Source organism: Chrysemys picta, chromosome 15 (genome assembly GCF_011386835.1).
Source record: "Chrysemys picta bellii isolate R12L10 chromosome 15, ASM1138683v2, whole genome shotgun sequence".
Taxonomy (NCBI): domain Eukaryota; kingdom Metazoa; phylum Chordata; order Testudines; family Emydidae; genus Chrysemys; species Chrysemys picta.
This window is the reverse complement of record NC_088805.1, coordinates 7,328,542-7,472,720: the sequence shown is the minus strand read 5'-3', so window position 1 is coordinate 7,472,720 and position 144,179 is coordinate 7,328,542. Positions and strand designations below refer to the sequence as shown.

Sequence of the window (144,179 nt, the reverse complement as noted above, 5' to 3'; positions counted from 1 at the left end):
GTCTTAAAGCCCTGGGCATGACCATCTGTAGTTCAACATAAGCCCCTGTTGGTGGCAGTATTCTGATTTCAAACCCTGCTGTTTACCAGACTTGAAAGATTAACTTATCGTTTCAGTCCAAACGCTGAAAGAAGCCCATTTTTCATTTGTCTAAGTAGCCCTCCTCTTCTTTCTTAAGCAAGATACCATGCACCAACTGATTACAGCAACTACCAGGAACCGTGCATCAAGAGAACGGCTGATAAATGAGCTGGATAGAGATGGGACTCAGAATATGGTCAATATAAAATTTAAGGTCCAGGCAGGAACCAACCATGCAATTCTTTTAAAATCAGTGGTGTAACTGAGGGTACAATTTAGCCCCGAGCCTTATATAGTGCCACTGGCACCCGTTAATGTTTGGTGACGTCAACCTGCCTTCAGAAAAGCTCTTTCTGTCTCATTCCCACCACAGACACAGACAGGCCTGATTCTCAGCATTGGACTATTGAGCTAATCTCTCAGAAGATCTTACTGGTCTCCTGCTTGATCCCCTCACAGGTTTCAGCACCGCAGACCATCGCATCGCCTCCGGATCAGCAAGCCACAGGAGACCGATCGGTTCTGCAGGGAGAAAAAATCCTGACAGCACACGTGACGTTCCCGGCTTCATAACGTGACAGGCTGGAAAATGCTTTGGGAAAGATAAACGACTTGGCTTTTGAGGCTGCGCCTCTTAAAATAACTAAAACCAGTTTATGGAGAGAAAAAAAGTGGCACTGAGGCTAGAGGAAAATTCCTCGGAGATGATTAGTCTGCCTAAAAGATAAGGGGCAGTTTCTCTCTCTACTTTCAGAGCTTGAATCTTTCATTGCCCTGTTTTCAGAGCTCTAATCAGCAGAAGAAGTTTCTTCCCCCCCGCTTTTTTTATTGCCCCTTATTTATATTGCAACCCTATAATAAATTAATTGTGTTGCCCCCATAAAAGCAATCCCACTTCCAAAACAAACCACCCCGCAGGGGCCTGAAAGCAGCATATGTGGGCTACACGTTGCGGATTTACCGCTATGAAATTATTTTACCAGCAGGCAAAATCCAGTACTTGATGCAAGAAAAGAACCCCCCCACACACGACAAAGAAAAGTGTTCAGGATTTAAAGCACGAAGCTCCTTTAGCTTAACAAAGGAAAGGTTAAGGAGTGACTTGATTACATCAGTTTGTAACAGTGAGGTTAATTAACTACTGGAACAATTTATCAAGGGTCATGGTGGATTCTCCATCAGTGGCAATTTTAAAATGAAGATCTGAGGGGTTTTAAAGGCATGCTATAGGGGAAGGTCTCTGGCCCGTGTTATACAGGAGCTCAGGCCTTGTCTACATTGGCAACTTTCTGCGCAGTAAAGCAGCTTTCTGTGCTGTAACTCCCACGGTGCACACACTGCCAGGTCACGTAGAGCGCAGAAACAGCACAATTGCAGCGCTGTAAAAAAACCATGACGAGGCGTACAGCTTTCTGCGCTGGGCTACAGCGCCGCGGTGCCAGTGTAGACACCCTGGTCGATTACAGTGCTGCGATTGGCCTCCGGGAGATGTCCCACAATGCCTGTTCTTGCCTCTCTGGTCATCGGTTTGAACTCTACTGCCCTGCCCTCAGGTGACCAACTGTGAGCCCCACCCCTTAAATTCCTTGGGAATTTTGAAAGTCCCCTTCCTGTTTGCTCGGTGACGTGTGCAGTGGCCTCAGCGCATCTTTCCAGGTGGCCCTGCCTGCTCCACGCACCAGGCGATCCCCCGCTTGGAGCAATGCTGAGCTGCTGGACCTCATCAGCATTTGGGGAGAGGAGGCTGTCCAGTCCCAGCGGCGCTCCAGCCGTAGGAATTATGACACCTACGGAGAGATTTCTAGATGCATGACAGAAAGGGGCCATGACTGGGACACACTGCAGTGCAGGATCAAAGTGAAGGAGCTGCAGAAGGCCTCCCACAAGGCGCGGGAGGCAAACCGCCGCTCCGGTGCTGCGCCTACGAGCTGCCGGTTCTACAAAGAGCTGGATGCGATACTCGGTGGCGACCCCACCTCCACTGCAAAGGCCACTGTGGATACTTCAGTGGTTCACGTGCTGGTTGAGAGTGGACTAAGCCAGGAGGAGGAAATCTTGGACGAGGATGTGGAGGGGGACCCAGCGGCAGAGGATGACTCGGAGGTCAGAGGTGCAGGCAGCCAGGAGCTCTTCTCTACCCCGGAGGAGGCTAGTCAGTCACAGCTGTCGGATCTTGGCGAAGCACAAACAGGAGAGGAGGCCCCTGGTAAGTGGCTTTGATTTGGGGAATCGCTGAGGCGAGTTGTTGGGGGCAGGAGGGTTGCAGAAAGCAGGCTTGTGTCTGTGTGATGCACGTACCACCACATGCCTAGTCTGAGCGGCGGAACAGGGTGTTGATTGACTCCCTCACTTCACGGGAAGCTGCCTCAAAGATCTCCACGAAACGCTCACGGAGATACTGGGCAATCCGCTGCCACAGGTTCCTCGCCAGAGCTGCTTTGTTTCTTGCCCCATTAACGGTAACTTTCCCGTGCCACTCTGCCATCACTGGGGGGGACCATTGCTGCACACAGGCGAGCCACATAGGGGCCAGGGCGGAAGCCGAAGGCTTGGAGAAGACCCTCCCTTGATTCCCTGCTCACCCTCAGCAGTGAGATGTCTTCCATAATGAACACAGCCTGTGGAAAATGTGGGGACTATAATGATTATAAGCCCCCACCCCCCCACAGTGCTGGCTCTCCCCAAGAGCCACGTGCCCAGTGTACAGTACGGTCCTAGGACACAGATTTCCCCTGCCCCTGCGGTTACTCACCATTCTGGGGGGGGCTTGTGGCTCATGTGTGCTTGCCTGGGGTCAGCCAGTTAGTAACAGGTATGTGAACGGTGGCTGTGTTTTAAATCAGTGGCCTGTGTGGTGCAAACAATACTGCTGCTGTAAAATGTTGCATTTTGGCTTCACAGATGAGACCTTGGGAGCCCAGCCTCCCTCTTTGTTAGCGCCGGCTGAACGGCAGCGCAGAATTAGAAAGTGGCCACGAAAAACTAAAGAGGACTTTCTGCGTGATGTCATGATGCACTCCATGGCTGAAAAACAGGAATTGAAGAAGTGGCAGGACAGCGAGAAGAGGGACCGAAAGGAGAACGTGGCGTGCCAGAACGAAGCCACGGAGCAGCTCTTAAACGTTATGGAGTGCCAAGCGGACACGCTCCAGGTGCTATTAGCACTGCAAACCGAGCAGCTCCGCGCCCACCCACCACTGCAGCCGCTATCGCAAATCTCTTTCCCATGCGCCCCGCCAGACACTGCCAACACACTCTTATCAACCTCCTGGCTCCAGACTGTACCCGCTGCATTCCACTCCTGCCCCGTCACAGTCCAGCCCTGCGGACTCCCAGTACCCACTGCACTCAACACCCATCCCTCTGCAGTTTAGCCCTGCTGAAGTACAGTACCCGCTGCACTATACTCCAAAGAACAAGGTTGCATATCTTTAACTGTCCCGGGACCCCACCTCCTCATGGGACCCTCCCTTCCCCCATCCCCCACAGCGCTGATGTGCTTTTTTGTTTGTCTCTCTCCTCTGGTTGTTGTTCTTAATAAAATAATTATTTTGGTTTGACAGCAATCTTTATTCCATTAACTGAAAGCAAACAGAGCCCTGCAAAGCAACATGCAATTTTCTTAAACCTTCATAGTGCATCATCTGCACCAATCACAATCACCTCCTAGAATTACAAGCGCTGCACTCCCGAGCATAGCAACAAATATTAGTGGATTTCAGCTTCAAAGTGCTGCCTCAAGGCATCCCTGATCCTTACGTCCCCGTGCTGCGCCCCTCTAACAGCCCAGGTCTTTGGCTGTTCAAATTCAGCCTCCAGGCACTGAGCCTCCGCGGTCCAGCCCTGAATGAAGGTTTCACCCTTCCCTTCACAAATATTATGGAGCGTACAGCACGCAGCTATAAGCATAGGAATATTGTCATTGGCCAGGTCCAGCCTCCCATATAGGCAGCACCAGCGGGCCTTTAAACAGCCAAAAGCACACTCAACAGTCATTCTGCACTTGCTCAGCCTGTTGTTGAACTGCTCCTTGCTGTTGTCAAGGTGCCCCGTGTATGGCTTCATAAGCCACAGCATTAAGAGGTAGGCAGGGTCTCTCAGGGTCACAATGGGCATTTCAACTTCCCCGATGGTGATCTTCTGGTCTGGGAAGAAAGTCCCTGTTTGCTGCTTCCTGAACAGGCCAGTGTTCCGAAAGATGCATGCGTCATGCACCTTTCCAGAGCCAGCCTGCACATAGGCAGCGACTCCATGGGTGCTCCAGGGCTGGAGCACCTATGGGGAAAAATTGGTGGGTGCTCTGCACCCACTGCCAGCTCCCCACCCTCCTGCCCCAGCTCACGTCTGCCTCTGCACTGCCTCCTCCCCTGAGTACGCCGCATCCCCGCTTCTCCCCCTAGCTCCTAGCACTTCCCGTCGTGAAACAGCTGTTTCGCGGTGGCACGCGCTGGGAGCGGGGGCAGAGGAGGGGGAACACGGCGTGCTCGGGGAAGAGGCAGGGCCCGGACGGGGATTAGGTCCAATAGGGGCAGGGAGGGGGCGGAGTTGGGGCGGGGACTTTGGGGAAGGGGTTAGAATGGGGGTGGGGAGTGGGGGGGTCGCGCACCCACCAGTGCCGGGAAAAGTTGGCACCTATGAGCCTGCGTTAATATCCATGAAACGCCCACGGTGATCCACATGTGCCTGGAGAACCATAGAGAAATACCCCTTATGATTGATGTACTCGGTGGCTAGGTGGGCTGGTCTCAGAATTGGTATATGTGTGCCCTCTAGCGCCCTTCCGCAGTTAGGGAAGCCCATTTGTGCAAAGCCATCCACAATGTCAGGCAGGTTGCCCAGGGTCATGGTCTTGCGGAGCAGGAAGCGATTCATGGCCCTGCAAACTTCTGTCAACACGAGTCCACCGGTCGACTTTCCCACTCTGAACTGGTTAGCGACCGATCGGTAGCAGTCTAGCGTAGCCAGCTTCCACAGTGCAATTGCCACGCACTTCTCAACAACGGGGCAGCTCTCATTCTGATGGCCTTGCACCGCAGGGCTGGGGCGAGCTCATCACACAGTCCCATGAATGTGGCTTTTCTTATCCAAAAGTTCTGCAGCCACTGCTCGTCATCCCAGACACGCATCACGGGGATGTGATCCCACCACTCAGTGCTTGTTTCCCGAGCCCAAAAGCGGCGTTCCACTGTGGTCAGCACCTCTGTGAATGCCACAAGCAATTTCATGGTGTAGCTACTACGTGTGGTGAGCTCAGTGTCAAACTCCTCTTGCCTTTGTAGTTTAAGGAATAACTCCACTGCCACTTATGATGGGTTAGTGAGAGCGAGCAGCATATTGGTCAACAGTGCGGGATCCATTCCTGCAGACCAAAAAGGCAGAGCGCGCAGTACACAAACGGCTGAAAGATGGCGCCAAATGCAGATGGAAGCACAGGGATTGGTCCTGCTTTGAGCAGGGGGTTGGACTAGATACCTCCTGAGGTCCCTTCCAACCCTGAGATTCTATGATTCTATGAGGGATTGCTGGGATGCGAAGCAATGCATCACGGGGCATCGGGACAGGACCCAGGATGCCCTGTGACCCCCTCTGCCTTTCCACAACTCTTTGCGGCATAAGAGGAAGAGATGCTCTGTGGGATCACTGCCCAGAATGCACCGCGCTGCAAGTGCCACAAGTGTGAACACACTATTGCGCAGGCAACTGACAGTGTGAACACACAACAGCGGTTTCCCTTCAGCGCTCTCTGAGCGGCGCTGGAACTCTGCCAGTGTAGACATAGACAGTCACAGCAGTCCCTTGGAATCTATGAATCAAAAACCACCCCATAAAAATCCCAAATACCTTGGCTCTCTGTCTCCCTGCCTCTTGGACTCTAGCGGCATCAGTTTTAAGCTGGTAGCTGGAGTTGTTGAACGCAGCGTTGCCAGCTGCAGGGTGGAATGCCTTGCTTGGTAAAGGAGGGGAGTCACTCACCAGAGAGGTAACCTGCCAAGTGTGTGTTGCATAAAGGGAAGATTCCGGACACTCTTTGGGGTCCAGTTCTGCAGCTCTTAATCGGGTAAAGCTTTGAGTGGGACTGAGCCCGTAATGAAATGGTTGTTACAATCCCTTTGCTCCTATGCAGAGGGGCATTTACCAATGTCCCATAGGCTCATGAGTGGTTTTATGGGGGCAATGTTTCTAGTCACAACACCAGCAACTCTGCACTGGCTCCCAGGCGTGTGGGTCTTTGGGCTTTGTTCATCCCTCAATTACACCCATCCAGCCCCACGGACATAAGAACAGTCATACTGGGTCAGACCAAAGGTCCATTTAGCCCAGTGTCCTGTCTTCCAACAATGGCCAATGCCAGGTGCCCCAGAGGGAATGAACATCCGTGGGATTCCATGAGACTATGCAGGGGTAGAATTTTGCCCATTGATTCCAGTGGCAGGTGCATTGTCGTGATGGTTTAACTCAGCTCTCATTGGAGTTGATGGCAAAAATCCCATTGACTTCAGTGAAAGCCTGATGTGCCCTGTGGCCAGAATTGGGCCCAATGCATTTATGGGACTTGGATTAGGCTGGTCTTAGTAGCGCTCTGAGAAACCGGTACTGATTGGAGAAGGGATGGATTCCAGGCTTTTCAAAATGATTTCAGGGGCCAGATCCCGGTCCCATTGAACTCAGTGGCAAAATGCCCATTGCCTGCACTAGGACCATGGTGTAGTCCTCCAGATCTGAGGGTGAAATTGCAGAGTGAGAGCAGACGTCTCAGAAATGGACATTCCCCTGAGCGCCTTTTGGTGGCAAGCCATGGAGGAATCAGGAATCAGCTTTGGTCAATGGGGCTGGGAGTCAGGCGTCCTATTCCTGTCTCAGCCGTTGGCTCTGGGACAATATGAGGGTGCTACTTACCCTCGGCCTTAGTTTCCCTAACCATAAAATGGAGATGATACTTTGCCACTTTTACACAGTGCCTTGTGTTCCCACAGTGCGCATGCTGGAGAAGTGCAAAGTATCGTTATGCATATTAGTTATTGATTAGCTTTGCGAAGTGGCACACACTGTATTTATCATAATACTTTGCACTTCCACATTGCCATTCTCCTGAGGCTTTCGAAGCGCTTTACATGCGTTAATGAGGCCTCAGAATAGCCTGGCGCACTAGCCTAGTACCCATTATTACACGCCGTTTACAGAGGAGGAAACTGAGGCAGAGAGCGGCTTTCATGGCTTGCAACTTGTCAGTGGCTGAGCCAGGAGTAGTGGTCAAGAGGAGTTTGTAGTCCCCTGCTCTGACCACTCTAACACCCCAGTTCTCAAGGCCAGGGCCTATGCTGACAGGTCAAGAATACAAAGCATCTACCTGTTAAGCCTGACTCTGTTATACCAGTTGTTCTCAGCCAGGAGTAAGTGTACCCTTGGGGGACTCAAAGGTCTTCCATGTGGTTCTCAACTCATCTAGATCAGTGGTTCTCAGCCTGGGGATTGACGCTACCGGGAGGGGTCACAGGATGGGTTTGGGGTAGGGGGGTTTTCAAGTGCAGGGCTATCACACGTGAAAAACAGGCCCAAGTATCACACTGAAATATTTACCTTCCGATCGATTTAGTTTGTAATTGTGTGGTAAAAATGAGAAAGGGAGCAACTGGTCAGGACTAGCGTGGTGGGACACGTTTGTGGTTTTAGGTCTGATTTTGTAAGCACAGAGTTTTTAAGCGAGGTGAAACTTGGGGGTACGCAAGACAAATCAGACTCCTGAAAGGGGGACAGTAGTCTGGAAAGGTTGAAATGTGTTATATATAAGGCACCTTTACGTGGGTCTGGCAACATAAAGGTGCCTTAAAGTGGGCAGAAACAGTCCCCTGAGAATACCCTCTGTACAGGGAGTCTCTTGAGCCAGTGTTGAACTGGTATAAAGGCTCTAAGCGCCTGGTATAGGGTCCAGATCTGGGAAATATTGGGGCCTGGCCAGAAAGCATGGCACTCCAGCTAGTCTCTGCTCCCCATGGGGACCGTGGGAGGCAGAATGTAAGATGGAGCAGGCAGAGTCCCAGAATAAGGGGAGCCCAGAGGTCATCTTAGGCACATCCTGCCCCAAGTGCAGGAACAGAGGAGCTGACACCGTGGCCTGTTGTGTTTTCATTTGCAAGTTGCACACCCTCTCCGAATGGAAGGATTCCGGTGCCAGGCAGACAGACCCAGAGATGGGAGCACTCTCCCCTGTGATGATGGGGAAAAGCCTGGCCTGCGTTGTTATTGTAGGGTCAGAGTCACTGCACTGTTTGTTTATCTCATCCCTACAGCCTTCCCTGAAAGACAAAACTAAAATGAAAAACCAGCCAACCTGTAAGCTAACTGAAGGGCAGGCAAATGTAACCGGTATACTTCAGTTGGTGCAATCCACTCCCCCTCCAACTGGATGCAGCTATACTGGGAGAAAGATGCCTATACCAGTGTAGCTTAGTCCCCTATGAAAAGGAGAATAAGTTGTACTGGCATAAGTTCCTTTACACTGGGAACTGTGCCGCTTTAACTGTTTGGGGTAAAAAAACCACACCCCTCACCAAAATAGCTAAAGTGGCACAAAAACGGTATAGCTCAAGGTGGATTCACTATTTCATGGCCGCCCACCCTCGGCAGTGTTCCTTTAAAATTCTTTGGTTTCGAGACAGGGGGATAAGAGAATGGTGTTGATTGACTGATGTCTTAGGAGCCAGCGGGCAGATAGCTTACTAATACATTTCAGGACAGATGCACAGTTCCCTTTCAGACTCCAGGCGGCTCATAACTAAACCACACACACGCACACCCTCCCTTCCTTCCCAGTTCCATGTCTCTCTAGTAGCCCTAAGTGGCTTTCCAAATGTGTTTATCAGAAATTCTTTACATTTTTACCCCACGTACCATGCATGGAAACCTACTGGGCTCTCAGATGTGCTGCCCTGAAATCAGTGTCTAATGTGCATCTGGTTGCTAGCGTGTCCCCAGTTATCTAGAGGAGATGATCCTGTTGAAGGAAGAAGAGTACAAGAATCAACCGTGTGCCCGTAGCAACCATGCTAGTGATAAACGTCTACCGCGATTACATTCCTTTTCTATGTCTCCAAGCCTCGCTAGCTAATCCCTTATGGGACCGGAGTTAAAGCAACACCGCACTGTATTACATTCAGTCTTTTGACATGATTGGCTGAGAACATGATTGCAACAAAGCGGGGCAGATTTTTGAAACCTAAAAGAGCCCTAAAAACGTTCATGTGGATAAAAAAGAAAAAAAGACTCCCGCATTTTTAATAGGCTTTCGCCGCTTTGATTTATCCAGCTGTGGGATTTGAGTCTCAATCACAAAAGGTTTCTCCATCTTCAAGCCCCAAAGTGGCTTTGGCCATTGGCTAAAGTCGTGTCTATTACCAGCTGGTGCGCGCTTTGCTGAGGGGCCAGGCATGTAGGTGTCATGTTTGCCTGAATTTGTTTGTGGTGGCGAAAGCAACGGTCTAAAAGGCCCAACTTGCTCTGCAGTCACTTCAAGGGAGTGCAAGATCTTTCCAGTCTCCTTTGCATTCCCATATGGTTAGACCTTCAACTGAACAATACTGAAAAGACTGAGGGTAAAATGTGAGCAAATAATGTTAGCATAGAATTTCCTGCTGTGTTAGGGCTGATTTCAGTGGGAGAAGTATCAGGCGTTATAAGGCTTGTGGAATTAGGGGTTTTTTAATGTTTGGTATCTACCTATTTATTTATCAATCTAGTAACATTCCAAAATCTCAACTCAATAGCTCAACATGCCTTTTAGTATACAAATAGATCCTGTGTTATACACACACACACACACACACACACACACACACACACACACACACACACACACACACACACACACACACAATGTATATGTTTTTTCCTTTTCCAGCATTCCAGCCTTCTAGGGTTGACCTTGTCTCTCTTTGTGATTTAGATTTTGAAGAAGGAATGGGTAAGGATTTGCTTTGACATTTAAAGGCAATCCAGGTAATTAATAGCACTGGCAGCATCCATCTCGCCCTCCATATATCTGCACAACAGTATCTATTTTTGACGTAGCTGACACGCCATTTCCTTTGGCAGCCCAAGGGCGGATCATCTTTAAATTAAACTCGTCTCCGACTCTCCAATCTGCGAGTTGTACAGAGGCAGACACTGGTGGGGTATATCATCTGGAGACTGTGCAGGCGTATTTGAGCAGGGTGATGTATTAGCAAAAGGGCCCTGCATTACTGCTAGCTGGAACCAAAACAAGCTCTAAAGTATTAACTAATGACATGGGAAGTCCCTTAGGTATCTAATCACCTTTAATGTGCAGATTTAGAAGACAACTTTAAAGGAAGAAAAAGAGATTAGCAGGTCAGGTCACAGCACACACACACAAAAATACAATTGCCTTTTTTTTTTTAATTCAAAACCAGATTCATATTTATATTCCACCTTGACAGTAAATAGACCACTAAAAATTACACACAAGCCCAAGCTCTAGGGTTCTGATCTTGGAGTAAAACTTTCCTGAAGTTTAGAGTGTTTTGAAACCAGGGCTTTGGTTCTGATGTGGGCCAGCTGCAAAGTCTGGGTCTGGAGGCAAGCTTCCTCCAAGGTTTGCAGGAGTTTGGCTCGAAGGTTGGTTCTGTCCCCTTATTGACGTATGGTTCAAAGGCAACCTTAGACTCAAATCTAGCTATATTGGTTACTTACTGTAGTATCTGAGAGCCCCATAATCTTTGATGTATTTAGCCTCACAACATCCCTGTGAGGTAGGGAGATAATATAGCCATTGTACAGAGTGGGAATAGAGGCACAGGCAGATTAAATGATTTGCCCAAGTTCATACAGGAAGTCTGTGGTGGAGCAGGGACTTGAATTCCAGTTTCCTAAATCCTAGGCTAATGCCCTGACCACTGGGCCATTCTTCCTCTCAAGCCACTCTTTGGCTGGTTTACACCTAAAATTTAGGTTGCTTTAGCTACATTGCTCAAGGTTATGAAAAAATCACATCCTTGAGCAACATAGTTAAGCCAACCAAAGCCCCACGGTAGACACCACTAGGCCAAGGGAAGAAGTCCTTCGCTGTAGTGAATGACTACACTGAAGCACTACAGTGGTCCAGCTGGAGCGGTTTAAGCACAGACGTTGCCTAACTGTGGTGGCACTATGCCAATGTAACTTCCATCAACCAACGTTTGTATGTAGACATGGCTGTAGACAAAGCCTTCCTCGCAGTCTTGAGGGTGATTTTAGCTTGGGAGCCTATCTCTGTGAAATGTGGCGATGAGCTGGCTGAAAGCTTGTTATGGGTTGAGTAAAACCCTCCTTCCAACTGGTGGGTGAGTGAGTCCTCCTTTAAGATCGGTGGAAGAGACAGTTAAGGAGACACACCTACAACAATGGTTAATAGATCCTGCCCAGAAACTAGCACCATGTGGGTGGAAGGTTCAACTGGACATTGTGACCAGGTGGACGTGTGAAAGAACACACAGACACTGAGGAGATAGCTACTCTACAAGCCTGCAATGCTGCAGCTATGGCATGGTAGCGTCGTGGAGCAGAGCCTTGCTACAGTGATAGAAGGGATTTTTCTCTCCGCGAGGTGCCAGCCAGGTTGGCAGAAGAATTCTTCCATCCCCCTAGCTGTGTCTATATGTGGGGGTTAGGTTGACCTAACTACATCACACCAGGCAAGATATGTTCCACAGCCCTGAGCGATGTAGCTAGGCAGACCTAAGTTTTAGGTGTAGACCAGGCCTGAGAACAGATAGGTGTAGATTAGGCCTGGGAACAGACAGCCAGGGAGAGGCAAGAAGACCAACCAGGAATCTTTGCAGTGTAACCCTAGAAAAAGCTTTGGGGCCTGATGTTGGCCAATGAGGCTGGCGGTTGCAAGCAAAGAAACTGCTCCTTTTGTTATTGGTTCCCTTTGTGGTCAGAGCCACAGGACGTTGTACTTTCCTTGTAAACAAACAAGGCTGCGTCAAAGAAAATACCAGACTCCATCAATTTCTACTTTCCAGGGCCCCGAACCCTGACTAGCCACACAGGATGAAAAGGGGTAACAGTATATAAGAATATTAGTATATATAAAGTTCAAAGCGATGTGACCACAGGTAAACTGCTAACAAAAGCCCCAGATGAGCGACGTAGCTATGCTGATGTCAGTTTTCAGTGTAGCCCAGCCCTGAGTGATGACTGAGGGCTGATCTACTCTACAGTTAACTGAGCTAAATTACATTGCTCCGGGCTCTGAAAAATTTCACATCCTATGTAATGCAATTAAGCCAACCTAAGTATAGACACTGCTAGGGTGACAGAAGAATTCTTCCATTGACTTAGCTACTACCTCTCAGAGAGGTGGATTTACTACAGGGACAAAAGAACCCCTTCCACTGCTGGGCAGCTGCAGTTGTGTTTCTGGTGTAGACATACTCTGAGTAAACCTAAGACCTTCATGATTTGCCCCCTGGAACAGGGAGAAGAGATACAAGAGTAATATGAAAGCTGGGCCATGGGGAGGAGACAACATGATGAAGGAGAGAGCAAAATGTCAGGCTCATTGCAAAACCATTCGTGCCTACACATGCCCAGTGATATAAATACATCTTGGGGCGACGATTACATCATTAGCCACTTGAGCGCCATTCTGAACCCGTTTGTTATGATGTCACCCAACAGATGTATTTATAACTTTGCAATTCACAGGTTCCCCAGGAGAGTGAAGCGTGAGTGGTTTACGATTTCACCAGCGTATTGAGCTTGACTGTGAGCCTTGTTGGCAGCATGCCTCCGGTTAGGTAGTGCCTGTAACGTGACTGCCCACATTAAGTCATGCCAGTAGGAATAGGCCTTAGAACTCGAGAGAAGGAGGAAGAGGCGATGTCCATGTTTGTATCTCTCTTCGCCCTCTTCCTTCTTATGAGCTGTAGCACTTTGCTGTAGACACTACCTACGCCGATGGGAAGGGTCCTCCCATGGGCATAGATAATCCACCTCCTCCGTCAACCTAGTGCTGTCTACACCAGGGACCTAGGTTGGCTTAACCACACCACTTATGGGTGTGGATTTTTTTTTTTAAATCCACCCCCCTGAGCAACATAGCTGGGTTGACGTAGCTTTTTAGTGGTGACCAGGTCCTCGTCTTTAAATGATCATGTGGTATTACCACATGAGTCCAATGGAGCTTGAGGCCTCATTGGGCTAGCCACCATAGATACCGATAATGAGAGAAAGTCCCTGCCCCGATGAAGTTAAAGTCTAATTAGACAAGACGAACAAAGGGTAGGCACAAGGGAAGATTATTGGCCCCATTTTAAAGCTGGAGAACTAAGGCCCAGATCCTCAAAAGCATTTAGGTACGTAACTCCCATTAAAACCAATGAAGGTCTGGTTCTAAATGACTTGCCAATGTGACAGTGGGAGTGTGTGGGGATATAACCTAGGTATCCAGGCCAAGGCTCTATCAACAAGGCCATCCTGCCTCCCTAACCTGGCTTCTATTCCCTGTCTCTTCCTTTTAACAACCTGAGTAGTTGAAAACCAGCCTTTGAAAGCTAGCTGGCCTGGTTGCTGCTTGGCTAACGCTCAGCTGGAAGCTGAACTACTTACATCTTTCACTTTTGATTATACAATCCCAAACTGGAACAGGAGATGATTGCGTCAGCGAGAGCGGAAAGGTGCACACCTACATGAAAGGCTATTTAAAGCTACACCACTGTAGTAGTCTGGGGGAGACGGAGGAGCTTGCAGTGAACTCTTACCAGGGAGTTCAGCGGGCGTGCACCAATGTGACCACCCAGACCACACAGTGAGTGGCACTACACGGTAGCTGTGGCATAGGGCGGAAGTGGCAGGATGCAGACTCCGAGCTAGGCTGCCAAACTTATGGAGGCCCGTTGGAGGCCACTGGCCTTTTGAAACCGTCTTCTCTACTGGGTCCACACATTCCTCTGAACCATACACCAGACTTGAGCGAGCAGAGCCTGGCTGACACACTTCTCGTTGCCAGGCCTAAATGATGGAAGTCTGGCGTGTATCTTCTAAATGTTCTTCTTGCCTATGGTGCTAATACTCCAAGAGTCAGCCCGGGGATGGGGGGTTCCCTGGAAAGTGCTGTCTCTTGTGACGTGATCCATACGACGCGCAAGCTGGTAAGCCAGTCAGTTACCACTAGGAATAAGGCCAGTGCTGGGCAGTATGACTCACCTTTCCTGTTCATTATTGTACGATTAATACATTCCATGCCATGAGCCCGGCACAAGGGGTTTGCGTGTGGCACTAGGTGTTTGGAAGATTGTCAGCATCTTGCCAAAGCAATGCCGAAAGAGCAACTGGCATGGCACAAGTCCGCTCCTGGCATTTGTCCTTTTCTGCCAAATAGCACGGAAGATTTTTTTTACTGCAAAACTACCATTCTAGCACAAGGGGCTCCTGATTCCCTCAATGGGGCCTCCGAGCATTGCGTTATCTCAGTGTTACAGTGGCCTTGTGGCTAGAGCATGGCATTGGGATGTAGAAAACCTGGATTCAATTCTTGGCTTGGCTGCTAGCCTGCGAGGTGACCTTGAGTAAGTCACATCCCTGCTCTGTGCCTCAGTTTCTCCCTCTGTATAATGATGTAGACTGCCTTTGTAAAGCACCTTGAGAGCTATAGAGGAAAAGCGCTGTATGAGCAGTAGGTATTATTTGCTCTATACCATTTGTCACCCCATCTAGCTGTCTTTCTATCATGTAGACTGTAAGCTCTTTTGGGCAAGGACTGTCTTGTTATTGTATGTGTATGTGGGCCTTGAGCCCAAATCAGAGCCTACAGGCACAAAAACAATGACAACAAAGAAGCTGCAGCAGAAGAAGAACTATCTACTAAATTGGGGTCAGATACCAGAAACCTGTGAATTATGAGACCTGGAGGGAATAGTGAAGATATTTGGCTAAATCTGGGCTTCTCAACCTAGGGGTCATGACCACAAGGGGGGGTTACAGACTGTTGTCAGATCATAACCACTCTGCCCTTCTCATATCGCTAAATGGAAAGGGGGACCTGGCTAGATTGGGGGGGGGGTGTCAAGGGAAAAAGAGGTGCTTGCTAGCAAAAAGTTTTAGAGTCACTGGGCTAAGTAACTGTACAGCATGCAAACTCTCTCTGGCTCTCTTCCTCTCTCTGTCAGCATCTTCCCTCATAATCATTCATTCTCTCTATAAACAGATTTCCTAGTAATGGTTTGCCTTTTCTTTGAAGTGCCCCATTCATTCTCCTGCTCTCCCCATTCATGTGTTCAAGATCCATTGACAGGGAGACAGAGACAAACATCTAATGTGCTTGAAATATGCTTGGGAGGGAAGGGGGGTGGGGAGGAAAGGGAAGGGAAGGGAATGACTACCTTAAAATTCTTTATTAAATGATGCTTTGATTCCTCTTTTACAGCTGTGCCTGAGCAACGGTGAATAATTATTAACTTGTTTTTTTGTCCAGACATCGGCCCCAATTCAGCAAATCACTTGATCACATGCTTAACTTTAAGCAAGTGCTTGAGGCAAATTGAAGTCAATGGGTCTTAAATATGAGCTTAAAGTTCAGCCGTGGCTTCCTGGACAGAGACGTTGAGCCAAATTCTGATCACCTTAACCACACAAGGAACTCAATCACAGAATCAGAGAAATGTAGAGACCTCGAGATGTCAGCAAGTCCAGCTCCCTGCATTGAGCCAGCATCAAAGATACCTAGACCATCCCTGGCAGATGTTTATGTAGCCTATTCTTAAAAACCCCCAACGATGGTGATTCTACAATCTCCCTTGGCAACCTAGTCCAGTACTTAACTATCCTTGGAGTTAGAAAGTTTTTCCCTAATATCTAACATAAATGTCCCTTGTTGCAGATCAAACCAACCATTTCTTGTCCTACCTTCACTGGACATGGAGGGCAACCGATCGCCATACTTTGTGTAATACCTTTGACGTATTTGAAGACTGTTATCAAGTCTCCGCTTGGTCTTCGTTTCTCAAGACTAAACATACCCAGTTTTTTTAACCTTTTCTCATAGGTCAGATTTTTCTAAACCTCTGATAATTTTTTCAGAGTAGCAGCCGTGTTAGTCTGTATCCGCAAAAAGAACAGGAGTACTTGTGGCACCTTAGAGACTAACAAATTTATTAGAGCATAAGCTTTCGTGGGCTACAGCCCACTTCTTCGGATGCATATGCATCTGCATATACATATGCATCCGAAGAAGTGGGCTGTAGCCCACAAAAGCTTATGCTCTAATAAATTTGTTAGTCTCTAAGGTGCCACAAGTACTCCTGGTTTTTTTGATAATTTTTTTGTTGCTGGTCTCTGGACTTTCTCCAATTTGCCCACATTTTTCTGAAAGCGTGTCACCCAAAACAGGACACAATACACCAGTGCCGAGTAGAGCAGAATATTTACTGCCCACATCTTAGGCCATGTCTACACTACGGCACTATAGCGACATAGGTGAAGTGTTGTAGCTATGCCACCATAACTGCAGTGTGAAGGCAGCCTACAGCGATGGAAGGGGTTTTTCCATTGCTGTAGGAACACCACCTCCCTGAGCAACGGTATCTAGGTGGACAGTAGCATTCTTCCATTGTCCTAGCTGTATCTGCACTGGCAGTTAGGTCAGAATAGCTATGGTGTGCGGGGGGGGGGGGGATTTTTCACACCTCTGAGTGCCATAGCTATGTTAATCTAAATTTTAAATGTACACCAGGTCTTACATACAACACTTCTGTGAACACACCCTGAACAATATTAGCCTTTTTTTTTGCAACTGCATCACATTGTTGGCTCATATTCAGTTTGTAACCCACTATGACCCTCAAATCCTCGTCTGCAGTACTACCAGTTCTTCCCCATTCTGTAGCTGTACATTCCATTTTTTCTTTCAAAGTGTAGTTCTTTGCATTTGGTTTTACTGAATTGCATCCTCTTGATTACAGAACAATTCCCCAATTTATCAAGTCCATCTTGAATTCTAATCTTGTCCTCCAAAGTGCTTGCAACCCTCCCAGCCTGCTGTGACTAATCAAGTGAATATGAAGTAGAATTCACCCCTAAAATCAGGATTATATCAAATCTTTGGAAAAGAAAAGCACAGGGAAACTAAACATTATCTTACATGTTCATAACTCTCCTCCCGTTTCCATAGTTGCATTTTGAGCTGGAATTTTATTAGCTTTTTCAAAGGAATCAAGTCCTGATTCACCTTTCTAGGAAAAAGGCCATGAATAATGGCAACCAGAGAATGATGCTTCTCTCCTGCACCTTCCTAAGACCTGGTCTACTCACCGATTTTTTACTGGTAAAACTATTTCAGTCAGGGGTGTGATTTTTTTGCTGAAATAGTTATATCAATACAACCACTAGCGTGGACACAATTACACCAGTATAAAACTGCCTCATATTGATATAACTATTCCCCGACTTCTGCAGGAATAAGCTAAACTGGTAAAAAGCACCTTTCTACCAGTATAATTGTGTCCACGCTAGAGGCACTGTAGCACTTTAACTGTACTAGTATCGTTAAAATAGTACCACTTTTGTGTGTAGACAAGGCCATAGGCTGTGTCTACATGAGAGAAACTACACCCCTGACCAAGATAGTTATGCCAACAAAACCCCCAGTGTAGATAAGGCTAGCTGACAGATGACTGCTTCTGTTGACACAGATAACTGTATTCAGGGAGATGGTATTCCTACAACAGCAGAAAAACTCCTTTTGTCAGTGCAGGCTGCCTCTACCTAGGGGGCTATGCCGGCATAGCTATGGCAGTATTGGCTCCATAGTGTAGATATGCATGTCTACACTTACCGGGATTGACGCTGCGGTGATGGATGCACCGGGGTCGATTTAGCAGGTCTAGTGAAGACCCGCTCAATCGACTGCAGATCACGCTCCCATCGACTCCACCATAACGAGAAGAGTAAGGGAAGTCAATGGGAGAGCGTGGTGCATACACCACAGTAAGTCAACCTAAGCTACGTCAACTCCAGCTATGTTATTCATGAAGCTGGAGTTGCATAACTTAGGTCGACTTACCCCTGTAGTGTAGACAAGGCTATAGACATATTGCCCATTACAGACATTTTGAGTCTGACGGTATGTCTACACTCGAAATGCTACAATGGGAAGCCACATCTGCGCCACCGTAACACAGCAGGGTAGACACTTACTACAATGATGAAAATGGTTCTTCCGTTGCGGTAGGAAATCCACCGCTCCGAAAAGTGGGAGCTAAGCTGATGAATGAATTCTTCCATCGACTTAGTGGTGTCTACACTGGGGCTTAGGTCAGCTTAACTACATCGTACAGGGCGTGAAATTTCACACAGCCCTGAAACTTGTAGTTAAGCTGACCTCACTTTGTAGTGTAGACCAGCCCTGAGGTTATGTCTAAACTACAGAGCCTACCATTGGCATAGATATATCAGGTATCATAAATATAGCCTGTTTCAGAGCTTTAGTGTCTGAGACTGGCTGCACTATGGCACTTACCCTCCCACTGGCATAGGTATTGTCTACACTGAAGCACTACAATGGCGCTGCTGCCCTACACCTGTGCAGCTGTAGTGTTGCAAGTGTAGACAAGCCCTAGGGGGCTTTTTCACACCCCTGACTGGCATAACTATGCTACTCTAGGCTCCATAGGGTAGATATACCCTAAGTGATTTGCCCAAGTCATAGAGGGCACCAGTAGAAAGCTGAACCCAGGACTCCATAGGGTAGCATGAAACCAGTGGACCATCCTTCCTCTCTTCTGCTGTGTTTTAGTTTGGTTTAGCTTAATCCAATTCTGATTTAAACTAAATTAAGATAAACCTGGTTTAAACTGGTTTAAAAGAGTGTCCACACAGGAGTTTGCACTAACTGGATTTAAAAGCATATCTTTAGTTCAACTGGTGCAACTTTCCTAGCTAGATGAGGCTTGGGTGTAAAAAAGCATTCAGGCCTCAATTCTCCTCCTTTAGTTGTTTGCAACTTTTTGTTGGTGGCACCTTCACATTTTCCCAATCTAGATTGCTTCTGTGCAGTACAACATGTGAGACGTACTCAAACTCACCATTAGGGTTCTTCTCTTGGAATAGGTTCCTTGAATTTCAGCTGGGAATTCTACTTCTTACTCACTTGATCAGCTTCAGTTGTTGGTTGCTTGAGGGGTGGTTTTTTGGGGGGGAGGTGAGAGGGGGTAATTTATTGTACAATTGTGGGCTGATGCGTGTATGGAAGAGAGGTTCAAGTTTGCTGTTTCTTTACCAGTTTTTGCATTTTCTTCTTCGTTACGGGGCATGATTGTGGCTTTGATTTAAGATTTATATTATACCGGGCTACAACAGGCCTTTGAATATGGGCCACTACAGAAATGAAAGCAATTATTACTCTACTATTTATACTGTCAAAGAGGTTCATATCAAGATTAACTGAAAGTCTACTTTGGACAGGCTAAACCCCGTGTGTGTGTGTGTGTGTGTGAACGCGTGCAGAGAGGCAGGCAATTTGACTTGGGGGTGGAGGGAATGTGGCCTTAGAATGAGGAAGGGGGTGGGGTGTGTGTCTGGACCAGGCTTGGGAGAGGGCCAGAAGCAGGAAAGGAGGGAGGGGCAAGCCAGCCCTATAGCATAACACCAATGTGTTTTACATTGTAATATCAAACACTGCCTACTCTGTATTTTCTGTTAAAGCAGGCAATAAAAAGAGCTATTTAAAGGGAACTCCGCTCATTCATATCTCGATATGTATGAAAACAAAGCAAAACATGTGGCGCGCAGATAACACTGATCTGTCTCCCACATACACACAAACACACACTGCCCCATTCATCTCAATGATGGAATAAGAAAAAGCACCGCACTGATGTTAACACAGGAGGGTTTATGAATGTGATCTGAAATGGAGTCTCAAGTGGGGATGTTTCAGGAGTGGGATGGATGGTCCCTGACTTGGGGGAAAAACCTTAGCCAATTCCCCTACACACAACAACAACAACTTGCTTTCTCTAGAGTAGACTCCCCCAAGCACTGATGATCTTGCTGGTGATACCTGTGGCTGTGAGAGGACGAAGCCACATTCATGACCAAGTAGCCAAACCCTGGTCCCCTATCAGGGAGCTGCTGAGGAGGTGCAGATGTTGGCATGGGAGTGGGGCTGTAGTGTATAACCCATGGCAGGGAGCAGCTGTCACAAATAGAGGCTGTGTCTGCCCTGAAGAGCCAGACAGTGTCCTGATTCCCAAAGCGTTAACCTGCCAGGCCTTTGTGAGGGGAAAGGGGGGCCTGCTCATTTGTAAAAGGACTAGGTGGGGTGGGGGAGTAGCACGAACAGGCGGCATGGAGCCAGTGGTGGCACTGCTAGGCATAAACTAACTAAGCAATTGCAGCTCAAGGGAACCCCGCTTTAGAATTACCTCCAAAATACCATGCAGCTTATTGACTGGGGGGTTGAAACAAGTGCCTTGGCACATGTGGTATTGGTCTATTCGTTTGATTTGTGAAGATCATGCAATTAGTAAACTTAGGGGGCAGGGATTGTTCCTGCTCACAGCCTCCCAATGGGCTAACACTGCCTCTGCATGTTACCCAGTGGGCATCTGCTTGGCATGAGCCACCTGACTACAGTTTAAAGGGGCTCCCAGCCCAAATGCCTGTCCCACAAAGGCACCTCCTATTTGACTGCAAGCAAACGGACTGTACAAACATCTCCACTTAGAATGGCCAGGCATTCACAAAGCAGCCTCTCGCCCCTGCGTTACTATGAAGTCCTGGGAAGCATTAGTGTCTATAAAGAAGTGGCTGGGGCAAGAGACCCCCCCTCCCCCCCAGTCTTACAGAGATTCCCTACAGACATGGAGACTCAGTTCAAAGGCTCAGCTCCTAAAGTTGTGGTTAGGCTAGTGAGGCAGGGCCCGATCCTGAAGCCCTTACTTAAGGCTGCTGGTAAAGTCCTCAGCCACCTATTATAGCTTTTGCCCGAGTAACGCTCCGTGGATTTTGGCCTCAATAAAACATTTCCAAACAAGGTAGGGCAGGCACTAAACGACAATCTCAGGCCCTCTAGTCTAGAGGCCTGAGCCTGCCGCCAGGAAAAACAAATGGGACAATTTTACCCATGGCTGCAGGATAGGGTCCTACTAATGGATGTGCGCGGCTTTTCTTCTTTTTGAAAATAGAACTTTCTTTTCAAAATCCGCGCAACACCCGTCCCTCCCCCAATGTCTCGGAATCACTGGTCGGTGTGGTTTTGTTCCTGCTCGTTTGTTTCTTGGCGTGTGTGCTTTAAACTAGCAAGTGAACTCGGTGCAAAATTTAGCGCCGGACTAAATAAAATGGTAGCGGACTGGCCTAACAGGCCAGGCAGTACGAGTTATTTGCGCGGATTCTGGGCTTTTGTGCGAGTGGGAAACTCTGGCGCCTGTGTTGTGTTGTCCCGAGATCAGTTGCACGGAACTGGGATGAAAAAGGAATTGGATTGAAAGTCCTCAGCTGGGACTGGAACTGGGAGTCAGTTCGATGGGCGTTTTGGGGAGCAGATGAAAAAAAAATTGGGCAGCCTTTGAAAGCATCTATGGGGAAAGGTTCATTTCCTATTGATCCAGAAGGCAGCGGGTAGCCGTGCATTGATCCAAGAAGCCAGTTTCTGTCCGGGTTGCGTCTAGTGTAGTCTCCCAATAATTAGGAATCATCGATGGGGAAGCCATGGGCACATAGAGGTGACCTAGAGCCCCGTCTCTCTGAGCCAAAACATCAAATAAACCGGCGGAAAGCACATCTCCTTTGGGGTGGGGAGGCACGACAAACTCCCCTGCTTCGGAAGCTGAAATCGATCATTTGACAGATCCTCGGGCGTCTGAAACTTACATTAGTGTAACACCAAAGTGCGTGTGGGGGGAAACCGAAAAGCAGGCCCCTGGCATGAGCCAAATTATCTCCTATTAACACGTTGTGCCCTGATAAGGCAGGGCTCTCTGCAGACATGTCTCCCTGGGCAGTGTGTGGCTGAAATGCCCTGTCTTTTGTCCCGGTTTCTTCTCCTCCAGCCACCCCGAAGTGCGTGCGGATCTTGTATTTTCCGGCGCGACTCAGGACACAAAGAAACGCTTTAAAGTTGGCTATAAACAAACCAACGAGCCAAAGAAAACTAAATACCTTCTTAATGATCGCTCTCCTTGCGCTGATGTACCAGCGTCCAGGCTTGTCCCACGCGGGGGATTGAATTGAAAAGTAAATTTGTTTTTAAGATCATTTAGTGCACATTTGAGAGTTTAAATGCACATCAACTATTGCCCTTTTCCCTCCCTCCCCCCCCCGCCATCAATTAAAAATCATCCCTGGAATTAAAAATAAATCTGAACCTAAAAGCAGCTGTTTACCACCAAATGTTCACAATTCTATGTCTTGCAGGGCGTAAAGTTTTATTTTGCAACTCGCTTTCCTTGCAACGACGATGCAGATAATTTGGAAAATAGGTCCCCGTCCGTCCGTCCCCCCGACCCCCAGTTCCTGGAAAGTCACGTTAAATTTGCTGGGTAGAATTTAGTTCATTTGAACCGGATTCTTACGTTGTTTGTCCATTACTAGGGGGTGAATCTCCCAAACAAACCGTGGGTCTCTTCCGCCTTCTGCTCCTCGGCATCACATACAAATTTCGGAGCCGTTTGGACTTTTCACTGCATCAGACAGAGAAGGGAAGAAACTTCGGGGAAATCGCCTCAAAAACGGCGGAAGAATCACACTTGGGAAATATTGATTGGTTGTTTTTACTTTAGTCCCGTGCAAAGTTCAGTGCCCCCGACCGGGAAATCAAAGAGTCTGGCGGACCAACTCTTGCCTACAAGGATCGAGGTCTGCTCCGATTATTACTTGTTTATTGATATCAAAACAGCACCAAGAACAATAACGCTAGAATTTTTTCTCTGTATGATTCAGACCGCAGTAAAATTTAACTAAATGATGGGAGTTGAATGCCAAGAACCAAGATTTGTGTCTATGGGGGAGTTGTAATGTCTGAGGAGGGTCTGCCGCTGTACTGTATATAAATGTTGGACACACACACACACACACGAGATATATGTTCCTTGTTTGTTGCTAGATGGAGCATAATAAACCGTGGAGTTTCAGTTGTATTTGGGGCTGGTCAGCAACAGAATATAGATTGGGGGTAAAAAGAAAACATTGGCTAATATGGCCAACATACGCGTGTCTTTAGCCCTGTGATCAGTTTCCGAATACAAATGCGAACGGGGTTTATCTTTGCGAAGAAACTAAAGTTTAGTCCAACGAATCCACAAAGCGTCTGTATCTTCCAAAGCTGATCACGAAACCTTTTCATTGTGTTAGACACGTGCCAAATGCGTTATATGGCGATCATTTCAGTCATAAATGCAACGCAATGTCAGTTTCCGCGTCTTCTCAGGCCGAGCGAAACTGTTTTTCTTTGGCAGGCAACAGTCCTCGGCTCAAATTGTTCCCAGCTCTTCCCTCCTTTGTGTGCCCCGAAAAGTCAAAGAACTAGCGCTCATTCCTCTCCGAAGAAAGCAACGGGGGGAGAAAAGCGAGATTGTTTCAAAACGGAACCCAAGTTGATTTCACTTTCTACAAACTAAATCCCCATCTCCAGCACTATACAAATATTTTTCCGTGGGTGAAAGGAGCCAGGTGTTTGTTTTTATTTTGTTTTAATCTCTGATTCCCCCCCACCCCCTTCTTCTGTTCAGTACAAACCCTTCCCCGTACCGAAAAGATCTTGTAAATTACAGGATGAAAACAACCCCAGCAGCAACACAGTTTGGGTGCACTCATGTTGAACGCGTAACGTTTTCTCAGCGCCCGTCGTGTTTATTATTTCTTGTTTCCCATCAGACAGACACCGTTGTCTCTGTTCCACACACAATAACAACAACAACATCACTTTTGTGTGGCCTTCCAGGGGGGAAATCGATGGAGTACTATCCATTTTCCTGAACGGAGGGTTCTTTAAAACGTGGACACTGGGGCCGCTGTGTGATGATTTTTCTGAATCAAGGAGGCTCAAGATTTTAGGGCAGATAATAAAGTGCATCCTTTTAAAACACACTTTCTTATAGAAGAAGAGTGGGATTAGAAAACAATACAAAACCAAGACATGAGCCAGCTAGAGGGAACAAGCCCGAGAGCTGTTAGGAGGTTTCCTCCGGGCTATAGATACTCCTCGCATATTGTTTGCAGCAGGACACTGTGAAGTTGCTACGGGGGTGCCCAGATAAAGACAGAAGAAGAAGAAGAACAAATACATTGGTCGCTCTAAAATCCGCACAAAGGCAACCTGGGGCTTCAGAGACTGCATATATTCGGCTCACCGTCGAGGGAGCAAAACAAACGGATGGGGTGTCAATTCTTTGAGCTAGAAAGAAAAAAAGTGGAGACAGAAGGGATTAGAAGTGTATAAAAGAAAAGGTCTGTTTTTCTTTTCTTTCAGGGATCGTCACCTAAAAGTTAAACAAAGAAATGCTCTAGTTCGGGGGGGAGGGGGAGAAAATCTATACACAATAGATTGGTTTGCTTGAAAGAAAGAAAGAAAGAAAGAAAGAAAGAAAGAAAGAAAGAAAGAAAGAAAGAAAGAAGCCAATTAGCTCTAAACACGTCTACGCACAACTACACAGTCATACTAGAAAAAGAGAAAATAAATAAATGATTTTTCAATATATCTATATAAAACACACAATAGAGAGCTATGTGTATATGTAGTTATAAATGGTTATAAGGAGACAGAGATACTTACATGTGTATATATAGTTTTATAGCTGTATAGTGATATATGTTACATGCCTATTATATACTTGTATAGAACATGAGATAGATAGATAGATAGATAGATAGATAGATAGATAGATAGATAGATAGATAGATAGATAGATAGATAGATAGATAGATAGATGAGGTGTATGTAGATCGATCGATCGATATTTAATAGCAAACTGACTCAGAGCTTTCCGTGTTAGTATCTTTCGTTCCATTTGTAGCCACGGTTAGCAGCTGGCCAAAGAAAAAGGAGTTTGTTTCTTTTCAGTCCTTTGAGGCAGGGGATAGAAGTTGTATTTTTAACCCCTTAGCACTGGAATGGAAGCGGGGGGAGCGGAGAAGAGCCCATTTGTTGTTCTGGGGCAAGGTACTGATTTCATGAAACTTTCAAGCGTTGAACTGAAGGCAACGCGCCAGGCTCCCAGCCTAGCAGCGCCCGGCCCGGCCCGAGTGAACACGGACGGTGGCTTGCCAGGTCTGCTAGCCCTCAGTTATAACTCCATTAATAGCTGGTGCTCTGAGCGCTTCTGGGAGCAGCGTGTCTTAGGGACAGGCGCTAGCTTGCCGCCGCCGCGGCTCGTCCCTTGGCAAGCGGGCTTGGTAGCCAGCCTGGAGGCTGCCCTCCTTTATTCGGAGACATCGTTGTATCCGTTTGTGACTTTCTCCTGGCCCCGGCTCCCCAAGCCCGCACTCGAGGCCCGGCCAGCGGATCAGCGAGGAGGGCGTTAAATGCAATAGCCAAAAGCATCGGTTTCTTCCCGCCCCACGGCCAGGGGGGAAAGGGGAAAAGCCAGAGCCGGGAGAGACGAGATTAGGACTCAAACCCGAAGCTAGGTGGAAAGCAAAGGCTGCGGTGGATCTCGGGATCCTTGGGCTGCATTAGGCAGGGCCGGGGCTGAAAGCCCCAGAGGGCAAACCCAGAGAACTGACTCCACGGACATACTTTTACTAGGCACAGTGGCTGAATATCAGCCGCAGGAAACGTTCTCTAGCCCCGTCAGCCCTGGCCTTTAGAGCGCGGCCGGGCGAGCCAGCGGGCAGTGCGAGAGAGAAACACAAAGACAGAGGGGAGGCAGAAGGTGCCTGTGTGGGAGAGAGAGGAAGGAAGGATGAGACAGAATTAAAACGGGTGTAAGAAAGAGGAAAGAGAACGGGACGGTGTGTGTGAGAGAGACAGAGAGTGTCGGAGAAGCAGAGTTTGTGCATTTCTGATTTATCGTCTTATTTCTGACAGCCCCGCGGACCGGTTGCGCGAGGCACACTTTCGGTAGTATGGTAGGAAGCGGCTCGTGCTCCTTTATGACCTTACTTTCTCGGGAGGAGTGCGTTACCGCATGCCTCAAGAATTCTGAAATGCAGTGGTCAATATTTTCCTCGTCTGGCACGTTATTTATTGGCCTAAAAAAAAGACACACGTCTGCATCCATATAATGTCAAGCTACAGGTGGGGACCAGCTAGCCTAAGAAATAATGTGGCCTTTTCGGTTTGAAGAACTGCTAATGTCATTAAAGTTCTTACCACCACGCCTTCCAAAGCCTGCCTTTTATCCTGGGCATATACTTGGTTGTTTATAAAGTGCAGACTTCCTTTTTCTTTTCTACAAGTGCATCAAGAGCAGAGGATTTGGTGCTGAAGCGGGGAGGAATCTGTTTTCAACTATATTCTGCTTTGGAATCCGCCCGGCCAAAATAAACCACCCACCCACCCACACCCCTCCCCCGTCTGCTATTTTTGTATATTTCAGAGTCCCCCCCCCCCCAACACGCAAAGAGACAAAGAATTCTCCTCCTTTGCTTTATATAAAGAACCGCGCAGTCCACTAATTGTCCATTAGTGCTGAGACGTGGCTAAAACAATATTAGGAGATAACCCAAGCAACCTGTCTTCTTTATTTTAATTTGACTTACTGAAGTCAGGGGCACTTTGATGAAGATCTAACTAGACATGTCCATGCAATCTGTGTACTAAACTTTTGGACTGTTGATTTTGAGGGTCAGTTATCTAAGCTAAGTTCAAAGTGTCACCTGCTTTAATCCTATTTCTGTCATACTCTGGGAGACTTCCTACAGCACACAGTCCAGTTTCCAGCTCGCCTGGAAAAAAACCCAAGTCTCTATTTCCCTCACCTCCCCAAATATACTAAGAATGACATTTCTGGATTCTAGCAACTCTTAGGAAAACTCATTGAGTTCAATTATTAATATTTTCCGGGCACGCTCTTTTAGTCTGTCATTTGTCATATGTGAGGATGAATTATATCTAAAAAACTTGAATAGGAACAAGATGGTTAAATATAGAAGGCATGGATTTGAAATCTATTTTCCACGCTTGGAAGCTAACGGTGCTAAAAATTCCACTTTGCTGCTTCTGCAATGGATGTTGGTATCTGGGGGGAAATCCCTAAATAGGCCCTTAAATGATTCAGAGGGAGATTATTTTTAATTACATTTTCGCTTTCATTAGGGATTGTCTTTGCTTTCCCCTTGGAACTGCTGAGTTGAGATTGAAACCTCTGTGGTGCCCACTGGTCCCTTTCCCCTTAACTAAGTTGCTTCGGCTGATTTTCCTTATCTTGCTTGTGCCCTGTGAAGATGAGGAAGTGGAGACCTGATGGCACACAGAGAAATTAATAGTAGGGCTACTCTGGTCATAATATTTGACTATTTTTGACCAAGTGACACATTTTTGAAACCATCTTTTTGCTGTTCAACTAACTCCACAGAAGGCTGGATAATATTAATCAAATACATGATCAATTATGCACTTCCCCCCATTAGTTGACTGTCTATCCCTACTAATGATACATGTAGCAGCATTATTCATAGATCTATGGATTATAAGGCCAGAAGGAGCCACTGAGTCTGACCTCCTGAACAACACAGACTACAGGACTTCCCCCCATCTTTTAGAAACCCAACCATGCCTTTCCCTTTTCTTTTAAAATTGTCTGTGATGGAGAAGCCACCACAATACGTGGTACTTTGTTCCAATGGTTAATTGCCCTCACTACTAACATTTTGCTCCTTATTTCCAGTCTGCATTTATTTAGTTTCAGCTTCTAACCATTGGCTTTTTGCATAGCTTTGTCTGGCAAATTATTATCTATTATCAAATTATGTTTCCCCATGTAGGTACTTATAGACTGTGATCATCTCATGCCTTAACCTCTCTCTTTCCCTCTGAGGCATGTTTTCCAGTCCTTTAATCATTCTTGTGGCTCTTCTCTCCAATTTTTCATCATCCTGGAAAGGTGGACACCAGAACAGGACACAATTTTCCAGTAGTGGTCACACCAGTGCCAATATAGGGGTAATATAACCTCTCTCCTCCTACTTGATATTCTTTCCTTTATACATCCAAGGACCACATCAGACCACATCAGCCCTTTTAGCCACAGCATTTCACTGGGAGCTCATATTCAACTGATTATCCACCATGACCCCAAGTCGTTTTCAGAGGCACTGCCTCCCTGCTGGTAAATATATCTGCATTCTTTGTTCCTAGATGTATGACTTCATTTGGTGATATTGATACACATGTAGCTTGCCTGAGTCCAGTTTGCCAAGAAATCCACTTTGCCCTGTATCCGTGACTTGCCCTCTTTATTATTTACCATTCATCCAATTTTTGTGTCATCTACAAACTTTATTTGTAATAATGTTATGTTTTCTTCTATATCATTGAGAATGTTAAGTAGCCCATCCCTGTGGAACCACATCTACTCAATGATAACATCCATTTTACAATTACATTTTGAGATCTACTTGTTAGCCAGTTTTTAACCCACTTAATGTGTGCTGTGTTGAATGTGTCTCATTTTAGTTTCTTAATCAAAATGTTGAGAGGGACTATTCAAATTGAGTGGCCCATCAAAAGAACATTTGACTCACAATGGAAGACACGCACCTACCCTGAAGGAACTTCCCTGTGAACGTGCTGTTTGAGGTATAGGTAATGATTTCCTGATGTGACTAGGCAAAATCATGCATGGACACGTGACTTGTCCATGTGACTCCAACCATCATCTTGTTACTGTAATATTCCACAGTAAGAACAATGGGATTCCATTCACATGGCAGAAGATATAAAAGGCCCTGGAATCACCTCCATTTTGCCTCTTTCCTGCTCAGACCTCTGGACTATGGGAGCATTCTAACCAGGGGACTGAGGTCCTTCCAATGATATGAAAGCAACCAGAGACGTATGAAGCCAGCAGTTTATTCCATCACTGCTACAAGCCTGAACCAAGAGCTTTGCATTTATTGTATGTATTTGACTCCTTTAACCAATTTTAACTCTCACCTTTCTTTCTATGAATAAACCTTTAGATACTAAAAGACTGGCAATAGCGTGATTTTTGGGTAAGATCTGAGTTGTATATTGAGCCGGGTGTGTGACTGGTCCTTGGGGATCGGAAGAACCTTTTATTTGAGGAGATTGGGTTTAGAGATGAGTGCTTCTTTAAGTCTAGTTTTTTGGGTGGTGATATAAGGACTGGAATGCCTAAGGAAACTGCTTTTATGACTTATTAGTCAGTGTGGTAAAACAGAAGTTTAGTGTTGTTGCTGATTTGGTATATCTCATGGGAGAATAACCTCCAGTTTTGGGATCTGTCCACCCTATTTCTCAGCAGTTTGTCCTGAATTTGGTATCCTCAGTTGTGACCCGCAGAGGCACAGTTACACCATGATAACACAGCCTTTTCCCCTACATATATCAGAAGCAGTAAGCCTGTCAAAGAATCAGTGGGGCCACTGGACGATCAAGGTGCTAAGGAAGCATTCATGGAAGACAAGGCCATTGCGGAGAAGCTAAATGAATTGTTCACATTGGTCTTCACTGCAAGGCTGTGAGGGAGATTCCCACACCTGAGCCATTCTTTTTAAGTGACAAATCTGAGGAACTGTCTCAGATTGAAACGTCAGCTGCTGTTTTGGAACACATTGATAAATTAAACAGCAATAAGTCACCAGAACTAAATAGTATTCATTCAAGAGTTCTGAAGGAACTCCGATATGAAATTGCAGAACTTACTGTGGTATGTAACCCATCACTAAATCAGCCTCTGTATCAGATGACTGGAGGATAGTGAACATAACACTGATTTTTTTTAAGAAGGCTCTAGAGACAATCCTGACAATTACAGACCGGTAAGCCCAACTTCAATACTAGGCAAGCTGGTTGAAACTATAGTAAAGAACAGAATTATCAGATGCATAGATGAACACAAAACATTTGGGGAGAATCAGCATTGCTTTTGTAAGGGAAATCATGCCTCGCCAATCTATTAGAATTCTTTGAGAGGGTCAACACATGTGGACAAGGGTGATCTAGTGGATATAGTGTACTTGGACTTTCAGAAAGCCTTTGAAAAGGTCCCTTACCAAAAGCTTGTAAGCAGGCATGCGATAAGAGGGAAGGTCCTCTCATAGATCAGTAACTGGATAAAAGATAGGAAACAAAAGTTAGGAATAAGTGGTCAGTTTCCACAGTTCAGAGAGGTAAATAGCAGGGTCCCCCAATCATCTGTACTAGGACCAGTGCTGTTCAACATATTCATAAACAATCTTTAAAAAGGGGTAAACAATGAGGTGGCAAAGCTTGCAGACGATACAAACTTACTCAAGACAGTTACGTTCAAAGCTGACTGTGAAGAATTACAAAGGGATCTCACAAAACTGGGGACTGGGCAACAAAATGGCAGATGAAATTCAATGCTGATAAATGCAAAGTAATGCACATTGGAAAACATAATCCCAACCATACATACAAAAATGATGGGGTCTAAACTAGCTGTTTCCACTCAAGAAAGATCTTGGAGTCATAGTGGATAGTTCTCTGAAATCATCCACTCAATGTGCAGCAGCAATCAAAAAAGCAAACAGAATATTAGGAGCCATTCGGAAAGGTATAGATAATGACGGAAAATATATATCATAATGCCACTATATAAATCCATGGTATACCCATGCCTTGAATACTGTGTGCGGCTCTGGTCACCCCTTCTCAAAACAGAGAGTAGAATTGGAAAAAATACAACAAAGGGCAACAAAAATGATTAGGGGTATGGAAAAGCTTCCATCTGAGGAGAAGTTAAAAAGACTGGGACTGTTCAACAGAGAAAAGAGACGACTGGCACTGGCAGACGAGGTGCCAGCTCAGGCCGAGACCCCTAGGCCCCAACTGAACAATGACGAATGCATAGCTGGAAACCAGTTTAGCTCACCTGTCTGATCCAGTATGGCCATTCTTATATTCTTAGGTGCGTAAGGAGCCAGTCATCCTGTTCCCTAATGTGATCTGCAGCAGACAGCATCTAGTATCCCACTTTGTGCTTTATTGGTTAGGACATTGATCCATTAGACAATCAAGATCCTTTGCTTCTGAACTGTCAGTGACTAGGAAACAGGTAATGCCATTTTGGACCGAGTGCCACTCCTTCTCCCCTTTTGCCCACCTGATCCTTCCTAAATACGTTATCTAAATAGCACATAATCAGTAATTTTAGCATTCCAAGAAGGCAAATCTTCCCACCAGGTTTCAGTTATACCAACTAGGTTGAATTTATGCTAATAAATGAGCGATTCCAATTCCTCGTTTATTTCCCAGGCTCCAACTACTGGTGCATAGGCAATTCAAGAATTCCTTCTCTTCACATCCGTTGGTGATGACTTTTGCTCTCAACATCACGATTTAGTTTTAAATGAGTGCACATGTGTTCCCTCTTTTCACCCTCCCTTTTGATTGTTAGTCTGATGCCCTGCTGACCAGTCTGTCCCTGAGGAGATTGGTTCATCTTCTTTGAGATGGACATCATCCAAATTATGCAGGTCCCTCTCCTCATAGAAGATGGCTCATTATTCCACAATACCAAAGCCATCCACCCTACGCCATCTACATAGCCAGCAGTTTACTTACAAAAATCTTTGGCCTTCTGTGTTCCTTCATTTATGGTACAGGAAAGATCTTTGAAAAGATCACTTGGACAGGTCTTCTCCTTCAGAGTTCCCTGAAGTCATCTATAATCTGTGAGCTACCCAGCAAAGCAGTGTTATTAGTGCCAATATGCCCCATCACCACTGGATCATTGCCTGACAACTTCAGAAGCTTATCTCATCTTAGAGTGAAGTGTCATTTGTGGCTTTGGAAGACAGCTCACCATCCTGCTGTTTGCCTGTCCCTTGCAGAACATCCTGCCTGTTTTTCTTAATATAGAATATCCAATAAGGATCATCTGACTTCCTTGGACAGTTGGGGATCTCAATGTGACAAACACTGGCGCTAATCAAAGACCCACAGTCACACGGCCCGTACTGAGATACAAGCAAACTGACTTGTCTCACTGGGCCTGTTCAGGGGCCAACACAGAGAACACGAACACAGAGGGACCAAACATACCACTCATCAAGTCCCTCAATCTCCAAGATCAAAATCCACAGCTACGCTTTCCAAAACACCCCTGTTGGATGCTCCTGTTGTTTGACCGTCTCTATTAATGATATATGTAGCAGCATTCATTTTCACAGTGTCCGTGCATTGGGTCATCTAAGCTCAAAGACTGGCTCAGCCACAGATTGCCTACGTGACATTGGTCAAGTCACGTCATCTGCTCTGTACCTGTGCTCCCCAAATGCAAGATGGGGATCCTCCATCACAGGGCTGTTGTGAAAATAAATCCAGCACTGAGAGCTGTGCCACTGGGAGCAGGATCGGTCCCCTCTCCCCTCATACAGTGTAGTCTCCTTGTTAAAACATTAAGCATCAGGATAGAATAAATTAGGGCCAGGGTCTCAGCAAGTATAAAATGAGAATATTTCCATTCGTTTCAGTTGGACGGAGGATCTGGCCCTAAATTTGGCAGCATAATATATTTGCTGTGCTAAATTTGTAGCAAGGGGAGGGAAATAAAATGACTTTAGAAGCATAATATGGCTTTGTACCTCCAGAAAGGTTTCTATTTTTTTTTAAAAGGAAAACATCAGTGCTACTTGCAAAGTAGGAAGGAAAAATACATCCTTTCCCCCCCCCAAGAGCCACTAAGACTGGGTTCTTGGCCAGTGGTTCTGCAGTATCAGGTTTTAAAAGAACGAGGCAGGTCTCCGTTTACTACCTGTCCTAAACCTCAGGTATTTTAGAAGGAAAATACCTGTCATGGTTTAAACAGTAAGGTCGTTACGTGGGGGTCAAAAGAGAAGGATAGAAAAATTCAGGCATCTGAATTTATGGGTTGCTAAGGAAGCATAAGACAGAGTTGAGAAAACACAACTGGAAATGGGGACATTGGCTCAGTGCAAACACAGTTACTGCTTGTACCCCAGGGATAACCTCTAAAGAAGTCTCCCAAGCTGGCAAAATTATTGCAGTGTAGGTGCCAAGCCCATCCTCTCATTCCCCTCAATGGGTGTTGGATCAGGCCCTTTGCCCAGAGTCATGATGTTTTTATTACAACGGTGAATGTGCCCACACGCCTCCGGAGGAAATGGGCAGCAGGGAATCCAGACCTTTCCAAGTGTCAGTGTGGGAGCCAAGTGCAACGAACGAGAAACAAAGCACTTGGGCATCGCCGTATTCTAGGCCATGCAGGGAGGGGTGTGTGGAATTTTAGCCAAAGGAATGGGTGTAGCAGGAGCGCCCCAACTCCTGCAGCACCAACAAGCACCCTGGCAACCTGCCAAAATGCCACCGGCTGGGCTTAATTTGCATATCCACTTACATAGAAAGTGAATCCTCACCCCCACGGTGTTTGCTTGTCCTCGTATCTTGCTAGATAAGGCAGCTAAAACTCTGGCCAACGGGGTTAGCCCTTAACCCGCAGTGAATGGGGAAGGGAGGCCACAAGCTGTGTTTTACAATGCTGCTGGTTCTGTATGACCTTCAGACCCATACTAGGAGAACTCCCCGGGAAGAGCTTCCATTGAGCTTCGCACAGCATCTGTGGGACTGGGGGAGCAGGAAAGACCCCACAGGGTGCCTTGACACATTGCTTTCTTTTGAAAAGCATTGAAGAGCCGCAAAAGAAGAGCTGGAAAGGATGCCCAAGAGGGTGCACATCTTGCCCCAGCCCTTGCCACTACCATCCCCAGCTCACCTAGTGAGGACCCACAAGCCCAAGGAGCTCTCTCAGAGGAAGCCAGAGAGATGATGGAGCCATGCCATGGAGATGGTTCTACCCACTTCCATTTGTTCCATTTCCTAGGGATCCATAGGCTTGATCTTGCAGAAGCAACGAGCATCTGGACCGAGGTTGTTTCTTTTCTTCTTGGTCAAGTATCTATTTCTTGATCATATTTCTAATGGACCCATCGCCATAGTATCAAGGTGTTTTGGGGGAGAGAAATTGAAAAGAACATTTCATGGCAGTGGTTCTGCTTCCACACTTGAGGATTGCACCAATTTAATTACATTGGTTTTTCTACTCATTTAATTAAACTGGGGCAAAAGCCACGCATAGACAATTCATAGATTCCAAGGCCAGAAGGGACCTCTTGTGTGTAACACAGCCCAGAGAACGTCCCCAAAATAATTTCTAGGGCAGCGCTTTTAGAAAAAAATCCCATCTTGATTTAAATATTGTCAGTGATGGAAAATTCCCCACGACCCTTGGTAAATTGTTCTAATGGTTAATTATTCTCAGTACTAACATTTTATGACATAATTTTAGTCTGAATTTGTCTAGCTTCAACTTCCAGTCACTGGATCACTTTACACCCGTCTCTGCTAGACTGAAAAGCTCATTGTCAAATATTTGTTCCCCATGTAGATACTTACAGGCTGTAATCTAGTCACCCCTTAACCTTCTCTTTGCCGCACTAAATAGATTGAGCTCCTCAAATATATCACTATAAGGCGTGTTTTCTAATCCTTTAATCATTCTCATGGCATTTCAAGCCCTTGACCGTGCCCCTTACGGATCATGGAGGGGAAACAGAGGAAAAAATGAGAGTGGATGTGGGGAATATAGCCAGATCCCAGTTTAAACTCTAGTGGATAGGTCACTGGCCTGGGAAAACTAGGTTGTGTTCTCATTTCTGCCACTGATAAACCTGCATGACCTTGGGCAAGGTACTACACCTCTCTGTGCCTTTGTTTCCCCTGTCCCACTTTGTCTGTCTGTAGACTGGTGCAGGGACTGTCTCTCTGCCTCCCTCTGTTTGTACAGTGTCTAACACCATGCAGTCCTGAGTCTGGTTGGGCCTGACATTCTACCACTATATTGTTACTAATGAGACTAATCCAGAGACCTGGAAAGATAATTAATTCAGTTACAGCAAGACTCAGCTTTGTCAACATTAGCGGATGAAATGCTCAGTTGCTTTATCTTATAATGTTGGAGAATATTGTAGGCCTGTTTGTTTACAGTGAATAGCTTGGCCAACAGTGATAACTTTTTCTTCCAAATCCTTAATGAAGGAGACCCAGGGCACCTCCACTGCCGGAATTCTCTTTCTTTGCCCAACATTAGCGCCTTTAACTGTATGGTCGCCAACACAACCCTGGAATGCTTGTAACGCACAGGACTTGCCCTAGTTTAACTAAAACCAATTTAATTAAACAGGTGCAACATTCCAGTGTGGAAGAGCCACCATTGCCAGGAAATACTCTTTTAAATTCCTCTCCCTAAAAACATTTATGTGCTATAGCGGTGGGTCCTTTAGAAATACTGTCAATAGATAAACCCATAACCTCTGATACCACGAGCCAGGAATAGAAGCCTAGGGGGTGGATCACTCTAAAATTGGCCTGTTCTGTACACTCTCCCTGAAACTCTGGTATGGCTGCTGTCAGAGACAGGATACTGGCCTCTGTGGACCACTGGTCTGACCCAGTATAGCCATTCTTATATTTTTGTTTTTAACCCGTTGCTCTGAAGTATCCTCTAACACGACTACACTCTGTAGTGGGAGATAAAGGATGGTCCAATAGTCAAGGCCCTAGCCTCGGACTTCAAAGGCCCACATACAGCTCCCTTCTCTACCACAGACTTCCAGCTCGAGCTGCAACTTCAAAGCACTGTCTACACTAGCACTTGGACTAGGAGGCTCACTTCCATGGGCTGTGTAGACTTCCTCTTAGCTGCTCTTTGCCTCAGTTTCCCTTCTGGAAAATTGAAGGCGATAGCATTTCCTGACCTCACAGGAGGAATCCATTAAAGACCGAGGCATTCAGATACTGCAGTGATGGGGACATAGGCGCACCTTAAAAAGAACGGGGTAAGTTTTACAAGTACGCTGGCAGATTTAAAATGAATCATAACTGTGCATTCTATATGTGCTTTGCAGTGGTCTATTTTAAAGATGCAACTCACTGGTTAAGTGATTCTTAAGGTATGCACGTGGCGTGGGTTAAGAGTTCAGGTGAGCTACTCAATTCCTGTGTCTACACCCCAGAAAGTGTTTGACATTGGGTTCTACCAGGTATCTCTCTTGCTTTGCTGCAGCAACAGTTGAAGTTGGCAGAACCCATCCCTACCACAGGGTCAATCATTTCTAACTGCAGCCTTCAGGCAGAGACACCAGTTTCGGTCCGGCAGGCAGGGTTTAGAACTCCCTGGGGTCATTGCAAGGGGAAAGTTGTTTGTTCAGTGGAGGAGAATCGGGTAAGTTACTTACAGCCAGTTTCAGCTAGAAGCGTTTTCTTCTGTAAATTAACCCGTGAGTGTCTATCACAGAAAGCTGCTCGGAGGGAGCTGCCAGGGACCGTGGAAAGGTTTCTCTGACTCATAAATTAATCGATGTCTGATACAGTAATGGGATTTTCCTCCATGTGCTTTACAAAAGAGGTCAGTACCATTATAGGGAAACTGAGGCACGGAGAGGGGAAGTGATGTGCTCTGCTAGAGGCAGAGCCAGGACTAGAACCCAAGTCTCTTGAGTCCTGGTTGAGTGAGCTGTCCACTATGCCACACTGCCTCTACCACTACTTATTAGCATTAGTCTGAAAATGCAGGTGGCTGCTTGTGCCCCTTCATTATGCAAGCATGGGTCAAAGCTTAACCTTCCCTAGCCCTGTGGTGCAGAGACCTCTGGAGCCAGGGGGGTTCGTGTCCCAGGTAGCCTTACAGCCAGATTTTAAAGGTGCTGAGCGCCCACAGCTCCCAAAGAAGTCAAGTGGGAGCTCTCCCCACTGGTGAATCAGCACCACAGAGGATCTGAGTCCGCCCCACCTGCGAGCTGGGGGACGCTGTCCAGGCGGCACTGAGCATGGGCAGCACCTCCCTGAGATGGGCGTGACAAGCTGTCTCAAGGCTGATTGACTGGCAGCTGGTGAAACCGCACACACTGTCCTTGCTGACTGTTCCAAACCAGAGCTGTCACCAAGGAAAGAAAGAGGAGATGCTACTGAGGGATACAGAGTCCTCCCCTCCCCCCCACAGGTTGTAACAAAGAAAGAATCATGGTTCCCTTCCCCCGCCCCAGGTTTTTGCACAGAGGGGACCGAGGACCAGCAGAGAGCGGCTTAGCGGGTGGATGGAAAGTTGGGGAGTGTCCTTATCCCTGAGCAGCTCTGCTCATTGCACCCGCAGGACAAGTTTGCCCGCTCTCCCCTTTCCTTCCCAATTGTCCTCAGGGCTGTGTGGGTCAAACCCCATTTCAGAGTTGAACTGGAGACCCTGTGGCCTGCTCCACTTGTGTGCTTTATGAGGTCACCAAAACCCCTTGCTGGAATGGTAGCCCAATGACTCCCAGTCCTCCCAAACAGGTCAGAAGGCTCTGACATCATCATAGACATGAAGGCCTCAATTCCACAAGTCCCAAGTGCCCTCTGCTCCCAAAACTGCAATGGCACCCAGAGGTGCTGAAAGCCTCTCAGGAAAGACTAGGCCCTTCGTCCAAACCAAAGCAAACCCCTACCATGGTGAGGGTCTTGTCCAACAAACACATAGTGCCATGAGCACTCCTATGGGAAGACCCTGGAAGTGCTCACCTGATGAAGGACTGGCCATGGTAGACTGGTAGGGCTAGAATTTGGTTCTAAGCACATCCTTAAACAAGGGGTGATGCCTAACGTTGCATCGGCCTAGGAGTAACCCCCAGGAGATGTAGCTCCTCAGCACCCCTCTGGCCCCATGGGGGAAGTAAGTTACTGCAGCCCTTGAGAAGGCACAACTTATTACACCCCCCAAAAATGTCTGGTTACTAGTCTGGCCAGCAAGTATTGCAGTGCCTGTCCTCTCCCACCACTCTCCACTCCCTCTCTGCCCACTTGCTCAAAGGGGAGGGGAAATATTCAAAGTGCAGAGGCAAGACCAGGGCCCAAGATCTGAATAGATGGAGTGAGGGAATGGGAGCCTGCTTGGATGAGAAAAAACAAGGATGCAATCTCTTTTATCTCTTACCAACCTTGCTCAGACCGAAACCCATAGAACTGCCAACACAATGGGATGGAAGCAAAGGTTGTAGGACAGTCGTTCTCTAACTTTGGTACTGGTGACCCCTTTCACATAGCAAGCCTCTGAGTGGGACCCTCCTTATAAATTAAAAACACTTTTTAATATATTTAACCCCATTATAAATGCTGGAGGCCAAGCGGGGTTTGGGGTGGAGGCTGACAGCTTGTGACCCGCATATAATAACCTTGTGACCTCCTGAGGGGTCCTGACCCCCAGTTTGAGAACCCCTGTTGTAGAAGAACGTGGCCCCTTGTCGGAACCAGGAGAAGAATCTAAGTGCTCCATGCTCCACTCATTAGACATGTTTGCATTCCTGTAAGTCTAGTGACGTGTGTGACATATACATTTATGTGGACTGCGGGTTTGCAATCTGATATTTGGGATTATTTTTCTTAGCATCTGGTAAGAAATGTTTAGAAAGGAAACCTGCAATATATAATAGCCAAGAGCATAAAGCCAAAACCACCGTACGCAACTTCCAAGCCACAGTGCTAGGCTAACAGATTTGCAGCTGTAACGTACTTGTGGATAAACAAATGGAGGTAGATTCCACTCTCTCATTGACCTCCCCTCAATTGCATTGGCCGCCTCTTCAGAAGGTAGCTGCACATGGTAGTGGACAGGGAACTGGGCTTAGCATCAATTGGGCTTCTTCCTGGCTCTGACGAGGACCTGTTGTGTGACCCTGGTCAGTCTGTTTCCCTTTGTCTTGCTTCTTTTGTCCGAACTGTCTCTTAGTAAATGTTTGTACGGGATCTAATACAATGGGATTCTGACCTGGCTTGGGGCCAAGAAATACTACGTAATATAACCAATAAACAGCATCTATTCCTGCTCCTGCTCCAAATTGCATGTCCACTGTGTCAATGAGGCCTGAGCCCTAGCACACTCCTTATCCACTCCAGACACACCCCTTTCCTCAGCATTCTACTCAGGAGGCACATACGTTTGACTAAGACCAGAAAAAGACAGGCAGGTGGCTAGGGCGTTAGCATAGAACTTGGCAGATGGATCCAGAGTGAAGTCCATGCTTTCCTACAGGCTTACAATATGACCCGAGGACCAGATTTTCAAAGGTATTTAGACACGGATTATAATCTAGTGGGATATTCAAAAGGCACCTTTCTGCATCATTAAGTGCCTAAATCACTAAATACCTTTGGAAAAAATCTGTCCTTTCATCTCTCTGTGCTACAGTTCCCCATCTGTAAAATGGGTATAATAGCCCAGCCCTACCTCAGCAGGGTGTTGGGAGGATAATTACATTACAGCTTGCAACATGATGGGGGCCATATAAGTACCTAAGAGAGAGAAGTTGTGAGCAAGCCAGCGCCACATGTGGAGTTAACCGTACTCCAATGGTAGCCAACACATATACTGTAAGTGATGGGCAAGTTATCTGGTCCAGGATACACCTGTAGTTACCTTGTGCATCCCTCCACTCCCCCGCCCCCCACCGCCATACTGAGTCTTCCACTGGGAAGAGCATCCTTGTGATAGGAAGAACATAAGAGATGTATGTTGTCTTCAGTAATGTAGAGATCTCACTGTATGACAATAAATCTGCACAATCCCCCCGGCCTGCTTGAGGAATTATACACAGCTGTGTGTGGATAGGAATACACATCCCTGCAAGAGGAATTTCTTTGGGACTTTCATTTGCACAGCATCGCTCAGGATCTGACCCAACGGTAGCTTGGCTTGAGGAAGGAAGTCATGATTTGGCTCCACCATGAATAAGAGCAGGTGGATATGTCACATCCCTAATACTGCATGGACCAAACCGTAGAGTCAGCACACACTCTGTACTCTGGCAGGACGCTTGTTGAAATCGGTAGGAAGGCCATCATTTCTTTCAGGGGGAGCTGCTGGAGCTCAGCCCCTCTGAAAATCCATTTTGTTATTTAGGCGCTTAAATTCAGAGCTAGGTGCCTAACATGAGGCACTGATGTGCAAAGGGCGCGATTCTGCTGCCCTGTCTTCGGTTGAGTAGCACCTTACTACACGAGCAGACTCATTGTTGTCAGTAGGGCCACTCAAGGAGTAAGGTTCTTCTCAACCTGAGTATATGCGGCAGAACTGGGCCCTAATTGTTGGCCATACTGCCAAGCTCCTTACCTAGGTAGGCTTCCCATGGACTTCACCAGGAGCATTGTCTGCATAAGTAGTAAAGGCATCAGCCCGGCACACAGCTGAGGCTCAATTCTACTCCCAGTGAAACTAGAACATCTTCCTTCACTACGAGAGCAAGATCAGGTCCTTGCAGCCTGGCAGGAATTAGAACAAACCTGCCTGTCAAGGGGTCCCACTCACCGCAGCTGCACCTTCTTGTGGCTAGCTCTGGGAAGCAGCTCTTCATGCTGGATGTCCCCTTCCACCCGTTACACACACTATGACCCCTCTCTCTGCACGAGACAGGCTGCTCCCTCTTCATGACTCCGCCCTCTGGCCAGGTCACTATGCAGTCCCCTGCCCTTCTGGGGTAACAAAGTCCCACCAGACATAATGTCTGGATACCACCTCAGATGGTCTTCCAGTCCACATCTCCCACCTTCCCAGTGGCTGGTAGGGGAACCCAGGCCTTTCCACTACTCCAGGTCCCAGCTCAGAGACCCTATGACTTTCCATCCATACCCTATTGCTGCTCCCTGGATGCCTTCCTACCCCATATCTGTATCTCCTTGCCAATCTCTGGTTTACCACTAGAGATTCCCCTGTGCCCCATAGCTACTTCACCTTTCTCAGCCTCTTGCTGGACTCCACAGTTCAGGGCAGGACCCCAGGGCTTATTCTTCCCCTTGATCTCCTCCTTGTCCCCAGCCAACTCACTTTCCATCTAGGGAATGACTTCAGACCGCCTTCCTACTACCCCCTTCTACTGCCAGCTTCCTGGTTTTACAGGGCTGGCCCAGCTCCTCCCCAGCTGGGCTCTATTCTCAGTTAACCCTGGTCCTCCCCCTCTCAGGTGAGGCCAGGCGACCTAATTGGCCTCAAGGCTGGTGTGGGATGCACACACCCATCACATTGCCCCTATTCACTTTTTCTTTCTTTCTATCTTATGTTTGAAACTATTGCCTTTACGCCTTCAAAAAACCCTGTAAGGTGTAGTTACTTTTTCCCGGTTCTGGATTTAAAGAAGGGGAAAGCACAGTTAATTTTCCAAACAGCTTGTTATGGTGGTAAGGATGTTTACTCTAAACATCATTAGAAGACTTTGCTTCATAAAGCTTCGCCATGTGTTCTCTATAAAAAACAAATGTCCTTTAGCCACATTCACGCTGCTAGCTTCCAGTTATGGGTATGTTTGAAAAGCTCTCATTATAAATGCTCTTTGTCCCAACCACACTTCTTGTATCAGTGGTTTTATAATGGCCCTTTTGGACTTATTTAGCTAGAGAACCTTGCAGTCTTTCCTTATTATGCGTCCTTATAGGATGCCCAGTCCCACGATTAGTCAGCAAATGTACCCACATTATTAGCTCCACTTGTCTATAATAGCAACCAAATGTCTTCAGATATTCAAGCACCATTTTATTTTTACTGCCCTGGCAATAAGCCTTTACATGTTAACTTTTGGCCTTGCTGGGTAACCTCTTATTTGAAAGTGACTTAATTGACTTTACCAGGCTTTGACCATTTTTCATTTCTTCCTAAAGGGCTCATTATGAGAGATGGATGTCTATTAATTGGGGATCTCTCTCTCTCTCTCTCTCATACACACACATACACCTCCTTTATCCTCCCGCATTGTTCATATTCGCAGTCCATAATCATATTCACGGCTTCGCTAAATATTGATGGTGATGACACAAATAGATATAGGTTTTTCATTTAATAATTAAGTCTTAGGTGTTAAAAGGGAAAGAAAGAAATGTTAAAATAATCAGCCACTTAGGGAAGAGCTGTTAAAAACATCATTGCAAACTAAATGGACATGATCAGGATTAAGATAATGGACCTGATCCACAACTGTCTTAGTCCAATTTCATGCTGGTGTAGTTAATTTCAATGGAATTAGAGTCTTTAAAATGGATGCAATGCAGTAGTTAATTGGGTCCATGTTTTCTCTTTGCCTTTTGGAAGAGGTGGGCTCATTATCACTTATAAAAGGGGGAAAGAAATGTATTCGATTTGATTGACCTACAATGCTACAATCTTTAGGACAGATAGACAGGTAGTCAGATGTATGTGCTAAAATACAGTGGACCAGCTTCTCAGCTGGAGTACATTGGTGTAGGTCTGTTGATGTCAATGGACCTATCTTGATTCACAGGAGCTGATCCGATAAATGTAAATGTGGTGGCTGGGTTTGTTTAAATTCTATGACCTGTAGTTCAGGAAGGGACTTAGAATGCCAAATGTGTAGATGTGTTGTAGTCCTGTTGGTCCCAGGATATTAGAGACAAGATATTACCTCATCCACCTTATCTCTCTAAACGTGTGAGTTTGTTTTGTAGCTAAACCCCACTGTTATTCTTCTAACTGCTGAGAAATGATGTGTGGCTTCTTTGTACCCATTTCTGTTTTAAATACCAAAATGGCTATCCCCAAAATGAGAAGTGGGAACACCTATTAGATCATCTTCATTTCCCCACCGATACAGAATCTTTGTCTCTATTCTACTTTTCCTACTGTCTCTTCTAATCTATGTTTAAATGCCCAAGCAATAGGGTTTGTCAATATTTTCCTATGGAGGCTATTCCTCACTCTAATAGAACTCACTGTCAGGAAAAGTTTCCTGCTATTCATCTTAAATGTTCTCTTGCTTCATTTTATCCCAGGCCTTTTATCCTCCTCCTCAATAATGCCTGTTTATCTGTCTTCTACAGACTCCCATAGCAATTCCCCTCTGAAGTAAGGAAGTGCTATTTTCCCCATTGTTCAGGTGAGACACAGAGAAGCTATGATGCTTAGCCAAGAAGCATGTGGGGAGCTGGGACTTAAAGTCAGATCCATCTACTCCTAGGTCATGTCTACACTACATGTGCTTCTCCCACCGGCATAGCTACCACCGCTGGTTGGGGGTGGCATAATTATGTCAGGAGAGCATTGGTACAGCTGTGCTCTAGTGTAGTAGTGTCTAGTGTAGTGTAGTGTCTCTAGTGTAGACACAGAATGCAAGGGTGGGAGCATTATCTTCCTGCTCCATGCATTTGTACCTCTGTGCGTACAGCTCATAGGTGCGTTTCCCCTTTGTGTTTCTGCAGGCATTTTGCACCACCAACACAAGTCTAAGTTGCTGTCCACCTCCTTTTCCTTCTCTGGGCCTGGTCATCAACTTCACTGGGGTTTGGATCAGGTCCCCGTTGAAAATCTGTGTTTTGGGTGATTTTCTGCCAGCTGTATTAACCTACTTTTTTTCTAAATCCAGTCGAATGTATTATTTTCTACCAATAGTTCTACTCTTTCTAGGTCCCCTTCTTTTATTTCTCAGTCCTCACAGTTGTGCACAACTCCTCCCAGCTAGGAAGCATCTGCCAGTTTTATTAATGAGCTGCATACTCCTTTCACTAGATCATTAATGAAAATATTAGATAAGACCTGACCAAAGATCCTTGCAAAACCCCACAAGATGCCTCCCACAAACATAATACTTGGCTTACCGTCCTTTAGCTGGCTTTCAATCCACAGGATAGTGTGGGTATTAGGTGACAACAAGAAGGCCCAGCTAAGATCAGGGCCCCCCTTCTGACTGCACACATACATTATTAATTAATAATTATTATTAGAAGTCTTAAATGTTAAAATATCTTAAATAGATATGTGTGTATGGATGGGTGTATATAGATACAGATGTGTGTATGCATAGACCAGATGTGTGGGGTGTCTGTGCGTGTGTTAAACACTAGGAAGATGTACATGTGTATCAGACCTCTTGATGTTTAAGACTTAAGGCCTCTGTTCTTGTTCTAGGAGGAGACCTGTCCTAGTTATTCATAGATAGATATGAATGACTGCACATAAAACACACACTCACATATAGATATATCGATATATATTATCGTGTGTGTGTGTAATGTCTAGGACAGGTCTCTGCAAAAGAAAAACAAAGGCATCTCAGTTTGAGTAACTTTCAGAGCAGGGCATTTTTCGAGTTTCCCCCACCACACAAACCCAGCGCTGCTTAGAGACTCTACTAAACCCAGGCGAAAACAAACAGGCATTCTCGCGGGGCGTGTGGGGGGGGGGGGGGGGGGGGAGAAGAAAGTTCCTATTGAAAAAGAAGTTTCTGGCTATGTTGGTTTTATTGGCCTGGTGGAGCCCTACAGATTAACAACCAGCAGCAGCAACCCACCCCCCCACCCCGGACCTAAGAAATCCAGTAGAAGGTGTGACTTCAAATGTGGTGGTAGGGATAAAGAGAAAGGAAGCCGGAATGTAGGCATGTGTGTGATGTGATTGTTACCAGAAATACCTCGACATCTCCCGGCTGTCCTGGAACTGCGGCCAGTGGTCCCGTGGAGCTCAGAGCTAAGGTGCTGCCCGCGGACGAGAGACACTGTGATACCTTATCAGCAAAACTCATTGGGTCCCCTAGTAGTTACAACCGGAAACGGCGCCAGTGGCCAAATGAAACGGCTGTCAGGGGAAGTGCCGTACTTCTCATCCATGCGCCCTCTGCCCTGGTGCCGACTCCCTGCCCGGCAACAAGGTAATGTTCGCCCGCTTGGGTCCTTGATCCTTTCCAAAGCGGAGGCCGGGGGGTGGTTACCTGAGTGCTTGGCGATGGGCGAGGGGGTTTCGGCAGGGGATGGACAGAATGAAATAACCCCAGCTGTAGGGAGAGATGAAAACTTGTGTTTTGTGTAGCCCCCCTAGCGAGGACACTCTGCGCGCCGCTTTCAGTGTGGTGTTTGTGTGTATAGCTGTGTGCCAATGTTTTGTGTGTGTGTGTGTAGCTATATCGATAGGCCTGATTGTGTGCATCTAAATACGTTTTGCGTGGGTGTGGGTGTCTGTGTATTCGTGTGTCGGGAGTGGGTTTATGTATGTTCTCTGGGTGTAGCTGTCTGTGTGCTCACGTGTGTATGTGTATCTGTGTGCAGGGCGAAAGGTGACCTGAGAAAAGCTCCCATATTTGCTTCCCGAATGTATTATTAATGTCTTCAACTAAGCGCTACCGAGCTCCAAAGCTGTGATCCCAGGTCAGGGGGGAGAAAACCAATACATTTATCCTCGCTTGTTTGTATTTAAACGATTCCATTTACAAGGGGGGGGGGACGCAGGATAATCTGCAACAGGTGTTTTGATTTAGGGCTACTCCTTGAAAGACGAAGATCACAAGTTGCGCGCTTTTTTTGTTTCACCCCTGGATGCCCCCCCCCCCTCAAAAAAACACCCACACTCTAATATTGTGAATTGTTTAGCGTCTGAAGGAATTCACCAAGGAAAATCCATTTCCCACTTCATACACAATAAGTGGGATCGGTCATCCGGTGTTGTAATAATTATAATAATAAAACAGGTACCAAAAAAAAAGATGCTGTTCTATGAAGTGAAGTTACAAACATACCTGCCTGTCTGCGATGGTGTATGGGGTGACTGGGGGGAGGACTGCCTTTCAGGGCTGTTATACTTCTGAAGATTGAAAGCCACCGTATGAGTGGGGCAAGGGGGGCCCACGAAAGCGGGGGGGAAATGAAAGCCCTCAATGGGAATTCCAGAGGCTTTGGGATAAGAAGGAGCAGGCTCAGGTTCGAGGAGCGCAGTTTGCGTGGGCAGACATTTGCTCTCCTAGCCAAACCTTCACGTTCCTGACACACACATTCTTCTTCCTCTGTTGTTCTAAACTCGAGGGCAGCAGGACTGTGGGGTTGGAGTGCTGCAGTGTGTAGCCCCTTGTTGGTCCAGAGTCCTACTATGGAGGGGCAGGTTGGTGGATGTGGGGAAAATGCAGGTAGAACAATGCTGCATTCTGCTGTCTTGGGGAAGCGGTCCATTGCTAATGTCATCTAGATAGAAATTATAGAGAGGCAGCATGTCAGGGCCAATACTTGCACATAAAGCAGAAGTCTCTCGCAGGAATAACATTTGGAGTATACTAGCCAGACAGTGATCAAATCTTTTCAGGGAGGTTTGGATTATATCCATGAAGTTCTATGTTTGCTTCTGTGAATGTCTAATACATATGACAACATGCAAAAGTATATTTTCTGAAAATAATGAAAGCCATTATTCATATAACCAGGGGCCCAGGCCTGCGATTCCCACTATGTCAATCAATCAATCAATCAATCAATCAATCAAATCAGCTAGGATAAACTATGCCTGAGTGAGGCTTGTAGAACTGGGCCATGCTTTGCACAGGTATATATACGTATAAACATATGGGTTCCATTTAATATGAAATGTATGCAACAGATGTATGTAGGCTCAGAGATTAACTTTAAATAATACAAACAATGCTCGCAGATGGTGCTCAATCTAAGACAAAAATAATATAAACCTTCACTTTAGAAAGGCATTGTTGTATTGAATAGGCATGTGAATATGGCTGGAGAAATGATGTGTGTGTGTGTGTGTGTGTGTGTGTGTGTGTGTGTACACTCAGAGATAATATACACCCGATATGTGTGTGTACCCACAGAAGTACAGTAATTACACTGGGAGAAAATGAACATCGTTGTACATTGCGTTAATGTCCAAGTGTATTTATTTTGTGTACGAATCAGTGTAACGACATATTAATGCACTGAAATTCGCTAAAGGCATTGGCAGTATTTTCGAAAGCGCCTAAGTGGCAAGTCCCGTCTCTTTCGTTGAGACCTCGGCTATCTGATATCCAATATCTGAGCACTCAAGGGCCCAATCCTGAAAACGCATGGGAGTCACTTTGAGTGTCCCTGTGAGCAAGCCCACGGTATCGCTGGTTATAGACACCCGTGTGCATCAGTATTGTTGGGATCGGGCCCTCCTTTTGTTTGTTTGTTCTTGCTTTAGGTTTTCAAAACCCAAACATGCCACACTTTTTTTTTAATTCGCTGTACAACTGTAGAAGAGACTAGTATTTTTCTGACCCCCCTGCCGGTCTCCTATACCCTCCTCTTCATCTTCCTCACAGTCACAGGCTGAGCAACACCATAGAATACCTGGGGAATTTGGAAAAACATTTTAACATTCGACGCTACGTTTAATGAATGAAACCTACTTTTTTTTTTTTTGCTTTACTTGGAAGTTTGGATCAAAGCTTTTATTTGGTGTGTGTACGAAGCCGTTGTAACAAATCGGCACCCTACTGATTTTGCAGCAGCAGAAAGGAAACCAGGAGTGATCGTCTTCAACCTAATTTGGAGAGAAAGCCCTGCGAAAACTCTTCAGACACTCAGACCCACAAGGGAACTGAACGGGGAAAGGCACATTCAGGACTTCTCTGCGAGGCGAGCAAGTGCATTGAGAGAGCTCACAGATACAGATGATGTATGTGGTTTAGATTATGGAAGAGAGAAGAGAAGAGAAAGGAAGAGAAAAGAAAAGAGAAAAAGTGAAGTGTTTTCCTTCTGTAAAACAGAGGGGATTCATTTCCTTAAGATTAGATAGATAGATAGATAGATAGATGTTTTTGCTCTTGTGATTAAGTAACATAATTTATCATTAGAAAGACACTGCAATCATTGAGGGAATAAAATGATTATTTTTTTTAAATATTGTGTGTGACCAGTGGCCTGGCTTGCTCATTCGATAATCAAAACAGGCAGGTAAGTATCTCCTTTAGACCTCTTCAGAAATAAGGGACGCAAGTTTATTTCTGCAGTAACCTAACGGGCATACACCCAAACACTAAGATCAAATCCAGACCTGAATGTACCAAGGAAATCTGTAATCCCGACTTGCTAAGTGAAGAAATCATTCGTCAAAGTTACTTCGAACACGAATTTGTAAAGTGTTCCTTAGAACTCTTCTTCCTTTCTCTCTGATAGCCGTGGAAATAAAGTCTCCCTCCTCCCCCAACACACACACACACTTGTCAGATAAATCTCAATGTTTCTATCCTTCTAAAGGATTCCAGGTTTGGCGTGAGGGAGAAGTGAGTGTAATTTCAAAAGACGATTTATACAGCCCAAACAATGGAAACCATAACACGAGATGACTTTAGAAAGTTGTCGGGAGGGATTTAGGGACCACAAACACATTTTTTCGTAACCATACAATATGGAAACTCTTAAAGAGCTGTATCTGCAGACATCTTGCAATGACTGGTCTTCCTTGTCATCTAGAGGAGAAGGGGTAAAATATATTAACTGAAGACACAATCTAAAATTACTTATACATTTTAAACATGCTGGCAGAGGTAACTGCCTGAAAGATTTCCTTCTTCTGGGGTAAATTAGTTCAAGCCGTTTCCAAGGATCTCTCTCACTCTCTGTCTGTCTCTAGTTTTATAAACATTTTAATTTCAAACAAAAGAAAAGCCTTCACACAAGTGCAAGAATTCGGATTATTTCAAGAACATACCAGAGTAATCATATGGCATATAGATAGACCCGATCCTGCAAGCATGTGGACCCGTGAGAAAAAGGTATTCATCTGAGTAACTGTACTTACATGTGCAAGAAGTATTCCCAAAACAGAGTTTTACACACACACACACACACCACTGGTGCATGCGAAGGTCGTGCGTGAGTGTGTATACATATACATATTATCTACCATCATATAAGCATGCCATATGGTTATATGTTACATACGTGTGTCCAAAATTCACCTACGCTCAAATGTAGTTTTTCTCTGCAAACAAATATTCTATCCAAGACAACTTTGCCCAAGCCAACCGTTGCCAAACAAAAATACCGGCTCGTTTGAAAACTGCCCTCTATAAACAACTAACTGCACAATAAGTTTAATAGTACTTCGACTAATAGATCTGAATTTTCAAATACTCCCCCCCCCCCCCCATTAATACTCGTAAGGACTTTTTTATTGGAATTTCCAGTAGAGAACAGTTTAAGGAGAATTTGCCGAGCTTCTGTCTCTTTTAATGTATCCAAAAGTTCCCTAGAGTCTCCTAGAAAAGACTTGGCGCGAAAATGAACGGAAAGCCCCTGTTTTGTCCCCAGAAGAAACAATGTGTGAGGGGCACCGTAATGCAGCGTATAAGGGCATTTGTATCACTTTATTAAATCATAATTATTAGAGTCACGCATCCATAGAGGCAGGTGTAGGCTAAGGCTTGGACAGACAGTGTTATCTAGCCTATTGTACCAAACTTTGTGGCTTATATAAACTGGTCCTGTACTAGGGAGGAGGGGAAGAAGTGAGTAAGGTGGTGTTAGATTAAAAAAAAAAGATGGGCCACGCTAGATTTCCCCACGTAGGGGCCGATCCTGAGCGTATTGGAGTCAGCGACAAAGCCCGCATTGACTTCAGAGGCGCCAGTCGCACGAGTGACCCCATGAGTTCCGGGGGGCTACTCCCGTGCGTAAGAACAGCCGGATCCAAAACCCCATTGAAGTCCACGGGAGTCTTTCCACTGACTTCAATGGGCTTTGGACCAGGCGTGCCAGGATCGGGCTCTGGCTTTCTCAGTTTTATCCCCACCCTACACCTCCCTTTAACCTTTTTCAATTGCCAGCATGAATATAAAAAAATCTCCCCCCGGTTGGTCTTCAAACTGCTTGGCATTGACCAACAAGAGGATTTAAAAAAAAAAAAAAAAACTCTTCCAAGCTGAATTTATGTTGGTGTGATGAAATGCCCCTCTGTGTTTAACATTTCCAATGATCATTTGTTTCATTTGCTCCATTAGCCCTTTATGAGAGCGCCTTTCGCCCGGGCACGTTGATCAGACTCACTTACGTAATATTTTCTTTGGGATAGATTCACTCAGCCTACGACATATCAATGATTTCCTTACAACTTCGTTGCACACCAGCTGCCTTGTTATCTGACCTTGCCCGAAAGCTTGTGATGGGAGAAAATGTTTGTTTTTTCTAGGGAGGGGAAAAAAACACAACCGCATATTGAGTTGAAAAAGTAAAGGAAACCCGACTGAAGGGTCCTGGAAGCAGGGCGTGTAAGTGGCCCTGAGAGATGAGCGGGGTTGTAATAGTGTTAAGAGGATCTGGGTTGTGTTTGAAGGATCGGGCCCAGATCTACGCCAGGTGATTTTCCTTTGAGAGATCGCGCCAACCAGCTTTTAGAGCAGAAGCAGACCCGTGTCCAAAGCATCTCACTCCCCCTCCCGAACAGGGAGGATCAGATCCCCACAGATTTCAATACCTTCCTCACCCCAATCGACCCCATTGATTCCCTCTTCCGGGTAGGGATTAGTCCCTACTAACGAGAAGGCTGGCAAAACGGAGGCCCTCAAATAATCAACAACTTTAGCCTCTTCCTGGAGTGAGCGCAACCAGGGGCCCTATCCTGCCTTTCTAGCGAACGGATCTACCTGGGTGCGCTTAGTTGTGCGCTCCAGTTTGGTCAGTTCCACCCTGTTTGCGCGCTTCTCTCTCCTCTGCTGTGAGCTGGCAGAATGAAGAGAATCTGTCTTTACAATTCCCCAGGCGAGTGTATATATATATATATATATATCCCCCCCCCTCGGTTTGTCTTCTAAGCATCCAATTTTAACAGAGCCCAGCTACCTCCAAGCCCGTCTGGAAGGTATATTTGGGGCGGAGGGAGGGAGAGATAACTTTACTATAAGTTTTATCAGGATCTTACATCGTAAACACGCTGCCAGAGCTGGCTTCTAGTTGCTGACATTTGAGGGATTTCTTTCTTCTATTTCTTGCGTCCGAAGATTATTTCACCACCACCACCACTCCCCCCTGGCGTATAAAATCTCCGAGCGCAGCTATTTCATTTATTGCAAACCAAAGGTGCAGCTCCAACGGGCACCTCCACTGCACCCGAGCCGGAAAACGTTTTCCCAAGCCAAAGGCTCTTCGACCTATTGACTCATGGACCGGTGCAGCTCTCAGCGATCTCGTGTTGCCGAAAGAGCTGCGTCTCATAGCGGCCTTACTCCAAACTCCGCGGGCACGCTTCTTTAAAAGCTTCGCGCTGCCGCTAACAAGGGCAGGAGCGCGAAACCTTGCAAAGAAGCAGAAGTCTGTGCAGAGAATCCCAAACATCGGCGTGAGGAAGTTCAGGGGAGATACTGGGGAGCCTGCAGGGGTCTGTCCCGCTCTGGTTAGTCTCTGGTGTCCCATGTAGACGCACAATGTATCCTTGAGTGTATTAACTCCCCCCCCCCCACACACACACACCACCCACCGTTTGTCAAAACGTGCAGCGAGAGTTTCGCATGCTGGATTAGGATAGAAAGCGCGTACACCCGCAGATCCGACCCCCTTCCACGCTCGCACACCTATGCTTTCGTGCCACACACACAGAGTCACACGTAGACACACATCTGTGAGGACTCACGAGTATTCACAGCACGTGCCTCCCACACAACCACTTCCGCTCGACTGGACACGTGCACGTTCCCACGCTCTTTTCGCCCTCACATCGCCTCTTCAGGAAGCCCCTTGGGAGCAGGGACGGACGGTATCTTCCCACGGGATTGTACAGCGCCTGGCACAATGGGCAACACAAATAATAACGAACTATATCCCATGCTTCATTTACAACGTCCGCCAGCGTATGTTGGATGTGCTTTTACCTAAGCAAAATGTTGTAAAAGTTGCAACCACCTGTTCAAATAGCCCCTCCCCCAGCCATTATTGTATTGCGTAAAACTGAGCGCTGGGCCAGATCTTGCTCTATTATATCGGTGCAAATAGGACATACTCCGGATTTACACCGCTGTTCCGGAAAATTGAATTGGGCCTATGGTGCCCTAAGCGGCCATAATAGGATTTGACGTTCAGGGCATGCGGGGCCAGACATAGGATAGTTCTAGTGGGGCGATCTTATCAACATCTAAACTGCGCTCAAGTCAGACTGACTCTTCCAGGCGCCTTGTAGGGTTATGAGTTCGAGCTCTCTTCTCTCCCAAATAAAAGCTTCTCTCCCCTCCCCGCTACAATGCCTGTTTCAGACAAACTAAAAACACCCCCATCATTTCTCTTGTAGCTTTCAGTTTGGCTATTCACGTTTTATCATATTAATTTTCAGTTTACCGAGTCCGAACCATAGCGTACACCCTGACACACATATGCCTTCAAACACACACACACACACACACACACACACACACACACACACACACACACACACATTATTGTCTGTAATCAGGTGATCTGGCTTTATTGAAGTATTGCCTGTACTCTTCAAACGGGCCATACATATGGATATCACACGGGCACGGCTAAGCTGTCACTAGCGGCAGGTCATTTGATCACAAATTCAGTCATTTGTGAGTGTCTGTCCATACATAATGCCTGTGTGTGTTTGTGTGTGTGTGTGCCTTTGATCTTAGTGCAGAAATAAAGCCCCTAATGGATGGTTGGGTTGCGGTTAGTTGGTTAATTAGTTAGTTTTTGTGCGGTTTGGGGGTGGTTGGTTGTCGGTTTTTTGGGTGGGAGGGGGGTGTTGTTTTTTGTACTTTGAGAATAAGCGCACGCATGGCCCCAGTAAGGTGGGAGGCCTGTGTCAATTTCCTTGAGCAGCTTTGGCACTTTAAAACGTGGAGACTTAATTAAACATCTACACGTAAAACTCGGTTAGCACTACCAGTTGCATTATAAAAAGGCATCCGTAAGCCAGGCCAGTTTCTTTCGAGCGTCCCCCTAGATCTGCTGTTCGAATGGCCCAAGTTCACCCAACAGCTTCTCAAAACGGGACGATAAATAAAGCCGGGCTGCAAACTGCAGGGAATGCGGAGCGATGTTTATTTTTCAATCATTGTTGGCTGCTCTCCATTCGGTTATTTTACTGCGGCAGCTTTCAGGCCATTATTTACTCTGATTCTCTGGCGGTGCCTTATGCCAGCTCTCGGGCTCTGCGATTTGTCTTTAGCCCGGGTCCCAGAGCGGTGAGATTACAGGGCAGAATAGAAATGTGCAAATTATAGGTTTATTAAATCGTAGGCAACCCAGCTCTCTAGCCTAAGCAGATGCAGGGTGTTTTTAAGTCAGCCCTCCTGACAAACAGCAGAGCACAAAGGCAGTGGAATCATCAGAGGGGTATCCCCGCAGGGAGCGGGGAAGCTAAATCTTCAAGTGGGAGTCTGTCAAGAGGAGAACACAAATTGCCCTTTAATAAGGATACCCAGTGCCATAGCTGGAGTCACTCTACCTGCCTAGGGAAGAAAGTTAAGGCGCTGGAGGCTAATAAGGAATTGGAAAAGGCAGCTTCAAACGGACTTCTTTCCTATTCTAGATAATGATCATAAACCAGCCAAGCCCTTTCCCACGGGGCATTAGGGCTCCAAAGAAATCAGTGGAGAGGCGGGCAACTTTGCTCTTCTACCCAGCATTAAAGATACCATCTGTGAATTAAAAATCCCTTGTCAGAGTGCATAGTATCTACACACACTTCCTCAGTGCCACCCGTCCCGGTGGGTTTGACTGGGAGCAAATGAAAGGACGTTGTTGTCCCGTCCCCCCCCCGATGCTGGCACAGTAATAGACTCTGGGGCACTGATTCCTGTTGGCTAATTCTCATTTTATAGTTTGGCTTTCTCCAATATTAATCACAAACGCTGTTATAGTCCTCTGGTGAAAAATAGGAGTTACTGATGGCGAAGGAATTTTCTAGCGCATCAGCAAGTTATGGAACGCACCGCGATGTTTAAGCCACAAGAGAGAGAGAGAGAGAATGCGTGTGTGTGTGTGTGTGTGTGTGTGTGTGTGTGTGTGTGTGTGTGTGTGTGTGTGTCGTTGTGGGTGGGAATGGGGCAAACTTTCCCAGCAATGTTAAGGGGCATAGAGATAGGAAGGGGAGTTCTCAGTATATTTTCAGGGAATGGGAAATGAATCGGACAAAAACAAATCACCTCTGCGAAGGAAATGTGCATGGAAGCCAAGCACGGCGCGTTTCAGAAAACACCTTCCCGCCCTGTATCTTTCATCTTGCTCTCTTGATCCAGACAAGCCCCGCTGGCTGCCGGTATTGGCACAAAGGAAAACAGAGATCACAAGAAATGCTGAAAGATCCCAGACGGAACCTCTGTCCTGGATGTTTCTCTGTTCCGCCCCACTCCCGCCAGGGAGCTGGGGGATCCTGTCTTCTTTCGGGTGTGCTCGAAATAAAAGATTTTAATATTCCAAACGGCCCCATGTCGATTGACTTTCCCGCTAAATAGGAGCGGCCATGCCAAATCTCTCATCGTTAACAAGCATGTTTGCAATCGCCTATCGTCTTCCCAATTGTCAGGTTACACACGTTTGGACGTGTCACTTTGTGATTGTATAGCAATCCGTGCAGCCTGATGTTCATACAGAACTACCCCTATCCCCCCCCCCCCACTCCCGACTCCCCTCGCCATCCCAAATCTGCCCTTTGATTAGACACTGCGACCACAAGTGTTATGGGCTTTGCTACTGCCAAGCATAGCACAAAGGCCATGCCACTTATTCCGTAGCCTCGGGCAGTCATCGCGGGTGGGACGCCCAACGCATAAGAACCAACGGCAGGATGGGCATTTGCGGTGGGATTTTCTAACGTGACTGAGTCTTGTTGAAAATCAGTCAGGTTTGGGCTCCTAAAGAGGGAAAACCATCCCTGGAGCCTGAGAGAGAGCCCCGCAAAGTCCAGGAAAAGACTCCAGGTGCCTTTCCAGCAGGCTCGTAGCGCATTTCAGGAGATCCAGAGACGAGGGTTTGACTGTAGCCACGATTGCAATCCCCGAACCTCTGACCATCCGTCAAGCAAACATGGTCAGATTTCAACACATACCGGTGCCCTTATCGACCATGTGAACTCCTGGCAACTACAACCATCATCGTACTAACTGTGCATAGGACCCTCTGAAAATCGAGCCGAAACAAGGCACATCAAGACACTCTCTAATTCATTTATTCTAATTTCCCTTCCTTTTGGACGGCCCAAAGTCAATATCTATGCAACTCCCATTATTATAATTAGGAATGAAAGGCCAGATTCTGACTGTGACTCCGAATGAGTGGTAGGTACCTTATTCCCTGACTAGCTGCCATTGAAATCAATGGGGCTACTCACAGAATAAGATACTAGCCAACATGAGTAAGGGTGGGCAGAATCTGGTCCAAGGATATTACATTAAGAGCTCCACAGTTCTTACTTACTGATCCATGACTAGGAGGGTCTTAGATCATGCCAATTTGTGGCCTACTAGCTAGAATTCTGGCCTGAGAGCTGGGGTCTATTCCTGCCTCTGCCAATCAGTGAGGGTGGGCAAGTCACTTCGCATCTCTGTGCCTCTATTTGTAAAATGGAGACCATGATACTTACCTCCTTTTTAATGTACTTGGAGATCTCCTAATGAAAAGTTAGAAAAGTGTGGAAGAGTTGGGTACTATGCAAGGTTTTCAAACTCTGGGCCATTGATTCCACAGAGAGATTATTTGAAGGGCACCTTCTCATCCATTCATGATGATCTCAGGCACCATGCCCCTGCAGTTCATGATGAAGAGCCTACATTCCTCTAGCAACTACAGCTCAGACTTACATGGAAACATATTAGGAAAGTATTTAATGCATTCTTAGCTCCCTATATCATGTAATTTAGCAAGTCCAATCAAGGAAGAAAGCTAGCTAGGTGACTAGCTCTTCAGACCGTCAGCAAATTCTTTGTGAATCATCGTGGTCCAAAGAACATAATGTGAGAATTGTCATTTTATGGTCATGGGCTTCTAGTCCTTCTGGGAGCTTTATTAGTCCATACCTTATCTCAGGGAGCAAGATGATGTCATTGACTCTACAACATTGCATATTGAGAGCTACAACAGATCCCTATTGGTTCCCAAGTGGTTGAACATGTACATTGTTACATTAACAAACAGCTGTTATTGGATTTCTGTAGATATTTGTCAAAAATTTGAAGCAAACATTCTTTCCAGTAAACTTGTTCACATGTGGCCCACTTTGACATCTCTTGGAGTCAAAGTGTGGCTTCAATGGACGTTGGGTCAGATCCTGGGACATTTGCAGAACAAAGCAGACACAAAAGGGGTCAACGAGAATGTATTTAAAACATCTAACTAGTACTCATGGAACATCCAAAATAGATAATATACTGTAAAGATGAGCATGGTTGAAAATATTTTCGGGCACTCACATGGTCATTCTTTAAAAGTCTGATACCTTGATGTCATGCCCACTTTGTAATTTTTGCATCAAAATTTAGCCATCAGATATCTCAGCTCCTCTCAGTGAAACGGTTAGAAATTCTGTGACTAACTCTTGCATTCTCTTCTTGCTCTACGGCACCGATTCTCAAACGGCGGTTCAGGAACACTCTCTGTTGTTTTTCAGAGAGGTGGCCAGGCACATGGTGTTGTCTCCTCCTCCTTCTCCTTGTTTCCAGCTGCTACATCACATTAAAATACTCATTACAAAATTAACCCTTTTCTAATATTAGTTTTCCATGTAAGTAATTCCCGTAGTTGCCACAGGGGTGATATATGCTCACAAATGGGAAAGGAGGTAATCCACACAACCATGAATGGAAGAGGGCATGGTGTCCATACAACCATGAATAGGAGAGGAGGTAATGGGGCAATGGGGAATAGGAAGGGAGGTGAAACTGGTTGATGGGGAATGGAAGGGAAGGCGGGGCATGAACAAAGATGGTTGGGCAAGGGAGATGGTCCATGATACAATCTCTGTGTTCATAGATTCACAGAATCATAGAACTGGAAGGGATCTCGAGAGGTCATCTAGTCCAGTCCCCTCCACTCATGTCAGGAATGGTCTAGATAATTAGTCCTGCCAGGTGTTTGTCTAACCTGATCTTAAAAATCCCCAATGATGGAGATTCCACAACCTCCCTAGGCAATTTATTCCAGTGCTTAACCACCCTGACAGTTAGGAAGTTTTTCCTAATGTCCAACCTAAACCTCTGTTGCTGCAATTTAAGCCCATTGCTTCTTGTCCTATCCTCAGAGGTTAAGAAAAACAATTTTTTCTTTCTCCTCCTTGTAACAACCTTTTACGTACTTGAAAACTGTTATCATGTCCCCTCTCAGTCTTCTCTTTTCCAGACTAAACAAACCCAATTTTTTCAATCTTCCCTCGTTATGTTTTCTAGACCTTTAATCATTTTTGTTGCTCTTCTCTGGAATCTCTCCAATTTGTCCACATCTTTCCTGAAATGTGGCCCCCAGAACTGGATACAATACCCTAGTTGAGGTCTAATCAGCGCGAAGTAGAGCGTTGTATAATAGAAAAGCTTGAGAACCCCTGGTTTAAAAGAATGAAAATCTTAATGAGTGCTTTGATTTTAATTAATAGTTTGCTATTGGAAAGGCATATGGCATGGTGGGTTTGTGGATACTGGAAGATCAGCACCGGTTCTTGAATTAAAATCTCCATCTTCTTCTAAATGGAGGTAGGAGCAGAAAGGGGCTACTTGCTGAATGAAAATAGGCCTGTTGTTGTATGAAAACAGCTCATGCACTGAACAATTGCATATTCAGTGCAAAGAAGGTCATTACACAGAAATTTTAAATAAACCAAAAGTTTGGGAAGCGGATGTCCCTGAGATATCATGTGAAATTGACCACCATTAACATAGGAAATTCTGAAGAACAAAAGTTGTGAATTTCTCCCAGCTATAGTAAAGATGGCAAGTTGTGTAGCATATGTACAGCACCGAGCACCATCATCATAAATTCCTTGACTGGGGCTTCTAAGTGCTACAGCTACTCCTTCTAGTAGGGAAGCAATGCTCATTCCTAGAAGAGGAGGGATTTGAGGTACTTTGGAATCTATATGGGTGAACCCACATTTTTGGAAATAGTCAGCCATATAAGTTTTTAAAGCAGCATCCCAGAGGCTGTTTTCAACTTTCCTCTGCAGCATGGGATGTGGGTCACTTGACAGGATCATCTGGGCATATCTCATGTAATCAATTACCTGTTATTGCAGGGGCCTCACACATTGGTGGCTGGATGGTGTTTAGTAGCATGTGATAGACCAGGTCAGACTAGAAGGTCTAGAGGTCCCTTCAGGCTTTAAACTTTATGATTCTATGTCCACCATCATATGAATTAACTATAGCAAGGCTATTAGAGGAACCATATCCAGTTAAGGTGTCCCCTTCTGATTCTGTTTTACTCACAGTGAGTGTGGATAACATTTCTCGAGTAATATGGCAATGCCCTCAAGCAGAAGTTGTAAAAGTTTGATTGTGTGTCCTGGAGCTGACACCTGCATTATTCCAAGTGCAACTGCACAATACAAGGGAGATTTTGCTTCACTATTGATCTCAGGTTACACTTGCAAAGACAAAGGGATAACTCCATAACAGTCACCCGGGCTTTATAGTTGTTTTTATACCCCACAGGAAGGCTTCTTATGCCACAAATGCATCTAGGATTTGCTGACTTCTTTTTTTTTTTTTTTTCTTGTTCACTCTTATGCCAAAGGAAATAACAAGGTCACACATTCTTCCATTCTTTCCTCCACACACAGATGTTGGTACATCTTTGAAGAACTATGTTGCATTCTGATCATCTGCCAACCGAGGCCACTTTTGTCATGACTGTAAATGTTTATATACACTTATATGTGTATAAGTCTCTTAACAACAGATCTGTTGTTACAACAATTTCTTGTCTCCATGTAATGGAAACAGTTGTCTCTGCATTGGTTTCTTTTGAAAAAAAAATGCTTCTTTCCAGGTTCAGACAGGCATCTAAGGCAGTGTAATCAGGTTTCTTCATGATAAAGACAATTTCTGGTAGTTTATGCATCAGCTGGACAACTGGGGGTAGGGCAGAGGTGTGTGGGTGTGCATGTAGAATCATAGAATATCAAGGTTGGAAGGGACCTCAAGAGGTCATCTAGTCCAACCCCCTGCTCAAAGCAGGACCAATTCCCAATGTACATACTCTGCATGTCACTTCTGGCCAACAACTGCTTTGTCCATCTTAACAATTCATTTCCCACATAGAGATACATCTCCTTTTTCTTCCTACCTGGGTTCTGGTTCCTCTTCCAGTTACTCATGATTTGATCTCTGTTTTATATAAACACAACATAGACAGAGGGACTTTATTATGTGGTACTGGATTTCTTCAGGGTGAATTAGGGCAGGATTCCCCAGGCCAGAAGTCAGAGGCAGGTACAGTTAATTTGAGACAGAATACCAAGTGGCAGTGTAGCATACAGCTAACTTTAGATGGCTGGCGTCTCTGCAGGCATGGTTTTGGCTCCCTCACTTGGGAAGAAGATCCAGGATTCAAGAATGGGAGGTATATAAGAGTCCATGAGGAGAGCAGAGAGGGAAGAGTTTTGAAGGAGAACCAAAATTGTGTTATAATTTGGCCCTGGATCCATCCCTATATCCTCACTGACTGGTCTGGGGCATTATCTCTATTTTCCCCTTTCCAGTGACATCACTGATCTCTTTCCATCTGATAGGCTGACAGGTAGGTGAATACAAAATACGCAGCACCAAGGAGACTTTTTCAAAGTGAACAAGTGAAACAAATCAGATTTTTCTGGAGCAGCAGTGGCAGCAAGTGAAAACAATCCCTAAACTTGACAAGGAAGTGGCAGTTACATTGCTATGATACTCTTTTGCTACAACTCATAACTATCAGTCAAGTGACCATTACCAAGCTTCTAAAGCATTAACGATGCGATTACTAGTGATGCAAGATATCATTACATTATTAACAGGGTAATCCTTAAAGCCAAATCCCAGTACTGTACTGTAAGGTGTCAGTTTGTGACCCCACACTGTAAAATGTTATCCCATGAAATCAACATTATATAAAACTATTGGTTTTATGTTACTGATTGTAGAGATGCCATGGTCTTGTTTTAGATGATGATAGATAGATAGATAGATAGATAGATAGATAGATAGATAGATAGATAGATAGATAGATAGATAGATAGATAGATAGATAGAAAGAAATTCAGCAATGGTGCAATGTCTAATGGATGCTATAAACTCATACTGCTCCAGGCTGGTGTAACAAGATGTAATAAGGCTAATATTACACCAACCAACCACCCAACATTCCTAAAAAAACACGTAAAAAACTAAGCCACCCCACCACCAATGCTATAGTATAAACAGGGGAGAGGGGGTGGTGGTGAGTAGATTTGCAACTCCCTGAGATGCCTGCTAAACACTGTAAAACCCAGCATTCCCAATATACACACATGATCCTTGTCCCACAGCTTCAGAGGCAATTGAGACATGAAATCAAGGCAACATTAAAACCCCCAAACATTGATCTGCCCAGGGTGGCTGAGATCAGGGACACAGGGCTAAAGAGTTCTAGGTCCACTCCCATAGGGTATTTGAACATGCAAAGTTCAATCTGGCTCTTAGAGGAATACCTTGTGTGGACTCCTTCACAGACTGTGCCTCCAAACCCACACGAAGCACTTCATGATTGCACTGAGAAACAAAACGAGGAGGTCTGTCCTTATGGGGGGGAAATATAAAGAATTCAACAGTAATTTATAACCCTTCTGTAGAATTTTATAGTGTTTTTAAACAGAAAAAAGAAACAAAAATATAGATAAATAAATTATTCCCTATTAAAATGTTGTAGGACAAGTCCTGATCCCACTTCCATCAGCGTCAATCCAGAGAACCTCCATTAACTTAACTTGTGTTGCTCCAGATTTACACTTTGGACTTTGGAAAATTCACCAGGCAACTACCTGCACTTTTAGATGTCTCAATATGGCTCTCAGGCCCAGAGTTATTTAGACATTGAACTCCCACTGATTCCAATGGGAGTTAGGCCTCTAAATACCTTTCATGATCTGGCCCTAAGTGCCTGAGTCATATCTGATCATGGGACCTGGCTCTTTTGAAGGTTTTGCCAAAAGTGCCGGCCTAAGCAGTTTACCCCATTGTTTGTATATACATTGCAGCTGATGCTGCATACTAAATTTACATTGGCCATTTGGGCTTTTTAACTTGTCTATTTCAGGTGAAATTAGCCCCTGTGCAGAGGGCTTGCGCAAATCCTAGGCAATATGGCCATCCCACTCAAGGAAAACGAAGGGCAAATTTACTTTGGATTTCCTGCATTCTCCACCCCATTTTACTCCTTTCCTTCCATGTTCCCTTTTATTTGATTTTTCACACACACTCATGGCAGTGTGTGCAATTACAATGGCATTTAGCTGAACTGCAATGTAAGCATATGGGTAGCCAGAACAGGCCAGGACAGTCTCCACCTATAAGAATGCGCAAAGTAAGATGGATGCTTGATGTCATAGCGAGATCATAATATGACTATTCGTGTTGTCAGCTGTATTCTGGGGGCAGCATCAAGAATGTGTGCATGTGGCCACAGAGAGCATGAATGAATGATCAAATGAAGTTAGACTGTGATCAGTTTCAATAGAGTTTGTAATTAGATAGATAGATAGATGCTGAAGTCCTCCATTTATACGAAGAACATATACAACTAGTGACCTCCAAGTTGTAGGCCTGTACCAACATATAGTAAGAGACAGCTCCTTTTCCAAAGAGTTTACAGTCTAAATACACAAGATAGACAAAGGAAGTATTATTATCCCCATTTCACAGATAGAGAACTGAGACACAGCAAAATGCAGTGACTTTCCAGGGTCACAAAGGGATTCTGTGATAGAGCCAGGCACTGAATTTAAATCACCTGTGTTTTAGTCCATTGCCCTAACTACAAAATCCACCCTCTCCTTAGGCCCTACCTCACCCCTTATCCGGAGGGACTTTTCGAGCCCAGGAGGTAAATCAGTCTCTAATGTCCATTCAGCCTTCCGTCTCCCAACAAGCCAGAGAATTTTGCCACCAGTTCTGAAGGCAGGTGGTGTAATAAAGACTGTCATGCACTAGGGACTGCACAGAGACCATGCAACTGCTTTCACGTAGGGTACAGAACAGGATTTTCACAGGAACCTAAGGGAGTTAGGTGCCCAAAACCCATTGAAATTGAGCTGAGCACCTAACTCCTGTAGATGAATTTGAAACCCCCAGCCTCAGCTGCTAATAGCCCAGAACTGCACAGTGAGATCCAATTGCCAAAGCTCCTTGAGAGACAAGGTGGGTGAGGTAATACTTTTTATTAGACCCGCAGATCCCGTATTATTAACTGGCTGTATAACTCACTGGTGGGGGAGCACATTGGAACTATGAGGGTGGGGTAAGATCCTCTACCCAGGACCCTCAATTATAGTTCTACCTCGCTACTTATTTGTCTCTTTGGGAACAGGGGAGAGGACAATAGACTTGATTCAGGATTGCGGATAGATTCAGGATTGCAAATATCAGTAGCACAAGACTATACCCTGCTTTCACTGAAGCTAATGGCAAAAACAAAACAGACAAACAAAATTCCAACGGGAGCAGGTCTGGACACGGAGTTTGCCGCAATAACAGGATTTATGGATGGCTGGGGGGCGGGGGGAGGCAACCACTATTTTGACGGGACAAATCTTTCCCCTCCGTTATTTCTGGGCCCTCTCTTGGGGTCCGTTGCTAGGCAGATCAGGTCTATTCCCACACCACCTGGGCCATTGGTTTTAAACGGGATCAGGATCCGCCCCGTTCCTGCCCGCATCGAGGTCAGGGGGAGTTTGGCATTTGATTGCCACACGGGATCAGGAGCGGGCCCCTGGCTATTCCGATTGAAATCAACAGGGGTTTAGCCAGGGATTTGAAGAGGGACCGGATCCGGCGTGGTCCCACTGCCGCTGTAGCCAATGGCAGGGTTGCCATTGATTTCAAACGGGGGCAGGATCGGGCCCGCTCTCTCGCAGCTGCGGTAGGTCGGGGCGCGCCCCTCCCCATCCGAGTCCCAGGCCATCCGCGCTAAGCAACCGTTTAATCGTCACTAATGTACTGAAGCTGTTAAAGAGGCGGATGGCATCAAGAGAGGGGGGTGCGTTCCCCTCCCCCCATTTATAAGGTGTTTTTTTCAGGTTAAAAGCAAGTGCAGAGTTAAGTAAAAGCTCTTTATTACCGAAATAAAAATAGCCCAGGTCAACCTGGGCTGGAAGTGGGGGGGGGGGGGCTCTTTCCATTAAAACTGACATTTAAACCGAGGGTGAACTTGAAACTTTGACAGGGCCGTGAACGTCCTACTTCAGCGATCGCTTCCGCCTGAGCACTCCGGAGTGAGACCTGTTCCGCCAGCTCCTGCTCTGCGCCCTTCCCTGGGGCTGGGGGCAAACGTCACCTCACGGGGTGACGGGGGCAACCCAGACTAGTCTGGGGAAGAGTCAAGGGGAGGAGGGCTGGGCTAACTCGGCCAAGTTTAGCTTCCTCGCTCAGGCCACCAGCCAGGGAAGAATCTAGCGAGTGCTTATGTTCATTCCTGTCCAGGAGGTGCTTCATCCATCCCGAGACAAGAAAGAGTTTGAGCACGTGCTTAACTTTACGCATGTGCACTGCCTTCAAGGCTGGTCTGGATTGGAGATCCTACTCCTATTGGGATCATCAATGGAACAGCCCCACTGGGTCCCATTAGGGCCAGAATATTCACCCCCACTCTAATGGGACCTGATCCTGCAGCTCTTACTTAGGGAAATTTGTTTGAAATCGATGATCTCAAAGGGGAGTGTCGCCTGGCGAAAGGTTGCAGCATGAGAGCCGCTATATCCCCACCCCGCGTCTCCTTTTCGGGCTAGGAGCGAGAGGCCGAACAACCGGCGCATGTTGCTTTGGGAGGTTTGTTCGGTGATGTCTTTCCTTTCCAAATTCCCAACCCTCAGGCCTGTCTCAACAATAGCTCGCCCACGGAGGTGCGTAAAGCAAAGGGAACAGAGCGTGGAATTGACTGGGCTATTTTTCTTTGCAAAATTAAGCAAATTTTACAGAGCGGGAGAGAGCGAGAGAAACCACACACAGCTCCCTCATTTCCCAGGACTCATGATTTTTATTGGATAATTTGAACCAGAAATGCCTTCTTTATTTAAATGCATTTTGAGACATTAGAATACTTCATAAAGAAGCAACAAGTGCAGGGGATTGTGGCTGGGAAAGACGGGAAATCCTGGCTCCAATGAAATCAACGGGAGAATCCCCCCGATTTTAATGGAGTCCGGGGTTCACCCACTGCCTCTCAGCAGGTCCCACTCCGGATTCCATTCGTGCCAAAGGGGGCTTTGCTATTAACCTTAGTAGGAGCCGGATGGGGCATTTAATAGACAACTGGCCTCTCTAGGCAGGAAAAAAAAAAGCCCAGATCAAATGATTGCAGCTAATAGCTTGAATTGGGGGGAAATGAATTGTAATGATCACACACGCACTATTCTGGTGCTTTTCAGTACACACCAAACCAGAGAGCCCGATTCCGCAGGATCGTCCCCCAAACCCACAACCCGCCCACTAACCCCCCCAACGCCCGGCACCTCTGAGGGGAACACTAAACCAGACCGACCGTTGAGTTCATTCCAAATTCATTAATAAGCTTATTACCAGCCTGTGCGTGCACAGGGCAGCGGGAAATGGACCTAGCTTGCCCGGAGCAGCCCCCGCTGCATGGGCGCCTCAAAGAAGCATTGACTCGGTAGTCAGGGGTCAGGGTAACCTTTGCACCGGGCTCTTTGAATTGGTTTGATTCATGCGCCTGCAGCAGCGATAGGTCAGATCGTCCATTAATCCCCCTCCCCCCAGGAAAAGAAAAGAGCGCTCCGCAATTAGTTTAGCGGGAACTTTCCAAGCTCCCTTCGGGGTGTTCACACTGAGCGGGACACGGTCAGGGGGGTTAAGGAAATGGGAACGTCCAGTGGCAGTTTACTCCTCTTTTGAGGGGAAAAGAAAGGCGAGCCGTCCTGGGCAACGAGCCGGGGCCGGGGTTAACGGGCGCAGGTCTCAGATCCGTGGTCGCTTGTTACGAAGTCATCCAGGAGCCATTACAAAACCAGGGCGAGCGCGCAGAACCGGAGGGAGAGCGCGCAGAACCGGAGGGCTCGCTGGGTGCGTTCGCGAGGTGTGTGTCCGTGTGGATGGGTGTTTGTGCCTGGGCCTTTGGTACTGGGGATGTCTGGGTTTGCCAGGGGGCGCGTGTTGTTTGCACATGCGTCTGTCCAGGCGTGTTTGTTTGTGTTCCTGTGTGCTCCAGGCCAGTGCGGAGAAAGTCAATGCATTCTCCTACGCCAGCCCTACAGACTCACAAAGAAAAGAACCCCATTGAGTCCAAGGGAGGAAAAGTGTCCTCTCTAGCTAAACCAACTAACTCAGAGTTCAGCAAGTAACTTCCCCTCCACTCCCCGCCGGAAAGATTAGCTATTTTGGGAGTAATCGTTTGATATCTTCCTTCAGTGATAGGGCCGCTCCTTGCCTATGTCACACGGCAATTTCTTGTCTGTATCTTTAAACGGAACGAAACCACTCAACGGAAAGACGTCATTTTAATCTGGGACAAACCCTCCATCGCTGTCCTGTCTACCAGGCAGGGATGGTGGGTGCGCTTTAATTCGGGATTCGCTGGTTTCAGATGACTAGGGGTTTCATTACATTTCACAAAGTTTGGGCGCGGCTGTTGGGTTGAGGGGCTGAATTCACGTATGATTGCTGTAAGAGAGAACACGTGGGTCACGCGCTATCAGACACCGGGACTAGATCTGGCCCGTTTTGCGTAGGATGCCGGACCCCACCCCACCGATACATTTGGGTTCCTGAGACAATGGGGAATCTATGATTGTGGAGCAAAGGTCGGGAAAGGAAGGTGCCCTTCCCCCATCACGACCAAACTCTAGCGGGAGATGGGAACAAAAATGTCAAAGGTTTCATTACTGTGGCATTGAAGTCAGTGGCAACACTTCTGTTGACTTATGACTCAATCAGACCCATATCTAACTATCTATCCGTCCATCTTTAGAGCTAGTACAGTTGTACACTATTTAAACACGCTTCAGAAAAGACTCGCTACTTTCAAATTAAGAACCTGATGTGTATCCCAGTTTTGGCTCGCATTCCCCCTCCTTCAAGCCCCCTTGGGCACCCCTAGCTTCAATAATCTCTCCGCTTCTAATAGCAAAACTATTTTTCCATGGCCGTGCTGCATATGGGATATCACTAATGAGAGGTTATGGGGTCAGGAGTCACTAAAACGGTGGGAATAGAAACTGTAAAGAAAACAATCTGGTCTCTTTTCCGAAAAAAAAATGGAGCGGGGGTGGGTGACCAGAAAGAACACAAAGAAACCAGTTTGGAACATTATCCCTCCGAAAAGCTGGCCTAGAAGCTAAACCATGTACTGCTTTTTACTACTATTATTATTATTATTTCTTCTTGTTATGATTATTTTAGAGCCCCGAAAGCCCATAAACGAATTTAAAAGACTGTGAGAGTATATAATTTAATGTGATTGGCACCATTAAATAGTATGGGAGGGCAAACGTGTCGGTACAAGACACTCCAGAGCAAGGGGGGAAAGACTGCAACATGTCATGGTTCCAGGTTGGGAGAAATAGCAGTCTATAGACACAAGGGCGGCGGGGGGGTATCCCTTTTGCAGCTGAAAATAGTGTATAAGAAGAATCAGCACTTCGGAGCTCCTACTGGGCAAATGACCAATTAGGGAATCTTGGTGAGATTCAGAAAAGCCTAGATAAAACATACTTATCAGCCTATAAAAATACCACTTTCACTTATCTGTAGCTACCTTCGCCACACAGCTGCAAAATATAAGAAGGAGGTGGGGGCAACCCCGGACTTGCATAGAGGAGGAGTTATGGAGTGTAACTGACATCCGGGGGTTTGGAAATCAATGTTCTCTTTGCAGGGAGAGACAGTTTCCCCGAGATCAACATTGCAGGATTTTAGCCACCTATAGCTCCCACCGTTGGTGACAGGTCTCCCCCCAATGTGCAGTTCTGTCAGTATGGGGGTGTGCCCGACTCGCTCTGGGGGACTTGTCAGCAGAGGAGAACGTTTGATGCCCTGTCTCAAGTCCACATACCAGACTGGGAATCAATCACATGAAACAGAAGGAGGTGAATTCTCCAGGCAATGTAAATGTCTGAGATGTATATGTGTGTAAACATGGGTAACACATCTTCTATGCATGGTATGTAGACACATACGCTTGGTGTGTCTGACACATTTATACACACACACGTGTATCTGTGTATCTATGCACACACATACATATGTGTATATATGCACGGTATATACATACAAACACACATCTACATGTATAAATATGTACTTTGGTATATACACACACATGTGTCTGTAATGTATCTGTGTATATATGCACACACATATGTATGTGTGTACATATACGAATGTTGAGTGCATATGTATGTTTGTATGTATATGCATGCACACAAACATATACATATAAACATACATACATATAAACATCTATGTACACATATACCTGCTCTCTCTCGCTCTCTCTATACGCATACACATATCTCCATATTTTAACAGTGATAAATATATATGGGTGATTATGTATTTATAATCACTGCTTATATATATCATTGCCAAATTATGGCGCTATATGTGTGTGTGTGTATATATATATTATATTAGTCTGACTTGTACATAGACGTTTATATGCATATATATGTGTATACTTACAAACATACATATGCATTCACATACACATGTGTATATGTGTACCTACATATATACCTATATATAAATACAGACAGAAGCATAAATAAATATATTTGTATATATGTGTGTGGTGTAGAAAAGTACATATTTATACCCATATATGCATGTACATATATATGTATATACATACGTGTGTGGGCATATATACACACAAACATCCATCTCTCGCCGATGCTAACGTTCCCTACGATTGTTCAGAACAAATGTACTTACGCTACTTTCTCTGAATGATTCCAGTCTGGTATGTGAGCTGTAGGAAAGCGATCACAGAGGTTTTCTGTGCTGACCATTTTAAACCAAGTCTAATTCCAGGCAAACAGAACAGAGAGCGCTCCCGTCTCGGCAAAACACCACAACTAGGGGAAAGACTGATGGACATTGCAGGCAAATATAACATTTTCATTTTTCAAAAAACAACTTCGCCCACGTGCTGGCTTTGAGGTCTAAGCAAACGTGACTTGCATGTGTGCGCATTTAACTGTCAGTGCAACGTTCTGCCCCTTGACTGGGGGCTCCTGGGATGTGAACAAGTCTACGAGGACCCGTCCCAAGGACACCTTCCAGGTTTTCAGCACAGTAGCTAGAGAGTGCAGGGTTTGCGAAGGCAGTAAACGGGAGACATTTGAAAGGTAACTTGTCAAACTGATTCGAACTTCTTTTTTCAGAGTCTAGAGTTTGCGGCTGAAGTGCCTCTCTGGTGCCGGGTGTAGCGTTTAAAAATAAGAGTTGGATGGAAAACTAAGCTCAAGGTAAGTGACTCTCCCAGAATGCTGCTTTCTTTCCACTGCTAAATAAAGCAGGTTTTTGAAACCGGCAGGAAGACGGGAGGGCTCCTTAATTCCCGTTTAGCACACTCAGATCCAGCATTTACGGAAGGAATGAGCCTGTCTCTCTCTTTATATCAAGAAGAATCGATTAAAACTGAAACAAACAACTCGAAGAGCCGCTCGCGGGGTGGTTAAGCCTCGCAGGGCACTCTTGGTTGATGGGGGCAAGATTGCACCCCGCCCGTTGGTTGTGGATCTCTCTGTCTCTCTATTTTACTAAATGAGATCTCAACTTATTTCGGGATTTAGCTCTTGGGAACCAGGTTCCCTGTCTTCAGAGAGAGGTGGGAATAATGTAACGTTGGGTGAGAACTCTCTCCAGGCAAAAAGAATTCAAGTAACAAATGTGTACCACAAAACCCGCGTTTCCTTACTGAGGATGTCTCATGATGCAACGTGTCTTTTGCTTAAAAAATACACCGGGAGACAGGAAACGGACATTTTCTAATCACAGGGGGAAGATGTAGCACCTCTATGGGGCTGAGTGGAACAGTGGGGGCGGCCTGTCAGCCCTGGAGTGTTATAACGCAGCCCATCCGCCTCCTTGCCTGCCTGTCGGGTTTGCCTGGTACCTTTTGCACAGCTTTGCTGGAAGGACTTCTGAATTCTTTTCCAAATATAGCCCAAGAGCGACCCTCTTCCCTTCCACCCCTCCCTGCGCGTGCCCCTCACAAATAGAAACCGCCAACTCCTAAGTCAGGCAAGGCAAAAAGTACTTAGAAAACTAATAATAACAACAATAAAAACAAACACCAGGCAACCCCGGGGAAAAAATAAAGAGCTAAATATTGCTGCATGTCTGTCAAATTTTATGACCTCTGATTGTTGCCTCTCATACCCCCTGTCCCCAAAACACACACACACACACACTATTCCTTGCATTGCAATCGGGCAAAGACATCCCTAGACTGTCAATAGGTTTGTAGAATAATTTAGACTCAGGTTCCCATATTCTGTGAAATATGATTTCAAAGGTAAGAGGGAAAAAGAGTTTTACCAAATGGTCTTGCGGCAACCAACAAGAAAAATCATTCCAGTCCGCGGAAGGCAAATGAATGTGTAATTAGGACAGCAAAGATTACATTTAAGATTAAATCTAAGATTAAATTTAACCACATTCTCAATCTCACTCTAATGCGCTTTTATTTTGGCGAAATAAAACCCTTTCAGGTGGTTTCTACGGGCAGCTTCCACCGCTGCGAAATAGGTTAACGCAACTTTCCGAAGGCAAGAAATAATTTGCAGTGATAGGGAAAAACCTAGCTTTGAAGGTTTTAAACATGCAAAGAATTGGTTTGAAGCTTCTAGATGTATAAAGCGGGAGCAAACTATGAACCGGAAATAAAGGGAAGGGCATTTTGGACACTGTATTTTTATTAAATTCTATTATTTCTTTATTTGTGGTTTTCATTCATATTCTTTAAACTTCGATGAGATTGTCTTTATATTTTAGATCCCATAGATACTATACGGGGGGGGGGGCTTAATTTATTTCAGTAAATCGGCTGATCGCATTTAAATCATTTCTTATTCTGCCTATTGAACTTAAAATAAACACAGAAAAAGTTGTACGGAAAAGTAAAGCGAAGCAAACAAATTGTTGGATATTTTGTAGTCTGAATAAATGTATATCATTAGATAGATCGATTATGAAAGAAACACCCCATGTTATCTCTAACTACAAATATTTCCACAATCAATATGGGATACAAATGTGGAATTAGCTACAATCAGCTGTATAAATAAATTAGTTTATTTATTTTAATTATATCCACAAGAACATTGGTGGCTCTTATCAAAATACAGATGATTTGTTGGATTTCAAGGGAAAATATGCCTTTGAATAAAATCAGACCCATGAACTTTTTCAAGTTACGTGAAAGGAGAAAGAACCTTCGGGCCGCAGAAAATATCTATTGTCTACACAGAAAAAAATCGATGTGGTCTCCCACATGTTCTTTTCCTTTCATTGTATCGACCTTCCTTAATTTGCACATAGGCAGCCAGCAAAACTCAAGGAGCAGGTTTTATACTTGCAATGCAACTAACAATGCGCAGAGCTCCAAAGTGACAGCTAAAATTGAAGTACTCTCTGCCTTTGGCTTTCCAAATGGCAACGCACCTCCGTCTTTTCACCCTCAAAAAGGGGAGCGAATAGGTTCTTTCTAGGTCACTTTTTAAAATTTATTTTTCATTATAAAATTCTTAGACTGTATTATTTCCTCATCAGCTTTTATAGCAAGATCAAGGCAGGGCTTTTCTTAAGAGCTCTTCAGGTTAAACCTCTGAAAAATTTGCAATTTGTTTGGTGCATTTTTTTTTTAAATAGAGAAATATTTGATTGCCTCCACGAGTTGAGGGGAATGGGGTGGGAATTGATTCTAGATTCTCTTTTATGTTGGGTCTGGTTTCTGGTGATTAAATTTCTCTCTTATGTGTACTGGACCTATGGACAATTGATTAATAACATGCCACTTGGCGCCAACACAGAGGCTCCAATGAGGTCCGAGGCCTTTAATCCGCAAGATGCTCAAGAGAACAGAGAGAAACAGAGCAGGACAAAACCAAAGCAACCTACATCAGCCTGTTGCTCTCCGGAATTTTTTTTCATCTATCCAGTATTTCCTGCTAAACTCGTAAACTTTATTTGATTTACAGCTATTTCATGAACCTGCTTAAACTAACATGTGTTCAGTCTTGTCCAACTGAACCATAAAAAACAGTCTTGGATCCAAACAAGAATCTTTTTTTAATGTGTTATTAATGACAGAAAATAAGCATTGTCTTGGAAACTACTTACCTAGGCCCCTGGCAGTATGAAAGTGGGTTCTACACGCAGTCAGAAGAGTTTTGAGTGTTTCAAGGTAAGGAGATTGTATCTTAGAAGAGGCTTATGTGTAAAAGTTTGGGATGGGTTAGGCTTTCAATATGATCATTATTAATTAGGAATTGTTGATCACATCCATACACACCCACAAATGCATAGCAAAACAGACGCAAAGGCATATATATATACACACACAAGCATACACATGTATAAATACACAAAAATACACCTACACACATATACACACACAAAACCAGGCCCACACACAAACACAAAGAAGATGAAAGTGAGAATGAGGTCCTTATTCAAAAAACACGATAGCTACCTCGTGATCAAACTGTCTTACGGAGTTTTTAATTGATTTTTCCTACACAGCCATTTGCCCAAATTTGAGTGTGTATGTGGAATGAGTGTCTATACCTACTGATGCCCATATAAGCAGCAAAACCCCCGGGAGATAGGGGAGATGTTGCCGCTTAAAATGGCTTTGCTCCTCTGAAAGAATATTTTTAAAGGAATTCTAGTCTCAAACTTCTCTCCTGGCCAGGAAAACTCAATACGTTGTGGCTAAGGAAAGGGTGTTTATTTTTTCCCCAAATGAGATGTTTTGTTTGTTTTATAATTAAAATCTGTGGGTTTTTTTTTAATAATCTGTTAAAACTTGGAGGGGAAATCGGTCCTTCCACAGGCAAAAGGAAACACCTATGTGTTGAGGTCGTGAGGCCAACTGAAAATTTGTGCACGCTTTTAGCAAAAGGAAAGAGATTTTACAAAGATATTTATTATTGAGAGGGGGGGGGGGGGAAATCCGTTATATGTCTGAGTACATATATTCGCTCAAATATTAACTGTAGAAAGATATTTTGCCTAAATACCATTGAAACTTCATCTTTTGGACACACTAATCACATGTAATGTAATAGATGCATTCCACACCCAGTTAGATGTTATGTGTATAGGTATATTATTGAGAGAGAAAGAAAGAAAGAAAGAAAGAAAGAAAGAAAGAAAGAAAGAAAGAAAGGAGCTGGTTTCCCCAGATGACAAAGTTGTTTGAATGACCTTCACGTGTTCTCTCCCTCCTCTAAGTACTTGTCTTTCAGAAATAGCTATACCGCAAATGGTATTAAGAGCCGTTCCTCACTCGTGTTATGGAAAAGGGAGAAAGAAAAATTACAGGTGTCACTAGTGCAACGTTTTTCAGTGAATGATTCTAACCGTTTTAGTGTGGTTCCCTCCCCCCTCCAAGGTCATTACAGCAGAGATCACTCTCCGGGAAAGGCCCAGGGCACTGAAGGCTTTAGCCCTCCTTGCCCCTTTCACTTTCTTTCTGGGGCTGGAGTGATGGGGCCTTATCTTATTTTATTTTCTTCTTCAGACCGAGATAAAGTACTGATTGACCCTGTGTTTGGCAATAGAAGATTAGCGTTGCTATTCTGGCCTCAATATCGTGCTTTTATCCGGCTGTAGCGTTAGTCATTGATTCAGGAGGTGGGGGTGGGGGGCAGGTTGCAATGGGGAGAGATGGATTCTAGGCAGATAAACCCAACAAAGCATGACCTTAAATGACTCAAATTATGAAGGATCTGGTTTAAATGACATACCCTAGGCTTACCCTACACCTTGTGCCTCACACTGAAGTCCCTATGGGCTATGTACCCATAGGAATACTCTGCACAGGCAAAACTCCTTGAGTTATGTACAGGAGGGCAAAACTAACTCTGATTTTCCTGGCTTTAAACCAGACCTTTAATACCATGTGAACTCTGGTTTGTGCGCGCGCGTGTATTTAATTTCCGGGGGGATGGTTTCCTTAAGACCAAGGGGGGGGGGGGGAAATCTACCACTGAGATGTGTCTGATACCGTGCACTGAAGCCAGATGAGCTCTGAATGAACACATCCTTTATATTTCTTCCAATCGGTGTCTCTGACCCTTCATCTGAGAGTTATTGACAAAAGACCGTAACATGGGTGTGCTCTGTCCTATCGACAGGTATTTTAGCGACCCGTAATCAGCAGATGGTGGCTAGGAGACAGCATAATGTCTCCTTCTGGGTTCCGATTGCCTCTACTGTCCATGTATTATAGGGGGTCTTCTAATAGGGTCAGGACAGATGACAACGTTTTTTACATAACTATACAGTCAAAACCTACCATTGGGGCAGTTTAGCCGTGGATTGTTGAGACCAGATTATTCTGGTCTCTGGACCGGTCTATCACATCAGTGTGCATTATTAGGGACTCAATGTGCCAGTTAGTGACACAATAGCCACAACGCTGTATATCCAGGGGACATTTAAAAAAACGCTGCCTAGCCCCCGACGCTAGGAACGTTCTGTACCTGTACAATATACACTTTCTAAACCTCGGTGTATTTGCTAATTTTTCATTTTCCTAACTATGCTAAAGCTTCAGTTCGCACGGGGAATTAATGGGCTGCAGGAAACTGTGTTTATAAATATATATTTTGTAAGTAACAAGAAGGGGGGGGGAAGCGCGGTTAGAACCACAAAACTTCTAAAAAACATGTTGTCCACCTGTAATTTAAAAACGATCGACGCAGACTATCAGACCCCCAGAAGTTTCACTCTAGAGCAGCCGAGTGATACACCACAGAAAAGCGGTGATTTTGTAATGGGAAGACTGACACAGCTTGAACCAGTGTGGGCGTTATTTTGACGGAGGCATAACTCCGACTATCCTCAAATTAATGCATTAAGTCAAAGCCCCAGCAATTTAGGAAAGAGTGAAGTTCTTTAACTACTTAAGAAACTTTTAAAAGACATATTTCCACCAATGTATAAATAGACAGGTGTTGTAGCCAACTTCCAAGAAAGAAAGAAAGACAGAAGTTGCTCTCATGTTTCGGAGACATTGATTGTTTCAGAGAAGTCGAAAGAGAAAATGGAAAAGTAAAAAAAGCACTCCCAGTGCATTCTGGTACACTCCCTTATTTCGTGAATATCATGTGGTTCCTAAAATGTTCAAATGTCACCCTAAAATGTGAAATCCTTTACCAAAAAGGGGATCCCAGGTAGGCATTATTTCTTTTTCTTGATATCTCGACCCACTGCAAGACATCAGCTTTGCCATCTCTCTTTCCTTCCCCGAATAAATATTTAGACAAACAAGTAACTGATGCGACTGACACAATATAAAGTTGTCAGACGAGCTGCATGGGTGTTTCCAGCTAAATGCAATACCACTGGTAATATATGCAGGACATTGTAGGCACTGCAAGCTCCCCAAAGGCGCCCCCGTTCAAAGGTTATGTTTGTAGGCCTGACCCTGTAATCTTTACTCAGGCAACATTCCCATTGAAGTCAATGGGTGTTATTGCTGGAATAGAGAAGATAAGGCTCCAGCCCTGTGAATAAAGTGAGAGAATGTCACAGTATATACAGATGTATATGCACCCCCCCCCCCCCATACACATATATACATACACAGAATGTGATTACCTCTATATCTAAAGATATGCACGCACACACAAAGTATGAGTGAACAACCGAGCAACAGAAGAAACACAATATGTGTGTGTATAGATATAGATGTATGTGCTTAGGTGTGTGCGCGCGTATCCATACGCACACACATCTGTATTTCCTGTTGCTTAGTTTTTAAGCATATTTGACATCGTTTGCAAACCCTAAAGGAAAAATAGTCAAAAATCTCCAACCTGCTTGAGTTGCTGGACTGAAAAGGCAGCAAGTAAACTTGTTCATTGTCGACCCTGGGAGTTGGTCTGATTATTTTAGTGTGGGAGAGAAGGCTTCAAAAGTAATTGCAGCTACTCGGTACCTGCTTCTCCTCCAGCTAATAGGACTCTGTACGTTTCAATATATGGGCCGGGAGTGCGGGGGAATATCAGCCCCAGTGCAGTGTGTGAACGGGCATTGGTTTCATTTGAAATAAAACAGCGTCAAGACCCTTCGAGATGAAGAGCACACTTAACTTAAGGTTAAAACTGAAATTGCAACTATACACAAGTAAATGCCAGCCTGATGGAGCCTAGGGCAAAGTAGGACCGACTGTAAAGCAAAACGTTTCTGGTGAGATTGTTGCTAAATTGTCCGATATTGGCTCTCCATAAAAAGGGACTCAATCCACTCTAGGCAAACGAGCGTGCCTGTGTATTCTGACCTCGATCGGGGAGCACGGAGTCGGTTTTCCTGGTGATTAAAAGCGACAATTGCCCTGCTGGGCCGATCTGTGGGGGTGTCCCCCCCCCTGAGTTGGGGTTGCATTGCTTTTTAACCGGCCTTCACTCTGTTCTGCTCTTGTTTGCTTGGAATGCTGCAGTCCGCATCCGCTGTTTCTTTAGCCCGGTGAGTACCGGGAAGCACTAGCCCCAATATGGTTCTCTGGATGAAAATCTGGGGGGGTTGGAGGGTGGGGAGGCGGGGAACAAACTCAACCACCAGAAAAAGCCAGGTCACTTGCATGAAACAGGGGAAACTGTAGGGCAGAGAATCAGTGAAACAATAGCTGGGAAGCTCACTGGGTCTCTGCTGTATTCACTTACCTTGAAGTCCACAGATCCTGCAACAACTTCTTGCTTTGTGTCTAGGGTTTTCCTGAGGGCCGTATGGTGTCCAATTTATTTTCTCTCCTCTTGATTTCTCTTCCGATCTCTCTCTCTCTCTCTGTTGGAGGACACAATGTTTTAGCAGCTTTTTGGAAAATCTTTGTGCCCCAGAGAGGGTGAGGTGAAATGCAACACAAAACGGCACCAGCTTCACAGATCTGGTTTACATGCTCTGGCTAAGTCATTTGCAGCGACTCATTAGAGTTTGAGAGGAGACGTTTTTCCGGTCAGTTTCTATTGTCAAGAAACCGCCTCGATTTACCATTTTTATTATCATGAATCATGGCAGATAATAGTTCTCCGAAGCACGCTCGAATCTGTGCCCATAACCGGGTTATCCTTTACTACATACAGCCCAGTACCCTGGCTTTCAGAGGCGCCTCAACATTCATTGACAAGTTTTCCTATTAACACTAATTGTACATTTTTTTAAAAAGTAAGCTGCACCGTGCCAGTACCATGGGATTAACGGAGTTGATCTTGGAGAGCCAACGGCTTTAATGGTCATTTTCCTCTTCCATTCCAAGACAGCACTCGGATTTTCCAGTCCTTCCCCTTTAAATGTATTAAGCACGTTTGTTTGGTTATATTTTCCCCCCCAGGCTGGCTGCATTTTGCATTGCACTGAGTGTTTCTTTGCAAAGGGGGAAACCTAGCTGATAGGGCTTTAAAGGAAAAGAAGAATACAAATTAACCTTCCATTACTGCTGCAGTCAACCATGATAGAATGGGCCAGTTGCGTGTATGATGACGTCTCTGAGTCCTATAGGTGCAAGGGCTGGTGAGATAGCAGCTATCGCCTTGAACTCTCTTTATTTTATTGGAGTATGGCTGGTAATAAACAGTAATATTTAATTTGTCTGAGACCACAAATCGGCTTCTAGCTGGAAGGCTCCTTCTCTATACAGCCCTATAGCGCCTGGGCTTGAGGTCCTTTTCCTAGATTATTGTTTTTTCCACCCTGCAGAAGGAAATAAACGCGATTTATCAGCGTCGTTTTCAACTTTTCTTCAAGGTCCTTGAAAAAGCTAGTTTGGATCTGGAGAGGTGAGTGTTTCCATTGCAATATTAGAGCCTAAAGGCAGAAGCATTGCCCGGTGTTTGATCATTCTGTCCCACGTTGTGGATTGCACCTTAGACTAGATCATCTCTCTTTGCATTTCTTTCCATTCATGCTACTTTGCTGTCCACTGGAAAACAACCATCCTACGGATGCAACTTTCTAACTTTATTTTTTTAAATCTCAAATTTCACTAGCAGAATTCCATTTCTGATCTTCACTATTTTGAGATCATGTGCAATTCTGGGATTGTATAAACAAGTTAGTGGTTACAAAATATACAAGAGACCTGACATGGTGCCTCCAAGTTGCTTACCTGGAAACTTTCATTCAGAAAGCACTTGGGGGCTGCAGAAAGGCAGAAATGTCATTCTCTTTACTTAACAGCAACAGAGATTTGAGCTAATGAATTTTACAAGATAAACAGCAGGCATGTTCATGCTACGGTCAAAGAAGCAACTTGATTTATTCTGACATTTACAATATTTATGGGAAAATACTTTTTTTTTTTGCATTGCTCTGCATATAATTTCCCTTTTAAAAATAATAAGAAAATAATATGTTATAATACCGGTCTCTAATTTGTTGGTTGTAACGGTAGGTTCAGCTATGCACATTTTTAAAAGAATTTACTACTACTGATTCTTTTCAAGTTGCAATTAAACTGGAGGACACGTGAAGAGGTTTAAGCAGATGCCAAACTGCGCGCACGCACGCACACACTTACACACACACACACATTTTGCACAAAGTTGTCTTATCCCCACTTCACCTCAAACTTTCATAGGAATCCAGAATTAGTACTCCAGGGGCTTGTTGGTGGAAGTCTGGGTCGATTGTTCAGCTTCTGTGAAACCCTACTTGGAAAGAAAGCTCTAAACCATGCCATTTATTCCAACTCTTATCAAAAATACAACCCACCAATCTGGTTCTCTTCAGGCTGTAGAATGCGACAGGGCGGCTGTTTACCCTGCGTTGACCTATTCAACTTTACCCTCAAAATAATACATTAAAAAGAGAGAGCGAGAGAGAAGGAAGATGCAGATAAAAACACATCCCCGCTTCTCAACTGACGGCTTGATTATTTTAATACAGCAGAGCCTCCGAGCTTTTGTATATATTTGCATCTCGCAGTGGAAGGGCTGGAGAATTCCTGCTCGCTTTGCAAAGGTGGGGTAGGGTGGGGGGTCAAGAGAGGAGGGAGGGAGGATCTATTTTGGAAAAGAGCTTTGATCTTTCTGCAGATACCATACAAAATGCTAGGCACCCGCTTCGTTTTGTGTTAAACCCATTTGGATTTAAGGCGGTTGAGTAACGAGGTGCCTTGGTTCCATCTTTGCCCTGGGTATCCCTTTTATCCAGTCTGGCTTGGGTCAACGAGTCCCTTTTTCATATGTCAAAGGCCCCCAAGAGAACTAGAAAATATTTTTCGGGAGTTGGTTTAAAATATGAACCTATATATTCAGGGGTGTTTGGGGGACGGCGCGCTGGGGGGGATGGGAGAGGGGTCGATGTATGGTTTGTGTTAGGGAAGCCAAGGGTTTCTTTGGGGGATTCACAAGCTTTGAAATTTCTCTCCGGGTGGGGAAGATGGATGGAGGAGGGAGGGAGTGGGGAAGGAGGCAGGGTGACTGGTGAGTTTGATGGTTGTCTTTGTGCCTTGTTCTCGTTTGCCTGCCAGAAGAATAGGCTAGGGGGGGGGAGGGGGCTGGCGAGAGAGAGACTCGGCGCAGGATCAGAGCTGGTTGGACAGAAGAGCTCAACACTTGGCGAGCAAAGCCGTCACCGCCCTCCGCTCGGCAGCTAGTCCCTATGTGCAGCGCGCTCCGCTCTCCAGAGAGAGGGAACTAGCCAGGATCACAAACCTGCTGGGGGAGGCTACTCCTGCTACACAGCGACCGCCCTCTCTCAACTTTGGGTTGTCGTCTTCCCCTCTCTCCCCCCCCCCCTCCTTAGGAGGGGGCCGGGTGGGGGAGAGTCCGGACCCGCCCGATCAGGCCGAGAGGGGAGGCTTTATCTCGGTCTCAGGATCCTTTCTGGTGCGTCTGACAACCTGGAAGTGTTTGGCGAGAAAGAGGGCCAGAGACAGTGTTGCATTGGAGAGCTTTCCCCCCCACCAGGCTGTGCTTTACAAAAATAAAATGCGGGTCTGACCATAAATACATTCAAGGACATGTAAAGCAGAAGCCTGATGCCACTCATTGCCATGGCAAGGGGGGGGAAAGTAAAGGAAATGCGTTGATTGCATTGAATTCAACACGCAAGGTAACGGATCTTCCATTGCCCTGTCTGTCCGTCACTGTCTGTGTGTGTGTGTGGGGGGGGGGGAGACAGCAAGAGGAAAGTGCTGGCAGGGGGGTCATTGTTACACAGACATTGTCTTTCCCAAGGAATGCCAAGGCCTGTGGGAGGAAACCAGCAAAGGGGTTTCCTCCCAGGTAACCTCCTGGGAGATGGGGGGGGGGGGGGGTTTGAAGAGAAACACAAATAAACGATGGAACAAAAGGACAGGGGTTTTTTGTTGCTAACCCACTTTGGTGCTAGCTAGCAGCGTAAGATGCATTTTTCATAGAGCGATCGAGGCCTGGTTCTGTCAAGCCCCATTTCCTCTCTGGCGCTCGTAAGGGGGGGGGGGGGGGCTGATCTCAATTGGGGCTGAGTCTCTGTGGTTATTTTTCCAGCCCCCCTCCCCCTTCTGCTTAATTATGTTTAAAACTGCCGACGTGTGGAGCGAGCCGGCTCGGGAAATTCTCGGCAGCTGCGGCGGCTGCAGCCCCGGCTCCGGGCTCTTTGTTTTAACGAACGTGCCTTATTTCCAACTTCGCCGGTTGCGGGGGAAGAAGCGAGACCGGCGCGCGAGAGAAGCCGATTAAAAATGGCTCGGGCAGGATGTCTAGAGCTCGCTGAGAAGCGGAGTGAAAACAGCCGCCCGGCGACGGGAGCCTGAAACGGACCCTGGCTCTGGCGTGGCTGGAACAACATAGTTGCCATTAGCGCTCATGGCTTTTGCGTGGAGCCGTGAGACATCAAATCCAGCAGCCGTGTATCATCCCCTTCTGCCCGACACACGCAATTCTCACACACCTTCGCTGCACCGAGACCTCCCCCCCTCCCACTTCGCCCTTCAGCCACTTATTACAAACCATCTGCCTTGTGCGTTATGGGAAAGGAGCATTTGAATGCGGGGGGGTGGGGGGAGAAGCGAGATCCTTTTATAAAATGATCTTTGGAGAGGGAAGTGGCATGTGTCCCCCTTCACGTTTTGTTTTAATTCGTCTTTTTCGCCCCCAAGCACCAGTGCAAACCCACCACGTCACGTCTCAATACTTAAAGGAGACTATAAGTGGGGATTCATATTTAAAGAGGGCACTTTAAATTCGGGTAGGGAAGGCAAGAGCTCCTGGAGAAGCCATTATTTTATTGCGCTTAAAACAGGTCACTTTCTCCACCTGACCTGGCTTTTAAAAACGACTCTGGGACATGGTTTTAAATGGGTAAAAATATTTAAAATGGCACCAAAGCTCTGAAGCCTTAAAAAAAGAGAGAGAGAGAGAGAGAATGAAAACAGGCAATTTAATCGCTTTTATCCCTCATTGCTGCCTAAAGGACAATTTAAAAAAATCTTGGAAATTCACTTTTTACTGTTAGTATTTGATTGAAGTTTTTCTCTCAGTTTAGTTTCTCCGATTTTGCATTTCTGCTGTAATATTGTAGGTTAGATCAATTTAGCTGCAAGTGTAACTGACAGATACATTTAATACATGAAATTATACAATGGCTTGATTTTATGTATTTATTCGTCACTACAGTGACCCTACTTGATATTATCTATTAAAGGCAACTTCACACGTTGCTTGCACCTGAATGGAGAAGGCACTTTCCTGGGCGAATGTTGATTGCTTCACGGTTTGCATTTGCAAGGGGACTTTATTTTTCTTTGCAAATGAGGTTTTATCATTTGCTTCCCGTCTCCGTGAGGGTAAAGCGCCCTTTGGAGGAATTCAGTTCTCCCAAGGAATTATCTTAAGCAATATCAGCTGTCGATGGCTCCATGAATAGGGCGCTATTATCAGAATAAAAATCAAGGGTGGTCAGTTGCTCACGCCTCAGGCTTGAAAAAGGTGAAATCTGGGATAAGCTATTAATTCCACTCTAGCGCGTCCCAAAAAAACAAAATACCCGCTTTCTTATCGCGATTGGCCTTTCCAGATATATTTAGCCAACAGCTTACTAGAAGGGCAGCTAACCTATATTGTTAATCTTTTCCTCGTGTGTGTGAGTGCGGGTGTGTGTGCGTGGGGGGGGGTTGATTAATAAAAAATCTGTGTGTGTGTGATGTTTGATAAAAAAATTAATCTCCCCTGCGGACTGGAATAATCAAGTCGAGTCTTCTCTTTGCCCCCACCGGTTAAAGGGTCCAATATTTTCTCTCCAAGCAGCTGAAGAGGGCGTGCTGGGGGAGAAGGTGGTCTATATCTACAGCTCTCTCTCTACGTTTTCTTAAATGCCAGCTTTGACTTATGTCTCTCTTATCTCCCCTCTCTGCTGTGTACGCCTGCAGTGGGAGACTCCTCAGCGAAGGACGCTTGTAACATGGCGGATGCTGAAGAAGGCTTTGGGCTCCCCAACACGCCGGCTGATTCGGAGTCTAAAGAGCTTCAATCTGAAACCAAACCAGATAGTCAGCTAGGGGCCAGCAGCAAGTCGCCTTCCTCTCCCCAGGCAGCTTTCACCCAGCAGGTAAGCGGAGGGGGAGAGACCTGACGAGAAGCAGTCGCTGCTTGCATTGTGTTTTCCCTGTTTGGGGTGTTGTTGAATGGTTGCGGAGATGTGTCTGGGTTTCTGTGCTGTAGAGATGGGTCATTCTAGGCCCACGGGGTCAAGTAATGAGACTGAACACTAGTGTCAGACTAGAGCAGCTCTAACTGCTGTAAGAACAATTAGTTATGGTAATTACGAGCAAACTCCCATCTATACACACACAAATATACAAACATTCACGGACACAGACACAAAGATACACACATCCACGATGCTCACACACATACACACACGATCACATACACAATGCACACCGCATATTTCAGCGTCTCCCTCTCCTTTCCTTGACCCTCCACCTCTCTTCCTTAAGCTGAAGGGTTTGGGGGGCACTGGGGAAGTAATGTGCCCTCCCCGTGTTGCTGGGAAGGGGTGCTCATCATGTCTTTTGAGACTCTCCAGCATGCACCCGTCGGTGGACGGATATTAGTGTGTCGCTCTGCCTTTGAACCGAACCGTTTCACGGGAGAGTAGGCCAGGACGCCGGCGGCCCAGTGAACGGATTGTTTTGCTCTTTTAAACTAGAGCCTACCTCAAGGATTCGGATCGCGTGGACTAGAACAAACCATTGTTCGTCTAAACTCAGCCCATTCGAAGCAGGGTAGTTTTTGTTAAGGCTGAGATTAAGCGAATATTCCCCTTCCTTTAAATGAAAACAGAGCACAACACGGCTCAGGGCGTAGCCTAGCCAAGGAAAGTCTTGAATAAGTTTTGAATGTAGCTATGTGATTTCATCTCAGGTACATCTACAAGTGGAAAATGATTAGTGTGAGATGAATAATAAAGGGGGGGGGAGAGATTCTAGCCTAAATCTATCCTTATTTAGATCTTAATTGTGATGAGGGCGCGCAAAAATCATATAGGAAGAAGTAGATTTAAAAATATATATTCATGAAATGCCATACGATTATTATTTCTTTCGACGTACTATATATCTATATCGATATAGATATATATACGTACACACACACACACACACACACGTTAATTATGTGACGGGGGGAAACCGATTTTGAGGCCCGATCCTTCTTTCCTGGTGCAGTGTGTTTTGTTTTTTGTTTTTTTTTGGGGGGGAGGGGGGTGAAGAACCGCAGGCTCGGGTGCTCTACTGTCAATAGTGTATTGTTCTCGCACTGCCATTGCAACCTATATAAATATATCGCGCTACATGGTCTGCGGTGGATCTAGGGCCCATTTCCACCAGCAGAGGAACCGAAGGGTGCGGGGCTCCTCTCTGGCTTTGCACACGGTATTTTATTCTCTTTCTTTCTTCGAATCGCCTCTGCCCAGGATCGTGTTCCGTCTAGTAAACGCGCACATTGTCTTGCCCGAACAGCACGTTCTGTTTTGATGCAGTTGGCCCCGTGCCTGTCTCTAGCCCCATATCAAAAGGCTACAAACTTATCCTACGAAAGCGGGTGCTGGGCAGAAATCCGTCTCCTCGCTGCAATGCTTTGCAACAGCTTCTTTGAATTTTTTTTTCCTGGAGATTTCCCTTCAATGAATCATTCCTTCGCGCTGGTCTGGGAGTTACAGTCTTTTAATGTCCCGTCAGTTAGGACTGTATAGAAAGCAGAAGCGCTCGGTGCTGACATGCCAAAGTTCAATCCCTCTTCTGGGTCTCCTGTTTTCCCCCAGCTCTTGGAAAGCTCGCAGCTCGTCCTCTCCTGTGTTCATTCATTAACTTATTTCTTTGCAGGGCATGGAGGGGATCAAAGTGTTTTTACACGAACGAGAATTGTGGCTAAAATTTCACGAAGTGGGGACAGAAATGATTATAACAAAGGCTGGAAGGTAAGGATAATAAAAGATCGCATGCTTCTATTTTTAAAAATGAATATAGATATAGATAGATATGATGTATATTATGTACGCACAGATGTTTATGTACAAATATATACATTCGTGTGTGTATACAGAGATTGAAAAGAAACTTTGTATGAACATCTCTCCGATGACACACAATACACACATATATTTGTCTATTTGTGTGTGCGCCTTATGTATGACACGTGTCATGCGAGAGTCAAAAGTTCATTTTAAATCACTCTAAAATCTCAATAATTACGAGTTACCAAGGCCTTGTCACAAAATAGAGTGAAAATAAACAGGGAGAAATAAAATAAGATTCTTGCCTAATTGGAGCCACAGAAATGTTGAAGACATTTTTCGATGGGTATTTGAAGGATTCTGAGTAGATCAGCGAGAAAGGCTGGTTGGAATATTTTCAGAGGAAGGCCTCCAATACAGTGTATACTAAAAAGATTTGTTTCTTCTGGCTTCTTATTTAACCAGGACAGGGTTCTCCTTAATCCACTTCATTGGAGTATTTCCAAACTCACGCGGGTTGCAATCAATTGGCCAAAATCGTGCGTAGTTTCCTGTGATATTAAATCGTCCACCGGGTTGTTGTTTTTTTTTTAAATAAAAGGAGTAGTTAAATATTTGATTTCTCTGCTTCTAAACATTTGTTTTGTGTTCCGCTCTAGGCAAATACCCACATGCAGAGACATCTCCCAGTCATTCTGTTAAAAAGTACATATCCTGAACTACTATTCATGTCTCTATCTAGAATAACATAAGTTTGCAAATCTAAATGTACAGAGAGACCGAGAGAGAGAGATCACTTCCATGTTTGGCCTGGTAAATCTAATCACTTAAAAGAGGTTGGTGGGCGGGTTTTTTTAAGCGCATTTGGTGCAATTTACCATTTCCCTTGATATTAACGCGTTGGGGCACCGAAAAGCCCCCTTTGCTGAAGGAACACTGAAATAAAAGTTAAGGAGAAGAAGAACTGGTGATCGATTGAGAATCGGTATTGCTTAGCTCCTTGCAAATTCCCATCAATTAACTCCGGGGCAGCGAAATGTATTATTGTCCTTTTTATATTCAACTGAACAACGTTCATGCCATCATGGATAGGGGTTCGTTCGATACAGGAAAAAAGTCACCAGACAGAAAAATAGTAATAGTTCAAAATTAGAGTTACACTGCAAACAATCTAGAATCAAATCTGCATTTTGTTATGTTATATAGTGCTCGGTGTGGTCTCCCGAACTGTGCTTTAGAGAAACTAAGATCTAGCTATACCAAGTTTTGCAGTGGATAACAAATAGATCCGTCTAACGGCTCGGCTTCCCTTTGAACATATCTATTGTTGAAAAGATGGTATCGTTTTAAAAGGAGAATATTCCACAACGAAAGGGACAGGATATAAACAAAGGGCTGGAGCTCTCTAGAAGCATTAGGGAGTAGGGTTTGCATAGAACAGAGTTGACTAAATTAATTGTCCTACTGAGAAAAGGGAAAGGAGCAAATAGACGATAGACTCCAATGCTGTGAAATGACCAGCACACTGACTTGTTTCAAAATGCCAGGAATAAGTTGCCTTGCAAAGGATCAGAGTATACAGAGCAGTGAAGAGAAAAATAAAACACCTTGCATAAAATTCTAGTACAGGCGTGGAGAAAAGGCTCAGATGGGTAGCAATGAAAAACCTTTACAACATAGAGCTTCTATAGAAGTAATTGCATATAACACCCCAGAATAAACCAAATAGTTTTAGCTATTTATGTAACACTTTATTTTTATTATTGTAGAAATTGTATGTTTCTGTCATAGTTTTTAGTTATATATTTAGGGATATAGCTATCTTTCATTGTTCAGGTCTTTTTTTCCTTTTCCTGCAAAATATTAAATATTAGTTTGTGCTATTTTTGATTAGTAACTTTGCTGTGTATAGCTTTCTTTTTCCTGTTCTCAAATCACTCAATCTGAACTAATAAATAGGCTTGATTTCATATTGCAAAGATGTGAAAGCAAATATAATTTCAGAAATAAGTAAGTTTAAGGTTTTCTTTAAATTGAAGAATACAGTTTCATATGCTTATTTCTGAACCCTGGGAAAGCTCAAACCAAAAGAATATTGCTTGTAGTCAGTTGCTTGTAGTAAAGGAAATTTTTTCTAAAAGTCACATTTTCCAGGGTGTTTGCATGTTTCAAAATATTTGTCCAGTGTGTTTATGTATATATGTGTACACATCCTATGTAAGTGTGTATATAAGATTTCATACATGTGCACACAAATATGATATGTACGAGCATGTGTTTTATTAAAAGGCCAATATTTTAGAAAAAAAATCCACCAAATAATGGCTCATACTTACATAAATGTAATTTATTCTTTGTAGGGGTATAAATATAACTATCTCTGAAAGAGATTATATACTCTTGTATTGTAAAAGAATGAAGAACTGAACTACTGGATTGATCAGACAAAAAGAAGAGTTTTTTTTTAAAAAAACTAGTAACTTTAATTAATTAACTATTTTGCCTGAGATAGGAACTATAACGGCGGAGCAATACCCACAGAAAGAAAAAAGTCCCGGTTGGACCATAAAGGGAAAGTTATGTTGTGTGTGTGTGTGTTTGTGTAATGGTTTCTCGTTTAATATGGTTGAATTACCCTAGCGTATAATTCCCTCACAATTGCCTGAGTTTGCGCTCTTCTTGTCATGTTCTCGTCTCTATATTTATGTTTATTTGTTTATTTTTTTAGGCGTATGTTCCCCAGTTACAAAGTGAAGGTCACTGGACTCAATCCAAAAACTAAGTACATACTGCTCATGGATATTGTGCCAGCGGATGATCACAGATACAAATTTGCAGATAATAAATGGTATGCACGCATGGGGAGACGGGAGAGGTGCAGAGATAGGAGGAAATCTTTGGGTCTGGCTTGCACAGTTAGCAAAACCGAATTCAAATGGGTTGAAAAATACCTTTTAGCTGTCAGCGGGTGCTATTAATAAGCTACAAAGGAAGAAAAGTTGGGGGGGGGGTTTGCAGACTATCCCGAGATAACTCCAGTTTGCCAAACTCTTTAAGGGGGGGGGGCACAACATTTTAATTAGCGAATAACTTTAGTCCTGTTGGACCCTATTGGTTATCGTGGGGCCAACAACTTAATTGCGTTTAACAGAGAAAATCGCCATGAAGGTAAATGTTAAGAATTGCCACGTTTGGTATTTAGGAAGAGGGGACGAAGAGGTTAAACGGGAAGAGGCGGGGGGGAGAATCCAACGGAAAATGTGTCAAAAATCCCAATTCATTTCCAGAGCAGTGTGTGTTCGTGTCTCCTTCCCCTGCCACACTATCTGATGCGACCTAGTCCTCTGAAATAGACCAAAGGCGGTAGCTAGACAGACAGACAGACAGACGCTTCCCCTTGGTTCGAAGCCCGATCCTCCCTGCGCGCCCCGTGGTTGTGAACATGGTGTGTAGGCCTGACGCGGGTCCCGAGGGCTAAGCTGGCTTTGTGTCCCTTTGGTTTAGGTCAGTGACAGGGAAGGCAGAGCCGGCCATGCCAGGCAGGCTCTACGTCCACCCAGACTCACCCGCTACTGGGGCCCACTGGATGAGGCAGTTAGTTTCTTTTCAAAAACTCAAGCTCACCAACAACCACCTTGACCCGTTCGGACATGTAAGTACCTTCGCGAGGAGGCGCCCTCCTCTCTCCGTTACCGAGTCCCCGCTCCGGAGGGCCAAAGGGAGCCCAACCCCTAGGGCAACCCGCCGAAACCGGCTTTCCACCCTGAACTCCGCTGGTTTCAGAGGAAGGAGGCTGGGCAAAGCCGGGTGCCAAATCATTGCAACAAAAGTCTGCCAGCTCCGGGCTCAGACACGTGCTGCGCGCGCTGGGGTTGGCTTCTTGTCCAGCGCAGGGTCCGGGAGCTAATATTCAGGCTGGGTTTATTTTTGGGGGGCAGGGGGGGACACTCGTTTGCTATTTTTGTGGCATCTCTGCTTGTCCGATGAAAGTCAAGGGGGGACGGGGAGAAGCTGGAGCGGGATCGAGGTTTAATACGAATAACGTTGGTGTTATTTTCACTCGCTAGCTTTTGGTGCATGCTGGTGGTTGACAACGTCCTAGGACCGTTGTCAACAGTTGGCTATAATTGAGCTGTTCTTCTGTACGTTGCCTTTTCAGACATTCCTGTAAGACACATGGTGGGGGTAAGGAGGGGGGGGGTGATGCTTGGTGAAATATAAAACATGAGCCCTCTCTCTGTGCAACGTGGTAAATTGCTGGATCGGAGCGGAGGTTGTCCCAGTAACTTGGCGGCTGTAGTGGGACACTACAACGCGCAGACTGCAGGTCTGTTTAGAGAAACAGTAGAGTGTCATTCGTAGGAAAGGGAAAACCGTAAGAAATCCTATAGGGGCCAGATGCAAACGTATCTGAGGCTGTAATGGAAGGGAATAATGCAACGGGGGAAAGACAGGCAATGGAACTAATTAGCCTTTAACATAAACAGCATGGTACTTTTTGTATCCGTGTATGAAGCAAAAAAAATCATGTTCACATACACACTCCCCCCCCACACACACACACACCCTACAGCAGAGCAGGTGACTGGAGTAGATAACCTGTAGAGGTCCTCTTTTTATGATTCTCTCTCTCACCCCAGAAATATAACACAAGAACCGCTCTGTGGCCCTGTTTTCATTTGCAAGCATTTTAGCCTCTGTCTGCATTCTGCACTGCGTTGCCTATATTGTTCGGTGTTGAACATTTGCAAGGAGTGTCGGCCCAGGGAAGTGGAGATCATTCCCAGCATTATAGAGTTGGGAATGTCAGTGGGAGAGTGGATACATCTGAATTCATGTTCATTCGCAACGTTCGTGAAATTTGGGTATTTAGCTGTATGGAGTGGGAGTTGCTTATGCAGGTTTGCACCTTGACAGTATTCTTAAAAACAGGCTGGCCAGGCCAAGCTGCAGGGAGTAACTATTTAGCTACCTGGTTTTAACCTCATGTGGCGCCTTAGCGCTTTAAAATCTGCTTGCTACCGCCGTGAATTGGGTTAAAGGTAAAAATCAGGCATAATTATTCAAGGCAATACGACGGTATGTGTTTTGTGGTCTCCCATTCAAAATGGAGCGAGGCTCAAAAAGAAATCCTGCTAGCGCTTCATCCACAAACAATTTCTGCAAGCCCTACAGGCGTAGGGTCAGGCACGAAAAGGCGCGTGTGAATTGCCAAGCCAGGAACAATCATTTTTCAAAGGTCTTCCTTTGAACAAAAATATTTATAATTAGACAAGAGCGGATGAATCAAGATTCCCAGTGTCCAGTTTCCAAGAGTGCATTTTCCAGTCTCATTTCAACACTTTGATTCTCTTAAAAACGACAAATCTTGTGCCATGAAATCCACAGACACGTGGCCTCCACTGATGGAATGAATCCTCCATGTGGCCTGCTAATGCAAATGGCTCTCACAATGAAGTGGGGGTGGGTGGGAGGAGGAGAAGAGACACTTACTGAGGAAACTGTGGGATGGATGTGAGAGCCCAACCTAATCTAACCCCCTTCCAACTCTTACTCGTCCTGTGGTTTATCTATCCCTCTCCCAGCTCCCCAAAATAGGGCATAGGCTCTCCTTGTGGTTCTTCATTCAGCATGGGTGGAGAAGCGTCCCTTCCAGGAATTGAGATTCCTGCCCAAACTCCAGGAGAGGGGGAATCGTGCCTGTGTTTGGAGGTTTAGACTCCACCAGCAACTTCCCCTTCTAAACTCTCCCACCCCAAGGACCGAGGCTTCAAAGAAAGTTTTGGGGAAGGAAGGGGGCGGCGGGTGGCTGATAGGAGATGCCCTTGGAAGGAAGAGGCCAGCAGCCATTTTACTCCCTGCTGTGAGCAGGCGGCGATATGAAAAAGTCTCTTTAAACAAACCTAAGGCCGTGCTAAACAATAGGGACTTCAGAGGAGAAGCGGCACCAGTGGTCCCTCAATTAGATTCGCTGTAATGAAATTAAAAATCATTAGATCGTTGACCGTTGATGTCCACGACTTACCGGGATGTCAAAGCAATTTGGCTAAAGCCCCGGGATGAGAGGGCCTGGCAGGCAAAGATGACTTGCAGGGGTCGGGGCTGGCGGGACAGACTGCGTCTGTCTGTCGCCGAGTTTTGCAGCAGTCATTATCATTACAGACTGCAACCCAAGGGAGGGTAAGGGGGGGGGGAGAGAGAGAGAGAGAATCTTTTCTTCCAGGATTAATCCCAGTTGAATGCCAAGCTTTCGAAAGAGACAGTATCTGGTTTTATGGTGGGCACCAACGCTGGCATCCAGAGAAGTCTATGCAGAGACGGGTGGCTGGGTTAGAAAAATCATTCCGGTCTCTGGCTGGGCTGAGCCATGGAGGACCATGATTAGCTCTCGGAGAAAGAAATCAGGGTGAACCTGCAACGGGGGCCAGCCCAGATCACCCCGCCGTGTATCCGAATGAGGAGCCATGTTTTCTTATTTTGACATTTGGTAACATCTGGGCCAACTATTGATTTTATCGCTAGAAACAGTTGGGAAAATGGCGACCCCCTCCCCCCCCCGAGATTGTTCTTGGGAAAAGTTCGTGGATCTTTCGGGGGAAAAAAATCCTCCAAGTATTTTTGAAAATGTTCTTTTTATAAAGAGCTGTGGCCATTTTGGCAATTCAAACCATTTCCGCCAGCTTTTTTAGCGGTTAAAAAGTGGACAAGTTTAAAAAGGGGGCAACAGTCGAGTCAAAGAAACAGAGACATTTCAGGGGAGAGGCAAGTGCTACTTTCAGGTTGTTGGCTTAAAAATAATCACACACACACACACACACACCAGTTGTGAGGGCAGCTGCTCCCCTTGCACAGTCATTTCGAGCAGTGCTAAATAATCCCCTCCAGGGTCATCACTGAGACAGCTTCATCCTTGAACAAGGCACTTAAGGGAAATCCAGTGTAGTTATCACGCCACCTGGGTCTTCATTTCAGGCCTTTCCCACAATCCGAGCAATGACTAAACTTACGAGCCCCAGGAATTCTATCATGTAATGTCTGATGGGTCGGATTTCCTTTCGTACTCAACCCCACCCACAATAAATGTGACTAGCCCAGCAATAATTGTACTGCGTAGGCAGTCAAAATAAAACAGGAGACTAACCGTTCCCCTGAGATACACAGCCAGCGAGCCAAATGCTGAAATTTAAGGTCATTCCATTGCACCCGGGAGAACTGTTGGCCCAGTGGCTTTTATTAAATGTAAATATGTATGTTACACCCAGGCTCACGCGTGTCCCTCAAGTTCTCTAAAGTTCTGTTATTGCAAGATCATGTTTAGCGGGGAACAAGATTTATGGCCAGGCTGGTTGTAGATTCCTTGTTGAGATGAATTTTATATTCATTTCTGCTTCCCGTGTCAAGGGGCTGGCTTTCAGTGGAGGAGAAGGTCTGCCTTGTTCCCCAGAAAATAAGTTCAACTATTTCTACTCCTTGGGAGACCCATAAAGATGCAAAACAACCCCACACATTTTTAGAGGGACGTGAAGTCTATGAATGATCAAACCAGCTCACTTGGGGTTTCCTCAGGCGCCCCTTGCCCAAGCGAAGGCCCCCCCAAGCCCTGTCAGGGGGCTCTTGGCCTGAGGAAAGAGTGAAGGATCTAGGCCTCGATGCTTGACACCCCCCTTGTGTGTCTTTTTCTTTTAAAGATCATATTGAACTCCATGCACAAATACCAGCCCAGGCTCCATATCGTGAAAGCGGACGAGAATAACGGATTCGGCTCCAAAAACACCGCCTTCTGCACCCATGTCTTTCCGGAGACGGCCTTCATCGCCGTGACTTCCTACCAAAACCACAAGGTAAAGAGGAGGGGGGAGAGCCACGCAACGTGGAAGAGGCTAAGTGCTGGGGCAGAGGCTTCGCCCACTAACATACGCACCATTTCCCCCCACATCACACATATCTCCCCCCCCGAATCACACAGCCCCCTTCTTTCTTTCCACAGCAGCTCAGAGGGTTTGCACTGTTCATGGGGTGTCAGCGATACGGTGTAAAGATGGGCTTTAGCGCAAGCCGGGGGGGAGGGGAAGGTAGTTGAACAGGATGGTTTAGCTCAGAGGTGGGACGACCAACCCAGGAAGTGGGTTTTATCTCTCTCCCTCCCCCCGCACTCAAAGGCTTGTAATCTGGCGTTGGAGCAGGGAGCCGAGCGGTATCTTTCGCAGTTCTGTTTTATAACCCACTCGGGCTGCGTTAGCTCCTTTTGTTCTGAGAATGGGTCCTCGCTGGCAAACTCTTCAAAAGTCCGCAAGGGAGTTGTGTGGCTTGTCCCTCTTCTCAGGGCTTTCGGGGTGTAGCTAAATCCCGTCAGGAAGTCAGGGGAGGCGGGTTGGAAAAAGAGACTCAGAAGCACTCTAAAGGCGCGGATAAAATAATACCTTGTCTTATTTTTCTGCGCAAGAAAGCCGTGAGCGGGATGGGTCTATACACAAGTATATCGGCACATACACGTATAGAGGCGCACACGGATGTACACACACGTATTTATGCTTGTGACACCTGCATGGAACTTTTATGAACTATACACACTTTGCGTGTCTCCTAGTGGCTCGTCCGTAGGACGAAGTATCTGAGCTTTGGGGCGTGGTATTATTTCGATTAAAAGTTTCCGCCCGCCGGCCTGACGTCTTGTAGTGAAAGCGACCCAGCCCTGTTTGCCTTTAAACTCTTTTGGAGAGAGAGAGAGAGAGAGAGAGAGAGAGTCTACTCCTGACAAAACAGGTTTTCCAGCGGTGGCAAATCGCACGTGTTTCCTGCTGGAGAAGTGGTCCTAGGTGTACGATAGCAGGAAAAAAGAATGGAAGATATTAAAAAAAAAAAAGGGGGGGGGGAAGATGACAGAAGGTGAAACAGATCAAAGATAAATGGGGGACGGGGGGGTTACATTTCCTAAATAGCAATCAGGTGACACCACTTTAGAAGGGCTGATGGGTGTGTGGATGCTTTAACTGGAGCCAGATAATCCTTAATTATTAATGCAAATATAAATTTGTGGCAAAAGAGCAGGATTAGACTAGAGGCAAACAGATTATTTTCAAAGCACCGAGGTCATGGTTAAGGTAAAATTGAATTTTAAATCCTTTAAAAAAAACTCCATAAACTGTTTATAAGTCAGGGCGAGGGCTTTTAATTACACTGCTAGAATGGTTTCATTGTGTTTAAAAAGGTTAAATCATGTGGTTAATTTCAAACCAAGAACGTGTCACTTTAATACTCCGGATAAATTATGGATGTTTTCCTGGAGATGTGGCTATGAAACGCCTGAACCACTTTAAACAGGTTTCACTTTCTCAATCTCATCGGTATCGCCATCAACCCCTTCGATACAAAAACAGAGATAGGTTTGTGAAGAAACAGCATCTCACTGGCGCTAGGGAGAAAAAGAAAATAGCTCCAAGCCGTTAAAAACCGGGAGATGTTGGCACGGACAGAACAATCACTGCTAGCAAACTGAAGCCAAATTGAGTCTTGGCCAATTTATGGTTTAAATTATAACCCCGCTGTGGATGCTATAAAATCTGGTTTAACTTCTGGTTGATGGGTTTACCTATATTTTTATATCTCTCTCTATATAAAAATAGAATTTATGGTAATAAAAAGGACAGAAAAACCACTTGAAAATTGATTTCCTATAGGAAATCAAACTCCGCTTTTGAGGTCTTAGAATTGACCTGCTCTTTGTAGAAGCAAGAAGCGTCTTGTGGGCAAATACCAACACAATCCAAATGTTTGGGTAAACTTCCCTAGAGAGGGATATTTGATTGCAAGTCGTCTGTATTTGGTTGATAAGACATGACCCGTGTATTTGCCAGTCTGGAAAACAGACACACACACGGGTGGATCCCCTTTCTGCAGCCCCACGAATTCATCCAACCGCTCAGGAACAACTAAATCACTCTAAGCCCAGGATAAAGACCCAATTGAGAAATTATATAACTCTTTAATGATCTACTCTAAATGGCATCTCCCTCCAGGGAAGGGAAGCAAGTTTGCAGACTGCCCAGTTGTAGTAAGAGCCAGTTTTCCGAGACCCTGCACTCGCTGATATTTTAGCGCTCTCTGTGTGACTGAGGAGTGAAATAGTTTTAACAGTATTCATATTACTCTAGCAAGGAAAAGCAAATCTCGGTGAAAACGTGGGTCTAGTTCGTTCACCGCGGGGACTGATTCCCCTTGCGGATGAGATGCGGATTGTGCAAAAGATATTTTCATGGCACAATGGTGAATATATTTATTCTCAACCTAGGTATTTGTTCAGTCCCACCCGTCTGTCTCGTTTACATATATGCACATGGATACCGGTGTGACTTGTGCGTATCACACACACTCCAGAACTAGGTTGTAAATGAATTCCAGTATTAGTTGGAAAGGGCTTTTGGTGAGCCTTGATTCTTTCCGCTGTGCGGCTATATGCAGATCGGAGAGAGTCCGTGTGCTTCTAGATGCTATCGAAAGACCCAACTGATTTCAGACCCGTGGATTTATTTTCCTTGCATCGCTGCATTCCCCCTGATGGATTCGGTGTTTATTTCCCCCAATAGTTCAGGCAGCCAGAAAAGATATTTAAACAAACTCGATCTCCCCCTCCCCAGCCCCATCAAGGGAGGGTGAAGCCATGAAGAAAGTTTGTCAGGTTTTCAGTGCAGTTGTCAGCAGCTCAGAGGGGACCCTCCCCCCCCCCCCCAACTCCTACCCTCACCCCAGAAATATTTACCGTTAAACTAGGTCACATGCACATTTCATTTCCTTGCCGTTTGCACAATGGAGGCATGCAATCAGGTTGATGCCCCAATATTAAACTTCCCCTGCAGTTAAGGACTCTTTTGCTGTAGCTTAAATCATTGTGTTACTCGCTCGTATTTATTAGGTACTAGCTTTCTGGTTGGGACCAGGAAATGAACCCTAATAGACAGAAATAATTAAAGTTCTGCCCTCGTGAGGGTTCTTGCCAAAGCAAGAATTCACAATTATTCTCATTAATTTTTACAACCTACTGCCCCCCTAGCTGGACCTGGGCTTTATATTGGCTCCCCCTAGGATATCCGGTTTTTTGCTTATTTTTTGGTAGGTTATTTAACATGCTTTATAGCCCAGATCCTCTAAAGTACAGCACTAGGAAAGGACAGTCCTAGCTCAAAGGACAGCACATCCACAGATGTGCTACAGTGCACAGAGATGTGCAGAGGACAACGCACAAGCGTACATTGTAACAGCACGTCTTCACACACGTCATTAGATATGTACCAAACGTGTCTTATTTTCCACTTATGTATACACACACACGACTCAAAAACCTCTATTAAAAGAACACTGCAATCTTAAATGAAGTCAAGCACTCAGCGGTTAGGAAATGCCAGGAGGACGGTTGCCTGGGCAATATTAATTTGGCCTCCATGCGTATGCATTATTGTGGAGTCTCCAATTGCAGGATCATACTCCCTTTTTTCACCAGGCCCCTGCCTCTTTCAGCACACATGATGGATGGTGCTCAATTTTGAGCAGCTATTCAATTTTGTTTCATACCAATTGTTTGGTATATGGCCCCAGGCCTTATTTCCTGCACATTGTTCACATCTAGCTGTGAAGACAGGGTTACTAATTTTCTTCAGGGAGTCTATGGCACTCATCACTACAATATCTGAATGCTTCACAAACATCTATGGGAGGTGAAGGGTTTGTATTACCCATTTTTCAGATCAGGACTGGAGGCAGGCGGAGAGGGAGAGGGGCTCACTGATTTTGGATACCCGATTTGAGATGCCTGGGACCTGGTTTTTCAGAGTACTTAGCATTAGAGCATTTTATATGTTCAAAGCTCAGCAATTCTGCACTTCAACCCCAGGGAGTCAAGTCAGGCACCCAGAAAGTGAGGAACACACAATTACTGATCACTTGTTTAAGTGACGTGCCCAGCATCACATAGGAACTCTGTGGCAGAGGCAGGGATAGACTCCAGCTCTCCAGGGGATTGTTCAACCACCTTAACCAGGAGGCCATCCTTATGCTTCTTGTGATCTCTTGCCTCCTTTACTACCTACCTTTCAACCTCTGCTACAAATGAGGCAGGGGTCCTACAGATGACAGCTTCCTTTCTTTCACAACCCTGATTCATCCCCAGAGCACCATACATCCTGTGCACTCTGAACAAGGCAAGGAAAAGCGCATGTGACCATACAGTTCATCAGCAAGCTTGAAACCTTTAGCTCCACCTCACAGACCTCTGCCACTTGAGCTAATGGAGTAACTGATAGCAGTAGTAGGTTATCATCCTCTATGGGGACCAGCACTAGAAGGGGATGACATTTTACCAGTAGGTTTCACAGATATTTGCCAACAGCAAAGGAACGGTGAGACTCAAATCTTGGGTTCCATTTTGGGCTCTGCCACATCCTCTCCAACCTGTCCCAGTCCGGTCTCTTCCCCACTTCTGGTTCCTTATCCCGGTCTTCTCACCTACCTACTCCCAAATCTCCTCAGGTTACTCATCCAAGTCTCCTTGCCCAGCCAGTCCCAGTTCCCACCTCCCACTACAACTTGTCCCCAGATTCCTTCCCAGTCTATCCCAGTTCTTCTGTCCTGGCTCCTCATCCTATAGGTCCCCCCCTCCCCATCCCCCAGTCCTAGTCTCCCACCTGGTTCTTAATCCAATCTCAGGGTTCCTTCCAGTCTGTCCCTAGATCCTTGTCTGGTCATCCCCATTCCTGGCTATTTGTCCCAGTCTCCTTGCCCAGCTAGTATCAGTTGCTTTTCTACACCCCAATTTCTTGTCTGGTCTGTCTCCCCTCCCTCTGCAACCCCCACCACCCAATTAGTTCCTAGTCCCAGGCTCCTTGTCCAACCAATCCAAGTCCCCATCTCATTTCTCTAACCAGCTCCCAGCCCCAGTCTTCTTGTCCAGCCAGTCTCAGTCTGTCTCCCACTCCCTCCCATTGTCAGGTCACCAGATTCCTTATCCCAATATACTTCTTTCCCTCCCCCAGGTCTAGGATTTGTTCTCTCTGCATTCAAATCAGACAGCTTCCTCTCCACACTGCCTGGGTACCAGCAGGGGTGTCATTGAGAGCACAGGAAAGACAGGCTCCCTGTCTGCAGTTCCAGCCCCCAGCCCCACCCTGACCTGGAACAGTTGTGAATAGCCATTACAGGGAGAGTCCAATTCAGCCTGTCATTCTGGACTAGAATACACTCAGGGCAAATCTACACTGCAAAATTAAGTCAACTTGAGTTACTCCAATGTACAGCCACCGCAATAATTAAATTGCTCTTGCATGTCCACATTAGACTTCTTGTGTCGGGGATGCATGTCCTCCCCAGGAGCGCTTGCACCGATTTAGCTCTCAGAGTGGGGCATTGGGGGACAGCTTCTGAAAGCCAGCAACAAATCGATGTAAGCAACGCAATGGCTTGCACTGACACTGTTGACCTAACTACATTGACTTAAGCGCTATGCTTCTTGCAGAGGTAGAGTTAAGTCAAGTCAGGGGAGTGGGCAAGTTACATTGGTGGGAGCTACATTTTAGTGTAGATACTTTCAGAGTTAGTCTGGATGAAGTATTGTCAATGAAGATGGACACTTCAGATTTGAGCTGTTAAATTGAAAAGTCTAATGAACATGTGCAAACTGCATTTTTTCCAAAGGATTATAACTGGGCCAAAATTTGGGCAGATTTTCAGAGGGACAGGAAAAGACATCTCCCTGTCAAAGGATGCCCCCTTGCAAAATTTTTGAGACCCTGCTCCAAAATATAGGGAGGCTAGCATTTGAGAGAAAAGATCGCCAGATTTTTAAGACGGGCAAAACATTATCTCCTAGCTTTGTTTTTAAAAAAATGGATGCATTCTGTTGGCTGAAACTAAAACCAAACGCCTGAGGAAGACAGTGGCATGGAAAATGTGAGTTCTAATGGTTAAAGTTAAAAGCAACTGAAAATGGTGTTTTATAATGAGAAGTGTTGGGCAACATTAATAGGCGGCACTACCAGCACATAATGATCTAAAACTGTACATCTATAAAAAAATATATAGAATGGAAGTGTATGTAAACATTTTTCTCAAATGTTATAATTATGGACAGTTTTAAAGGTAACCCTTTATATGCAAGTCCTTCCATAAACTGTTCAGAAGTACTTTGTGCCCAGTTTATCATAGAGAAATAGTAAAGCAAAGATGAATCTATAGGTCAGGTGAGAACTTTGACAACAGTTTCCTTCAGTTAACCCTCCGCCGCTCCCAAAGTAATACAGTATTTAAAGCCCTGTTTTATTGCATAATGTTGTCCTGGGCATTCAGTCTGACTTTATGGGAGTTGCCTTTACTTTTTCATAAAATGATGTAATTGACTAACTGACTTAGAAAGTGGAAAAAAAAAAAAAACCCTATCAGAGTCAGTGGCAATTAGATTGAGTGTCATTAAGCCAAAATGGGTTCAGAAGAAGTTAATTTACATCGGTTCACTTGCTGTCAATGCTTTTTTGAGGTGACAAGTCAGACTAAAGTGAGCCAAATATTCTGATCATGCTCTTTCTTAAAATGAAAAACAGTGCAGCTCCCCGTAAAGTATGTTTATAATGAATTAAAGAGCTAGGACCCGATTCAAAGCCCACTGGTTAATGGAAAGGCTCCTCTTGACCTCAGTGGGCATTAGATCAGGCCCCTAACAAGGGCTTTAGGTCACTTAGTGTATTTTTTTTTAAACTTCTCTTGGGGCCCAAATCTATGAACACACATTAATCACTGCTCATGTGAACAGTCCCACTGAAGGCTGTGGGACGACTGACTCACATACTTAAGCATTCGCACTGCAGGACTCTAATATTTTCATGGAAATTTTGAGAGAGAAGTGTATGTGTTTTGGTACCAATATCATCAACCCCAACTTACAAGAGAACTTCGCTCACTCAAGCAACTATTCCCATGGTGTTTAGCAAGTAAGAACTATTTACTTGTGTTCTGCAACACCATGCCTACGTGAACAATGGGAGTTTAGCCACTGACTTCAATAGAGCCTGGATTTCATCCATGGATTCTTGCAAAGGTTGTGACCTTGCAAAGACTTACGTACATGCTTAACTTTGTATACATGAGAAGTCCCACAGAACTCAAATGGAATGACTGTTCACATGTATCAAGTTAAACAAGTACAGAATAAGGACCTCTGCAGTTAACCAGCTTCATCAGGAGTCTATATTGGAGGCAGCATGGTCTAGTGTCAAGAGCAGAATCCTGAGAACTAGGAGACCTAGTTTATTTTCATATCCACTGCTGTCAGGTTGTGCTGCCCTGAGCAAAAAGTGCCAGTTTCCTCAGTTAGAAAATGGGGATATTACCCATCTTTGTGACATGCAGTGGGGAACTCTTAGGCTAGGTCTACACTACCCGCCTGAATCGGCGGGTAGAAATCGACCTCTCGGGGATCGATTTATCGCGTCCCGTCGGGACGCGACAATCGAGCCCCGAATCGACGCTCTTACTCCACCAGCGGAGGTGGGAGTAAGCGCCGTCGGCTACGCTATTCACGTAGCTGAATTTGCGTATCTTAAATCGACTCCCCCCTGTAGTGTAGATGTACCCTTAGTGCACTCCAGCAAGGTCTACACGGGCCAGTTAGTGCACAACATGTGGGTGTGCTTTAGAATTCACACCCCACACCATGTAGACAAGCCCTGAGATGAAAGGCACTGTGGGTATCTGTTGATTGATATAAGAGGGGGAAAATCCCTGTTCACTTCAGTTATGTCTGCTCAGATACAATACAAATATAATAGGTGTTTAGAAAAATGGGTCCATAATCTTGGAGTCCTCTAGGTGCTACCACAATATAAATTACCACCTTAAACTCAAATACAAAGCAATTGTCATCTGAAGAAAGGGCTAATTCTGGTAAACCCTTACTCCTGTAAGTGTCTTTACTCAATTTTATCATAAGGGTTGCATAACAAAGCCTACGAAAGAGGGGGTGTTGACTGAGGACTTCTTGTCAGCTCCGAGATTTCGAATTCTAGGAAGCTCGATTTGTAATGCCTAATTCTTTGGAGCAGGAATAAAATGCTCACAGTAAACCACTTCTGGTTCCTTCCTTCAGATAACCCAGTTAAAGATTGAAAACAATCCCTTTGCTAAAGGATTTCGAGGTAGTGACGACATGGAGCTACACAGAATGTCAAGAATGCAAAGGTAAAATATTTATACGTGCGGTATGAAAAAATGTATTGCCATTGCAGCAATTTACTGCATACGCATTACTTTAGTTTGTCAAATTTAGTCCTCAATCCTGCAAACATTTGTGTATATGCTTAACTTCATGAAAAACCAGTCAAGACTGAAAATAGAAAAGGATACGAGCTGTCTTGATCATGGTTTACAAGTACCTACACGGGGAGAAGATTTCTAATATCCGAGTTCTTTAATCTAGCAGACAAAGCAGAACAAGATCCAATGGCTGGAAGCTGAAGCCAGACAAATTCAGATGAGAAAGAAGGTAGTTAACAATTGGAACAACTTAAATAGGGATATGATGGATTCTGCTGGCGATTGGATGTCTGTCTAAAAGACCTGTTTTAGCTCAACCGCAAGCAGTTGACTTGATGCAGGAATCACTGGATGAGGCTCTCTGACCTGTGTTCTGCAGGAGGTCAGACTAGATTATCAGAATGGTCCCTTTTAGCCTTAAGGTCTAAGAATCTATTAACTTGATTCACTCCATTGCACTCCGAGCTCCCATGTGTAAAGTTACTCACCTGTGCAAGCATTGGCAGGATCAGAGCCTTAATGGCTATGTAAATCATACTGCTAGACAACAAATAGTGTCTCTGATGCTGCAAAGACTTATGCATGTGACTAATCTTATGCAACTGGACAAATTTACTCACCTGTTCAAGTGGGTTTGTAGGCTCACATCCAAAAGAGCCAAAAATAAAAAAAGCTGCTTTATTCGCCTCTGAATCCACCTTTGCGATAATCAGACTGTCCTGTGATCCCTTATCATACAACCTTTCTAACAGAAACACAGATCCTGGCAAGTGGCGTAAATATTTTTAGTCCACTGAAAAATGAAATCGCTTTTCCTTCCCTACTTACACCTCCTTTTAAACTTGGACAATCATGTCCTGACAAGTTTTTGTTGTTCAGTTACCCTCCAGCTTTGGTAAATGGAAAGTCTTGAACCTTTACATGAATTACTATTTTTCTGTGGGGTGAAACACTGAAGACTATTAGAAAAACTTCATATCATCTGAAAATCATGGCCATGCTGAGCTGGTGCTAAAGTCAGTGAATAGTTTTATGCATTCCTGTGGTTGTTGATCTAGTGAACAGAGTCTTGGAAATACACACACAGTGGGAACTGGAGTAGTTGAAAGGGTTAAGATACACAGTGCCAACTCTGCAGAATATTTTCTGATGCTTAGTTTGCTTCCTAAACAATTTACCATATGGCAGAGGACAAAAAGCACCTTGACATTTTCACAAAGAAGTTCTTTTGGAGAAGGGTGGAGTAAGATGGTTATTTTGAAATAAAGAACCATAGAGAGAGAGAGAGAGAGAGAAACAAGTTTTAAAATGATGGGTCAGATGCGTAGCTCCATTGATGTCAATGGAGCTGCATCCATTTATGCCAGCTGAAAACATTGCTGCACTAAACGTATCAGGCTACTTGTTATAAAAAAGGAGCTGAAGAGATGTAAAAATAGACCACTAGAAATCGGTGACCTATCATCTTGCTGGGTAATGTAGCCATGGATAGAATTAATTTTTCATGATGAAGGAAGGGCAACGCTATCTTCTTCTAGTTAGAGCTCACTTCTGTTGTGTTTTAAATACGGGTCTGTGGTTATTGAAGGAGGACATTTAATGTAAGACAGCAGAGCAAGTAGAACCAAAACAATTTGCAAAGCCAAGAGGAGGTCCAGGACAGGAGGGGAGCATCTGCTGGTTATGGATTCCTGGTTCTCATACTTGTCCCCACATTAGATCATGGTGGGGTTTAAGGGATCATACCCCAACTGAGGATCCACCTCAGCACAGACTTTCCTGCCCCAGACATGTCCCCTGGTACATAGGTTGGAGGGGAGAGGGTGCAAGGACACTAAACAAGGGGACTTCTCAGCTGCCCAGGTCTGGCTGCTCCCCAGCACCTTTGCACTACCAAAGTGGCAGAAAAGGGACCAAAAGGCAGGAGAGAATTTGGCCTATTGGGTCTGACTTCTGAAGTTGGTCTGAGTTTTGACATTAAGTTCAGTTGGAGTAGGACAGGCCTATTACCACCTAAAAACCCACCACGAGCATGCTCTTCCTTGTGGGCAACCTTAGAAAAGAGCAAGTATAGAACAGTCATGTGTCTTGAATGACCCTGTCTCTGGCAGGGTGACCCCTTCAGGTCAGGTGAGAGACATGCTGGCAGTGCCATCACTGTATGTGTTCTGTGCAGCCAATATCAACCTTTCCATGGTAAAAGACGCAGGACAGGACTCTGCAGTCCCTAGGGACCTGGAGACTTTAGAGAGTCCTGGATTTAGGAGAGGAATGGGGCTGATGGAAATGCAGAGTGGCAGAATGTGCACCCATGGTGGGGGCACTACATTCCAAAGCCAACAATGAGCCAAGATCCATGGGAATATGCAGCAGGATCTCTGTAGTGCTCAGGCTCTTTGTAGAGAGCCAGTCCCTCTGACTCTGGTCTCGCCAAACAGCTCCCCCACCCACACCATGGTACCAGCTAAGCCTACCTTGATTTACCACCACTTTCTGCTCCACAGCTGCCTGTGTTTTGCTGAGCCCCCATCTACAGTGGGGACTGTAGAGTCTACAGCAGAATCATGCTACTCTGAGTAGTACTGATATCCAAGGTTATTTTGGTGCAAATTCACCATTTGGGGGAAGGAACATGCCTGTACCATGGGACTTCTCCCCCCAGCTCCACCCCCAACTGCCTGGACATGCATGTTTTTCTAACCAGCCTTTCAGACACATGGATGTTTTAGCAGTTGGGAACGGTCAGCTATGTAGAACATGTATGCATATGTATGAGTTTGAGAGAACATCCCCCTAGCTGCTGTCCTCTGCATGGAACCTCCATGGGTTTGGTCTCCTCCACATACACAGCAGAAGTGAGCATATAGGCCTGTCCAAGTAAAAGACTTCAGTCAACTGGGTGATCAAGCCAACACCTTTCAACAACAGGTAATTCATATGCAAAGGATAGACTAGGTCTGCAGTGAGATCCAAATTCTAGTTAATGCAGGCCTCCAATACAGGTTTATCTTCCCCTCCATTAGCAACAGGACTATTCATGGTCATGTCAGTTGCATAGATACTTTAGGAGTACATACCTTGTGAGCTTTAGTTTGGGAGATCAAATCTGTTACTTTCATAGTAAGAAAAAGGTGTGTGTGTGTTATATATTACACACACACACTTACACTTGTTTGCCTGTGGGTGTTCATGCTGAAATTCAAAACTAATTCAGATGAAAGTTTGTGTAATTTTAATGCTCGGAAATTTTAGGCAAATTATTTCTCACATTCATACCTCAGACAGTGGAGGATTGTTGGGGCATATTTCACCCTAGAGCTTTGTCTTCAACTCCCTCATAGTGCCAGAGAGATTCCATAGCTGGAGATCACATGCAGAACGTTCTGCATAGAACCACAGCAGATTAAATTAAAGCAGAGATCCGCACCGTGCATTCCAGAGTAGAAGTTTGCCCTTAAACTTCTCCACGCATGAGCCCATGGAGGTATTAATAAACCATATCTACCGAGTGATTTTGGGGAGGGGGCATTGCCTCGGGAGTTCAGATTTTTGTACCTGCAGCTAATAGAATCGAGGGCGGGAAGAGTTTGAGGGCTCAGGGCTGAAGCACAGTAAAAACCACATTCTCATTTTGAATCTTTTGCTGAGCACCTGCAGTTCCTGTTGACTTCGAGAGGAGTCACAGGCGCTCAGCACTTCTGAAAAATCAAGTCCTAATTACCATTCAAACGAATTCAGTTGTACTTAGTTTCACATTTGGGAAGTTCTTGTTTGGGGGGAAATCTATATATGAAAGCAAAACACTGAATGACTTAAATGGCTATCACTGGCCTTTATAACGTGTGACAAAGTTCTAGAATGGGGCATACAACAGTATAAGAGGCTTGGCATTGTATAGGGGTCTTTTCCTAAGAGAGATAAAGGGCCATCTTTTGTTTTGAATAGTATAACTCCAGCCTTGTTCCAAAGTAATTGCATTGGCTTCAAAGGCATTGCTCTGGATATATATTGGTGTGACCAAAAGCAGAATCTGGGCCAACATCTTCTATCATGGCAGTGTCTAGATTTGACCTTTCGAGAACAGTTTACAGCACTAAATGGGGAGATGCCCCTTGGTTTGTGCAGTAGGATGAGCAATATGGATCAAGAGTTAGTGCCAGGATTCCATAGCTGAGACGTGCAGGTCAGCGTGTGTGTTGGTGCTGGTGGAATTTTTGGGTGAATCTGAGGACTCACCAAGGAGAGTCTGATCAGGATGACATGCTGACACCAAATCTCTTGGCTAGGACCATCATGCTTGATGCAACTGGGGTTTGTTCCATTGCAAGCTACCATTGCATTTTCATTTCCCATGCTCTGGCTCAATGAAATCTCAGCAGCTTCATGTGTCACCTTAGACACTTCCCCTAGTGTGGGGGTTTTCTCTTGGGTTACCATGATCACCCCTGGTGGGGAGATGTTGCTCAGTCCCTGCTCTGCCAAGCTGACTCCAATAGAAGGTTGCCTGGGTAAGGACTGACTACAAACCCAGGGCCTGATGCATATAGTTCATTGAAATCCATGGGATTTGGATCAGGTCCAGAGTAAGACTAAGGAATTGGTCCATGGGTACCACTCCAACATGCTCTGCAGATACTACAATAAGAGTTGCAAAATCTCCATTAGGGAAGCATAATATTGCTGATGCTTCCTTCACAGCTCTGGTGCTCAGTTACAGGGCAGCCATCCAACCAGACAATATCTCCAGAAGGTCACCACAGTTAAATGCTAATTAATACCGACATCAAAATTTCCAGGGCACCTTCCTATTCCCCTGCCCGTCCCCATACTCACATTCAGCAACAGTTAAGACTAGATATTTAGCCTGAAAACATTAGCTCTAAAGAGTTTGCATCAGGCATAAATGTAACCATTTGAGTAGGATGTATGCCCCCTATGCCCCAGCTTTTCGCTTGCCTATTGATCCCTCACCTTAGTATAGCTCTAGGTCTCCTCTATTCTCAATTCCGGTTCATAAGAATGGCCATACTGCGTCAGAGCAATGGTTCATCTAGGCCAGTGTCCTGTCTTCTGACTCTGGCCAATGCCAGGTGCTTCAGAGGGAATGAACAGAACAGGCAATCAAGTGATCCATCCTCTGTCACCCACTCCCAGCTTCTGGTGAACTCCCCCACCGCACTGCAACTCCCCTCCTCTGCCCCCATCAGGCTGCACTTCTGGTATCAGGTGTTGTGTGTGGAAGTGTTAAGTGTTAAACTGCTACCTGCACCTGTCCAAACTGGTCTCATTAAATCACCTCTCAAACGAGGAGGCAGGGGGAGGATGGGATATTGGATAGCGATGTGGAGTGCACAGCTGTGGAGATGAATAGTGCAGCCCTACCAACTCTCCCGACTTTCAGCTCATTCCATTACGTAACCCAGCCACTCAGTTGCTTTCCATGGCGCTGGCCTGATAGCTCAGGGAGGGGGGATTTTGTAGGAGATCAGGGAGTCATTTGGCGAGGGAAGGCAGTGTGTCATAGCTTTTCCTCTGACTTCCCTCAGAATGTAGATTAACTAAATTCAGGATCCCAGGACACACTCCCAAGAATGCTTCTAAGACACCTGTTTTTAGTTATACAGGTAACTATTATGCAAATATTAAAATTATGCAAATTTACACTCGACAGGCTTTTTTGTTGGGGGATGGTATGTTAATGAATTTCTCTTCCTCTTTCTGCATCAGTTGTGTCTAACCTCCATTCCTCTCCTGACCCCTGTTCTGAGCAACAAACAAAAAATTGGCCTAAAATCAAACACCTTTGTGCCAAATATGCACATCTGCACTTAGGTCCATCCCCAGTTTTGACTCTGCAGCTATAGAGGGGGCTGGTAAACATAAGCCCCCTCTGCTTAAGATAGATGACCAGGTAAGAGTTAAAGATCCCATGACTCTCTTAAAAAAAAAAAAAAAAAGAGTAAAGGATAACCTCAGTGCCCTGGCCAACCTTTCAATAAAACCATTCCTGATTACCCAAGGCTGCACGTGAGTGATAAATCAGTGGATATGACCCGTTGGGTTTGCAGTTAGCTATTGCACTCACCTTATTGACCTTAGGAACATAGGACTTGTCAGACCGGACCCAACCCAAGGTCCATCTAGCCCAGTATTTGGTCTTGGACACTGGCCAGTACAAGGTGCTTTGGAGGAAAGTGTAGATCTCACAGTAGAAATGGAATAATCTGCCCTCACATCAGGTCTCATCCTGATCTCTATTAGAGAGTGGTTTAAGCCCTGCAGCATGAGGTTTTAATCTCCCTTCCAAATTTTTGTTTAAACAAATTAGGATAACTCTGGATAGTCTTGATATTTGTTGCCTGCCTTGGGGCACCGTTTGTAGAAGAGGTACTTTATAAAACCAAATTTTACTTAAGGACATGCCAGTTGCTTTGCTTCATGTAAGTGGGACGTGGACCTCTCTGCAGTCAGCAAAGTGGCACAACACTCACATGGTGAGGTTCTATGAAGAGTCAATTTCAGTTTGCAAAATCAAATGAAGCTGTTTGACTTTCAGTGCTGCAAACTCTGCTGGAGAGCTGAAAATCCAATTGTGCTTCTTGTGCCTCCTAAACGCACAACAGCAAATAACTGCTGGGCTGCCTCCCTGCAACGCAAAACGCTAATATACTTAAAAGCTACTGTCAAGCTGGAACTGAGGATCCTTCCAGCATTGGGGAAGCTTGGACTTAGCATAGTGGTTGTATCTGGTTTGGCTGGGGAAAGGGAACTGGAGAGGGGACAAGAGCTTGATGCGCTCTGTTAATTTCCAGCAAGTAGAACATTCTTTAGGGACCATTCCATCTGGCATACGCTAGAGCAGCCATAGGGCTGCTCTAACTTGCAACAGAGGCTAGTTTGGCCCTCCAGATGGCTTAGGATAAATGGAAGCATAAACAATCTTTGCCTCTTCCCTGCTCCACTGAGGCATGGTTGATGTTTGTGGACTCTAAACCAGACTTTCAAATATGGCAGCATCCAATTTGTGTGGGCGTGTATCCATGCAGTCTTCAGTGGAGGTGCATAAACTGGGCAGAGAGTCAATGGAAGGATTATATACCATTTAAATCTCACTTAATCCCTATTTGCAGATTTGGGTGATGCAAACACCTTAGACTGGTCTTCCGTACAGCCATGAATTTAATCCACTGATGTGTGTGCATGCACATCCTGAAATCAGTTTGCCTGTGCACATTGGAGCTGCCATGCGCAGTGCCAGCCAGGTGTGTGCAAAACACACACGCAGGAAAACCTGGCCCTTTGCAAGCACAACCTAGCTGACAATTCTCTGATGATGCAGGAGGCACATGGGATTGCAGCCTAGTCTCCCATAGCTGCATTGGCTCTCCACGGAGGACATAAGTTGTTTGCCAGTAAAACAAGCAGATAAAATTCAGAGACACACAGGGAGCGGGGGGGATGTAGAGCAAAGAGGGGTGATTTTTACAGAACCACTTTTCTGACTCTTGAAGGCGGCGATTATTATATTCTCTTTTGCCCTCCCTGTCTAGTTTGCTCAGCTCTCCGTTCACCCTTCTTTTAAATGCCTTTCTTGTTAAAATTCTAGTCCTTCCCAGGCTAATTATCTATGTTGCTGATGTAGAATTTTACCACACACACAAAAAAAGTCCACCGATAACTGAAATTCACAGAGAGGCAAAGAAAGAAACATGTTGCCTGAGAACTCAGAGTCCCATCTTAACGTGTATAAAACACGTTCTAGTGAATGCTGCACAGAGCACGTATTTACAGCTCTGCTAAACCAGCCAGCTCCAGCACACACAGAACTGGAGCTGCAGATAATTAAGCGGCCTTGTTTAAAGCTTTACATTTTGGAATCTCTGTGTTTACGGTCATTAAACCATCATCATCATCATCATCATCAGACCCCCTCTCACCCTATAATTTCCTGCAACTATGAAAGTTTGCATAGATAAAACACTTAATATAATCTCTCAATGATTAAAAAATATATCAAATTCTGCCAAGCTTATTGATAATAAATAAAACCAATATGGGCTTGTGAACTTTGCCAGCACTTTGAACTTAAAAAGGGTGGTGTCGAAGAGCGGACTTACCGCTGATGCAGCCGCTTGTGGTTCGGGATGGTGGAGTGCCTCTTTCAGCTCTAGAGCGCTCAGCTGACAGGTTGCTCCGGTCATCTCTCTTCTCATGGCTCAGCCCTCCGGCCTGGTCACATTTTAGTCCCACCCTTTCTGGGGTAACAATGTCCACAGATAATCCAATGTCCTTACGAAAGGTCTTCAGCTCTGGGCCTGACACCATCGTCTCCAGGGCTGACTAGGAGAGCCCAGGCCCTCTCCCGACACTGGTTTCCAGTCCAGGACCCTACCAGCCACCAACATCTGCTCAGTCAGACTGTGCTGCAGCTTCCCTGACCTCCTTTCTACCAAAGCCTGTCAACTGGCCTTTCCCACAGCTTCTTCAAGTTAGTCCTTCTGTCAGGGCCAGGGCTCACAGGGCTGCCTGCTGGAATCCCCCAACCAAAGTTCAAATTTAACCCAACTTCTGCCCTCCTCAGGCTTGACTTCTCATCCCGCTCACATTTCCCTTACTCAGCTGAACACCTCCCAGGAAGTCCAGTCCTGCACTTTTATCAGGGACCCTCAGCAGCAGAGCTTGCTCCAGGCCAGAGGCTGCTCCATGTCTCTATTTAGGAGAGGATCTCAGGGCTAACTCTCCTCCTGGGCTACCTCCTTGACACCCCCCCCCCTCTCCTCCATGTTTCCACTTTGTAGTCCTAAAGCATGACTGGAAAATTCTTCCCTACAGCTCCCTTCTCAGCCAGGCTTCCCTTCTTTATAGTCACCACCCAGCTTCTTCCCCAGCTGGGCTTCATCTTTCATTAAGCTGAGCCCTCCCTCCAGGTGCAGCCAGGTAGCATAATTGGCCTCTCAGCCCCACATTAACCCTTTCATTGCCTGTACATCCTTTGCTGAACAGGCAATGAAACTGGAGTTGCGTCTGTTGCTCAAAACATATTGCTCAGGGCTAGCCAGGTACAATTCCCAGTGATGTCGATGGGCACTGTGACTGAGCAAGGATTCGTTCCTCTGAGCATGCAATAGATTTGACTAGAAATGGGCAAATAATTCATCACAGATCATTTATCCCCCCCTCTCTCTGTCCTCCAAATGTCTCCCCTTTTCTATTCATGAGCAGAACAGCTGGTGATTTTCTCTGATTCTTTATACGCCCTATGGGTGTTGCTGAGCAGTTTGTGGTGAGGATTTGGTATTTAAAACATCAGCTGATTTGACAGGGCACATAGGACACGTGGCGAGTTCCCTACTCTGCACCCACTGTACTTAGCCACCACATATGGGAGCTGCTTTCTAGTACTGCTAGCCAGGCTGTACAGAGACATTCCAGATCCCCACCTCCAGCGGCTGCTTTGGTGCCGCTGTCTGGCAGGCAGAAGTCACACCGTCATCCCTTGGCCTCCCTGCTGCTGCTGGTCAGGGGCACAGAGAAGGACCACTTCCCCCTGCCTCCCCTCTTTTCTCTCTCCTTCCACCCCACCCCACTCTCTGTTAAGGGGGCAGATTTTAAAACAGCTGTGTAGAGTTTTAGCCATGCATCTCCCATTGTCTTTAAGAGAGACAGTGAGGCCTTGTGGTTAGGGCTTGGGCTCAGGGCTCGTCTCCACTGAAAAGTTAAATCAGCAAAGCTACGTCTCTCCAGGGTGTGAAAAAGCCACACCCCTGAGCGATGCATTCAAGCCGGGCTAACCCCTGGTGTAGACAACGCTAGGCTATGGAATAGTTCTTCCATCGACCTAGCTACCGCCTCTCGGGGAGTCGGATTCCCCACACCCAGGGGAGAACCCCTCCCATCAGCGTAGGCAGTGTCTACCCTGAAGTTCTGCAGTGCAACAGCTGTGTTGCCATAGCAGGTTAAGTATAGACAGAGCCTGAGACGCAGCAGAACCAGGCTTCCTGTGTGATCTTGAGCAACTCATTTAACCTCTCTGGGCCTCAGCTCCCCACCAGTAAAATGGTAATAAAACAAAAGAATACTGTCTTCTGGCTATCTCTGGCTTGCTCAGACTGTAAGCTCTTTGGGGCAGGGACTGCCTCTTCCTATGTGTATGTACAATGCCTAGAAAATGGGGCCTGACCTCAATTGGGGCCCCTCAGTTCTACTGCAAAACAGTAATAAAATACAGTAACTGAACATTTACCATTAGTCCTTTCGAACGCTCTAAATAGCTTCCCTCCTTGTAAATTCTTTCCTAAACCAGCCTTTTTATATACAATGTTTAATGTGAAAAAAACGTACTACATTAACATCGTAATATAAAAGTAGAGCCCTGGCATTCTGGCTGTATGACAACAGTATCCCCTTGTTGCTCAGAAGGCCGAATACACTTGCCAGTAGCATGCAGCCTTTCACGTTCCCCTGTCCCCCTTCATGCAGTTATTTTGAAAAACAAAAGTCCTACACCCAGCAATCTTTCTGTGCCAGCAATGAATAAAACCTTGCGTTCCATTAAACCTTTGGCCTACGATTACAATTGGCTATTTTTGGAGCAGTCACTTTTCGGCACTGAAAAATGTCTAATGCATTTTTAAAGAGCAAGGGGGCAATCTCAGATGATAAATGTTCACAGTACATATCAAGTGTGTGCTGCAAACATTAATAAATGTTTCAAGACGACTGCTGCTTTAGATGGTGCCAGAGAAATCTCTTTGTGAGAACTTAGACACCGCAGGGAAGACCAAGATACAAATTTGTAGATGTCTGTCTGGATAGATGGATAGATGGGTAGATAGATAGGCAAGTTGGAAGAAGGACATTTTATATTATAGAGTTGGTCAGAAAATAGGGTTTTTTCCCATGGAAAATTTTAAGTTTTTGGCAAAAAATCAAAATAACATATATTTGAGCTGAAAACCGAAACGTTTCTGTTCTGACAAATGCCACTGAGGTGTCCCATGGGAGTTGTACTTCGAGTTCTTTCGACAGGCCAGCTTCCCTGGCCAGACTACATCTCCCCTGGGTCTCCCCTCTATGTAAAGGGAGCTGATGCCTCCTGGAAATGGCATGGCCATTGTGCATCTTCAGGAAATAAAGTCTAAGTGGGGAGCCCAACCCATAGAGGAGAATAGGAGCATGCGATACCCAAATTACAACTCCATTAGGCACTGTGGTGGCAATTCTGAATAACAACATCCTGATTTTCAGACATATGGTTTTTCTTAACAAAAAAACAAAAAAACAAAAATCAACACTTTCAGCTGAAAGCAGACACTTTTGGCAACCCCCCGATTTTCCATCCCTTCCTCTTGAAGGTAGTGGTCTATACTGTGTGTGTGTATATGTAACTTCTGTGTGAGTTGTGCATGTGAACAGAGAGGGGATGAGCCATTCCTACACAGACTTACTCTCTCTCCATGACAAACACCATGGAAAGTCACCCCCGTGTTCCCCAAAGCAGCCACAGAGAGGGAAATGAAGCAATGTTGTGTTGTCCCCCCCACTCCAAGCCTAGGGGAGCCCCTCCCTCCATGTGACCATGCACAAGGGGGGCTCTCAGGGTAGGTTGGGGCAGAGGGAAAAGGGACTGGGGATCAGGCCCTATATGCAGCATACCCTCCTCTGGATTCAAGGGGAAATGCAAGCGGGAGTTAAAGTGTAAACTCCCCTTTAGCTTGGCTCCTCTGAGAGGGGGCAGACCGCCGATGTAGCATTGGGACCCATGCTGCCAGTGGGTCGAGCACACTCCTCACTGGTAATCTGTGTAATCACCAGATGGCCTCCCATTGTGAGGGGTGCTGGATGCTTAGACTCCGGAGGATCCATCTTGTCATGTAACTAATAAACAGAGTTCTGACTGACACGTCATAGCCCTGGTCTCACTCTGGTTCCTGGAGTGCAGAGCCTCAGCATACACAGGAGGAAAACACTCTTGGCTGCTGACTGTGCTAGAGAGGATGATATAACCCGGAGTTGGGGATCCCTGAGCTCCATGATGTTTGAGGGCCATGGCCCCCTGCCCTCTCCAGAAGGCAAACCCCTTCCCCTGATAAGAGCATGGGGCAGAACCCGCACAAGTTGAAAGTGCATCTCTGAGCCCCTAGCAATACACAACTGCCATTGGCTTCCCTGGGAGGGAGAGGTCCTGCAAAATCAGGCCAGTGCATTCATACCACTCTCTTTCCCTCTTTCTTATCCTGTACAGCCCAGGCATATGAGAGGGGCTCTGGCCTTCAAGCCCTTCACAGCAGCAAAGCTGGGCTCCTACTAGCCCTTCCCATGGGCTAACTCAGGGGAAGGGACCCCACCTTTGCAACGCTCTCTGCTTGGCAGACCACCAGAGCCCAAAATTTGGCCGGCTCCAGGGCACGATGCGAGACACATTTGTTTGGCTTTGAGCTCTCGGTTGACTTTTTCTCCCCATGACAGCATGGCTGCTAATGTTTCTGGCAACAGCAGAGGCAGCGGTTTGGAGGAACGCTGCCTGCTGCAGGGAGTTTTCTATAATTGGCTTTGTTAAGTTTTGTAAATAAGCTCCTAGTTGCCACAGCGATGGGTTCTCTCCAAAGGGCCTGATCCTGCATAGGGCTCCATCCTGCAACCAGGAGTCCCTTTCCTCACATCAGATGTCCCATTAATGCCCGAGTCCCACGGATGTGTTTGCAGAATTAGGCCCAGACTCCAGCTCGCAGACCTTAGTCACACGAGTAACCTCCATGTATACGTCAGAGGTGGATACAGCAGAAGATTGGGAGACTGAAGACCTGTGTTCTATTCTGGGCTCTGCTACTTACCTGCACGGTGAACTTAAATAATTTGCTTCACCTCTCCGAGCCTCAGTTTCCCCTTCCACTCTGTGTCTGCCCTGTCTATTTAAATTGTAAATGCCTTGAGTCAGGGACTGCCTCTCATGATGTGTCAATTAAAGCCTCCTATGCCCTCACAGACAGACCAGGGGGTCCTGATCTTGGCTGAGGTCTCTGGATACAAATAACACAGTGGGTGCAGTTGACCTCCGCGGAGCTGCTCAGTTTCCCAGAGGGTGATAATCACGCCAACCCACATTTCTAAAGTGCTTTGCGAACCATGGATGAAAAGGACTATACGGCCTGGTCCACCGTGAGGTTTTTAGCTAGCTACAACGATGCTTCAAACCAGGTTAGCTGCAAGGGAGCAAGTCCCAGTTTACGCTGGTGCAACATGTTTACACTGGGGGTTTGCGTCGGTTCAGCTACGCTGTTGTGCCCCCAAGATTGGGGGGAATTGGTTGGGAATTGGTCCTGCTTTGAGCAGGGGGTTGGACTAGATCCCTCCTGAGGTCCCTTCCAACCCTGAGATTCTATGATTCTATGATGAGGCAGACCTCCGTGCTCAGCTAGATTATTTATACTTGATTATTTATTTATGGTAGCACCATTGTAGGCTGTGTGCTTTCTAGACACACTCTGCTCTGAGATCACAATCTGAGGACAGACAAACTGACGGAGGTTGGTGGAAAGGAACAGAAACAGCAATAGGCAAGCGATATATAATTTACATCCAAGTCAGCTTGATTCCCCGTAAGCAGCATGGCAGAAGTAGGTCTGGTTATTATTATACATACATAATAGCAGTCAGAGCGGGGGAGGTACACGTTTAAAGAGACCTAGAGGGAAGAAAAATAAGCAGTGCTTTGGTCCCCGTAGCGTGTTATCCCGATAAAACACAAGTAAGGCGTAGATTCTTGGAGAGATGGTTCTATTGGAAGTTGGAGCAAATGGACGATACTAACGTGCTGCATTTTTTCACCTGTGTTTTTCAGTAAAGAGTACCCAGTGGTTCCTAGGAGCACGGTGAGACAAAAAGTGGCCTCTAATCACAGCCCTTTCAGTGGTGAGACCAGGGTTCTCTCGGCCTCCTCCAACCTAGCATCCCAGTATCAGTGCGAGAATGGGGTGTCTAGCACCTCCCAGGACCTGCTACCGCCTGCCAACCCGTACCCGATCTCCCAGGAGCACAGCCAGATCTACCACTGCACCAAGAGAAAAGGTCAGGCCCTGGCAACTTCCCCTCATCTCGCTCATTGGTTCCCCATGCAAAAATGGATGTCAAACCCATTTGGCATTCCTCACAAATACCTGATTTCCCCAGCCAGGGGTTCAAGTTAAGTCCTTTGGATGGGCAAAGGCTTGTTATTGTCAGTGTCGCCTGCGTTACACGCATTGGGCCAGATCCTCAGATGTTGTAAACCACTGACGTCAGGAGCGACGCTGAATTGCCCTGGCTGACGAGCTGCCTTGCCACTGTTAGTATCAACAGAATTGATTCAACTTGGTTCCGAAAGAGCAGCTCAGTTGAAACGCAGAGGTGGCAACACAGCTACGAGTCAAATCCACATCCAGAAAGATAGCCAGTGACTGAGATAAGGTGACTTATCTGTCTCTATAGCCTCTGAGAAGGTCTAAGGGTTCATCTAAACATGCCCATACCTAGATATTCTGGGTTTCAAGTGGTGTTTGCTGAATACGGTCTTACATTTGGGTGCAATACACCCCAATGCAGACAGCCTGCATGGGGCCTATTGTCCCTTTAAGTCTTTGGTCCAGTGAATAGGGAACTGAACTGGGAATCAGGAGACCTGAGTTCTTTGCCACTGACTGCTGTGTGACCTTAGCCCAGTCCTGCCAAAGCTTTACGGGGAGCCCCATATTCAGACTGAGGAGCAATTACAGACATGAGTAATCCTGTCCAGGAGACCACCCCCCTTTAGAGCCAGACTCTGCCCTTCAGCTCACTTAAGGTATGTCTACACTACCCGCCAGATCGGCGGGCAGCGATCGATCCAGCGGGGGTCAATTTATCGCATCTAGATGTGATAAATCAACCCCCGAGTGCTCTCCTGTCGACTCCTGTACTCCAGCGCCGCGAGAGGCGTAGGCAGAGTCAACGGGGGAGCAGCAGCAGTTGACTCACCCGGTGAAGACACCACGGTAAGTCGATCTAAGTACGTCGACTTCAGCTACGTTAGTCACGTAGCTGAAGCTGCGTAACTTAGATCGATCCCCCCCTAGTGTCGACCAGGCCTTAGTCATGAGAAAGCTGCTACCCTTTCCCTCCCTTAGTTCGAGCCCCGCCTCCGGTGCATCTGAGCTCCGCTCCACTGCACAACTAGCGTAACCTTTGCCAGACCCTCTTCCCCCATGCTCTTTTTTTAAAACAAGAAAGCCTGAACAACAACAAACACTCACGGCAATCTTTGACTGCTGTGTGTCCCGGCCACACAAAGCAATTCATCATCGGCCTCCACATTGTAAAGTGATAAGGAATCAACAGAGGTTTCCTTCCAGTTTTGGGATTCCCGCTAAGTGGTGGCTCCATGGGTGGTTTCCCTCAATCCCCCAATTATCTCACTTCCTCTTATTGTCACAGAAGAGACGATATCTCCTCAGCAATAAGTTCACCAGCCCCTTTCGGCAGGCATGGCCCTGTGAAAGTGCAGGGGACTGGCAAAGGGAGCCCTCGTCGGCTGTCTCCTCGCTATCTCTCCAGTGGCTTGAGTGGCACAAGCAGTTAAGGGCCTTTTATCAAAGCCGCCAAATGCTTTAATCAAAGAGTGGCAGTGTCCTGTCAGATACCACCGACTTCTTCCCTGAGCCCAGAACTGTACCTCTCAGGAGCCTGAATCCCTGCCTTCCTTTCTGTGCCCCCCCCCCATGCATCTAATAAATCGAAAACAGCCACCAGGGCTTAAAGAAAAGAAACAAGAAGTTAATGGGAAACAGAGAGAGCTAACATTGCTGCCAAGTGGCTCTTTGCAAAGTGAGATTAATTAAAAAGAAAAGTAACGAAGGATGAGCAAACCAGTTGGGATAAATCAGAACCTGACCCGAGCTTTCACCTGACTCTCAGGCTACATTTGTCACGGGTCTCTTTCCTCTAACACTGAAACAAGGAACTTTATAAGAATAAGGAAAACAGTATCCCCCTAACGTGCTCTCTCTCTTCGCTTCACTGTACTTTCCCGGATCCAGCTCCTACCTGGCTTCCTGCTACAGTTTTAAGAACACAGCGCACATCACTTCACATCTTCCCCTCCTCCCTCACTTTATTTTCTTTATAAATAACTTTTAATGAGCTTTAATACTTTACAAAAATATAAACTCCCCAGATTCATTATTAACCCAGCTCTGCTCAGCTTCTGGTCTTGAGGAGGGTTTTCTTCAATTGATTTACTTGGATCATCAAATCCGCAGAGGCATTAACTCCTGTACGCTAGTCTCAACAGAAAGATCTCCTTTCAGCAAGGCTGTGTGGTGGGTACAATGGTTACTGGGATCACAGGGTAATTCAGCTGCGTCCAGAACTAACTGAAGATGCTACCTGTATCTTTCTGTGCTAAACACTTTGATCAGCCTCTACCATGAAGACTGTCAGAGTGTAGCTGCAACAGTTAGTCAGGTCCAGTTTTTTTTTCCCCTTATCCATTTTTATCAGGACTGGGTCTCTTGATGTAGGCTTGGGTAAGTTTTGATCTGTATGCCAAAGGCTAAAGGGGAAATCCTGAGGCATCTCACATCTCCCAGCAGCCTCTCAACCACTTGCTAGGACAAAGATTTGCCTCTGTGGTTAGTGCGCATTGTTCTTATCTGTTGAGCAAAGATGGACTTACCTTGGTGACTGATCTGTTTTCCTCTGTAGATGAACAGCTGGGCTAATGTGGGATCCTATTGCTGTAGAATTCTCTTAACAATCTATGCTCCTCAGAGACCACACTGAATCCTTCTGCTCGTGGGTGATGAGAGAGGAAGAAATATTTTATCCAAAAGCTTGGACCTCAGGGCTGGGCCCCATTGAGAGAGACAATTTCTTCCAAAATGCCAAAATGGGGGGGTAGGGGGGGGAGGAAGCCTTTTAAGATTCCTATAGCCCATTGACTTGTGCGTCTATTCAGAAATAGAATTTCTACAAATTTAGAAAAATAACCAGTGGTTCCCAGACATGTAGGTGCCTTTTTGTCACACAGGTCAGGTGCTATTTGTTTCCAAGCCCTTCTGGATAATTATGTGGGTACAAGGGGTTCTTTGGCTTGTGCTTTTTCTGGTTATCCCAGGATTCTACCTTGTTGTTCAGCACCTGCTCTACTCTGGGCCTTCACACCAGCATTTGGATCATCTCCTAGCATTTTGTGAAGTCCCTTAGGTACCCTTTCTAATACCGCATCCTGCAAAGCCTGAAGGACTAGAGTACATGTGCCATAGATAATCAGACCTTCAGCTTTGACGAGTTCTCTTCTTATTTCATAGGAGTCACATGCTGGGTGAGGATGCTCTGACAAGTAACTGGTCTGACTGGTCATCCATATAAAATTGGATACAGTTTATAGTTGTTTATCAGTAGTTCTAAATGTCAGCGGCGAGCCTGGCAGACCACTCAAAAGGGCACCTACATGAGCTTCTATATCATACCAAGCCTCTGGAAAATCTGGGTGATCCATGGCGCTCTTAAATATCATGCCAGGGGCTTTGTTGGGGCAGTATTCTGAATAAATCTAAATCTTAAAAAATGTAGGCACCGTCTTAGGAGGTATGTCTAGGTTTTTACTGTTTTTAATAGCATGAGTGGCTTGCAGTCTGTTATAAGCTTCCTATAGATAAGAGCCTGCAAATATCTTGTGGCCCTCTTTGCATACACATACCCTCGACAAACATTCTCTCTAGTTGGGCATACTTGGTCGCAGCATCTGAAAGTCATCTGGAATAATATGCTACAGGCTTCCAGTCATCTTGGTGTAACTGAGACCTTTGTTGTTTGTGTCTTCCGAAAGTGCCGTAGACTTGAAATGCTCATAAAATGGCAGTAGTAGAGATGAGATCAACAGAGTCTTTAGTTACTTCAGTGCATTCCTGTGCTTTATCCACACAGAGTCTGTTTAAAGTAGTTCATAAAGAGAATGGTTTTTAGATGACAGATTAGCTACTTTTAGCTCCAAATTGTTGTACCAGCGAAGTTGGAGACGATACCGTCCATGGTGGAAAGAATATGACTTTCTCTCCTTACTGCTTCACCGAGCCTCAGTAGGTCTTCACAGATATGGAAATGCCCATTTTTCTCGTAACAGGCACCATTAGGGCACACGCCTCTGTCGATTCAGTACCATTCTTTTTCGTCCTACCCATTTCTTCCTTCACTTTGGGAAGCAGCAGGATTGTTGTTTTCTCTGCATACTGGACAGAGAAGCTACAGCCCTGTTTTTCAATAGAATCCGCACAACTTCTCCTTTACGTTTTTTTTTTTTTTGCCATACACCATCCCAGTTTCTGAGAGTTTTAGGAGGACCAATTCAGTGGCTGTTGTTCAGTCTAAGGGGTTACTTATGGTTATCCTATTGACACCAAAGGTACCAAATGCATCCTCCCTGCCTTTGTAGCAAACAAGGGTTTTGACCTGACCCAGCGAATGTATCTGTCTCCATAGGATCTTGAACCCCCATCCTGGGATGCTCCAACTTTGGGCTCCCTCCTTCAAAGTCTTCATACAAATTGCAGCCATTTCTGCCTCGGAATCGATTTTGAGTTGCACAGCAGTATTGCAGACCTTGACATTGTTGGACCAGTGGATTTATACGAGCTGAACAATTGGCTCGAAGTCCATTCGTGAGTCCTTTCTTTGGACCCATGTCCCAGGATACAGGCATCATTCACCCTTGCTTAGGCGATTTTAAAAATGGTCCTTCCCTTTTCCTCCCAGGAATTGTTTTCTTTGCTACTTCTTGTTGGCCTTATAACTTTCGGCTTGTTATTCAAACCCAGGGAGGGTAAACTAGATTGAGTACAATAATAATAACAAAAAGCATTCAAGCCTTCAGCATAAACTCAAATTGAGCCCACCTGTGTGGTTTTTTTTTTTTGTTTTTTTTTTGAGCCTGATGAATGTGGACAAACTTTTTCTATAAACAAAAACAGGGCCCAATTCTTTGTTGCCTTGAGTCTAAGTGGACCGGATCCTCAGTGACTTGAAAGGAGAAACCCTGAGGATCTGACCCACAAGATACAAAACCGCCCATATAGTTTACATTTTTGTACCTGATTCTGGATGGGACCAGTGGTAGAAACGTGCAAATTCCATTTAAAAAGCTCTTCTTGTGGTATTTACGACCCAGCTGGAAGTCGTAAATACCGAAAATCTTGGGTCCAATTATGCTCAAATCCTTTCAATAAAAGGAGCACCAAATTCCTTGTGAGGAAGCCAGTTCTCACGAAGTTTCCAGCTAATTTAGTAGTCTCCGTTTTGCTTGGATACACTTTGGAGAAGTTTTGCCCAAACTTTGACTGCTTCTCCACACTCAGCAGAACCCTCAGACCTTTGAGCTTTGCCCATCATAATAGACTGATCTGGTGAGATGATTAGCAGCCTCAGCTCCCGGTGATGGTAGCCAGAGGTCAGGGTGCTTGTCACCTTGCAGGACTGGGCCCTGCCAGAATGAATACATTAGAAAGCTATCAGGTTATTAACATCAAGGAAAAATCACACAAGACCAGTTCCTCAGCTGATGTAAATCGGCCCACTTCCACTGAAGACAATGCTCAAGATTATCTGCTACGTTCACTGTAGGCTGGGAAGTGGGGGAGCAGTCTGGAGGAGGATTATGGCTCTTGGATTCTGTGTCCTGGCCCCCGAACAGTTTAGAGGTGTCTTGGGGTTGCTCTAAACTGTGCTAGATAGCAATGGCTTCTTAGGATCCATTTGCCAGCTGTAGGGAGGGAGGCACAGGAATCTGATCTGTCAGCTCTGTGCCTGCTCAGGACTCCATGCCAGGTGTGCTCCCAGCTGGGGAGCTCTGGGAAGAGTGGAAAGGGAGCAGAGCAGACCAGAGAATCTGGCCCCATGGAACTTTGCCAGTTTACACCAGCTGAGGAACTGGCTTCCGCACTGCACAATGGCAACTATTTTCAAGATGAACCAGCATTTTATTCCTCACTGAAGAACTTGTTCAGAGGATGAGCAGGGGTGGGGGTTGGGAAGATGGACCAAAGGACAGACTGAGAGCAGTTAGGATAAACTGTAGAATTCTTTTGTGGGGGGCTGGTATCAGACTTTTGGGGAAACTGAAGTGTGGAAGTAAAGAGCCTGTTTCTCAACTGATGTCAAGAGAATTCACAGGCACCGTGCCAGCTTACATCAGCTGAGGATCTGACCTATAACGTCCTGATTTTACAAAATGAAAGTCAGGTTTATTTTTTCTCTGCACCTGACAGTAAATCTGGAAAAGGGTATATAACTTGGAGAGGTTTGCCTGGTTCTGCTGTGGAAGGGAGAAGAATGTCCTGACTAAATGGAAAAATCAACAACCTACGGTTGTAACTCAAGCAAATTCTTAGCACAATGAAAAAACGCAAAGTTCAACTATTTTTTAAAAAGGAAAATAAACAGTAAAACCCAGGGCTGCTGTTTCCCAGTGCCAGCAGAGCATGGCTGGGGCTGCGTTACAGCTTAATGATGAAAAATTTATTAGCAGAACAATGCTTCATTTTACAAGACGTTTTTCAGCCCTAGTGTTCTTATTATTCAGTAGTGGCTCTTGGGACCGGAATTTTGAAATATTCAGGAGGGTTAGACAGGATGTTACTCTAAATCCATCTCCTGATATAGGCCCAGATTCAGCAAAGCACAAAAGCATGTGCTTAGCTTTAAGTTTGTTCTTAAATCTCATTGACTTCAAAAGGACTTAAATTTATGTGCTTTGCTGGATTAGGGCTATCATGTCCATGATTCCCTGACACTAGGTAAGCTTTATTCTAGTACTAATTTAATATTAATCTAGTACTTGTGAGGTAACTCCCTTCTTTTCATGCGTCAGTATAATAATGCCTGCATCTGTAATTTTCACTCCATGCATCTGAAGAAGTGGGTTTTTTACCCACAAAAGCTTATGCCCAAATAAGTCTGTTAGCCTTTAAGGTGCCACCGGACTCCTCGTTGTTTTTCTAATACTACTGAGATCCATCAGATCAATGATAATGAGAATAATGCATGTTTATACCCAAGTAATAATTGTTTAACTGCTTTTAAAAAGTCCCCAAATTTCCCTCCAAAATTGTGCTGTTCTCTTCTACTCTCAGATTTAAGTGCAGCTGAAAGTGTACAATATCCACTGATTGTCAGTGTAAACTATCTATAGCTAGAGAGTCAGATTTCTGGTGTTTGCTTAAAATGTGGATTTCAGTGCTGTAAAATGGGATTGCAATCCTCCAGAAATGAATTTGGCCCCAGGTACATGAATTTGGATATACAGGCAATTGTTAAGTATCCCAATTTTCAAAGCAGTGAGCTATGGGCAAGCCTGTAAAAGTGTGTTTCACTGGTTGCACCAACAAGATCCTACATTTGCATGTTTTCCTCATGTCTCCATTTTTCTCTGTGGGATGGGTACTGTGGCAAGAGAACATCGGCCACAATGTAGCATGGCCAGGGATTCCCATGATGCACTGAGGTGTCCCAGCAAGAGGGGAGCCCATGGTGCATCATGGGAGATGTAGTCTGACAGCACATGCAAATACTAGCTTTTGCAGGCAACCAGGGTGCCTGGGGATTTTTGCAGGCACATTATGTGCAGACTTGTATTTGCAGGACAGTACACACTTGCAGAGATGATAGTTGCACATGCATTTTGAAGGTAATGTGTGTGTACACATATTTTGGTGGGTACTTGCATCTTTGCACGTTCACTCTTCACTACAACTGGTCTGACAATGTTCATTCCAGCCCCTTCCCTTCCCTTCTTCCCCTCCCCCATCCCCATGACAATTTTGACTTTTTGGCAAAAAAATAATCCAACCCCCAAATTTTTAGGCCCAAACCTGAACATTTTTATTTGAAAAAATGTTGCTGTGGTTCCTCATGGGAGTTGCAGTTTGAGTGCCTCATGCCCTGATTCTCCTCTATGGAATTGGATATCAGGCCAGATTACAACTCCCATGATGCACCATGGTCTCCCCGTCCTGCTGGGCCACTGCAGTGGATCAAGGAAGTCTCTGGCCACTCTACATCATGGGAAATGTAGTCTTGCTGTGTAACCTAGTCCATGGAGGAGAATAGGGTCCTGAGGAACCCAAAATACAACTCCTGTGAGGCACTGTGGGGACAATTCCAAATAGAATTTTTTCAATTTTGAGCCAAAACCTGCAAACTTTTCTACTCTGAGGTGCTTCATTTTTCAATGAGAATTCAATTTTTGTGTGTGAAAAGCTGACTCTTTGACAGAAAACTGGGGTTTCAATAAACTATTTAGATGGAAAGTTTTTGACCAGCCCTCATGTTTGCATCCTTCTCTGAAAACTCAGCGTCAGAAGTCCACTTTTCTGGATATTTTCTAGACTTTCTTTAGAGCATGGTGAGTTCTCCATCACTTGAAGTCTTTAATTTAAGAATGGATGTCTTTCTAAAAGAGATGCTAACGCTCAACTATCGCTCAACCAGACGTTATAGGCTAGGACATAGTCTAGAGCATCACAATGGTCCCATCTGGCATTAAAAATACGGGTGAAATCCTTTCTCATAGAAAGCAATGGGAATTTTGCCCCTGGTTTCAGTGGAGCCAGGATTTCAATCTATGACTAAATACATATTTATTTGAGATTTGCATCTCAGCTGTTTCTCTTATTCCTCTTGCTGCTACGAACTCAACTGCTGATGCTGCAGAAACCAAAGATGGCCCTGGAAAAAGCTCTTTCTGATTTAGTGGTGATTGCTTTTGTCACGCTGCTTTTGCTTTTGTCACACTTGATTTCGGGGTGTAAACCCTGAAATTAGATGTTTCCGATCAGCCAACAGTAATATAATCCAGGGTGGGTTTATGGTAAGCTCCATATTTATAGCTGAAGTATATCATTATGTATTATTTGGATTACAATAGCACCCAGAAGCCCCAGCTATGATCAGAAGTCCATTGTGCTAGGCACTGTACATACACATAGCAAGAGACGGTCTCTGGATCAAAGGGCTTGCAGTCTAAACAGAGAAGACCGAAAAAAGGTGGGAAGGGAAACAGAGGCACAGATGTGCCATGACTTACCAAGGGTCACACAAGGGGTCAATGGCAGAGCCAGGTGATATAAGCCAGGTCTCCCAGTCCTAGGCTAATGAACTATCCATTGGACCATACTGTCTCGCATCACATAAACTTGGACCCTAACAATAAATATTTCCCATGCTTATTTCTAAAGGATTTCCCTGAGACGAAGGTTAAGGTGACCTGTAGGCACTTCATGTGGAAAACCTAACATAGCACAGAATTTTGTTACCCGTTGCTAAATTCTGTCCTGGCTGTTCTCTGGTTATCTTGTAGCCTGTTTTCCTTTCTAGAATACGAAGCAGGGATCTGGGAGGTCTGGAGACCTGGGGTCGAATGCTATTTTTGGTTTTACCAATGTAAATCTGGGTCAGCTCCATGGAATGGCTCCAGCTTTACAGCAGTGCCTCTGAGAGCAGAATTTGCCCCAGTTGTGTGTAACTGTGGGCAAGTCGCCTTGCTGTGCCTCAGTTTCTCCTCTGAAAAAACGGGGATAATGATGTTACTGACCCATCCTTGTAAAGCACTTTAAGATCCTAGGATGGGAGGCTCAACGCAGGGCAACATGTTCTTATTGATAACTATGCATTTTATTTCTCAGCAGATGAGGAATGTTCCACCACGGAGCATCCGTACAAGAAACCCTACATGGAAACCTCACCAGCAGACGAGGATCCCTTCTACAGGTCCAGTTACTCCCAGCAGCAAGGCCTGAATACCTCGTACAGGACTGAAACTGCTCAGCGCCAAGCTTGTATGTATGCCAGCTCTGCTCCCCCCACGGACCCTGTGCCCAGCCTGGAAGACATTAGCTGTAATACGTGGCCGACCGTACCATCTTACAGCAGTTGCACAGTGACTGCCATGCAGCCTATGGACAGATTACCCTACCAGCATTTCTCTGCCCATTTCACCTCTGGTCCTCTTATGCCCCGTCTCACTGGTGTGGCCAATCATACATCACCACAAATAGGGGACACACACAGCATGTTCCAGCACCAAACATCTGTCTCTCACCAGCCCATCATCCGGCAGTGTGGACCTCAAACGGGCATCCAGTCTCCTCCCAGCATACAGCCAGCAGAATTCCTTTATTCCCATGGGGTGCCCAGAACCCTTTCACCTCACCAGTACCACTCTGTTCATGGGGTGGGCATGGTGCCAGAGTGGAGCGAGAACAGCTAACAAGGCAATAAGGGAAATGCAAGAAATCTAGCCATGAAAAATTGAAAACAAACAAACAAGAATATTCTGCAAGACTCCTTTAACTGAATGTTCACAGTTAGGACGCGAGAGATGGACACTGATCCAATCAGCTGTTTGAAACCACAGATTAAATAATAATTCATTGTGACTTTTTTCTATTATTTTGTTCCAAAAGAAAATCGACAAAACAGCACACTCCCCCCGCCATTCCCTTCTCCAGACACTTGCACAAATTTTGTGTTATTGCTGCACAAAACTTGTGTCCTCATTCCTTCTGGTTTTCAAGTGAACACACAACTCCTGCTGCCTTTAACACAATCAGAGTACTTGGATGAAAACAACTAGGATGTTACCTTTTTTTTTTTTGATGTTGACATTGTTATATAATAAATAATAATAATATATATATATTCTTGCAATTATCTCAAAAAGACACTGTCCCTTTTTAAAGAGGCCTAAAAAGAGTGGATTTCAGTGTGTGTTATTTTTGTTTTAAACAAAAACAAATGACACCCCCACAAATCAGAAAAGTAGGTATCTACCTCTGCCATGTGTTGTTTCATGATTGCAATTACTCACTGCATTGTGCTGTGTTTCAATATAAATGCGACATGCCTGAAATTTGTCTCCAAAAGAAGCAGTCTAGTAAAATAATTTCCTTGCCAAGCTGGGCTCTGTATTTCTCTCTTTCTTCTTCCCTTCACATCTCTCTTTCTTCCTCTTTACCTGACTGTCTCTTATTTAACCCCTACGTCCTGGGTTAGCTTAAAAACTTGAAAGCCAGGTTGGTCTTCAGGAGAACTCTTAACCAGGGCTGCCGAAAGTGGGTTCGGGCCCCGGTGAAAATTTTTTTTCGGGCCCCCCCAGCAAGGGTGGACCGGCTAAACAGGGCCAACGAGGGGGAAGCCGGGCCCCGGGTCCCATTCCGGACCACCGGGCCCCGGTAATTTGTACCGGCTTCCCCCCCCTCTCTCGTCGGCCCTGCTTTTAACAGCAACAAGAAAACAAGGCCTTGAGCCAACCAGGGAGTTGCAGACAGCAAAAGAAATTTAAAAAACCTGCATTCTTAAAGAATGGTGAAAATGTAAATGTGTAAAATCATCTCTTTCTTTTCAGTCTTTATTTTTCTTCAAAAATCAAAGGAAGAAAAGAAAAATGAACACTAGTTCACATAGGTTAAATGAGACAGTGAACAAAACATGTTTTAAAAGTGCAGCAAACACAGGGGTGGCAGGGAAGCAGAAAATGTGTATAAATAAAAACTTTTATTGCAGGGTTCTTCAGATGTAATATTTTACTGGTACTATTTATTTATAAACAGGAGTGCTAATAAGTACGAACAGGTAATAAAACCAGCAACGGAGCTGGTTGAGAGTTTTTTATTTTATTGATACTCGAATTCAAGTATGGTTTCTTTTCTTCCCCCCCCCCCCCAACCTCTGCTATATATATATATTAATTAAAAGTGACCCTAATTAAGAGACTAGGGTATACGTGATTATGAAGGGGAATGAGGATGTGGGTGAATGTGTGTGAGTGTTGGTGTGTATGTGGGATGGTCTATAGAAATGTGACCACATCTATGTTGCTAAGAAAAAGAAAATCCCTACTAATTAGTTGTACCATATTCTTGTGTGCCAATTTATGTCTAATAAATACCAGGTGCTATGAATATAAGGTACCCAGACACCCATTTTCTGTTCTTTCTAGCAAACAACCACAAGCTAAATTATTATTATTTATTTGTATTTTGCTATCATCTATAGGCTCTGGAAAAGATTGAGACACCGTTTTGCTGCACATACATATAGTAAAAGACACTTCCTGCCCCAAAGAGCCTACAATCTAAACAAGCACAGGGTGGTACAAAGGAAATATTCATCCCCATTTTGCAGATGGGAAACTGAGGCATAGAGAGGTTAAGTAACTTGTACTAGGTCACAGAAGGAGTCTGAGGTTTAGCCAGGAATTTAACCCAGAGCTTTCAAGTTCCATTTCTATGTCTGAAGCACAAAACCATGCTTCCTTTCAAAATATAAAAGGGGTTTTAATAACAAGTAATTTTTGGTTTAATATTCTTTTATTTTGCTTATCCTTCTTCATGTTCTTCCCTCTTCCCATTCAATATCCAACCTATAACCTACCCTTAGCATCACACTGGTGGAGGGCCAGTGGCGAATAGCTGTCCAGAGGCTAGATTTCACTAGCTTTACTCTGCAAATAGTCTACTGAAGTCAGAAGGAGCAGGCCTGGAATCAGGTGCTGCTCAACATGGGAAAAGTTGGCAGACTTTGGCCCAATGAGGTTTATTAGGCTGCAGCGTGCTCTCACTGAAGAAATGGCAGAAGCACCATCTCTTAAAGGAGATGTAAACTAGCACTAGAAAATATATTGTAAGGAGCAAACTGGAAAGGCCTCCCTCAGTGGAGATGGACTGAAATGACCTAAAAGTTCTTCTCCATCTCTAACTGAGATGGGTCTCATTCTGCTCCTATTAACAGCAGTGGAAAGGCTCCCTTTAACTTCAATGGAAGAAGGCCCACTGAGCCTCTGACTCCTTGGAAAAGAGCCTGAACTAGATTGCTGTGTTCACCTGGAACTGTCTCCCAGCGCTGCTCCTTTCTAGGCCTCAGTCCTGTAGTTGCGCCTCTCTGAGTCCTTGTTACTCACAAAAATTGACCCATGCGCAGAGGGACAAAACAAGACCTACTGCTCACTTGAACCTTCTTCTGAGGGCTTGAGGGGATTTAAAGTTATATACAAAGGCCTTTGCTGGTCTTCTTCATAGCAGTGAATCTACCCTTGGGAATTACTCAATTTTTACACTACTTCATAAAACCTGTGCTAGACCTCCAGAATATCAGCACCTAGATAGTCCAAGATCAATTACTAATTAAATTGCATCTGCAAGAGCATTAGGGAAAATAAACCCACATTGGTTAATTATTTCTCATGCTTCAGAAGAGAAGTCTTAGGCTTTTGATTTGACTAATTTCCTTCCTTGTTTTTTTTATCCTTGTTTTCCTTAATGGAAAAAACTGAAATCCCTTCCTGGATTCTGGGAAGTTGAGACAGAGTTGGCGACAGTGCCTTATATATTATTTATTTGAATTATGGTAACTCCCAGAGGCCACAATCAAAATCAGAGCCTGCTTGTGCTAGGTACTGTACAAACACAGGGAGAGAGAGACGGCCTCTGCCCCAAGACGCTTGCAATCTAAATGGCCAAGACAGCCAATGGCGGGACAGGAAAGAAGAGGTGGCTTGACTTGCTCAAGGGCGCACAGCTTGCTGTCAGAGCCAAGAAGGTCTCTCGGATCTGCTGGCTCTTGGCCTACTGCCCCTCCTTAAGGAAAAGCGCTAGATTCCCAAAGGGGACAGAGCATTTCGACGTCTAACTCCCTAGGCACCCTGCTGCTCCGTGGTATTCAGATCCCAGAGTTAGGGGCCCGGGCACTTTGCCTAAGAAAGGGATTCCCAGAAGTCACAAGCTGAGCAGTGAGCTACCTAAGCTAGCCAAGAGCGAAATGCAGAGGAAAGGGGCAAGTGCCCAGATCCTCAAAGATACATAAGCACCCAATGCCCATTGATCTAGGCCTCAGGTGCCACACTGACAGGCCAAAAGAAAGTGCCCACCTCCACCGGAATCCCCTTCTTGGAGCAAAAACACCACAGAGAGACCCCTCCTCATTACAAACAAGAACCCAGTGGTTAGAATACCCCCTGGGGAGGCAGGAGACCTGTTCGCAAATCCCTCTCCTGCCTGATTTGGAGCAGGGGCTTGAACTCCCATATTGCACGGAAGTGCCTGAACCTCCAGGAGACTGGCTATTTTGTGTGTGTGTGTGTGTGTGTGTGTGTGTGTATGTGTGTGTTTTCTCCTGTTGAAACTGTGTCCCACCTTGTGTTAAATATTCATTAGGCCAGAGAATGTGAGATTGCCCCTGGTGATTAGGGTGGGGAGGGTGTGCTCTGGGAATATGCGCAGGATTGGGCCTTGCAGGAGAGATAGACGAGGGTATGCCTCGCATGAGAATCCCGTCAGGATTTAGGCATAAGCTCAGATGCCAAGCAGCATGGTAGCTGTGGGATGGATCAGGACTTAGGCAGCTTGGTGCATGGCTCCTGGCAGAAAGTTAAGCACCTATGGGGATTTAGGCCCCTTCAGGGTTCGGCAGCAGCTGCAGGGTGGTTTTGTGAATGCCAGTGGCACCTAAACGTTGAACTAAGATCGCTAAAGAGGCAATTCGGTGACTAAGTTCCTTTGCAAATCTGGCCGCAGGCCACAGTTTTCATACTTAATGTCCTCCTGGCTGAGACTAAGGCCGTGTCTACACTAGCACTTATGTCAGCAAACCTTTTGTTGCTCCTGGGTCTGAAAAAAACCACTCCCCGTAGCGACATAACTTTTGCTGGCATTAGCGCTTACGTGCACAGCACTATGTCGGCGCGAGACGCTCGCCCGCCGACATAGCTACCGCCGCTCGTTGAGCTGGTTTTATGATGTCAATGGGAGCGCTCTCGCCCGTCGGCATAACATGGCTACATGAGCACTCTTACAGCGGCGCCGCTGTACCAGTACGGTGGTGCTGCTGTTAGCTTGTAAGTGTAGACATGGCCTAACACTGCTGTTAACTTGTAAGTGTAGACATGGCCTAACACTGCTGTTAGCTTGTAAGTGTAGACATGGCCTAACACTGCTATGTGGATCTTTAAATATATGGATAGTTTCTCTTATGTTGCCATATTTTATTACGGATTCCCCTAAATCTCCCTTGATTTATATTCTTGAAGGGCTTAAACTACAACAGGGACGTTTGATAGTAAATGTTAGGAAAATCTGCAGAGGAACAATTTAGGCCATTGAAAAAAGCAGCCAAAGGAGGATGTGGAAATCATCATCTCCAAGGCTGGATTAGATATTCTGCAACTGAGGACGCTTGGGCATAATGAAACTCCTCCTGCTTTGGGGCAGGGGATGGACTAGGTGCCCCAGCAGATGGCCATTCCAGCCCAAATGGTTCTATGATTCGCTACATGAGGGTTAAAGTCTCTGAGAAGAGATCAGACAGGCCAACGCTGGCAGAGTGAGGTGGAGAGGGGGGGAATGAATGGCATAAATAAAACTAGACAAAAGTGGAAGTAACTGAGCCTTGCAATCCTGGACTGTCTTCCAAACTGGCTCAGGCCACAATGGAATGAATTTGTTGGTCTCAAGCCCATCCCCAGAACACACCATATTGGCTTTTGGAAAATGATGAAAGCTGGAACTTGCAAAGGGTCCTAAGAGCATTAGACGCCCAGTTCCCCTGAAATACACTGGGAGCTGGGTTTCACTCTTTCGAAAAGACAAACAATAAATGGTAATCTAATCCATAGTTTTCAATGACCCATCGGGTCCAGCTAGCAAAGTCAAGAACAGAGCCAAGCCTGGCCCATCCCCTTGAAGGAGGGTATCACCCCAATTGACAGATGAAGACCCTAAGGCACAGAGAAGTTCAATGGCTCAATCAAGGTCACAGGAAGTCAGCCTCACAACCAAACATAAAACCCAGGACTCCGGACTCTAAGCCCTGCACCTTCACCACAACACCATCCCCTTTGCTGGCATTTTTGGAGTGAGCAATCTGCACACGTGAGCAGCTGGGAAATGAACCTGGTGCATTACCACTGGGTATAAACCAGTGCTTTCTATGTTCATCTTGATCAATACATGCATTCTGCTCTACCCTGTAACTGGAAAAATGTGTCTTTAAACATTGCCCGAGCTGTGGTCGTGAGCCTTCTGTTTTTTCAGCTGCCTTCCTGGGCTAAAATATTCCCTGCGTATCACACAATTTCTGCCTGCAGGGGCTGCGGAGGCACAGAGGGGGCAAACACAGGTCTCTTTGTTTGCTTACACCAGCCTCCTTTCAAACGTCAAATGCCAATAGCTACAGCTCCGTAGCTGTGGTGCAGGTCTCCTTTCCCTGGGCTACCTGCTGGAGTTGGCAGCTCTAAGAACACGAGTGACTTTCTTTACTTCATTCCTGCAATGAACACAAAAGCAAGGCATCTTGCACTTGTCTTTGATGGAATGCAAAACACTGGAGTTCTCTCTCAGAGTTGCCGACTCTCACTATTTCATCGCAAGTCTCAGGATATTTGGCATTTTACTTAAAGACCCAGCTCCCGGAAGCCTGTGATAAGGTGAGAATCTCAGCTGCTCTTTTTCTCTAAAGAAAGTACGTTTCTAGCCTTCATGACTGTGGAGTAAAGCCTGAAAATGCAACCTGAGTGCCGAAAAGCCAGAAGTCAAAGAAAGAGAACCCCGATAAGTTATTAAAAAAAAATCTTGTGATTTTTAAACCAATCTCAGGTTTTGTTTTGGAGGGCTTTTTGGTGTGGGGGGGGTGAAGGGTGACTGGGCTGACTCCTGAGCTTTGAATGTTTGGGTTTGGCAATACAGATTCTATATACAGACAATCCTGGGACACAGAGTTTGTTTCTGGACTTTCCCAAAGTTCAGGGATGCAAATTGAAATCTGAACTTAGGTCCAAATTTGAACTTCCATAAACTCTGGGATTGTTTGGATTTTGTGTTGCAATCTGACCCTTTAGAAAGATGAGTTCAGAGCTAGATCTGAACATCCCTAAATTTACAAGGGGGACTTGGACAATGTGTTCTGGTTTGAGCCGACTTCTGAGTTTGGCTCCATATCAGCAAGGTACTTAACAATGTGGTTAGGGCCCACCAAATTCATGGCCATGAAAAATGTGTCATGGACCGTGAAATCTGATCTTTTGTGTGCTTTTACCCTATACTATACAGATTTCAAGGGGGAGATCAGCTTTTCTCAAATTGGGGATCCTTACCCAAAAGGGAGTTGCAGGGGGGCTGTAGGGTGACTAGAGGTCCCAATAAAATCGAGACTGTCCTGATATTTAGTTGTTTGTCCCACGTCCTGACTGATGTACGGTCAGGACGCCATTTGTCCTGATATTTTGGCTCGGGGCTGGAGGAGTACACTGGTGAGAACCCACCTGGGGTCCCAGCAGTGGGGATCCCAGGAAACAGCGGGCAGCAGGACCCTACAGCCCCTAGGCACAGGGGTGGCTGGGGGGGTGTCTCTGTGTGCTGCATCTACCACAAGCGCTGGCTCCATCGTGGCCAATGGGAGCTGCGGGCACGGACAGGGCGCAGACCCCCCCTGGCTGCCCCTGACCCTGGAGTGCTGCGTGCTACTCACGCCCCCAAGTAAGTCCCGCCCCCACAGCTTCCAGCCAATGGCAGATGCAGCCAGTGCTTGTGGCAGGCACAGCACGTGGAGTGGAGACCCCGCTGGCCCCTGCTGACCTTAGGAGCCAGAAGAACCTGCCGGGTGCTTCCCAGTGGTGGGAACCATCCCCCAGGTAAGCAGCAGGGCTGCGGCTGGGTCCCTGTGCCTGTGGCTTGCAGCGGGATTGCAGGCGGGAGCTGGGGTCATGTGCTTGTGGTGGGGGCTGGAGCCATGCACCCCCAACCCGTGGTTTGCAGCAGGGCTGGAGTGGGGGCGTGAGCCCGTGACCTGCAGGGGGGCTGCGTCCGGAGCCGGGGCCATGCGCCCCCAACCCGTGGTTTACAGCAGGGCTGGAGTGAGGGCATGAGCCCATGACCTGCAGCGGGGCTGCGTCCGGAGCCATGTGCCCCCAACCTGTGGCTTCCTCAGGCTTTGTATCCCCCTTCCCCCATGGTTCTAGTGGGGTGGGGTGAGCCTGTGGCTGCACCCCCCCATGTGTCCCGATATTTTGTTCTTGTCATCTGGTCACCCTAGGGGGCTGCAAGGTTATTTTAGGGGGGATCGCAGCATTGCCACCCTTACTTCTGCGCCGCCTTCAGAGCTGGGCAGTCAGAGAGCGACAGCAGTTGGCCGGGCACCCAGATCTGAAGGCAGCGCCCCGCCAGCAGCAGTGCAGAAGTAAGGGTGGCAATACTGCAACCCCCCCTAAAATAATCTTGCAACCCCCTCCCAACTCCTTTTTGGTCAGGACCCCTACAATTACAACACCGTGAAATTTCAGATTTAAATAGCTGAAATCATGAAAGTTATGATTTTTTAAATCCTATGACTGTGAAATTGCCCCAAATGGACCATGGAATTTGGTAGGGCCCTAAACATGGTTCACTTTAATTTAAATGGGACTACTCAGGTGCTTAAGCAGTGTTTCAGAAATGGAGCCTTTATCATCCCAGATCATAACATCATAATCGTTAGCATTTACCATACAGAACCGTCATTTTCCAAGGTGCTCATTAATTGGGGGTTTCAGTTTGCGTGGTGCCCAACTTCAGACACCTGAAGGCTGATTTCCATAGGTGCTAAACACCTGATCCTCTCAATCATTTCAATTGGAATCAAAGACCTAAAGCATTAGCTACAACATGGCTTGTGGAAGATACGGACATTCTGATTCTTATTTTACAAATGGGGAAACGGATGCAGAGAAGTAGAATGACTTATCCAGAGCCAGAGTGGCTGAATAGAAGAACCAGGATTGGAACTCAGGACCACCACACGCCTAGTCCTATTGCACACCCCCTCTCATGCACAGCATTTATCTAGAGTTGAGTGAAACCCATTGTTTTTGGTTCACTGAGTCTAATCTGAACACGTCCTTCAGTTCTGAGCCCCATCTTTTCACACCCGCTGAGAACTGCTTCAAGTTTCAGACTCGAGTAACCCCAAATAACTCAGTCAAAAATGTCTGAGTTCCTTTTGGCTTTGAAGGGAGATTGTGAATGAAGCTGGCTCAAAACTAAACCGAAGTTCCCTCGAAAAGCTCATGAATGCCAGCAACCTCCTGAAAAATGGATTGTGCATTGAATTTGTAAGGAAATTAGAAACCAGGTGAGTGCCATGTGTCTTGGGATTTTGTTTTGAATATATCACTAAATTCTGCTCTCTGTGATGATAGCTAAATAGCAAAAACTCTTTGTTACAGCTTTGGTACGTAGGTAAATTTATTCCAGAAATATGTATTTCTTAATCTAGCAACAAAAACTCCTTTTCTTTTCACAGAAAACACTGATATAAAGTGGAACTCACCATATACACTGCAGTGACAGTTTTAGTTTAAACTAGCCCCGGTCCAGTTATACACAGATTAGTTGTGTCAGGGTTTCACTTGGCCCAGAACTCTCAGCCCAGGTGCCAAAGGGACTGGGTGGGTTTCTTGATTTTTAGAACTCATGTGAGACAAATATATATTGTAAATGCTTTTATTGGCTGCTGTAGGGTGCATTGCCTGATCTGTGGTGAATGAGGCAGGCGAGTGGACTGTGCATGTTGGGGGGATTATAGCATGCTTTCAATATTAGTACAAGGCACAAAGCTAAGGCAGACTGACTTTTTGACCATCTCAGTCATGCAATAATCCCCTTGAAATGCATTGTCCCCTGAGGTCTGGGAATTTATGTATAAAAAAACGGGGAATAGCCAGGCGCTGTGCATTTCCTGGCAGTTAGACACATGGGGATAAATCCTGAATTCTTAAGCAGTCTAATCTTCCACGGATTTTCATAGGGAATTTTGCCTAAGTGAGGACTTCAAGATTTGGTCTATGGATATTACAGCTAGGGAGGTAACTGAGTTGTAAAAGTAGCAGTGCAGGATTGCCTACCTTAAGCATTCAAAAATCATGAGTCACCCCCACCACCCAGCCCAAATTTAGACTTAAAAATTATGATATTAAAAAAAAAAAGATTTGATTGTTTGTCTGTGTGTGTGGGTGGGGGGGGAGGGGTTCTAATTTTTTTTATTTATTTTGCTTTCTGGGTTTTTTTTAGCATTTAGAGGCCACTTGCTTCATGTTTTCAAGCTTTGTTCTGCAACCTCGAAGGCTAAATACTTGCTTTGTTAAAAATGAAAGCTGAGATTCTCATGTAATCACTTGCCTCCAGGAGCTGGGGATTTACAGAGAACGTCAAATATTGCCAGACTTGCAACAAAATTTAAGAGTTGGCAACCGTCTTTTATTCTGCAGGAACTGTGGGTAGGACTTTCATAAGTACACAGTGCTGGCTTATCTCTGCTCCCACTCAATAAACTGCCTGGGAGTTCAGGGAGAGCAGCATTAGGCCAACACTGCGTGCTTCTTCTAACTCCATCCTGTACGTGTGCATATCCTGAACTGTATCACAATCAATGACGTTAAAACAGTTTTAAGGCCATAAATCTCTAAAGACTTACCTGGCCTGCAGCCCAACTGAAGTAAGAAGAGTTGCAGGGAATGTAGGTCAGCACAGAATTGGGTTCTGTGGGTCCGACATGATCCCACACAAGCCGGAAATTCAGGACCAGATCCTCAAAGGCATTTAGACACCTAGTTCCATTGCAATCGATGAGAGTTAGGCCTCTAAATACCTTTGAGGAGCTGGGTCTCAGAGTTTAATATTTTATTCTAACTTCCTGTTCTTAATGTTTGCATTACTCTCAGGATGTCATTCCCATTAGAGATCGATCCCAAAAGCTGCAGGGAACTTACTAGGGCTTCCTGTCACTATGATAATTATGGCTCATGTCAATACGCAGTGAGGGATTAAATACTTTTGGGGACCTGAGTACTATGGAAATTGGGGGACCCCCACATTCACTCAGATTTGGTGCAGTCAGCCCCCTCCCCCATGTAGGGATGGCCAGGCTAAACCCTGCAACCCCATGTGCAAGGTCGCAACACCACTGACCCAAGTCTGGTGGCCAGGGCCCGCCCAATATGGGGGCCTTTTCCAAGGGCACTAAGTGTACATTGGTTAATCCAGGCCTGTCAATACATTTTCTCCCACACTAAAACATCAGGTCAGTACGAGTTGGATCAGATTATTTGCACCAGTCCAGAGATTAAAGCGTGATCTTTCTATTGCTCACAATACTTATGAACAGCTGTAGAGCTACCATTGTAGAAATGGTACCGTTGCATATGCTGTCCTTTGCCCCCAGGATGATCGAGATGTTGTACCTTTGTAAAACATGGTAGATAGATGGATAGCTAGAGATGCACACCACATTACATATATTTGTCCCTATACACACCCATTACTACTCTCTATAAAATACATATAAATCTAAACTCTGCGTGAGTGAGAATCAGGTTCATGATGCTGAGAAGGAAACTGGCTTTTATGAATGGGGTTTCTATGCTATTCTCACTCAGGGGTGTCTAATGTGTTAAAAGCCAGGGGAAGTTTGGCCTCAGTTTAAGACCTAACATATGACTTTTAATCTGCCTGAAGGCAAAATAATGTCTGAATTCTGAATGGAATGGGGCAGCCTCTAAACTAGAGGGGGAAGGACGAGGAACCTGCACCAGCATATAGTAAAGCCTTTAATACAATCTGACCGAGGCCACTGCCTTTATGCTCATTCACAACTCCTGTCATTTTTACCTTCTTATTCCTGCATGTGGCTGACACATAATAATTATTATAACTACCCAGGTCTCCTTGGCTCATTCTGTTTCCCCTTACACTCTCTGGAAAGACTTACCCATTTGTAGGATCATGGCTTTAGACTATAAGCTCTTTGGGGAAGGAACTGTCTCTTGCTATGTGTTTGTACAGCACCTAGCGCCTCACCTCAGGTGGCATCACCAGGCACTGCTTCAAAAGCAACAACAGCAATCATCAGCATCATGGGCTAGGTTTGCTTGGTCCTGCCTCAACACAGAAGCCTGGATCGATGAACTCTTGAGGTCCCTTCCTGCCCTATGATTCTACAATCATTATCATTTCATGATGTCCCAAATATTCAGCCAGGTCTCAGTCCGGCTCCCTTTTCACTGGGGTGTCACCCTCCAAAATTGTGTCTGCATATTAATTAAAGCAGTGCAAAACACTGATTTATCCAGTTGCTGACAGTCCCGAAAAAGAGGAAGGCTATCGGTGCCAATATTGATCAATATCAATATCCTTATCTTTTGGGTCAACCTGAAATGATTTTTTTAATTTTTAAATTTAAACTTTTGGCAAACAAATTTTTTTTTAAAAGTGTTTCGGGTCAAACAAAATGTTTCACTTCAATTTTGAGTGTTTTTATTTAAAAGAAATACAGTTGAAAGAAAATTTTAAAGTAAAGGTCATTTCTAATAGAAAAATCAAAACATGTCACTTCAAAAATATCAAAGTGATCATTCAGTGGGTTTAAAAAAAAACCAAAACAACAATTAAGTGAAACTGACATTAAGTCATAAAACATTTCTTTGTCACTGAAACTGCATTTTTTGCTGGAAAAAGTTTCATCTGAAAAATTTCTCCCAGCTCCAAGTTTAGCTCCCTCAGTGACTGGCAGGTGCAATTATTAGTAATTGGATCCCTCTGACAAAGGGCAATCACATTGGCTCCCATTGGCAATCACATACTGCCCCAGTGCTGACTACAGCAATTTCTTACATGGGAACTTAATAGTCGGATGGCACTGGATGTATTTTTAATTGTCTTTCAAAGAGATGTAGCAAGGAGGAGAAACAACACCGTTTGATTCAATGTCATTAGATACGGATGACCTCCCTACAATAGATATGATTTTTTAAAGAAGATTTGCTGCGATTTGGTTATTTACACACCTGCTATTGGAGGATAGGAAAAGCAGGGCATATTCTGTAATTGCATTGGGAAGCAAGTAAAGCACTGGAAGTAATACACCCACTCCCACACAGTTATGATCGCTTCGGAGGCCCTCCCTCTTCTGAATAATTAGTTAATTATTATTATTGTGGTAGCATCTAGGAGCTCCGGTCATGGGCCAGGACCCCATTGTGTGAGGTGCTGTACGAATATGTCTTCCTCCAACCCCATTGCTACACCCTGACCGAAGCTGCTAGGCTGGCAGGTGGAATGACTTTGAGTGAAATTCTGGCCCCACTCAACTCAACGGGAGTTTTGCCCCTGACTTCAATGAGGCCAGGATTTTACCCTTTCTCTTGGTTTGCACCAGTTCCCAGATCCACTGCTCTTGATGTCCAGGCCCTTTGTAACACGATAGACCAGGGGTGGCCAACCTGAGCCTGAGAAGGAGCCACAATTTACCAATGTGCATTGCCAAAGAGCCACAGTAACACATCAGCAGCCCCTCGTCAGCTCTCTTCACCACCCGCCCGCAGTGTCTCCCACCCACCAGCAGCACCTAACCCTCCATCCCTGTGCCTCCCGCCCGCCGCGATCAGCTGTTTTGTGGTGTGCAGGAGGCTGGGGAGGAAGAGGAGGAGCAAGGGCGTGGCAGACTCAGGGGAAGGGGCAGGGGCTGTGGAGGAAGGAGTGGAGTGGGGCTGGGGCCTGGGGCCTGGGGCAGAGCCAGGGGTTGAGCAGTGAGCACCCCCCGGCACATTGGAAAGTTGGCACCTGTCGCTCCAGCCTCAGAGTTGGCGCCTATGCAAGGAGCTGCATATTAACCTCTGAAGAGCCGCATGTGGCTCCGGAGCCACGGGTTGGCCACCCCGTGATAGACTCACACAGAATATAAGAATCAGGAGACAGCACTAATGATGGGAGGTGCAATTAGCCCAGCTAGGAGAACAGCAGCAGTGAGAGAAAAATCAGGGGAGAAATGGAGTCAAAATCAGAACTTTTCTGCTAGGTCACGAGGCGATTTAACAGGTGAGCACTGAACAAGTAACAAGCCAAGGTCCTCAACTCCTCAAAAAAGTCTAAGGTTTTTAGTTTCCACAGACTGTACTGGCTCTGTGTATAGTGTATGTGTGGGGAGGGAGGGCTGAAGGGGAAGGGTGGGGAATTGTTCAGATAATCAGATCCTATTCTTTATCAACATTAACATATTTGTATAAGTAATCAATCATTCTCATTCATTATTTACATAGCATGACATTTAAGCCCTGCACAAAATCAGGATCTCTGCCCCAGGGAGCTAATAATCAAAGGGCCTGATCCTGCAGACTCGCAGGGAACGTCTTGCCAGCCATGCTCTAGCTCTGGTTGAGCCAGCACACTTAAAACGAGCCGCGTGGCCACGGCGGCAGCTCAGACTAGCCCCCTGCGTATGTAGCCAGGGGGTCAGGCGGGCTTGTACTCCAGCAGCTGGCCCAAGCCATCGCCTGAGCTACGGCAGCTACATTTGTTGTGCTAGGTCGAGCTCGTCGGCACACGTGTCCTAGGAGGCTGAGTCTCATCAGAGGAGGCCTATGTATGTACGTAGGCCGGGGGACAGTGTTCCCTGGACCCAACGCCATCTCAAGTGTGCCCTCCTGGGGCAGGAAAAGGGATCATTTAGCAGTACATTACATGCAACTTGAAAATGAATTCTTACAAATGCTGCAGGGAGGGGGAAAGGGATGCAACAGCATTAGTTAACAATAACAACAAACTGTGCAGAATTACCCTGTGGAACTCACTGCCACATGTTGTCACTGAGACCAATTGTTTAGTAGGATACGACGCCAGGATTAAAACAAAAACAAAAAACCAAGAGCTTTGGAAGGGATATAGGCCCTCATATTTTGGGGCATAAAGTCAGAGGAATCTTTTCCTGTGGGCAAGTTTTTCCATAAATACCTACTGCAATGCTCCGTGCATCTTCCCTTGAAGCATCTAAGACCCCATTGGAGACAGTAAACTGGACAAGATAGATCACAGATCTGATGCATGAATGAAATCCCTATGTGCCTAATTATTAACAGAATTAATAATGAATATAAACTCATTATTACCTGTAAATTCAGGAGATTTTGCTGTGTTTCTTGAGCACCCTCCACAGCATGAATGAAAATTGTTGGTAGCGTTTGCAGCCCTTTCCCCACTCCATCCTCTCGATTAAAACAGAATCGAAAAATCTTCATTGCTACCTGCCTCCATTTCTTGAAATGAAGGAGATGAAGGGAAATGGAGGAAAGCCCCTTACATTGCTGTAATTTCTAAAACATAAAAGCTTTTCTTTGAGAGTAAATCTATTTTTTTTCCTTGTGGCATTAAGGCTAAAGAAATTCCTCAGAAAATAATTTGTCAAGACCCCGACTGATCAAAGACACATATAAAAGGACCCTTTTTTTAAAGGAGGAAAAAAAAACCCCTCCGAGCTCAGAATGAATTGGCAATTCATTTACTGACTGTCAGATAAAGTAGCTCATTCCCTATCACGTCTTTAGCTGGAGCTGTGGCCAGAAGGAAGCAATTCCCAGCCCACTGTGCGTACATGTTTTGGGGTATGTTAGTGATTAGGGTATTCCTGCCTGGGGGATGCAGAAAAATATGATTCAGATTCGCAAAAGCACCATAAATCTCCCTCCTTTTATTCAAAATGTGTGTTTTATAGCCATTTCCTGGCCAATTGCTGCCTCGAATAAATATGTAACATATCTGTGTGTTTAGCTTTTCGGTCCAGAATTGGGCTCTGGCTCACGAGCTGAAGTGCATTCGTGTTTGCTAAGGCAAGGAGAGAGTTAGAACAAGGTTCTCTGCTGTTCTTTTTGCTCTCACAAAAAATAAATATTTGGGGAGCTTGTGCTAATTGGCTCAGCGTTAGTAGAATCGCACCTGCTAATAATCTCTCTTCTTCTCTCCAGAACCAGCACAAAGCCTACGTCCCATTTAAGCCCTGTTTTGAGGGTTGATGTAGAACGTAGGTAATCACAGAATCATAGACTATGAAATAGAGGACTGGAAAGGACTTAAAGAGGTCCTCTAGTCCGTCCCCATGCTCTGAGGCTGGATTGAGAATACCTAGACTATCCCTAATGATAATGTACAGGTCTTGTGTTGGCCCTCAGAACAGGGGTGAATTTCAATCTCAGTAAAAGGCAAACTTTGAAAGCTTTGAAGGTTCTGTTATACTATCTCACCCAAGTTCAGAGCCTTGCCCAATACTTAGATGTATGAGCCCTTTTGGTCTAGAAATAAGGCTGAAGATCTGAGCAGAACAGGTTTGTGATAGTTCTGGTAGAACTTCTGGCTCGGGATGGGAGAAGTATCTTCTCTCTGGGTGATTCCGTATTTCTGTTTCCCATCAAAACAAGTAATTTCAGATGCTCATGGAGACCTTGGCAAATAGAAAAGAAAGGTTAACCAAACTTTTTTAATCCTTGAAGCCAGGGTTGAGTTCAAGTCCTGGGTGAAGATGGAGAACAGTTCTCCCTTTAGCTGAACCAGGGTGTAACAGGAGTGCTTCATATCTATATGTATGTCAGTATTTAGTAAAGTGTCAATAGATTGTGCTCAAGGATATGTAGCATAGTTATGGGGTTTTGTAGCCTAATAAAACTTGCTGTAGTGCACTGCAAATGCCTTCTTCTGTATAGTTCAGTACATGGAACTCACAATACAGGTGCTCATCTGCAGTCTACATACACCTGTACTCCTGTGCCAACACACACTCACTGCTACCAGGTGTAGCTGGATTTTCCAACCATGTGCAGAGAGAGACCAGACGCTGCCTTCACATGAATATACTGTTAAGAACAAAGATGCAGAAATGTCAACAGAGTGGTCAGAATTAGAATCAGAGCTGGTCAGAAAACTGAGGTGGTGGAGAAAGGGGAGTAGTTTGGAGAAAACTTTTGTATTTTTTCATTTTTGTTTCTCATTGAAAATTTTCTTTTCATCAAATATTTCCAACCAGATCTGGTAAAAATTCAGGAGCTAATAGAAACCAATTAGCCAGGAGTCATAGCAACTCTGGAGATGTGGACAAACGTTTCATGAGGTACAGCACAAAGACAAAAGGAGATATTTCACCCCTTTCACGTTTCTACCCTCCAGCATAGCAAACGAGACATACAAGTTGAGTTGGTTGAAAATTTCAAAATGTTGATGATATGGTTTGCCAAAATTTTGAATTGCAGTAAAACAAACAAACAAACCAACCTGAAATAGTTGTGAAAATGTTCACAAAAAAACTGAAACCATTTTTCAACCACTGCTGCATACAGGTTGATCCCAAGAATGGGTCCCATTGGGATGGAAGAATAGAGTGTGAACAACTTGTTCTGAGATGACAATATCACACAGACCTTCTAGTACAGCAAGTGAGTCTTCCAATTCCTAAAAAGGACAATCCCCCTAAGAACAGCAACAGGACATAATTTCCAGGACAAAAGTTTGAGACCCCATGATACCAACACTTTATCTTTAGCCCTTCTTCTGATCCTTTAATACTGTAGTTCTTGTTTGCTTCCTTTTTCCTGAAGCAAGGAACTACAAGTACTTTGGGCCTGATCCAAACACTTGAAGTCAATGGCAAAATTCCCATGATTTGAATGGGCTTCTGATCAGAGGTAAATATTATGTGAGGAAAGACTGATGGAAGCACAAAGTTTATCTAATTGAGGACTTAATCCAAAGGCAACTGAAGTTGATGGGCGTCTTGCCAGTGACTTTAAGGGGTTTGGCTCATGGCTTACACAAAGCTGTTTCTCCGGCCACCACAATATTTTAAGCACAGATGCTATTTAAAAATATCACATGCATGATTGCAAGAAACTGTCCCCAAAAGTTTGTTAGACTTTTGTCCAGGATTAGAGCTCCCCTCACCCATACGACATAGCAGCTGGAATTCAGAATAAAACAAGAAAGACACAGCAAGGCAATAGCTGGTGGAAGATGGCAATTACAGAGTGATCAGACACATAGCAATATAGAGATGTTCACGGGCAGCAAAATAGTCATCCACACTTAGGTTCTAAAGGCTTATTTCACCCTAGGGCATGTAGGGGGAGAAGCTCCTCCATGTCAACCAAAGAATGTTTTCATCCTTCTCCAATTTGTCTCTGCTGCCTCTTGCTTCCTCTCACGGACCTCCTTGTTCCGTTTGCTGCCCTAGAGCCACACATCTCCTCACTACGAGGGCCACTCCCTTGACTTTGCCTTTACCAACAAAATGTGCATGTAGCTAGCCAAGCAACCCTGTGATCTTCATTGTAATTAGAGCTGGTGGGGGAAATTTCATCCAAACATTTTTTTTTTGGTCGGAATTTGCCAGTGTGTTGACACTGAAAAGGACTGCAGGGCGGGCTGCCCCAGAGGCTCCCAGGAGAGCTGGGCAGAGAATAGGATTCTGTTTCACTGAGAATTCTGAAATTGTGGGGGTTAGTTCTGAATTGGAATGAGACCAAATTTAGAAATCTCAAAATTCTCCGCAAAATGGAATTTCCAGCCAGGAACTGCCCAGCTCCAGTTGTGATCTTTGTTCTCCTCTCCCTTTCTTCTTTTGCTGACTTGAGTACTATGAGTAGTCCCATTCTATCCAGAGCAGTGTTTCCAGGACTGGGCCAACAGAATGTAAAAAGGGCAAGGAGCACGACTTTTCTGCACTCTGTCCAGGATCCAGCATGCTTCCAGAGGTGCTGGGCTGCCACCGGCTACAGATAAGAGCTGGTGAGAAACTGGAATTTCCATCCCAGGCAAAACTTGGATCCTTAAAAAGAAATGGTCTCTCCGGTGGTGTGAGGCCCATCTCACCTTACCCTGTGACAATAATAATATAATATAATATAATATAATATAATATAATATAATATAATATAATATAATATAATATAATGATAAAGTTGAAATAAAACATTATCTTCTGGAAACAAAACATTTCAAGATTATCAAAACAAAATGAAGAACAGGAGTACTTGTGGCACCTCTAAGGTGCCACAAATACTCCTGTTCTTCTTTTTGCGGATACAGACTAACACGGCTGCTACTCTAAAACAAAATGAGAGAGTCAAACTACAGTTGAAATTGACATGCTCCCACAAAATGTTCAAATTTTGACAAAATGTCTTTTTTTGATGGAAAACTGTTCAGTCAAAGGGCTCTGCAACAAATGGATCTGTGGGTGCTCAGCTCTTCCGAAAACCAGGCCCCATATAAATTATCATAGTAATTTTCAAGACGCCTTTGTCCGTCAGAGATATCCGGGATTCTATACAACTCTCTGCAGAACCTACCAACACAAACCTTTACTCAGCCAGAGGGGTCACTAACAACGTGCCAAGTGTGTAGTGGGCCGAGATTAGAAACTCTAAATAGGGTATCATTAAAATACACTTACTTATGCGGAAAAAAAAAATCAACCTAAAACCCATAAGACATTTTAACAACCATTGGAAACTCTGGGCAGCCCCATTTCCACCTGAATTAAAACTTCAGTCCTTCTAAAGAGGATTTGGTTTGCTTTTATTGATGTTTTAAAATACAGTGAAGCTTTTCTCTTAATAACTAATCCCCTCCACTCACAGCTTGCACCTCCCCTGAGATTTAGTACGCCTGCACCCTAATATCTTTGGGGCTGGGACCATCTCTTTGTTCTGTGTTTGTACAGCACCTAGGAGACGGGGCCCTGATCCATGATTTGGGTCCCTAGTGCTACTACAATTCAAATAAAAGCCAATAACATTTGAAAAAGGGAGAGCTGTCCCACTCTAAGAGCTCACCCTCCATCAGGTGTGAGAGTGGCTAGTAGGAGCTGGACTTGTTTTACTAATCAACCATCAGTGTTCAAAGAGGCAGTCTCTCGCAACTAGGCCCAGAAGAAGACTAGGGGAAGCCTGGATAATGCTGACGGGATTTGTCCTGCAGCAAGTTATCCCATTGGAACAGTGGTTCTTCAGCCTGAACAGAGCTAGGGGAAGGTTTGTGGGGATGAAGGCGGGGAAGACTGTTTCCCTGCTCCTGTTTGTAAAAGAAAATCAAAGACATGCCAGGAATGGTTTTTGATACTGTCCAGGGCACTGAGGCTGCGAATATCAACGTAACCTAAGGAAGTTAAGCAGTATCCCCAAAATGATGAGATTGGCTTAAAAATCAAGAGGTTTA

The 144,179-nt window shown here is 45.4% G+C and overlaps 2 protein-coding genes and 1 long non-coding RNA gene across 7 annotated transcripts; 2 read left to right on the top strand and 1 right to left on the bottom strand.

The window, feature by feature from the left end:
- The first annotated feature begins 159 nt into the window (after positions 1-159).
- Positions 160-3,641, top strand: LOC135975795 (uncharacterized). The gene is made up of 2 exons (XM_065568293.1): positions 160-2,287; positions 2,983-3,641. The coding sequence occupies exons 1-2, from the start codon at positions 1,891-1,893 to the stop codon at positions 3,453-3,455; spliced, it is 870 nt and encodes a 289-aa protein (XP_065424365.1). The 5' UTR covers positions 160-1,890; the 3' UTR covers positions 3,456-3,641.
- A 41,134-nt stretch (positions 3,642-44,775) lies between these two features.
- On the top strand, positions 44,776-126,094 carry TBX5 (T-box transcription factor 5). 5 transcript variants are annotated; one of them, XM_024108093.3, is made up of 9 exons: positions 44,784-44,913; positions 81,749-81,927; positions 83,705-83,799; positions 86,564-86,683; positions 87,340-87,487; positions 91,524-91,676; positions 99,959-100,050; positions 113,966-114,192; positions 123,813-126,094. In XM_024108093.3, the coding sequence occupies exons 1-9, from the start codon at positions 44,832-44,834 to the stop codon at positions 124,394-124,396; spliced, it is 1,680 nt and encodes a 559-aa protein (XP_023963861.2). In that variant the 5' UTR covers positions 44,784-44,831; the 3' UTR covers positions 124,397-126,094. The 5 variants fall into 5 exon arrangements, with proteins under 5 accessions (XP_065424364.1, XP_023963863.2, XP_023963861.2 ...); XM_065568290.1 differs by having other exon boundaries at positions 44,789-44,913; positions 123,816-126,094; XM_065568291.1 differs by lacking the exon at positions 44,784-44,913 and adding an exon at positions 78,955-79,452 and having other exon boundaries at positions 123,816-126,094.
- LOC122172461 (uncharacterized) lies at positions 44,907-78,269 on the bottom strand. The gene is made up of 3 exons (XR_010592839.1): positions 77,960-78,269; positions 76,065-76,185; positions 44,907-46,213 (listed from the first exon to the last, which is right to left on the bottom strand). It is a non-coding gene; the product is annotated as an uncharacterized LOC122172461 (long non-coding RNA).
- Positions 126,095-144,179: the final 18,085 nt, after the last annotated feature.

What these genes read in the sequence shown, in the direction of transcription:
- TBX5 (XM_024108093.3), top strand. Translation starts at nt 44,832, where the DNA reads ATGAAACGGCTGTCAGGGGAAGTGCCGTACTTCTCATCCATGCGCCCT. An exon ending in AAATTTGCAGATAATAAATG is followed by an intron (nt 86,684 to 87,339) that starts GTATGCACGCAT and finishes CCTTTGGTTTAG; the next exon opens with GTCAGTGACAGGGAAGGCAG. An exon ending in CCACTGCACCAAGAGAAAAG is followed by an intron (nt 114,193 to 123,812) that starts GTCAGGCCCTGG and finishes TTTATTTCTCAG; the next exon opens with CAGATGAGGAATGTTCCACC.
- LOC135975795 (XM_065568293.1), top strand. Translation starts at nt 1,891, where the DNA reads ATGACAGAAAGGGGCCATGACTGGGACACACTGCAGTGCAGGATCAAA. An exon ending in AACAGGAGAGGAGGCCCCTG is followed by an intron (nt 2,288 to 2,982) that starts GTAAGTGGCTTT and finishes TTGGCTTCACAG; the next exon opens with ATGAGACCTTGGGAGCCCAG.